At 37.8% G+C, this 144,179-nt stretch overlaps 2 pseudogenes; both read left to right on the forward strand.

The window, feature by feature from the left end:
* Window positions 1–1,520: 1,520 nt before the first annotated feature.
* Window positions 1,521–102,512, forward strand: LOC149178776 (1-phosphatidylinositol-3-phosphate 5-kinase FAB1B-like; annotated as a pseudogene).
* Window positions 102,513–103,321: 809 nt separating this feature from the next.
* LOC149178777 (1-phosphatidylinositol-3-phosphate 5-kinase FAB1A-like) lies at window positions 103,322–107,695 on the forward strand (annotated as a pseudogene).
* The last annotated feature ends 36,484 nt before the right edge of the window (window positions 107,696–144,179 follow it).

Below are 144,179 nucleotides of genomic sequence, written 5' to 3' on the forward strand. Positions count from 1 at the left end.
TTTATTTTTTCAAGAGGACCAAAATCTACCTAAATATCACCTTATTTGGATAATCGAAAGTTGGTTTTTGAATTTATTTATTCACTCATGTATATTGGGTTAGGTCGGCCCTAAGCCCATGTTAAATTGGACAGGTCAGCCTCAACCCCAAGTGGACCCTCATGAAAGCCTATAAATAGAAGAGACCTCAAGCTCATTTGGACAAATTGATCAAGCAATCTTATCTTCTCTTATTATCTTGGTTTGCACAGGATTGTCAGAGGAAAGTTCGTGCAAGGGTAAGAAATCTCGACGGTTAAGCTCACACTAATCTAGGGTTTTCTGATTTTTGGGCGCTGGCACAAAACTGGGTAGTTTAGTCCTTGGAAATTAGAACATGATGGTCAAGAAAACGTCCATAAATCCCTATATGTTGGCACAAAGTGTTTATGGGAGCGTTTGAGAGGCTAGGGTTTCTGCTGCTCATTTTGGTCCCCAGACGAACACACAGTATGGTCTTAAGAGCGTCTGGGCTGCCATAAACACTCACACAGGAGCCTTATGAGAGCTTCCAGGGTTTGAGGAAAATTTGGGTATGTTTGACCCTGGACGCCCTCGTCTATTTCCCCTGGGAGCATCCAAATCTATTCCGGACGTAATCTTCCAGTTTTGTAGAGAGTATCCAGGACTACTATAGACGCTCGCACAACTCCTCCTCCCTGCATCCGAGACTCAAAGATGATATTTTAGTATTCTGAAGATTTTTCTTAGTGACAAAAGTGTTTAGCGGTATCCAACAGTTGACTACAGTTAGTGACGACACATTACAACCATTAGAATGAGGGTTTTGATTATAAGCATGATTATATCTGTTTCATGGATATCATAATTGTTTTGTTGCATAAATAAAGTTATGGATCATTGTAATCTCTTTTTCTGAATCATTTGATGACGATATAAGAAGAAGAAGATTTGCAAGTGTTTTTCCCAAAGTAGGTTTTTCCCTGGTCTCGCACCAATCCTGGTGTCTCTTTGTGTGTGCATGCTTTTATTCTATTGTTCCTTTATGTTCTACCGCATTGTTGATGATGATGATGATGATGTTATATCTATATAATTGCATATGCTGATGAATAATGGTGTAAATCTGAATAATGTAATGATGATATGGGGTGAACTCAATGTATTAATGAAGAAATTAAATTATCAAAGCAAAGAACAATGTAGCCCTATGAAAAATTAACATATTGCATTCTAAATGACCAATGAAATTAATAATGCAATGGTTAAATATAAACATTCGATGGATCACATGAAAAATTAATATCTGGATATATCGGGTTTGCATTCACTAGTGTCACATACATACACGGGTTTCATAAAGAACAATAGCGTACAAAATTCAGAATATGAAATGAAAAGTTAAAGTGAATTAAAAATATTGATTCACGCCTCCCGCCCTCTAAGTATTTTTCCTGACAATTGGTATTAGAGCGGGTCTCTCAAGTAAATCTTGATCACTTGAGAGTGGACCAGGGACAATGGGAAGGAAGCACAAGAAGAAGGAAACACAAAGGAAGAAGTCAATTAAGCAAAGCAGTGACAATGATGTGTCTGATGTTGTGGCAATATCTGCATTTATAGGTCAGGGATAATCTGTAGTTGAAGAATAAGGAAAGTCAGACAAAGGTATGTTTATGCTCAGTGATGTTAACTATCAAGAATGGAAAGAAAAGATGAAGTCTAAGTTAATGAATCGTGGATATGATGTTTGGAATTTAGTATGTAATGGTTGCACTAAAACTCCTCCATTAGAGGAAGAATTGCAAAAGAATAATGTGGCACTAAATGAAATCATTGGTAACATTCTTGATTTAGCATTAGTAGAGATTATGCATTATGAAATTGCAAAGGAATTATGGGATAATCTACAGACAATCCATGAAGGAAAAACAAAGGAAGATTGTTCATCAGGAGAACCAATAGGTAATCTTGTTTCTAAAAGAAATAATGATGTGTCAAAAGATGAGTATGATATGTCAGATGGAGTTACTGATTCAGAAGAAGACATATTAGAGAAAGCACTTAATCTTAGAAGAAAACTTGCTTTTGCTTGGAAAAGGATTAATAATCTTAAGAATAAGTTGCAGGCATATGCGAACAAGGATCATGATAAATTGGTAAATACTGCAGCAAAATATAAACAATATTGTGAAGGACTTGAAGTTGAGATCATCTTTCTAAGATCAGATATTGAAAAGTCAAGCAAACGAAATGAAGAGCTACTCCAAGTATTTAATGAATAAGAGAATGGGTTGAAAGAAGATATTATCGAATTAAAAGAACAATTGGAACAGGGAAGAAAGATTGAAGAAGGAATGAAGAAGCAATATATGGAAAAGGAAGAACATTGTCAAAGAATAGAGGTTGAGGCAAACATTCTAAAAGGTAAATTAGAAAAAAAAGGTTAAACACTTGAGATTTCAAGATAGTACTAATTTTTGAATAACATTCTTCGTATTCAAAGGTCTTCCACCATTAAATCTGGTCTTGGTTTTCATAACACTGTAAAAGGAGAATGAATCTCACAAGCTTGTGCAAACAATTATGAAATTAACAAAGAAAACTTTGAAAGATCTGGTAAAGAATTAAGAAGACAACCAAACCAACAACCAAAGAAAGAAAATTTTCAAAGGAATTCATTTGCTCCTAACTATAGAAGTATCAATCAATTCTCTCCTCCAAACAATGATATTGAATGTTTGATCTGTCATAACTTTGGACACTTTGCAGCCAATTGAAGAAGAAGATTCACAGGAAGACCATCGTCTCCCAAGTACTTAGGTTTCTTTAAGGGATATTGTTCTTCTTGCAACATGTTTTGTCAAAAATCCATTAATTTCAATAGGAGGAATATGAAACATAAATATTATGACTCTTTTGCTCCCTTTTTTGGTCATGTAAGATGTTATACTTGTAACAAGTTTGGGCATGTAGCAAAAGAATGTAGGAACAAGCCAATGGATTCACATAGATAACAATTTGATTTTCTTAAAGGAAAGCAACCAAAAAATCAAATTGTTACCACAAGACCCGAGAAAGATGGATCCACCAACACTTCTCATTTTAAATAAAAGGAAGAAGAACAAGTTAAGTGTGGCCTTTTTCTATGCTCATTTGAAGATGAAGATGAATGGTACATAGATAGCGGATGCTCTCATCACATGTATGGAGATAAGAAAAAGTTTGAATCTCTCAATAAAAACAAAGATGGTAAAGTTATTCTTAGAAATAATACTCCAGCAAAGGTTCTAGGAAAAGGTAGAGCCAAACTTGGTAAATATACAAAAGAAGTTGATGCATTATTAGTTCAAGGACTAAAACACAATATTCTAAGTGTAGGTAAAATAGATGATAAAGGTCATATAATTATGTTTACATTAACTAAATGCAAGATTATAAAAGAAGACACTAGAAAGGTTATAGAAAGACAAATACAGACAAATTATATGTGCTAGTAAAGAAGAATTCATGCATAAATAAGAGGTATAGTTCCTATTCTTCATATTCAGAGTAAAAGAAGAAGGCCCCACTACAGTCTATTTTACTTAATGCATTCTTCTAATAGACAATGTAGAAGTGAATGTGAGGTAAATAATATCATAAGGAACAAGTGATGATTATTAGGTCCATAAGATCATTGGTGTATGATCTTAGGGGGAGTTATGCATGTGAATCTTGATGATTATTCCCTAGGTTGTGTTGATATTCTTTTGGTAATATGTATATTACTGACATTGCATTGATGAAGTGTATAGGAATAAACAAGACATGTTCAAGGGGAGTTATGGCTATAAAGAACCAACAACTTATATTCTATACGCAGATCGCATGAAAGGCAGTCATGTGTATACACTGTTTTTATCCAGACAGTCACATATGCTTCTCAGTAATGAAAAAGAAGTGGCACAGATTTGAGGGGAGCTTCTCATATGCTTCCATCAGTTCAGTATTGGAATTTTGGTTCCAACATCGCTTAGTTATAGACTGTTAATAGTACCCATATGCTAATTAGGAATGATGTTGGTTATCGATATTGTTGCAAAATGTTATTGTTTTTGTTGAAATAGTTATTTTGTGCTTTTGCTAGTTGATATGATGGACATAATGTGATTAGAGTTGATGGTGAAAAGTTGGCACAAGTTTAGGGGGAGCATCTACTATGCTTCTAAAGGTTCATTGATGTCATTATGGTTTCTTGAGTACTCTTTGTTGCACGATCGTGCTTATGATGAGTTCATGATTTACTCATTGTTTGTTGACATCTTTAATTGATGAGAATATATATATGCTATGTCAAAATGCTTGGGTAGCTTATGTTTCAGTCATATTATTGATTGATGATGCACTTGATGAGGAGAGATTGGTGTCTACACTGTCTTGTCTTACATGTTGAGGATGTTCATGTTGCTATCAGATGACTATGTTGTTGATTCCTATATGGTGTAAGATGGCTGTTTATGACTATCATGGTCTTGCTACCTCATTGTTTAGGTCCATGTTTTTGGTTATAAGTGTCATATATGCCTCTTGATGTAAATATCATGAAAATATCCATGTTGTAAATCATTGTAAAGTCTAGGCATGTATGGGCTGTTGGGATCATGGCATTTTGTTTTATGTAATCTCATTATTTTGGACATTGATGTAAAATTTGGGTCCAATAGGTAAACCCAACATTTTGGGTGTCTGATGTAATCATGAGTCATTGTTGATAGGAATGGTGATATTTGGTTGAGTCATAAAGTCGTGTACTCTATTGAATATCTTTAGAAGGTTCAACATATAATTAGGGGGAGCGTGGTCAATATGTAGATTTCCTTATTCATATTCAGTAGGTCAAGCCTACAATAATTAGAAATCCAATGGAAGTACTTCATTCAGCCTGGTTCAACCCTTTTCCCTTGTTGTCAAAGGGGGAGAGAAGCTTGGTGTTTGGAGAGAAGACTTGGTGTCTTTGGAGAGGTTAAAAGACTTGGTGCTTGCATATGTTTGCAGGTGGTGTCCAAACACCAAAGTGTTTTCCCTCAAGTCCAAAGGGGGATATTGTTGGCATTATGACTAATGTGTTTTCCTAGATGGCAATATGATTGATATAGATGTACTTGATGTCAACATTGTGTTAATATGATGATTCTGGAACTAATGTAGATTGATACAAATTCTACAGATGATATGGATAGAGAAATGGCAGTTTAGTTACAGATGAATGACAAAAGTGAAGTTTGAGAAAGTATACAAAATTACTGTTGAGAAAGGTCACATACATACATAGGTATTGTGAGTAAAAGTTGCATACATAATACAAACCATGGAAATATGGATACCAAAGGTCATTATCATGGTATTGGCCCATACTAAATGGAGTGGCAAAATTCATTAGATCTCATCAACAAATAATAACGACATTACCAAAGGATTTAGCTAAGGTATTGGCTAAGGAAAAATATATATAAGGAGATGGAGATCAAGGTGTTATGCGTGCAAGTAATGGATTATGCATGTGTGATTTTATATGGAACACGTGTGCACTAGGGGGAAAGGAGATGGTTCAGATCAGACAGATTTGAAAGTGTAGTGAATGCTAAAGAATACACTTTCTTGATTTGCTTATGCTTGTAGCTAACAATGATAAATGTGTGTTTTTAATAATGTTGAGTTACGAATGTGTGACCATGAAGTTTGCAGAATGTAGGTTGTGTTTGTAGCATAGCTATGCTTCAGTAATTTAAGATATGTACATTGGTTTTCTTCTGAATAGTCAAGTACATATGTGGATCTGTTTCTGTTGAGTCGTGTATATATTCTGAGATTTGTTTTTCAGTATGTTGAGATCTGTATGTGGGTGTTCCACATTATAAGAGCATATTTATGCGGGTCTACTAAATAATAGTCATGTATATATTCTGAGATAAATTTGGTCAAGGTTTGTAGTGTTGCTTGATGATGATTGTTGATGAATTCTGTTATATTTATTGTTGTCTATCAATGATGTATTAATCTGGATGGTTTATATCTTTTATGGTTTGGTTGTGCATTGATATGATCTAGTTGCAACTGTTGATTCAATATTTAATAGGATGATGTTACAGTGAGTCGGTTGGTTTAGTATGTATTTCAGATTTAGTATTCATTTTGGAATTGAGCATAATGATGGGTGTGGGTCCAGTTTGAAAATATGATGAAATGTGGCCTACAAGTTTTGATGTTTTGAGACAGGTGGATCCAGTCTAAAATATTATTAAATGTGGTCCCTGAAGGGTCTTGAGGGTTGTATCCTCTAGTGAGGGAGTTAGAGCTTCCTTTTAGTGGTAGCTAGTATATTTGTTCAAGGGGTAGGTGGTCCCTTCCAATTGGAGCTGGTAAACGAGATCAGTGGGTTGTAGCTCCCTTCCAATGGGTGTTGGAGAATGAGTGGAGGTTGTAGCCTCCTACATGTGGATGTGTCATACCAGTAAGAGTCTGCACTAGTACAATATGTAATGAAGATTTTCTTTATATAATAATAAATCAGACAGAAACAACGACAACTGTGGTTTTCTCCTAGATTGGTTATCCACCTAAAATCTTGGTGTTGATATGTGTTGATGTTTTGATGTTGTGTTGTGATTTATCTGCTCCCTACTTCACACTAAATGATTGATGAAATTAATAATGCACAAGTTAAAGATAAACATCTAATGGATCGCATTAAAAATTAGTTATATGGATATACATGGTTTGCATTCGCTAGAGTTGCGTACACATGCGGGTTTCATAAATAACAATAACATACATAATTCAAAATATGAACTTAAAAGTTAAGTGAATTAAAAATACCAACCCCCCCCGCCCCTCTTAGTATTTTTCCTAACAATTTTTATCCGAGCAAGTCTCTCCAGTAAAGCTTGATCGCTTGAGAGTGGATTCAGGACAATGGGAAGGAAGTAGAAGAAGAAGGAAACACAAAGGAAGAAGTCAATTCATGAAAGCAATGAAGGTGATGCATCTGATTATGTGGTAATATCTGCATTTATAGGTCAGGGACAATCTGCAGCAGAAGAACAAGGCAAGCCAGACAAAGGTATGTTTATGCTTAGTGATGATAACCATTAGGAATGGAAAGAAAATATGAAGTCTAAGTTAATGAACCTTGGATCTGATTATTGGAATTTAGTATGTAACGGTTGCACTAAAACTCCTCCATTAGATGAAGAATTGCAAAAGAATAATGTGGCATTAAATGAAATCATTGGTAACATTCATTATTCAACATTAGGAAATATTATGCATTATGTGGCTGCAAAGGAATTATGGGATAATCTACAGACAATCCAAGAAGGAAAATTAGATGAAGATTGTTCATCGGGAGAACCAATAGGTAATCTTGTTTATCCCATAAATCTTAAATTAAAAATAAAAGGATAAACACTTGAGATTTCAAGATAGTACTAAGATTTTGAATATTATTCTTAGTATTCAAAGGTCTCCTGCTATTAAATCTGGTCTTAGTTTTCATGAAAATGTAAAATGAGAATCAAATTCACAAGATTGTGAAAGAAATTATGAAATTAACAAACAAAACTCTGGAAGATCTTGTAAAGAATTAAGAATTCAACCAAACCAGTAACCAAAGAAAGAAATTTTTTGAAGGAATTCATTTTCTCCTAACTATAGAAGTATCAATCGATTCTCTCCTATGGACAATGGTATTGAATGCTTTATCCGTCATAACTTTGGGCACTTTGCAGCCAATTGGAGAAGCAGATTCATAAGAAGATCATTAGCTCCTAGGTACTCGGGTTTCTTTAAGGGATATTGTTTTGCTTACAACATGTTTAGTTAAAAAGTTATTAATTGCAATAGGAGAAATATGAAACATAAATATTATGATTCCTCTGTTCCCTTTTCTAGTAATGTAAGATGTTATACATGTAAAAAGTTTGGGCATGTAGCAAAAGAATGCAGGAACAAGCAAATGGATTCACATAGACAACAATTTGATTTTCTCCAAGGCAAGCAACCATACAAGAATATTGTTACCACAAGACCTGTGAAAGATAGATCCACCAAAACTTCTCATATTAAATAAAAGGAAGGAGAACACATTAATTATGGCCATGCTTTATGCTCATTTGAAGATAAAGATGAATGGTACATTGACATCAGATGTTCTCATCACATGTTTGGAGATAAGAACAAGTTTGAATCTCTCAAGAAAAACAAAGATGGTAAAGCTATTTTTAGAAATAATGCTCCAACAAAGGTTCTAGGAAATGGTAGATCCAAACTTGATAAGTATTCAAAATCATCTAATGCATTATTAGTTCAAGGGCTAAAAAAAAATATTCTAAGTGTAGGTCAAATCGCTGATAAAGGTCATATAATTTTGTTTACATAAACTAAACACAAGTTTATAGAAGAAGACATTGGAAAGGTTATAATAAGAGTATTCATTAATGCAGACAAATTATATGTGCTAGTAAAGAAGAATTCGAGCATAAATAAGAGGTATATTTCCTCTTCTTTACATTCAGAGTAAAAGAAGAAGGTCCCCAGTACAGTATATTTTACTTAATGCATTCTTCTAATAGAGACTACAAAAGTGAATGTGAGGTATATAATTTCATAAGGAACATGTGATGATTATTAGGTCCACAAGATCAATCGTGTATGATCTCAGGGGGAGCTATGCATGTGAGTCTTGATGATGATTCCCTATGTTGTGTTGATATTCTTTTGGTAATATGTATATTACTGACACTGCATTGATGAAGTGTATAGGTACAAACATGACATGATCAGGTGGATTTGTAGCTATAAAAAATCAACAACATATATTCTATACACGGATCCTATGAATGACATTTGCGTGTATACGCAGTTTTTGATCTAGATAGTCGCATATGTTTCTTAGTAATGAAAAAGAATTGGCACATATTTAGGTGGACCTTATCATATGATTCCATTAGTTCATTATTGACATTTTGGTTCCAACATTGATTAATTGCAAACTATTAATGGTGCCCATATATTGCTTAAGAATGATGTTGGTTCATGATGTTGTTGAAAAATGTTATTGCTCTTGTTGAAATAATTCCTTAGTGCATTTGCTAGTTGATATGATGGATATGATGTGATTAGAGTTGATGGTGAAAAGTTGGCACAGGTTCAGGGGGAGCATTTGCTATGCTTCTAATGTTTCATTGTTGACATTGTGTTTTCTTGAGTGCTCCTTGTTGCATGATGGTGCTTATGACAATTTCATGATTTGCTCACTGTTTTTTATATCTTTCATTGATGAGAAGATATATATTCTATGTCAGAATACTTGGGTTGCTTATGCTGCAATCATATTATTGATTGATGATGCACTTGATGAGGAGAGATTGGTGTCTACACTATATTTTCTTACATGCTGAGGATGTTCATGTTGCTATCAGATGATTATGTTGCAGATATCTATATGTTGCATGATGGTTGTTGATGGCTATCATGGTCTTTCTATCTCATTGTTGAGGTCCTTTGTTTTGGTTATAAGTGTCATATATGTCTCTTGATGTAAAGATAATGAAAAGGCCCTTGTTGTAAATCATTGTAAAATTCATTCATGTATGGGCTATTGGGATCATGTCATTCTATGTTATGTAATCTCATTATTTTGGACATTGATGTAAAACTTCAGTCCAATAGGTAAACCCAACATGTTGGGTGTCTGATGTAATCATGAGTGACTATTGATTGGAATGGTCATATTTGGTTGAGTCATAAAGTCTTGTACTATATTGAATATCTTCAGAAGGTTCAACATATGCTAAGGGGGAGCATGGTCAGTATGCATATTTACTTATTCATATTCAGCAGGTGAGACCTACAGTAATTAGCAATCCAAGGGGAGTACTTCATTCAGCATGGTTCAACCCTTTTCCTTTGGTGTCAAACAGGGAGAGAAGATTGGTGTTTGGAGATAATACTTGTTGTGTTTGGAGAGGTTAAAAGACTTGGTGTTTGTAGGTGTGTTTATAGATGTTTGCAGGTGGTGTCCAAACACCAAAGTGGTTGCCATCAAGTGCAAAGAGGGATATTGTTGGCATTATGGCTAATTTGTTGTCCATGATGGAAACCTGCTTGATACAAATGAACTAGATGTCAACATTGTGATAATATGATGATTGTGGAACTAATGCAGATTGGTACAGATGCTATAAATGAAATGGACAGAGAAATTGTAGTTCAATTACAGATGAATGATAAAAGTGAAGTTTGACAAAGTTACATGGTTCCTATGAAGAAATGTCACGTACATACGAAGGTCTTGTGAGTAAAAGTCACGTACATAATCCGAACCATGGAAATTTGGATACCAGAGGTTATTACCATGGTATTGGCCCATAGTAATTATATCAAAAAAATTCATTTGATCTCGTCAACAAATACTAACGACATTACCAAAGGATTTACCTAAGGTATTGACGAAGGAAAAAACTATATAAGAAGATGGAGATCAAGGTGTTGTGCATGCAAGTGATGTATTATTCATGTGTGACCTGATCTAGAACATGTGTGCATTAGGGCGCAACAAGATGGCTCAAATATGATAGATATGAAAGCGTAGTGAAGATTAATGAATACACTTGCTTGGTTTGTTTATGCTTGTAGCTAACAGTGAGAGATGTGTGGTTATAATAATGCCGAGATATAAATGTGTGACAATGAATATTGCAAAATGTGAGTTGTGTTTGTAGTGAATGTATGCTTCAGTAATTTAAGATATGTACACATCCTGGTTTGCTTCTGAATAGTTGTGTACATACGTGAATCTAATTTTGTTGAGTCACGTATATATTTTGAGATTTTTTTTTAGCATGTTGAGATTTGTACGTGGTGTTGCACATTATAAGAGCATATATACATAGGTCTGCTAAATAATATTCACATATATATTCTGAGATATATATGGCCAGAGTTTGTAGTGTTGCTTGATGATGACTATTGATGAGTTCTGTTATATTTGTTGTTGCATGTCAACGATGTCTTGATCTAGATGGTTTATATCTTCTGTGGTTTGGTTGTGCATTGATTTGATTTAGTTGCAGTATTTGATTCAGTGTTCAATGGGATGATTTTAAAGTTATTCAGTTGGTTCAGTGATTGTATTTTAGATTCAATATTTATTTTGGAATTGAGCATAATGATAGATGTGGGTCCAGTTTGAAAATATGGTGAAAGGTGGACTACATGTTTTGATGTTTTAAGACATGTGGATCTAGTTTGAATTATTATGAAACATTGTCCAGGAAGGGTGTTGAGGGTTTGAGCCTTTAATGATGGAGTCAGATCTTCCCTCAAGTGGTAGCTGGTAATTTTTTTCAAGGGGTAGGTGCTCCCTTCTTGTAGGAGCCGGTAAACGAGATGAAGGGGTTGCAACTCCCTTCCAGTGGGTGTTGGAGAACGAGTGAAGGTTGTAGCCTACTGTAGGTGGGTGCCTATGTATTGGTAAGAGTATGCGCCAATACAATATGTAATGAATAATTTCTTCATATGACAAGAAATAAGACAAAGATGATGACAACAATGGTTTTCTCCCACATTGGGTTTCCACCTAAAATACTGGTGTTTATATGTGTTGTGATTTATCTTCTCTTTACTGCATACTAAATGAGTGATGAAATTAATAATGTACTAGTTAAAGATAAACGTATGATGCATCACATGAAAAATTAGTTATCTGGATATACACAGTTTTCATTCACTAAAGTCGTGTACACACACAGGTTGCTTAAATAAAAATAGAGTGAAAAATTCAAAATATGAGATGAAAAGTTAAAGTGAAGTATAAACACAGATCCCCCCCCACCCCCCAACCCCTCCTTCTCAGTATTTTTCTTAACAATTGGTACCAGAGCATGTCTCTCCAGTAAATCTTGATCACTTGAGTGTGGATTAGGGACAATGGGAAGGAAGGACAAGAAGAAGGCAACGCGAAAGAAGAAGTCAGTTCAGGAAGTAGTGATAGTGATGCATCTAATGTTGTGGCAATATCTTCATTTATAGGACAGGAACAATCTATAGTTGAAGAACAAGGCAATTTAGACAATGGTATGTTTATGCTTAGTGATGATAACTATCAATAATAAAAAGAAAAGATGAAGTCTAAGTTAATGAATCTTTGATCTCATGTTTGGAATTTAGGATGTAATGTTTGCACTAAAACTCCTCCATTAGATGAAGAATTGCAAACTAATAATGTGGCATTGAATCAAATCATTGGTAACATTCTTGATTCAGTATTAGGAAATACTATGCGTTATGCAACTACAAAGGAGTTATGGGATAATCTGTAGATAATTCATGAAGGAAAAACAGAGGAATATTGTTCATAAGGAGAACTGACACGTAATCTTGTTTATAAAAGAAACAATGGCATGTCAAAACATGAGTATGATATGTCAGATGGAGTTACTGATTCAGAAGAAGATAGATTGGATAAAGCACTTAATCTTAGAAGAACACATGTTTTTTCTTTGAAAAGGATTAAGAATATTTAGAATAAGTTGCAGGCATATGAGAACAGGGATCATGATAAATCGGTAAATACTGAAGCAAAATCTAAATAATATTGTGAAGAACTTGAAGCTGAGGTCATCTCTCTAAGATCAAATCTTCAAAATTCTAACAAACGAAATGAAGAGCTACTCCAAGTATTTGAAGAATGAGAGAATGGGATGAAGGAAGAGATTATTGAATTAAAATAATAATTGGAAGAAGGAAGAAAGATTGAAGAAGGAATGAAGAAGCAGTATTTGGAAAAGGAAGAACAACGTCAAAGACTGGAGGTTGAGGCAAACATTCTAAAAGGTATATTAGAATAAAAGGATAAACACTCGAGATTTGAATATAGTACTAAGATTTAAAATAACATTCTTAGTAGTCAAAGGTCTCCTACCATTAAATTTTGTCTTCGTTTTCATGAATATGTAAAAGGATAATCAAGCTCACAAGATTGTGCAAGCAATTATGAAATTAACAAAACAAACTCTGAAATATTTGATAGATAATTAAGAAGTCAACTGAACCAACAACCAAAGAATGAAAATTTTTGAAGGAATTCATTTGCTCCTAACTATAGAAGTATAAATTGATTCTCTCCTCTAGAAAATGGTATTGAATGTTTTATATGTCATAACTTTGGACACTTTGTAGCCAATTGTAGAAGCATATTCACAGGAAGATCATCATCTCCCAGATACTCAGGTTACTTTATGGGATATTGTTTTTCTTGCAACATGTTTGGTCACGAAGCCATTTATTGCTATAGGAGGAATACGAAACAAAAATATTATGATTCCTATACTCCCTTTTTTGGTCATTTATGATGTTATACTTGTAACAAGTTTGGGCATGTAGAAAAAGAATGCAAGAACAAGCCAATGGATTCACACAAATAACGATTTGATTTTCTCCAAGGCAAGCAAGCATACAAGAATATTGTTACCACAATAACTGAGAAAGATGGATCCACCAACACTTTTCATATTAAGCAACAGGAATAAGAACAAGTTAAGTGTGGCCTTGCTCTATGCTCTTTTGAAGATGAAGATGAATGGTACATATACAATGGAAACTCTCATCACATGTCTATAGATAATAATAATTTTGAATCCCTCAATAAAAACAAAGATGGTAAAGTTATTCTCCGAAATAATGCTCCAAAAAAGGTTTTAGGAAAAGGTAGAGCCAAACTTGATTAGTATACAAAAGAAGTTGATGCATTATTAGTTCAAGGGATAAAACAAAAAATTCTATGTGTAGGTAAAATAGTTGATAATGGTCATATAATTATGTTTACATAAGCTAAATTCAAGGTTATAGAAGAAGACACTGGAAAGGTTATAGTAAGAGGATTTAGAAATACAGACAAATTATATGTGCTAGTAAAGAAGAATTCAGGCAGAAATAAGAGGTATATTTCCTCTTCTTTAGATTCAGAGTAAAAGAAGAAGGTCCCCACTACAATCTATTTTACTTAATGCATTCTTCTAATAGAGACTGCATAAGTGAATGAGAGGTACATAATCCCATAAGGAAAAGGTGATGATTATAAGGTCCACAGGATCAGTGATGTATGATCTAAGGGGGAGTTATGCATGTGAATCTTGATGATGATTCCCTATGTTGTGTAGATATTCTTTTGGAAATATGTATATTAATGACATTGCATTGATGAAGTGTACAAGAACAAAAAAGACATTTTTAGGGGGATTTGTGGCTATAAAAAAACAACAACTTATATTCTATACGCGGATCGTATGTAAGACAGTCGCGTGTATATGCAATTTTTTATTTAGTTAGTTGTGTATGCTTCTTAGTAATGAAAAAGAAGTGGCACAAATTCAGGTGGAGATTCTCATATGCTTCCATAAATTCACTATTGGAATTATGGTTCCAACATTGATTAGTTGTAGAATGTTAATGATGCCATATGCTACTTAGGAATGATGTTGGTTCATGATGTTGTTGCAAAATGTTATTGCTGCTATTTAAATAGATCTTTGGTGCATTTACTGGTTGATATGATGGATATAATGTGATCAAAGTTGATGGTGAAAAGTTGGCATAGGTTCATGGGGAGCATCTACTATGATTCTATTGGTTTATTGTTGGCATTATGGTTTCTTGAGCAATACAACAAAAAAGCTCGTTGGTGAGGATCATGCATGTGACAGGCCTTTAAGGTTTGTCACCAATGTCGCATATGGTGACGGTCTGTAAAAAAGCATTGTTGTAAGTGTATATAGTGATGGTCCTTTAAGGATTGTCACCAAAGCAATTTTCAATGATAGTTTGGTGAGGGTCATTAAAGGCCCATCGCTAATTATCTATTTGGTGACACTTTTAGTGACGATCTTTTATTGACCCTCGCCAATGCTATTTTTTGTTACTTTTGGTGACGGTTAAAAAATGCTCGTCATTATTGATTATTCCAACGAGTTTTTGATGATGCTATGTGCCTATTACTATCTATTTTTGTCAAAAGATAGTGATTTAAGACCATTTTTGTGGAGTCCTTTTCATTATGTGTCCAAGGCCATAGTGGTTAGAGTTAGTCAAATTGTTAAGAAGTAATTAGTGTGTATCATTTCCCTTAAGTAGTGAGAATATAGTTTTCCTATGAGTCAACACATGATTAATCTCTATTCGTTTTATTATCTAGAAAATCCCCTTTAGATAAAGCTCCACTAGTGTGTGTAGGAACTATATTATTGAATACATAATCAAGATTTGTCAATTCTTTTAATGAGAGAGACCAAGCACTCCTCAACAGTCCTAGCACACCTTAACATGCATTGGCACATACTAACATTCCTTGGCACCTCACACGTCTTGGTACATCTTTGTACCTAGAACATCTTACGATGACTAGGACACCCAAGCACATGTTCACATGCCATAGAACATCATAACACTCTCCTACCATGTGTTGGCATGCCCTGTAGTTCCTAGCATGCCCTAGAACACCTTGGCATGCATTGACATATATTAGCACTTGGCACACATTGGCATCTCGTATGTATTGGAACATATTATTAGTTGGTCTAGCATGCAGCTTTTGAAAAAGATAAAGTCCCGACTTATTAACCCTCTTATGTGTTCATTTCCTTGTGTTTTAGCTTGGTTCATCATTTTTTTACCTTGAGACTCCTTAACACATATTGGCATACCCTCGCACCCTACATATCCTAGCATGCCTTAGCACCTAGCATGTCTTGGCATGCCTTGGCACTATTTTACACATGTCAACACACCTTAGAACTCCCTAGCATACTTTGGCACTTCTTGGCATGCCTTGATATTCCATAGCATGACTCACTAGTGCTTAGCATACCTTGTCACTCCCTCCTTGGCATGACAACTAGCACTCATTGACACTCCATAACACAACCTCATATTCATTCACTTCCGTGCATTTTGACCTAGTGCTCCCTTGTGTTGTCTTGGTACTCCCTAACACTCCTCAACATGCATTGGCACTCTCTAGCACACCTTAACACTCTTCAACATGCCTTTCCACTTCATAGCATGCATAACACTCTTTAACACAGTTTGGCACTTGGCATGTGTTGCCGCTTGGCAAGTCTTAACATGTCTGGCATGCATTGAGTTGCCTTGGTATTCTTTGTCATGGTTTAATGTTAAATTTAGTTGAGATCAATTATTGGAAAATAGAATTCACTAAGACTTGGCAGTTGGCACCTACTGGGATCTAGTGTTGGTTTTCCTAGCATTCCCCTCTTATAAAAGGTAAATTGATGACTTATTAACTCTCTTATGTGTTCATTTCCTTGTAGTTGAACTTGTTTCTCCCTTTTATTGTCTTGATAGTCCCTAGCACACATTGTCACACCCTTGCACATATTGGCATGCCTTAGCACTTAGCACACATTAGGGCACATGTTAGCATGCCCTAGAATTCCCTAACATGCGTTGGCACTCATGCCCTCATAGCTAGCCTTACATTTTTTCACGACTTGGGAACTCAATCAAGTCCTTGGCTATTGCAATTCATGTGACACTGGCTTGCTTCAACCGCAACAACCTGACCAATTGCACCTACTGCAAGTGGATTGTGCCCTGTTCACCTAAGAACTACCTATAACTCATCTTAGGTCACTCATGTCCAAGTTGTTGAAAATGCAGCAATAAATTCCAATTTTAATTTTGCATTGATTAAATTAGGAGAAATTTCAATTTCAATTTTAGTAAAATACTTGGAGGTAGTTAACTGAGGTGACATGGGTCTTGTCACTCAATTAACTCAATAAATTCGAGTTGGAGACACTTGAGTTAAGTTTTACATGATTGATTGCTAATTTGCAGCAATGTAGTTAAGTTAATTTGAGTTATTGTCAATGTAACTAGTTCTCATTGTTAGTAGAACTAGTGGAGGTTCAGTCAAGGGTGTGTAACTTTTTTCACATTGAGTGATCATCTAGTTAAATTGATCAATCAACCTAAATTAACTCATGCATGTAGAGAATTCGAGTTACCCAGTTGAGATTGGAGTTCAAGGGAAGTGTACTATCAATTGTAAACTATTCCAAGTTGTATAGGAGGTGCATGCAGTTAAAGAAGGGCCTAAAGGAATTTCATAATACAAATTAGTGAATTTCCTAATTAATAAGGGCCTAATTCCCAAGGGAACAATGCAAGGAAATAGGAGCTTGGTAGGCTTGAGCAAGAATTGTATTTCTTCTCTATTCTTTAATTAATGCAATACAAATAGTAAGGGGTTTTGAGCAGTTGCTTTCCCCTAGATAAATATTTGTGTATGTATGTTGAATCTTGATGCATGTTAATGATTAGTGTTCTCGATCATGATTTTCTTTCCGTAGATGAGTAGAGTAGATTCAAGTCTTGTGATCTAGTAAATTACATGAGCAATTTTGAATCTACACATTAAATTTCTACATGGCATCAGAGTAGGAATCACAATAGAGAATTCGAATTCAAATTTGCCTTTGTAGGTGGATCAAATTTATAGGATTAATTCTTTAGAGTTAGCAGGATGGATTTCTATGGACTGAGACTCGAGTATGCCCTTGAGGGCTCAAATTATGATGCTTGGAAGGACAAGATGGAGGCATTGTTGGAAGATAATGGGTTGAAAGAATTCATAGATAATGAGATCCCGAAGCCTCCAACATTTAATGCTCAATATCTAGCATAATGGAAGAAGTGTGTAGAAAAGGTGAGGAGGACCATATTGGAGGGACTTCAAGACCATATTGTCTCAAATATCCATGGGAAAGAGACTCCATATGCAATGCGGAATGCCTTGATAGATTTGTTCCAGAATAGTAGTGATCACAGGAAGCTGGCATTGAAGGACAAGCTTCGAAATATCAAGATGCAAAAGGGTGACACAATTCAACAATACCTTAGCAAGTTCACACAATGTCGTGATGAACTTGGTCAAGTTCATGTTATTGTAGCAGAGGATGATTTGGTAAGCCTAACACTTCTAGGCCTTCCCAACAGTTGGCACAACTACCAAGATTGGGTATATGGGAGGGACAAGATATCGAATTGGGAATGAATTTGGTCTGACTTGGTACAGGAGAAGATAAGGTGGAACACCAGAGACAAAACCTCATCCAAGGGTGATGATGAGGAGAATTGTTCCTTGGACATAAAGGAAAAGAAAGGGAAAGGGAAGAAATCCCAATCCAAATTTGAATCGGGTCAAGGGGGAAAGAAGAAATACTTGTCCAAAATCAAGTGCTTTCATTATCATGAACTGGGACATTATGCTATGAAATGTCCACACAAGAAAGCATGCAATAAATTGTAGGAGAAGTAACAAGTGAAGCCTCAGCTTCACAGTTAGAACTTGATTTTATCCTCATTGCATGCGTGACAAGCATAGTGATGGGTAGTGTGTGGTATCTCGACAACGATGCCTCATTCCATATGATGGGAAACAAATAATTTTTCAGTGACTTGGAGGAGAAGGATCTCTAGATGCACATCAAGATGGGAGACGATGGAAGGTATAGTGTGACCAACATTGGTATCGTTACTTTTCAAAGGGAACCTGACTCCCCTCTTAGGCTCAAGGATGTGATGTATGTACTGAGTTTGAAGAAGAATCTAGTTTCCGTCACAATGTTGGAAGACCGTGGCTAAAATGTGATATTCAAGAAAAGAAAGGATTTCTTGAGACATGTTTCCATGGGACAAGTGAAGAAAATAGAGGTTCGAATGAAGAAACTATACAACATTGAGCATAAAAGCGGAGAAGGTGCAGAGCCAAGATTTTGGCGAATTATGGCATAAAAGACTTGTCCATTTGCATTATGGTGCTTTGAAGATCATGCAAAAGATATCTATAGGCTTTCCCAATGAAGCAATAGAGCAGTGGGATACATGAAAATGGTGTGCATTGGCGAAGTACACAAAAGACACCTTCAATGATCGAGACAGTAGGGCACATGAAATACTTGAAAGTCTGATGTATATGGACCTTTCTCGACAGCCTCCACTGCCAAGCATAAGTATTATGTTATATATGTGGATGATTTCTCAAGTAAGTGCTGGATCTACTTCCTGCAGAAGAAAGAACAAGCATTCTCCAAATTTGTTGAGTTTAAAGAACTTATTGAGAAAGAGACTGGCAAGAAAATGAAGGCTCTCAGGAGTGATAACGGTGGTGATTACATGTAGAATGAGTTTAAAATTTTTTGTGCAAAGGAAGTAATTTAACGAGAGTTGACAGCACCTCATAACCCACAATAGAATGGGGTCGCTGAGAGGAAGAACAAAATTATTGTGGGAGAAACACGGGCGATGTTGCATGACCAAAGACTACCTCTACACTTGTGGGTTGAAGAATGCAACATAAAAATTTATTTGTAGAACAAGAGTCCTTACAGGATTCTTGGCATGAGTACACCAGACGAAGCTTTTTCAAGGAAGAAAGTAGATGTGTCACACTTCAAGATCTTTGGATCATCAGTTTACTGTCCTATTTCCAAGGAAGCAAGAAAAAATCTAGAGCCAACAACAAAGTTGGGCATATTTGTGTGGTACACTAATACACCTCACAACTATCGGGTGTACTTTCCATCCCTTAGGATGACAATGGTCATACGGGATGTGAAGTTTGATGAGGATAAGGCAATGAGGTGTTATATTAAGAGGGAGAATCATTTGCAACCTGATCAAGAGCTTTTGGCTTCAAAGTAAGAATCTTAGGAAGTTGTGAAGTAGTCACAAGCAGAGGAGGAGAGAGTGGAGACATCCATTCAAGCAGAGACATACAAAAAAGGAAGGAAGCATACCAGGGAAGTTGACAAATTATTGCAGGATGTTAGAGAGAATGTTGGAGCACTCACATCACAACCTAGACAGAGGAGATCACCAAATTGATACATTGAGTACATGGCTATGATGAGTGAGCTATTTGAGACATAACCATCCTCATTCAAGGAAGTATTGCAAAAACCAGTATGGGTTGATGCTATGTGTTGAAGCCTCGAAAATCACTGCAACAACATGGGGGATGAGCACCAGGTCTGGAGCTTAAAGCAGCTCCTTTTCAGTTTGGAATGATGATTCCGACTGGTTCAACTAGGTCCAGTTACCTTCTCTCAATCTCCAATGGCTTTAAAATATGACTTTCATTCAGCAATGGAAAAAGGACATCAGATCAACCTTCTCGCTGATCAAGCAAGAAAGTGTTCCTTAAGCTGATTTGGGGCTCAACCAATCCACTACTAAAGTTTTCCTCTTTGGGAAGAGGACTTAAAAGAATGTAGAAATTATTCTAAATGCAAACTTGTTCTAAGATGCAAGAAAAATAAACTATCTTAATCCTATCTTAGTTAGGTAGATATAGATCTAACCCAACCAAGAGCAGGTATTTATAATATTGGGATTGAAATATGTCTTGTTTATAATGAATATCAAGTTAATGAAGTAGTTCAATTAACTGACATTATGGATACCAAAACACATCCTATTGAGACCTTTTAACTGAAATAATCAATCAACAACACTAAGGAAGAAGTTCTCAGAATGATCTTGATCATTTAATCAATAAATTAAATTATTAAATAATAATATGCAGAAGAAGTTCTCAACATATCACTATTTATTAATCCAATATTAAAAGATAGATTTATAAGTAAATAGTTACTCAGAAATCAGAATTCAACCTATAAGAGTAGAGATAAATAACAATATAAAATAAAGGCAAATTACCCATACCGACAAAAGTGCACAAATATGTAAGTAAATTAACACAATTCTTGTTATCATAAAATAAAACCAACCTTTAAAATAATAGTATTCGAAATACCAATTTATTGAATCCATTTCTCCAGCTCTTGTCTCTAATAGTTTTTTACAATGCTTGAGCTTCTGCTTTCAAAAGCAGATCTACAATAGTGCAAACTCTGTTCATTATACATAACTCAGAATGTAGAAGAAAAACCTCAATAATCCCCAGATCTGAGATTCCACTCCTCCCACCTGCAACTCTAAATCCCTATTACATAAGTGCTTTTAGAATTCCAGAATTGCAGAGGAGAGCAGCCCCTATTACATTCTGCAATCTGCTATTTATACTATTTCCAAAGGTATTTTTGAGAGGAAGTTTGTTGAAGAAAAATCTGTCCAATCAATTTTACTTGCTCAAAATTCTCATCTTTAATTGCTGGAACATCTTCATTGATTGAGATCTTTTTCTCCATATCTCTTCTACTGTTTTCCTGCAAAAAGAAATCAAAATGAATTAAGATGCAACAATAAAATCAAAATATCATTTCTGGCATTAAAACAAATCCAATCATATTCTATTTAAATAAATAATTGAAAATAAGATATAAGCTCTCTATTGATGTCTGAGATGGTTTAATTGGCCAAAGATATTATTGATGAGCGAATATGCATTTAGAAGAGGCTTGGGCAAATGAAAATGAAGAAAATAAAACTCAGAAAATTGATTTTGTTTTCAAAATTCAGAGCTTGATCTTCTGCCTGATCTTTGACCCAATAAATGACTAAATCTATTAGTGGAACCTTCTCAGAAATGTTCTCCTTGATTTTATCTTTCCAATTAGCTGTCCTGGGCCTCATTTGGCCAAGTATAACTCAATCTATGAGCTTGCAAAGTTGATGAGTCAAATTTGGCACAATTCTGGAAATTCTGTTGCTGGGCTAAAAATCAAAATTTTAATCCTAAATTAGAATTCTAATTAACTAATAATTAATTCTAATTTAATTGTTAATCATAAATTAAACTAATTATTTAATAAAATATTATTAATTAATGTTAATCTAAATAATATTTAAATTTTATTTAAATTTAATTAATTAAAATTTATATTTAAATTAATTAATATAAAATTTGTTATTTAAATTAATAAATATTAAAATTAATATAAAATAAACTAATCTACCTTACTTCACTCATATGGTACCGTACTTATTATACCATTTCAAAACCACAGATTAATGGATGAGCCCAAAGCGAAAGTCAACTTTGACTCATTGCATTGGAGTAATGTTGAGCCGGGTTCATAAAGTTTGTATAAGTTGAGGACTCCTGATGCGATGGAGCGATCACATTGAAACTTAAACACATGGTATTTTAAACTTTGGTTAATGCTTGAAGAGCCATCACATATTAGTGATCGGGGAAGGATGGTGGTTGGGGTTTTGTTAAAATATTGCGATAAGATATATCTGATGCGATATAAAATCTACGATGCGATGTAATATATTTTTTTATATTAAATTTTATTTTAATTAAATTAATTAATTTAAGATTTAATATCAAATATCAATTTTTATTTCGGTTTTATTTTAATGATGTTTAACTAAATTATGAAATTATCTACACTGTATTTATCTTATCTAAACTACAACCACTTTAATATTTGGGTTTTTGAGATTAGTGATCTATTTTGAAAATTGGAATAAATTACTTAAATCTTGATGCTTCATGATTTGGCTGTATAAGTAAAAGATGAAAAATGTTAGTACTAACTAACTAGGGGTTAATTTTTTAAAATAAATGCGTTATTGAACTAATTTATTTACAAAAATGGAATATTGTACATTTTACGCATTTTCAACCGAGGGGACATAAATGATTAGACTTCAAAGAAGTGTCGTTCACGAACCAGTTGACCAAATGAGGTGTAACAAGCGTCAATGGGAAGCTTAGAAAAAATTGATTTTAACAAAGCAATCAAAACAAGAATCTAAAGAAAATGAAAAATTAACAAAATCGTAGGATAATCAACTAAATAAAAATCCTAAAAGGTGTATAGCCAAAATTTTATAGAAAAGGTCATCATTATTTGAAGTGAACAAATAAAAAATGGGGGGTTGTGTTTTACCACAACAATGATGACACACGGGAGAAGAACCAATTATCTCTATTTGATGAAATTTTTCTAAAATCAAAATAAAAATAATTAAAGAAGAGAAAATTATTTTTTGGAATGTTTGACTAGGTTTATTAATCTTGAATAAAAGCAAGAAGCATCTTACTGTATTTTTCTTAAAATTTCTCATAAATTAAAATATTTCAAAATTCTATATCAGTCCTTAATTAGTTGTAGAGATAAAGCGGGGGTCACTTTACAGCTTAGCTTTTAAAATATACTCATTTGTCATTGATAGAGCCACTGCTGCCAGCAAACATCTATAGTCTCGATAGGGTTACCGTTTAATCATCAATGATTCTAGAATCCCATCTCTTTAAGAATTATTGACCTAGAGATAAATCCATTTATATATATATATATATATATATATATATATATATATATATATATATATATATATATATATATATATATTTATTTATTTATTTTTAGTTCCTAAAATCCATTGTCCTGGTTTGGTAGCTAGATAGTTGACAATGCTATTCACTGGTTATAATTGGATTGAACAAGCTAGCTCGTGATGAGACCCCTTGTCTTATAATTGTTTGTAATTATAAGTCATTACCCTGGTTTGTTTAACAGTATTGGTGATGTCAGCCTATTTTTCCCCTATGATCATGGTAAGCAGGTTCATGATGAGACTTCTTATCTTTTAAGTTTAAATATATATCTGGATTATACTCTAGAAAAATAAGACTCTTTGGGACAGGGAGAATCATTGACTCCTTAAGAGTTAAGAATGACAATTTCAGAGTTAAAAGGTGCTTTGCTGTAAAGTGTCTTTACTTGGTTAAAAATAACTTTTCTTGACTGATAATAGAAATTTGAAAGATCTTAATAAAGTATTGAAATCTCAAAATGATTACAATTTTGATGAAAAAGAAATTTCTCTAGATTTTATGATACTTTTCCAACTTCTCTTGTTTTATAATCTCTTCCTTAAGTATGTCTACCTTTATAATAAGAAAAACAAATTTTATTAAGAGATTTAAGAAAAAGCTAATAGGTGACTATTAACAATTTTCCCTATGTATGCCAACCATTGTTAAGTAACAAGAAGACCTTCCATATAAATCATGGCAAAGTCATCAAAATTAAAACTGAAAACCAAAGGAAAAGAATTCTTAAGCCAAAGTGAGAAAAGAAATCAGCGAACAAAAATAAAAATGAAGAAATTTAAAAGTGGAAAGGAAAATCCAAGTTTCGTAAAATAAACTCAAACAAAAATGTTTATACCAATGTCTCAACAATATGAAGAAAAAAGAAAATAATCGCGTAATCATTCTTTCTTATGTCGAGATTTAGAAAAATCATACCTTGTAGGATTTAAGTGTTTTAGGCTTTTTGGGTAGCAGTGACGATAAAATTCAGTGACAATGAAAACTTTCTGTCTGATATCAATCTTCTTGTTTCCAAGCATCATCTTAATCATTTTCTAATAAAAAAGAATGCTTAAAGAGACAAACTAAAGGTTCAGAAACTCTCTGGTGTAGCTGTTTCCATGAAGATTATCGCTGCTTATTGAAATAAAGCCAAGAGAAGAGTATAGGACTTCGAAAATATGATCCGACAGAGGATTGAAAACTTCAAATGGAGAACTGCAAAATGGATTTTTTATATTAGCATACTTTAAAAACAAAACTAAATTAATGAAATGGAAATTAATGAAAGTGCGTACATGGATATTACCATTGGATAATTGCATTTGATCTTACCTGAGAGATATCAGTTTCTCCAATACTAACTGACTTCTTCTTTTAGTTAACATTAAAACATGAAGAAGACAAACTAACCAAAATCCTATAATCCAAAATTATTATTTATTTTATTTAAACTAAAACAAGCAGTAAAATGTAAAAATGGAATTCTTAGTGTTCAAGGGAAAACAAATGCATCGGAAATGAGAATGAGAATTTGCAGTAATGACTGTTTCTAAAAATATTATAAGTTTCATATAAACTCCATGATTTTATAAATTGTCCAAAATCAAGACCAAATTCAAGATAATAAAATTTAAATATGAAGATAGAGAGGTCTTGAATTCCATATTTAATTATGGAATTATATATTTAAAACTGAAATATATGAGAAATTGAAATGATTTAAATATGCTGGAAATTGATCATTAACTGCTTTCTTACCATAGTGGTTACCCAAGCTTGCTTTTAAAATAACACATCGCCATATCAGATGATTCACATCACATGTTTCTTCACCATGCTTCAAGTTTAATTTGCAAGACTTCACCTTTGTTGCTATGCCATATATCAATTAAATGTTAATGGCTTAGAGGCATGCATTGGAAGCTATTGCATCGGAGATTGCAATGGCAAATTTCCGATATGAAAACATGCAATGAGAAGATGTGCGATGAAATGGAGCGATCGCATCATTGAAGAAATATTATATCGGGTATCGGGGAATATTTACATTGTGCTTCCCACATTGCAGATTCGGAATTGTGATGTGAGCATAAATAAAAATGTGATGAAGCGATTGCGATATCGACGATGCAATAGATGACGTGTCTAATCGATGATTAGCAATCTTAAGCACACGAGGTAACAATTCTCGATACGTTGATATGCTGATATGCGATGAAGAGTGGACCCGATAATTTTATGATGAAAATTTAATAACATATCGGATCCGAGACATCGACCCTTTAAATTATGCCCCTAATTTTATTTCGATTGAATGGATACGATATTTTATAAACTTGATTTGAATTTCATATCGGGTTTGGAATTATGTGGTCATTGCAATATCGGTAAAGTCGTTTATCAGAGATCGGCGATTAATGATAATGGAAGTATATTCAACTGCAAACCTCCGATATGTGAAATGCGATATGACATATGAGCGAGGTAATACATTAGAGATCTTTTATGAACAATTTGTTCTCAAAAATGCTAAAAGCTACTTCCGATGAAATATTTCGCTACAAATGGTTGTGAAGTGCACGGAATGAAATGATTGACGAAGATAAGCGGGATGGTAGTATTGCGAATATGTATTCAACGTAATATCAGCAATATGAAAATCAAATTGAAATGATGAATGAAAGAAAAATTTAAAAAATGCTCAAATTCTAATGAATCACAAATAAAATTTCCCTGAACCTGTTGCAAATTTGAAATGAGTTTGCTACTTACTTCAAGTTTTGAAAACAAATGAAAACTTCAAAATAAAACAGAGCAAGAATAAAAAATAAACTAAGGAAAAGAGAAACTAATAAGAGTGAGAACGAGCTTGTAAATGCATACTTGGAAGGAAATTGTCTGTAGATTTTACTTCATGAATCTTCAAATTCTTCTTTCGATTTATCAAAATTTTAACTTTGTTCAAAATCATCTTATTATTTATTTTAAATTGCAGTGGGCAATCAAGCTGAAGGAAATCAATTATTTATGTTCAGGAAATATGAAATTCATAAAATTCACGAGAAATAATATGAAACTATGCTTCCCTTTTGAATTGCAACAACAATTTATTACCTCTGCTCATTCTAAATTAACTTGAGAAAAATCTGTATTGTTATAGTGACTGTTCAATAATGCCTTCAGTAAATAAATATGATGCGTATTACGACAACAGATAATAAACTAAAGACCAGAATGAGATAAAGCCACTAATTGTGGAAAAATATCAACAGATTTAAATGTGTGCCAGGTGTATACTTAATTAAGTTCTGTTAATACATTATTCGAACTAGGCAGAGATGTATTCATGGGTAGAGGTATTGCTGCAAGAGATTTTAAAAAGGAAAACAAGAATTAAAACTTTCTGATAGGAAGAAAATGTTTCACTAAAAATGTATATGATATGAGAATGGCTGATTGCTTTGTTTTATTTATATCTACAAAACTGTTGAAAATAAATTAACTACGTTAATTCTACTCCTAATTTAACCATATACATGAAAATGACTATGTATAATCATATTTCCAGTGTAACCATTTTCTTATTTTAGTTCCTGCATGTATGTACAATTCAAATGTTAGTAATAAAAATACAAATCTAACTAAACTAAGAAAGATAAATCTGTAAATAGAATGCACAGTTATTGTTAGCAACTTAATTAAAATCTCTTTCTCTTGAAATTTCCTTTCCAATTGAATATCAATTGGATCATAGAAATTTGGATGAATTTCTATTGATAATTGGGAAATGTTCAAAAGAGGAGATGAAAAACTAGATTTTGGATATGAACTTTTACATTCAAAGGCCTGAAAAAAATTGTTTGTATTATGTACAAATGTTAAATTATTAACAATCTTCCATGAAAGAAAATTTTCCAAATATTTTCCAAATGAATTAATGAAAAATGGATGGAAATCTGTCAAATAAAATGGAAAATTATTAATTGAATTGGATTGTTGACCAAATTGTAAAATTACATTCTCTTGTTGACACTGCCTTGAAAAGATAGAAGCTTTTGATGAAACATTAGCATTGATTGAAATTGAAATGTTAATAGCTTTTGATGCTCATGATTATAATATAAAACTTTAATTTTACAATAGGGAAATGCATAAATTGAATGTTTGATAGTAAAGTGCTCAATATGCCAGCATAAAATATCAAAAATTTGAAAAATAAAATTAGAAATAAAATCTGATTTTAAACAAAAGAAGTGAGGAAACAAAAATAAAATGAAATCACTGTTGTTACAATTAATGTTACAGCACAACTGGGATCGTTTTGAAATAATTTCGTTTTCACAAGGATTGGCTAGAATTATGGAATTTGAGTAATTTCGAATTTCAACTTGTGAATTAGAAAGAGAATTATGATTATGAATAGGAATGAAAGCTTGATCATGATATGAATCATAAATTGGAATATTTTCTTGAATAGTGAAATCATGAAGATAATTTTTTGCTCTAGAATGAGGATTGGTTGGAATAATTTCTAAATTAAAATGTCCCTCATTCTTAGATGTTATTTGAATCTTCTCATGAGGATTCTCTTGAGAAAAATAGAAATCAACATCCTCAATGTCAGAGTAATTATCATAAATGACTTCACAAGATTCTCTAGAATTCCCTTCAATCTCATCCAATATATCCAAACAAGGAGGAACAAGAATTTCATGTTCATTAATGGCAAAAGAATGATCAATTATTGTTTCTCTATCTTGATAAAAATTTATTGGTAATTCATTTAAATCATCCTCTTTAATTTCTAAAATATCATTAATACCAAGAGGGGAAAAATTACCATCATTAAAAATATCAGGATAAAGGGAAAAATGTGAATCTGAAATAATGCAATTAAAAATGTCTCGGTTTGAGAACTCTTGTGCATTATGCTCATTGTAAATTTTAGATTGCAGATCATTCCTTTGCGTACTCATGCTTTTTTGAAGAAGATTGCTTTGCTGCTCTGATTTCAACATTTTCTCATCATGGAAAGATTCAGAAATTTGTACAACAATTTGCATGCTATTATTTGCTTTGATTGTTCCTTTCACTTGCTGATTTGCAATCTGATTTTCTGAATTTAATGCAAAGTAACTTTCAGATTCCAATGCAGCTCTTTTTCCAAAATTGTTGTTGTTGTCTTCTTGCATTTGATTAGAAATATTTTCCAAGCTTTGTGAAACCACTTCATCATAATTTATTTGGACATCCATATTGGAATTCTCATTTATGTTAGAAGGGGATGAAACAAAACTTGAACTAATTTCATATGGATTGGGAATGAGAGGAAGAGAACAAATATGTTCAAACCAATATAGTGTTTCTTCTTTTGTAGGTTTATCTTCGTCTTTAAATTTTAAACAATTCAAATGAAATCGAATATTAAAATCTCTAACAAACTCATTTTCTTTTCGTAGATATTCAATTTCATCATATACCTGATCATAATCATATCCGTTAAATCTACATATGAAAATTGTAACAAATTGATCTCAACTATGAATTGAGGGTACCGGAAAAGTTCTACACCATTTTCGAGCTTCATCCGCAAATGTGAGGGTAAAAAGTCTGCATAAGATGCCTTCATCAATTCCTTGAAAATCATAATTTAAAACATTTTGAATAAATTGAAGGAAATGATTAAAAGCAGAAGAATTTTTCTTACCATTAAATTTTACCTGAGACAAGAGTCTTACCACTTTAGTTGAATATTCGAAGATGTACGTCCATTGATACAACTCCAAATTGGAAGTTTAAGAGGAGCCATCGTGATTAAATAAAATGTTAAAATTGAAAAGATTCCAATAGACAACAAGTTTCAGGGCCTCTTTCTAGCGCCAAAATGTTGAAGCCTCAAAAATTGCTGCAACAACATGGGGGATGACCACCCGGTCCGGACCTTAAAGCAACTCCTTTTCCGTTTGGAATGGTGGTTCGGATTGGTTCAACTAGGTCTAGTTACATTCTCTCAATCTTCAATGGCTTTAAAATATGACTTTCATTCACCAATGGAAAAGAAACATTAGATCAACCTTCTTGCTGATAAGGCAAGAAAGTGATCCTTAAGCTGATTTGGGGCTCAACCAATTCACTACTAAAGTTTGCCTCTTTGGGAAGAGGACTTAAAAGAATGTAGAAATTATTCTAAACGCAAACTTGTTCTAAGATGCAAGCAAAAGAAACTATCTTAATCCTATTTTAATTAGGCAGATATAGATCTAACCCAACCAAGAGCAGGTATTTATAATATTGGGATTGAAATGTCTTCTTTATAATGAATATCAAGTTAATGAAGTAGTTCAATTAACTAACATTATGGATACCAGAACACATCCTATTGAGACCTTTTAACTGAAATAATCAATCAATAACACTTAGGAAAAAGTTCTCAGAATGATCTTAATCATTTAATCAGTAACTTGAATTATTAAATAATAATATGCGGAAGAAGTTCTCAACATATCACTATTTATTAATCCAATATTAAAAGACATATTTATAAGTAAATAGTTACTCAGAAATCAAAATTCAACCCATAAGAGCAGAGATAAATAACAACATAAAATAGAGGTAAATTATCCATACCGACAAAAGTGCACAAATATGTAAGTAAATTGACACAATTCTTGTTATCATAAAATAAAACCAGTATTTAAAATAATAATATTCAAAATACCAATTTATTGAATCCATTTCTCCAGCTCTGGTTTCTAATAGTCCTTTACAATGCTTGAGCTTCTGCTTTCAGAAGCAGAGTTACAATAGTGCAAACTCTATTCATTATACATAACTCAGAATGTAGAAGAAAAACCTCAATAATCCCCAGATCTGAGATTCCACTCCTCCCACCTACAACTCTAAATTCCTATTACAGAAGTTCTTTTAGAATTCCAGAATTGCAGAGGAGAGCAACCATTATTACATTCTGCAATCTGCTATTTATAATATTTCCAAAGGTATTTTTGAGAAGAAAGTTTGTTGAAGAAAAATCTGTCCAATCAGTTTTATTTGCTCAAAATTCCCATCTTTAATTGCTAGAGCATTCTCATTGATTGAGATCTTTTTCTCCATATCTCTTCTACTGTTTTCCTGCAAAAAGAAATCAAAATGAATTAAGATGCAACAATAAAATCAAAATATCATTTTTGGTATTAAAACAAATCCAATCAAATTCTATTTAAATAAATAATTGAAAATAAAATATAAGTTCTCTATTGATGCATGGGATGGTTTAACTGGCCAAGATATTATTGATGAGCGAATATGCAATTAGAAGAGGCTTGGGCAAATGAAAATGAAGAAAATAAAACTCAGAAAATTGATTTTGTTTTCAAAATTCGGAGCTTGATCTTCTGCCTGATTTTTGATCTAATAAATGACTAAATCTGTTAGTGAAACCTCCTTAGAAATATTCTCCTTGATTTTATCTTTCTAATGAGCCATCCTGGGCCTCATTTGGCCAAGTATAACTCAATCTATGAGCTTCCAAAATTGATGAGTCAAATCTGGCACAATTCTGGAAATTCTGTTGCTGGGCTAAAAATCAAAATTTTAATTAAAAATTTAATCTTAAATTAGAATTCTAATTAACTAATAATTAATTCTAATTTAATTGTTAATCATAAATTAAACAAATTATTTAATAAACTATTATTAATTAATGTTAATCTAAATAATATTTAAATTTAAATTTAATTTAATTAATTAAATTTTATATTTAAATTAATTAATATAAAATTTATTATTTAAATTAATAAATATTAAAACTAATATAAAATAAACTAACCTACCTTACTTCACTCATATGGTAACGTACTTATTATACCATTTCAAAACAACGGATTAATGGATGAGCCCAAAGCGAAAGTCAACTTTGACTCATCGCATCGGAGTAACGTTGAGTTGGGTTCATAAAGCTTGTATAAGTTGAGGACTCCTGATGCGATGGAGCGATCGCATTGAAACTTAAACACATGGTATTTTAAACTTTGGTTAATGCTTGAAGAGCCATCGCATATCGGTGATCGGGGAAGGATGGTGTTCGGGGTTTTGTTAAAATATTGCGATAAGATATATGCAATGCGATATAAAATCTGCGATGCGATGTCATATATATATATATATATTTGATTAAATTTTATTTTAATTAAATTAATTAATTAAATTAATTTAAGATTTAATGTCAAATATCAATTTTTATTTTGGTTTTATTTTAATTATTTTTAACTAAATTATGAAATTATATACAATGTATTTATCTTATCTAAACTACAACCACTTTAATATTTGGGTTTTCAAGATTAGTGATCTATTTTGAAAATTGGAATAAATTACCGAAATCCTGATGCTTCATGATTTGGCTGTATAAGTAAAAGATGAAAAATGTTAGTAATAACTAACTAGGGGTTAATTTTTTAAAATAAATGCATTATTGAACTAATTTATCTACAAAAATGGAATATTGTACATTTTATGCATTTTTAATCCATGCGACATAAATGATTAGACTTCAAAGGAGTGCCGTTCATGAACCAGTTGACCAAATGAGGCGTAACAAGCGTCAATGGGAAGCTTATAAAAAATCGATTTTAACAAAGCAATCAAAACAAGAATCTAAAGAAAATGAAAAATTAACAAAATCGTAGGATAATCAACTAAATAAAAATCCTAAAACGTATTTAGCCAAAATTTTACAGAAAGGGTTCCCATTATTTGAAGTGAACAAATAAAAAATGGGGGGTTTGTGTTTTACCACAACACTATGGTAAAATAATATGATTACATTGTTAGAAACAATGTTTGAGAAGTGGTCCTAAGACTAACAGACAAATCAGTGGTTGGCTCGAGATGGCTTTACAAGGTAAAACATGCAGTAGACGAGAGGATAGAGAAACACAAGCCCAAAATTGTGGCCAAGGGGTTCTCTCAAGTGGAGGGAATTGACTATGAGGAGACCTTTTCTCCAGTAGCGAGGTACTCATCTATGAGGTCAATTCTATCATTGTAAATGTAGATGGGGTGGAAGATCCACCAAATGGATGTGAAAACAACATTCCTTAATGGATTTATTCAGGAAGAGCTATATATTGAGTAGCCGCAGGGGTCTGATACCTTTGACAGAGAGTCATATGTGTTTTGAGAAGTTTTAGTGTCTATGGATAAATGCTTAAACCCCTAGACTAATAGCTAAGTCTAGAACAAGAATGAAAAGCATTCTCTACTTTTTCTATGACCAATAGATTAAATAAGAGGTAAAGGAGCCTACCTGTAGCTTTTGCTTACTCCTTATCTCCCTTGACCAATTCTGTCGCTCCTTTCTGTACTTAATCCATTTGAAAAGTACCTGCACATAGACAAAAGACAAAAAAACCGATCAAAGCATATGATAATGATCTATTGATTAAACATAGCATGGAATCAAGTACATAGTACACATATGAAAGCATAAATGAATAACACAAGCATATGGAAAAATCTTTGAACACTTTATTAGTAAAAGGAAGAGTTATAACCCAATTTGCTTGATTCAGCATCATTCCTCTAGCAATCCCATCCTCTCCTCATAACAAGCAAGACATTTTGACATCATTACAATACTTGAAATCAACTCAAGTCTCACACTAACAACATCTCCCCATAATTCAATGATTTCCAGCCCTTGATCACTTAGATGAGTGGTCATTTTATAGGTGAATGAAGGAAGTTATGCCATAAATGGTGATAATGAATGCCCTCCCAAACTGAGAATTTAGTTCCATGGAGGAAGGGATAAAGGGATTGATGTTCCTTAACTCCCCACCTCATCCAAATTCGAACTCAAATGAGTAGATAAACTTGGAAAACTTCTAGATGCATCCAATGGATAAGAATATTCCCAAACCCCAATGCAATTTCGCTCAAATTCGCCCTGCGTAGGCCAAAGAGGGCTCATGTGTGCTGCATAGCACCCTAGTAGTGTACTGGATTGCACTAAAATGCACCCTAATGAAGGCCTACCCGCGCTGATCTTCTTAGAAACAGTTTTTGGATGATTTCAGTCATGGAACTTCTTGGGAAGCTAGGCATTCTGATGGTTGACTTCTTTAGGGCATGTAACAACTGAATTAGGGTATGATGGGTATTAATATTATTGATATGTAGGTTGGGGTTGATGTGCCAAAATGGATTTGTAACAGTTTCCCCCTAAAGCATGAAGTCGTAAATATGTATTTCGAGTGAAATGTTTTATCATGTGGAGAGGAGGTTTTGAAGCGGAAGGTGACCTGCATCAATTACAATACATATATCATGATAATTTGATTTTTTCTCATGAACTGCTGAGGGAAGGCATACTCATGCTCAGCATATAAACTTTCATTACATGTACATAAATCAGATAATCGTCTACAGATATAGACTCATGTTTCTACAGATATAGACCCATGGTTGGATGACCATGAATGTAAGGCCATTGTACATTTGATTTAGTACTCCTGAAAATATTGCAACCCAGATGGATGAAACTAGATCCGGGGTCTTCAATCTAGTTCAATCTTTCGCTCAAGTACAAGTCTAACCATGTGAATAGATGATATGAAGTCAAATATGGGAAGACATCGTCTGATTACCAGCCAATGATGTAAGCCGTTAACAGACGCGAGAAGAATCACCAATAATGATAATGACCCTCAAGGTACTACAGTACATTTCGAATGGTGTGAATAAATGATTTGATGTCGAACACCATACAAAGTCTTTCAGTCGAAGGCCAGTGATGTCAACCTATCACTGGAAGCGAGAAACCTACCATTGATGTATGCAAGCCTCAAGGTACTGAAGGGGTGTTTCTAAGTCAACTTCTTGGATGATGTGCTGATGTTGACAAGAAGCGACTCATCGCAGGAGGGCCTTGATGTATCCCACATCAACGACACAAAATGAGGTAAATGATTTTGGAGATGAAAGATCGACTGACGATAGAAGGTTCAGGAATGGTGGTCATGAAAATGAAGGTTTACGGTATTGCAAAGGATGAAGTTTGAACTGAATGACTTCTCTTGAACATGTCGGCGACACTGAAATGAATTGGTAGCATTGACCCAAAACAAAGTAATGGATGGTATGATAGACCAACGGTGTGATAACCATAAAGATGAATGACCCAACCCGCATAGTCATGGTGATGAGGTGAAAGTGTCATGTTCAAGAGCGACTTGCTACCATAAAGTGTTTTCCCCTTTTTCCAATTTTCCCCAGTCATTGCTGACCAGTACCTCTTTATTTTTATCAAGATTGAGGAAGATATCATATGCTTGTTGTATAATTTCACCCTTCGGGTGAATCCATCGCTATTTGATGCTTTAACGAGTTTAGCGAAGTTGAAACTCGGTCTTGTCTAGATGGACAAGTTTGTCGCTATTTGATGTTTTTAACGAGTTTAACGACAAAGATAACTTGGTCCTTTTCATGTTTAGAGAGTTTGAAAATGGACAAAAAGTAAACTCCACAAGTTATTTTTTGTAAATTAATCTCTCAAGTCCAAAAAAGCATAAAATAATACAAGAGAGATATCATTTCCAATCCTTTAACAAGTTGCAAAAAGACAAGCGCTCGACAATCTTTTCATATTTAGAGAGTTTGAAAAGAGCTTAAAGATGACTACATTTTGAGGAACGAGTGGTCTCTAGGATAACATCTAGTTCCGGTGATGTTGAAACTTCTCAAAACATGTTGATTGATGTGAAGAGGGCTAATAAGACCAGTCATTGCAATTGTTCCTCAAAAAGGGTAAAACAACCAAGTGAAAGTGTATGATCGACCAAAGGGATGGTGGCGATGGGATGAAAACAACCAAGTCTCATCTGACGAAAGAGGCTGATAGAATGGAAATCATGAGTGCTAAACTGGAAATGGGTTCATTTTTAGATAGGCTTGAACCATATGGAACTATGCTTGGATTCAGTTTCATGTTTACACAAGCTTGAAACGAAAAACTAGGCTTGGATTCAGTTTCATTTTTACACAAGCTTAAAATGAAAAACTATGCTTGAATTCAGTTTCATTTTTACACAAGCTTAAAATGAAAAAAATATACTTGAGATTGGTTTACATGTCCCTAGCATGATGAAAAGGAGAGCCTCCTGTAACCAGATGGAAGTCGTTGCGGTGAAGCAGGACAGTTATCTAACACCTTTTTGGCTTCGTCTAGATAGGGACAAATATGAATGGGGTGATTCCCTTCACATAACCTACAGGGAGACTTAACTTTACCATTAGGTGCATGCCCCCTAAGCTTCATTACATTCATCTAAGTAGACTACTCACGACTATCAGGTGGATGGAATGAAGGTTCATATACGAGATCAAGTGAAAGACCCGACTGGGAATTTACGAGATCTACTCAAAGACTCGACTTGGAACTTGGGACCTTGTTTCATTTTTTAATGAGCTTGACACAAGACAAGGAACTATGCTCATATTCCTTGTTTCATTTTTTTTTTAATGAGGTTGAAACAAGACTACGAACTATCCTCGTGGACCTATTTCATTTTTTAATGAGGTTGACACAGTAAAAGAACCATCCTCATGGACCTGTTTCATTTTTACCGAGGTTGACACAGTAAAAGAACCATCCTAAGACTCCTTGTTTCATTTTTTAACGAGGTTGACACAAGATAAGGAACTATCCTCATATCCTTGGTTTCATTTTTTAACGAGGTTGACATGAAGACAATGAACTAACCTCATATTCCTTGTTTCATTTTCTAATGAGATTGACACAATACAAGGAACTCTCCTCATAGACCTGCTTCATTTTTTAACGAGGTTGACACAGTCAAAGAACTATCCTCCATCCTACAATCACAACTCATAAGAGGCCAGGAAGGAGAGATCTGGTTCCAATGCCCCTAGTACATGATGTACAATATCACTAAGTTGATCGTCAATTGATGTAGGTATGGAACAGGTTGCCACATAATTAACCCGTGGCAGGGATGATACCATTGGTACAAAAGGACCATTTAGGGAAGATGGTTGACTAGTTGACCGGGAAATGAAAGCTGGTCAACAGTGACAATTTTGCCTTCATGCAAGAAACAAATCACTTAAAAGAGTGTTGAAACAATTGCTCCCATGTCATAAACATAGTCACACCCCAGAAGTAAGTTGTAATCTAAAGGGCTTAGGACTACCATCACGTTCAGATAAATGGTTTTTCCTGCCAAAGTAATAGGTAACTGAGGGAGGATCCCTGATGGTTGACTGGTTCCTTTGTTAAAACCCAATAGATTCTGTGTAACAGGCACAAGTGGTGGCGAACCAAGCGCTTGACAAGTAGTTGAGGAAAGGATACTCACTGATGCACCTTCATCTATAATAGTGCCAGATACAATCATATTACAAACTTGTACTATGATTTGGAAAGACACATAAGAAGGAAGGCAGCATCCTGCCAGTCGAGTCCAATCAAAGGAAGTGACTAGACTACTTAGAGGGGGTACCGTAGAAACGGGAGAATTAATCCCTTGAGTTACGAGAACTGAAGGATTTTCCTCCTATCTTGATGGAACAGGAGGACTACCCCCAAGCTCATTAGAATCTAAAGAAACAAAAAGAACTTGAGTGGTGTCATATTCACTCTCTTTGGGAAAGGTACGATTTACTGAAGGTGAAATCGGGTCAACTGTTACCTCGAACTGTTGATTTGGATTGGGTATAGACTCATAGGATTCACTTTTAGAGAGAGTGGGTTTGACCGACGGTTGATTGTGGTCAGTCAATTCATCAACTAGTGAAGGTTTTAGGGATAGTTTCCTGTAACCAGATGGAAGTCGCTGCGGTGAAGCAGGACATTTATCCAACACTTTTTTGGCTTCATCCAGATAGGGACAAAGGTGAATGGGGTGATTCCCTTCACATAACCTATAGGGAAACTCAACTCTACCCTTCTTTCCATGAACTTTACTACCACTAGTTGATGGTGTGTCACCAACATGATCTCTAGAAGTTGATGACACAAGGGGATGTGAATGAGAAGACCTTTCTTCTAAGATCTGAGGAATATCAGGACAATTTCGAAGAAGATGGTCTCCTACACAAAGTTTGCATGGATATCGAACTTTGTGAAGCTTGATGGATGGTTTCTCATCAGATGTTGCATTCAAAGCAATCGCTGCTTGGTTGCCCCTTTGTTGAATTTAATTCTTCTCCTTCTTCTTCCCCTTCTTCTTCTTAGCCACCTGGTTATTAGTAACAATACTTTCACCAGGCAAAGAGGAAGAAGGGGAGGAAGAAACAACCGAGGAAGAAGGAAAAGGGTCAACTTTAGGATCAACTGGAGGTTGATTTTGTCCAGTTGGAGGTGTACTTGATTGCGGAGAAATCACTACATTTTGAACCAGGGAGGTTGAAAACAACCATACTGGCAAGCCAATTGTAAATCCTGAAAGGGACAATGTAGCCATATATGGAGCACCAATATTTCCGAAAGGAGGAAAAGGACAAGGATTCCCATCAAAAGGAATTCCTTATCGGTGGACTCTGGATTTGTTGCCATATGTTTCAACCTAATATCAACTAAGGAGTGAGCGTGGAGGATGTTATCCATGGTCAATTAATTTTGTTTTAATCAAAGCAACATAACAAAACAAAAGAGGGATAATCTAGGCAAAAGGTTTACCAAGCAACTGTGAACTGCAGAATACCTCTTGGCGAACCAAAAAGTACGGGCAGACAATCTCCCCGAATGCTATGTTCGGTGTATCACAGTGTACAAGGCAACCAACTTGGTTACCTAAGGATGGATGACAACCTAGAGTTGTCCTCCCATATATACTCGAAAGTAATGGAGGCCCAATCCATATAAGCACTGTCTAATGAAAAACCGCATAGTGAGAGCATTCCCATATACTTTACATACTGTAACACCGCCCTATATACCTGAAGGTACGTGAACGAGCTATGATATACTCACGTACGTGGAATGAGATATCACACTCGGGATGTATTGCAGACATGTTAGCGACAACTTCTTTGTTTTACGACGGTGGAACACGTCTCTAGCCTAGAACCACCAAATGTTCTCATTAATGACAATGCTCCATTAGGTAAATTGATGTTTATTTTAAGTTGATATTACTTAGGAATTTTCCTTTCAAGTTTACCACGTGATGTATTCTGAAATTCATAGGAATGCAACTATCATGATAAGCATTCTTTCCATTCAATTTAACGATGAAAATCCTAACTACTTAGGGATAGGGCATTCAGATTCATTTTGATCAAAGAGTAAAGAGCACAACCTAAATGCAAATTCCCTATACTATTCCTATCAGCACACACAAAATTTTTCAATGCAACATGCATGTATTTCTTTTCGATTTCCCTTAATGTGAATGAACAAAAAGGAAAACTAATGCACAATCGATCAATAAACTATTTTCATAAAAATGACGATTTCCGACAATTTCTTTTCAAGGAAAGGAAGACTTTACGACACTTTTGTTTTCAAAGAAATGAGGAATTATGACACTTTCAACGAAAAGAATAATCATATGCATACATCAATTATTCGATCTTTCAAGAATGAAGACTTGAAGACAATTCAATTTTCGAAGGAAAAGACGATTTTACGACACTTTCTTTCGACAAAGATCAATCAACCAAAACACTAACTTTCGACTATAGATTGAAAATGACAAAGTAAATACATAAGAAACATTTATCGATCCTACTCTAAGTAGGGCCAGCTAAGGACATGAAAAACTATTTTCAGAGACAAGACATCATTAACATTCAACAAATCATTCAAACAAGAGAAAATTGGCAAAAACTTCAGCTCCTAGATGGGAAACTGACCCTTAAGGGATCAGCACAGGTAGCAGTGAGAGACAGTGCGCTTCAGCACACTAGCTCTATGTAGGAAGTGCATTGCAGTGCACTGTGTCCTTCATTGGGCTATGTTGGTGATAGTAAGCCATTTTGAAGGAAATTTTGACACAGTTTTGACTCAATTTTCAAGAAAGAAGACTGAAATTCAATCAACAACCACAAGTACAGTATGTAGAAATGTCTTAAGAGGCTGATAAGCTACTAATATGGATGATCGCTCCCCAGTGGATTCACCAATTTTTTTTAGGAAGTTTTAGTGTCTACAGATAAACGCTTAAACCCCTAGACTAGTAGCTAAGTCTAGAACAACCGTACAAAGCATTATCTACTTTTTTATGACCAATAGATTAAATAAGAGGTAAAGAAGCCTACCTGTAGCTTTCGCTTACTCCTTATCTCCCTTGACCAATTCGGTCACTCCTTTCTGTACTTAATTCGCTTGAAAAGTACCTACACACAGACATAAGACAAAAAAATCGATTAAAGCATATGATAATGATCTATTTATTAAACATAGCATGGAATCAAGTACATAATACACATATAAAGCATCAATGAATAACACAAGCATATGCAAAAAGCTTTGAACACTTTATTAGTAAAAGGAAGAGTTACAACCCAATTTTCTTGATTCAACATCACTCCTCCAGTTCAATCCCATCCTCTCCTCATAACAAGCAAGACATTTTGACATCATTAAAATACTTGAAATCAACTCAAGTCTCATACTAACATCATCTCCCTATAATTCAATGATTTCTAGCCCCTGATCACTTAGATGAGTGGTCTTTTTATAGGTGAATGAAGGAAGTTATGCCATAAATGGTGATAATGAATGCCCTCCCAAACTTAGAATTTAGTTCGATGGAGGAAGGGATAAAGGGATTGATGTTCCTTAACTCCCTAGCTCATCCAAATTTAAGCTCAAAGGAGTAGATAAACTTGGGAAACTTCTAGATGCATCCAATGGATAAGAATATTCCCAAACCCCAATGCAATTTCACTCAAATTAGCCCAGCGCGGGCCAAAGAGGGCTCATGTGTGCTGCATAGCACCCTAGTAGTGTACTAGATTGCACTGTAGCGCACCCTAATGAAGACCTATCTGCGTTGATCTTCTTAGAGGTAGTTTTTGGATGATTTCAATCATGGAACTTCTTAGGAAGCTAGGCATTCTGATGGTTGACTTCTTTAGGGCATGTAACAACTGAATTAGGGTTTGATGGGCCCTAATAGTACTGATTTGTAGGTTGGGGCTGATGTTCCCAAATGCATTTGTAACAACATGTGTGCAAACTCAAGCAAGCATTAGATAGACCCAAGCAAGCACCTTGTGCTTTGTATACCAAGGTCGATAACTATCTCACTGGTTTGGGCTTCACCAAAAGTGAAGCAGATGCAAACCTTTATCACATTGTTGTAGAATATAAATTATTTATCATTGTTTTATATGTCTATGACTTGATCCTTATTGGTGATGAGAATTTGATCATATCTCACAAGGAGGACCTTGCAAGAGAGTTCGAGATGAAGGAAATTGGACTCATGCATTATTTCCTCGGTTTGGAAGTATGTCAAGGAGATGGGGAACTATTTGTATCTTAGGGAAAGTATGCCAATGATATACTAAAGAAGCTCTACATGGAGAGTAGAAAACCCATGGACACTCCTCTATCAGGTAGCTGGAGGAAAGAGGATGCCACTTCATGTGAGGAAGTGGAAGCTACCATTTACAGGCAGCTTGTGGGTTCATTTATGTATTTGGTGAATACACGACCATATATGTGTTATGTAGTTAACCAACTTAGTCAAGCCAAGGTTAAGCCAACCAAACTGTATTGGAAGGCAACAAAGCATGAGTTGAGATATCTCATATGCACTACTCAGTTTGGTCTTGGTACATACAGATAGAGGGAGTGAAGATGAAAGGCTCCACAAATGTAGATTAGGCAGGGAGTCCCTTAGAAAAGAAGATTACTCCAGGAGGAATTTTCAATGTTGGGTCAACAACAGTTTCTTGGTACAACAGAAAGCAGAGGTCTGTGGCACTCATCTCAATGGAAGCATAATACATGGCTGCAAGTCAAGTAGGATGTGAGGCTACCTGAATGAGAAAGATTCTTGTTGGGATATTTGGTTAGTAGATGGATCCTATAGTGCTTTACTGTGACAATTAGAGTTGTATCACACTCTTATAATTTAGTATTTCATGATTGATACAAGCATATCGACATCCAATATCACCATCTATGAGCTTATGTGTAGAGGTGGATTATGTTGTTATAGTATATTCTGACAGAGGAACATGATGCATATATTTTGACAAAAGTTTTGTCAAGAGGAAAACTTGAGTTCCATAGAAGAAGGATTGGGGTATCTAAAAATCCCTTTATTGCCGAGAGGGATTGTTAAAAACTCAACAAGAAATTCCTAATTTAATTTTGCCTTGATTAAATTAGGATAAATTCGAATTTCAATTTCAGTAAAATACTTGGAGGTAGTTAACTGAGGTAACATGGGTCTTGTCACTTAGTTAACTCAGTAAATTTGAGTTGGAGACACTTGAGTTTAGTTCTACATGATTGATTGGTAATTTGTATCAATCTATTTCAATTAATTTGAGTTATTGTCAGTGTAACTAGTTCTCACTATTAGTAGAACTAGTGGATGTTCAGTCAAGGGTGTGTAACTTTTTTCACACTAGGTGGTCATCTAGTTAAATTGATCAGTCAACCCAAATTAACTCATGCATGTAGATAATTTGAGTTACCAAGTTGATATTGGAGTTCAAGGGTAGTGTTCTATAAATTGTAAACTATTCCAAGTTGTACAAGTGGTGCATGCAATCAAAGAAGGGTATAAAGGAATTGCGCAATCCAAGTTGGTGAATTTCCTAATTAATAGGGGCATAATCCCCAAAGGAGAAACATAAGGAAATAAGAGCTTGGAAGGTTGAGAAATTGGCTAAGTGTCGGCTTGAGTCAGTTTGTGAGGCAACGAGATAGATTATACTAGTGTAGAGGTTTCTCAGGCTTGAGCAAGCATTGCATTTCTTCTTTATTCTTTGATTAATGCAATATATATAGTAAGGGGTTTTGAGCAGTTTCTTTCCCATAGATAAATCTTTGTGTATGTGTTTGAATATTTATGCATGCTAATTATTTGTTTTCTCGATCTTGATTTTCTTTTTGCATATGAGTAAAGTAGCTTCAAGTCTTGTGATCTAGTAAATTTCATGAGCAATATTGAATCTACACATTAAATTTCTACACAAGCTCAACTTGTCCCACTTAACTAATTACCAAGACAAGGATCACATATAGCCATGGCCATAAAACAACTAAGAAACATATCTTACAGATGCAATATTTCACATGTATGTCCAGTTCATATAAACAGTATATCATTAACTGAGAGTTTGCAATAACCACAAGATGCACAAGACACACAAGATATAAGCTAACACAAGTCGAGTGCCCAAAAAATTATACACAACAATATAAAATATGAAACTATCTAGAATAGTTTAAAACATGAGTATGCAACCAAAGTGTGCCACATCCCATATAAAGATAATAGCTAAAGGAAAAGCAATGTTTTGCCCAACATAAAGTCTCCCTTTGTCTTAAGCTGCTATGTCGAGTCCCTTATCACAACTGTAGGCTTGCCTCCTGAAAATCCTATTATGAACTTCTCCTCACACTCTTCATCCTTGGCACACTTGAATTCACTGACACTCCCTGACACACATTCTTATTCATTCCCTCCCATGCATTTTGACCTAGTTCACCCTTGTGATCCCTCGACACTCCTTAACACTCCTCAACATGCATTGCCATTGTTCGGCATGTGTTAGCACACATTTTCATTCCTTTCCATACCTTGATCCTACGTACCTATCATGCCCTCACAGCTACCCTTAATTTTTGCAACTTGGGAACCGAACCAAGTCCTCGCTTGACTACAATAGCTTGACCAAGTTACGGTTCCTACAACGAGACTATGTTGTTGAATTGTGTATCTTGGGAGGTACTCCAAAATCCTATTGAGATGGGTTTGTGTAAGTTTGGTCACAAAAGGATTTGTGGGCAAAGAACCCAAACGAAGGGGTTTTGGACCCAAGATGGGGTTTAAAATATAAAAGAAAATTAAAAAAGAAAAATAATATTTCCTAAGGTTCCTAAGAGGCCTAGGAAAATATATTTAAGGAGGCCTTAGGATGGAGGCAAGAACATCAAGTGAGAAGGAGCTCATTTGATCAAGGAGGCTAGGAGAGATGTAGTGCTAAAGTAGGTCGAGTTAGAGCACGAAGTAACAGCTTCTAAAGGGAGGCCATGATCATCCACCAAGAGAAAGATCATAATGTGAGGGTTCAATAGAATGCCACATACCTTAATGGGTTCAAGCTAGGAAGTAGGATGACATATTATTGGTTCTCTTCTAGAAAATCGAGCTCATGCGAGTTTCTCATGAGAATCCGAGCATGTGATTTCAGTGGTGTCTTTTTGTGAAGTCCACATCAAATTCTAAAATAGCAGAGAGGGTTGAGACCCTACCCTGTGGTGGTTAGTAGGCCGCAAGGTCTGTGATAAAGACCAAGACAAATGGAGGAGGGCCTGCACTGGAATTTAGGGCTAGAATAGAAGTAGATGCAGGTGTAATATTGACTAAGGTAACCCTAGTTTTAGGGTCATAGATATTTGAAGTTCATGTCAATATTTAGTCAAAAAAATGCCCAAAATCTATGGATCCATATGAGCTACGCTGAGTCTCTTATGGAGGTAAGAGTTTGTTTGTTTGTTTGTTTGTTTGCTTGTTTGTTTTTTTTTGTTTTTTTTTTTTCTATGGGTGGATAGGGTTTGTTCTAAAGCAATTGGAATATAAGTATAATGCCCCAGTTAGGGTGGTTTCCTAACATGTTTAGTCCATAAGGTATTCTCTTAAGACTGTGACAAATCTGTGTAGAAGAAGAGGGGTTGTGACCCTTAGAGAGAGATTTATCTCCACAATATAGATTGGAGATATGGAAGATGGTTTGTAGAAGTATGTGTGGAGATAGGAGATCCAAAGGAGGGTGGAACCTGAGCATAATATTGAGCAGAAGAAATGAGCCATATGAAGAATGGATTGACATGAAGAGTTGATTTTGGTGGACTGTCCATAGAATTTCGGACAGAGACCTAAAGCAGCCTATAAACAATTAGTCAATGGATTGTTAGTGGCTAATTTGTGACCCTAGTTCAATAATCTACAAGTGTTAGAAGGATGATAAGAGGAGTAGCTCAGATTTGTTCATAGACTGGACAACACATAAATTACCCCCTTCCTCTAATGGTAAGCTAAGGGGTCGGGTATGCTATAGAGTGGTATTAGAGCATCCAATTTCAAAACTAGGCTTGGATGGGCTTATAACAAGTAGGAATTGAGAGCCATCATTGGACTTTATCATGATCAATCAACAATAGAGACTCCTTGATGACAAAGGTGTAATTGAAAAACACATAGTCCCTTTAAATATTTATAGGTTGAGGCAACCACTTCAAGCCCTTTAACTTCGAGATAATCTAATATTTACAATTGTTTACAATAATAATTCCATTATGCACACTCCTAATCTTAGATTTGGGCAAAGAGGGACAATAATCGATTGATGCCAACCTTGTAAATGAACAACCTTTCTTGTTCGCTGGTTAGACTCTGCTCCGCTAGTTGAAAAAGTATGTGTGCCATGAATCAAAGATGATATCTAACATAAGTTATCGACACTTCAACATAACTTCCATGGATCTCATGGACAAAATATGGAGAAAATATTTGAATCTTAGGAAACATTTGATCAAAATGTGGAGAAAATATTTGAATCTTAGGAAACATTTGATCATACTTTACTTAATCTATATGTGGTAGGGCTTCAACATTTTCCATTCACTAGGAAATCTAACCCAAAAAATCAGTCATTGAAGAATCAATCCTCCATTAAATCACACCTACCTTCTCACTTTTAAGATCTTCACGAGCTTTCACCTATGACCCATAAAGTCAATGCCATTTAGCACCTCAAATGGTGGAAAATAAGGCATTGAAATAAGAGGTAAACTCCATTCCCTTCACTTTTGTTGAGTGCTTTAGAGACACCTGCAGTCTATACTCCTCCTTCCACTCAACATGAAATTTATTTTTTTTCCACTTCCTTTACATACCCTCCCTTGAAGTGCATCATCATAGGAAGAGCTCGTGGTTGAAATATTACGACAACAAAATGAGGCACACCATCTCTTTATAGGGTTTCAAGGGAGGGGTATTGGAAAATAACCATCTTATCCCCCATATCCCTTAAAACCTTCTCAACACATAAATGAAATGACATACTGATAACTAGACCTAAAGATAAATTTCAACATTTAAGGCCAAACCCAAATAGAAAGAATCACACCATGGATTAAGCATTGACATTGAGTTTCAAGGACCTACTTTCAAGATCATGACCTTGTTTTTAGCATTCTCAAATGGAAGGTTTAAAACCCACATTAAAAAGGGCATATTTGCACCTTAGCCTTTGCAACCTTTTCCCAAGACGAATCTATCTAATGGAGTAGCTTGGATATATCGGGTCTTGGATTTCTAGAGTACCCAATCAATGATTTTGAGGCCAACTCCCTAGCTCTAACTAAAATTTAATCCTATTGAAGAGGCAACTTGAAAAATCCTACTAATAGGAGACATTTTTCCTTCCTTTTGATTGATTTACAACAAACCTCAATGCCTCTCCTTTCTTATCTTCCTCTTCCATTCTCCAACAAAAAATCATTAATATTATATCATAAACACTTTATATAGGTAAGCATTGCAATCATTTTCCTCAACTCATGGGGTACCTTTACACCTCAACCCATGCAAGTGGACCTAAGTTTGGTACCCATCACACTCTAAGATGGTTCTAATTATCTCCTTAAAACTAAGGCATCACACACCTTACAATGATAAATGGTTAAGGCATCTCAAACTTGTGGGAATTTTTCCTTCATGGAACACATTTTGGCTAGTGCTCATCAAACACAATGCAATAACACCACTAACACACCAAAATTCCAAGATACTCGTAAGATGTGGCCTGCACCCAAGTGCTTATGAACTCCTCTATAAAATGAACCTTTGACTTTGGATGTCCCAAAAAAGTAATATCTTAACCCAATATGGCCTATTTGTTAGATTTGTGTAATTCTCTCCTTATCAAATCCTTGCACCTCCTTGACACTCCATGAAAAATATACTCCGATGGTCACATTCTAAGTTCTAACACCCCCTCTTGCAACATGACAAAACCACCTATATATGTTTCAACAACCTTGGAAACTTGTTTAGTGGGTTGTACATATATTTCACATTTCTTCTTCATCTTGCAAAGTGGTAGTTCCAAGGAGAGGGTATCAAATTTGATCAAGGAATGTTCTCTTAATACCACTGCCAAGGTGCCTTTGTGCAACTTGTCAAATGTCTTAATTTTGCTTCACAACTTCTCATGGTGCTTAAATTGCTTGTCTACACCTTTAAGTGAGACTACAACCCCCCAACATCTCTAATGATTCCACCTCTTTAACCCTTGTTAAAGTCTTCTTAGACGTGCACTCATGCCTCAAGTAGAACATAACACTAGCATCCCAATGTGCATGCTCGTTCCATCTTTTAATGCCTCGCTGAAACCACCTAAACTAAACTATGACAACCTAAACTATGTGAGTGACTTGTAGAGGACTCCATTTTCTCAAGATAAAAACATAGAGTCTTACAACCCCATTCACCCAACGGTTCAAATAAGGGTACATACCCTGCTCCTTCCAAATTTGACATATAAATTTTAAGAAACTAACACTTGTTTTTAACTATTAAATCCACTTACTATATATTCTCTTTTGTTTGCACCCACCTAATATGCAAGAACACTTAAATGTTTTCAATACAACCAAGTTAAGAGCACATGTTTCTTTCTTACACTTAAATGTTTTCAATACAACTAAATTAAGAGCACTTGTTTCCTTCTTACACTTAAATTTTTTCAATACAACCAAGTTAAAAGCATGTTTCCTTTGACAAGTCTCACATTCAAATTCCAAAAGTACATGTCTACTCCATAAACTTTAACAACAAAATAATTGTATAAAAAATTATTTTTAAATTAAATTATTATTATTATGATAAATATCCCCAATATACTAGAAATACTTTTAAACACAACCAAAAGCATGGAAGAGGGAATTAGTTCATTTAGAAATACTTTTAACCACAACCAAAAGCAGGGAAGAGGGAATTAGTTTATTTAGAAATACTTTTAAACACAACCAAAAGCATGGAAGAGGGAATTAGTTCATTTTTGAAAAATCTAATGGTTAATTTTGTTTTACAAAACCCCTCTCAACCCAAAACAAGTAGTCTGTTCGCTTTTCACAGGGAGGGAGTGAAATCAAGATTGAAGGGAGTTGCGAATTAGTAGCAGACCTCATATCGAACCCCACCTTTGGATCTTCAGTCCATTGATGGTACTAAGGTATGTTCCATTTTTAACTTTACTACATTTTCACCCCACTTTCAGTCTTCCACACAGAGAGTACACGCACCTCAAGGCTTTGGTTCAAAGTCCACTTTTTGGTTTTTTTATATCCACACTTGTATGTTTAGGGGGTTAATCTTTGTGTTTCATTTTGTTACTATTTGCAGGGATGGCGTTGGCATTTGATGAGTTGTCATTTATCATAATAAAGAGTATGAGAAAAAGAATTGAATGAGAGGCTTAGATGTTTAGAAGGTCAACATTGTGGTCGCTAAGACTGTTGTGAGAATCCTCCGAACCTCTCTCAAGCTAAAGGGAATAGAAAAGATTTTCTAGAGCCGTGACAACGATGCCACCATTTGTAAGATCCTGTTCCATTTATTCATTCTCCATTTCTGGATCAGTGAAACCCCTTAAATTATGAAAATAAGTAGAATTTACTTTAAAAAAACATATGATTCATAAGTAGAAATTACTTCAAAAAAATTGTAAATATTCTGCAAGGAGTGAAATAAGAATATACTCTACAATCTGCTTACTCTTTCTAACAAACTGCAAAGCCCACCGAGCTAGATTCTCTACATACGCCTATGCATGTCTACAAAAGCTCTCGAAATCAGTGAATGTAGTTAGATGTCACCAACATTAGGACATAGACGCTCTGCGGGGATATTCTTGCTGTAGAGGTAATTTTGGCAGGCTTTTCACTAACCAAGAACCACCTGGTTACCTACTCGTATACTCATTGCTATAATGGAAATCTTAATCAATAAAAATCCTTTGATACAAAGGCCATATTGGAAAACTGACAGTCTCATATTCAAACTTCCCACTAGCATGGCTTACTGTCCCATCACAAGAAATTGTTAGATCACATAGAAAGGCTCTTAGATTTTTAAGTAGTGTTCCTGGACATCAACATTTAACAATTGCATTGAAAATTTTAGTCAAGGATCTTAGCAAAGAAAGATAATTTGAATCTGTGAGTGAGAAGCTTCCTTGAAAGTTGACATGAAATTTCTTGAGATAAGGAATGGGGCTTTGTATGAGTCACATCATAAAGATCCCCAAGTTCAACCATAATGATCTTTACATAGAAAATTGATATTGACTTATTGAGGAGGCTGGCAAGCTCCATGTTCTGCTCATCCCAAAACAACTTTGGCTTGTGTGTTTTGAGCAAGGAGAGATATTCATGACCAAGGATAGGTGCACCATCTCTTGGAAGAACATAATCCTCCATAGAAATTTATACCCATTAAGATTTTTGCTGCTAGTTGATAATTGGAAGTCTTCATATCTATTTTTGCAACTCTTTGGTGCTTTGCAACTGAAAAAGGAAGCAAAAATTGCAAACATGCACACACCCAACTAATAGGTGCATATGGACCAGGAAATAATGTCTCTACTTCAGCTAAACTCCCTGCAAGATCTGTATGTTCCCAGAATCTTGATGAAAAAGGTTGATAGGTTTCTGGAATCTATATTAGGTTTCGAACTTCCTCAACACTCTTAATTCATTCATCAACATGATTATAAGTGAAGGATTTGTATCCATCATCATTTCGAGTAGCTCCAAATTCATCGCTAGTGCTCTTCTTCAACTTAATATTAATCTATAGGTAAACATTAAAAATAGATTCATTGTTTGCATTATGTTTTGTATGCATGTCACAACCCAAATTGTCCCCCATGTTTGAAAATCTAATTTTCACTTGGTTACAGATCATATTATCCGTTATCTCCATTCACAACATCAACCTCCTTGTCACACGTTATTCCAGAGTGCAACATTGTCTCACATTCTGTATGCTACCACATCCAATAGAGTCCCATCCTATAGACTTGTTGTAGCGGCTACAACCACCCTTCAAATTTTTTCCTTAGATTCGTTTTGGAGTCTCCCTACCAACCATCCTTAGCAGCATGTCTTGCACTATTAAGTACATAAGCTTCATTGGTTTTTCAGCAGCTTTCCAGCATGTGCATGATGGTTTTCTTCACTCCCCTCACAGGTTGCCATCCTGAACTTGGGCCAACTACTGGCTGAGCATCTCCCTTGGGAAATTGCATAATTCTGGAGGGGAACCAACCTTCCCTCCAAAAATTGTGCAAATCTGACTGACAACCTGTAGGGCCCAGAAACTGCGCAATCCTGTCAAATAACCTTCCTAGTGAAAAATTGTATAATATGTCTCAACAATGCAGCTCAACCCAAAAATTGTGTAATTCTGGGCAGTAGTCAGCTGCTCCCAGAAATTGCACAATCCCTCTGGACAGCTAGCCCAACTCCTCCGAGAAATTGCGTAAAAATCCCTCTCAGTCAAGGAGACTGTTGCAGGTTCCTTCAGGTTGACTGGTTCCACCCAGAACCGAGAAAACTTGACTTTCCTGCATGGGTTACTTTTTCTAGATATAGAAAAAATCATCCCTGGATTTTAGGGATCTATTTTTAGCAGCTGGAGGTTACATGCAAAGATTGTTTTAGAAACTTTCCTCCAAGTGCCATTTTTCCTAGATTTGTGGCATGCACGTCAAGAGCCTCAAACTTATTTATTTGATGCTTTAGAGCTCATTCTTCACATCAATATTGCATCTTTGACATCCCACAACACATACAGGAGTGTTCGGCACATCCAGCTCAACTATTTCCAGGTAAGTTCGCTTTACTTGTCTTTTGTAGCATTTATGACGCTTTTTGTGTTTTGGCCTATGTGAGTGTTGTCTGCTTGATTTCTATGAATGCTTGTTGTCGTTTGCATGCATGTTACCTTGTACAAGCACCGTTTCAGTCTTCGTTTGCATCTCACTGCTGTCGCAGGCATGACATTATTTGGCACGAATTGTCGTCGATTCGGCGACTCATTTCACACACATGCATGTTGTTCTGTTTTCTGAATCTTGCATTCATTGTTTGCATGCATGATCAATCACTCCTGCTTACACTTAGTATCGCCATGCATTCACATATTCATATGCTTTCAGTTTCCCGTTGGTGGGTCTGGGAAACGTTGGCCCAGACTTTGCCTTACCCGAACAACATTGCCAATTCTGAGAGGGAAGGCTCTGCAAGCAGAAATCTACATGTCTGCATACATCTTACATGCAATCTGTGCCCATCAGGAGTTCCTAGGATTGAAGTGGGCATGGATACCAATGGAAACCTCTGTGAATACTTATTGTAAATTTTTTTCTAAATGCAACTTTCGAGGAGTCATCACACAACTGTCAGATCATTTTGTCACTCCGGTGTACAAGATGATATTTGAGCAGTATCCACCTTGCATGTTGAAGGCAACAATGGAGGCACTAATCGACATAACGGATTGGTATGCCTCACCTCTTGGAACCTTCATACGGATGTACATCGCAAAGAATCCTCCGCATGTTTTGTTGATTTTTCCATGGACAAGCTCATCATGCAAGAAGTATCATACCACATCGCGATAGGAATGTCAGCTAGGTTACACTGGAAGAAGAAGGCACCTTGGCCCACTCTTCCATTGCAGATCGAGTTGTATGAGATATGAAATATCAAGCATGCAGATGCTGAAATAGAAGAGTTTAAGAAATATCCTTTCGACACCCGAAGCTTCAATCCGTATGACCCACATTGTTTTGTGAAGGATCATTGCGCTAGAGTATAGTGTTCGTGGATCCACAGGGCATGTCATTGGGCTGAGGAAGACCCATGGAGATATTGTCATAGCTTCTCTAGGCCCAATGAACTGGTCGACATCATTGTGGAATGGCTAGCAAAGAAACGTGAAGCATCAACAGTAGTAGCAGCAGAGGTAAACATATCGGTGCGTGACAAAGGCAAGAGAAATATTTTTGACAACATAGAGGAAGAACAAAGCTGCAAGTTCAGAGTAGACCCAATTGTGTAGAAAGAAGATTTGGTAATAGAGGTGCAGAGGCAACAACGCAACAGGGGGACCGTGCAAAGGCAAAGATAAAAATAGATGATGGAGGAAACAGTGAAGGAGTTGCATGAGTTGAAGGAGAAACTCCGGAAGGAACAGGATTTGTGCAAACAAGAGAAGGAAGCACAAAAAGAACATGTACAACATGGGGCACAACATGTATAGATAGATGAAACTGTGCTTGTACAGGTAGTAGACTCATCTAAGCAGCTGACACAAAGCAGACAGGTGAGCAATTGCAGGAACACGACTTCGCTCAAGAGATTGAATGAGTACTTGAGCAGATGGATATAGAGATGGAGAAACCAGAGTTAGAGGAAGACATCGACCTCATGCCTTACACTAAGAGGTCAACCCACCAACTTCACCGGATCTGAAAGCAGAGCAAGTCCCAAGCGACCAAGGGGACATTGAGATCCTTGGAGACAATCTTGAAGAAGAGATGCACAACATATCATTTGACGAGTCACAACATAGGGTTATGCAATAGCACAGAGTGTTTACTTCGACTGACAACACATCTCCTGTGCAGTTTGAGGAACGAGTGATCATATTTGACATGCACAAACATCCAATATCATTGGCTGATGCTACCAAAGCATATGCTGAAGCCACTAGCTCAAGTGTTCGCTTCTTGATAGTAGAGAACAAGTGAATGTATAAGGAGTTATAGATGGCCAAGCAGAGAGGAGAACTGGTTACAAAATTCACCCGAGCAGAGTTGAGGAAGGCGACACTGGATGAAGTATTGTCCCTTGAGACAGTCATGCGGGCATTGTATTCCAAATTTGGTACTGTGCATAAGGCATTTGTCCATCTCAATAGTTGGCAACAATGATGTGCTAGGAAAGTACGTATCTTTTCAAACATGCATACTGTTGTTGACCACATGTAGAAATGGACAATGAGAGACAAGGGAGCCCTGTTACACTTGCCTAAGATGATGAAGCCCAGAGCGGTCGAGCTGAAGGCACGTATCTGGAGTCAGATCTAGAACTATGAAGAAATCCTTCACCTCATCACTAGTTTGCAGGCTTCCCATGCATGGGTATTTAGAAGCATGGATGTTGTTGTGCACACACATGTGATCCCATCTATTGGGACACTCACCGAGGCAAAGACAAAGGCACAAGTCTGAATGGAGCTTGACTCATACTTTGACGAGTTGATGCACATAGCCACCTGCGTAGACTTGGTGATCAATGTAGATACCATGCATCAGTGTGTTGCTGGTCAGGTTGCACTCAAGACAATGATGCACATGTTATTAGACAAGTCGGACAGAGGAGCCAAAATAGTGTACCTGGATGCAACAGAGGAAAGAGTTCATTTCGAGAAAGATGTCACGATAGAGTACACAGACACCATCATAGACTACCAAGCTTGGCATCAGTTTGCCATTGTCAACCATCGTGAAGATGTTGAAGAGTTGGTCTTCCCACAGTTTTCCAAGTCATAGTGATCTCTTGCATGGCTTGTTCAAGCCTATTTCATCTCACATGGGTACATGTGCAGATTGTATGTAACGTCTTGTCAAGTGGAAGTTCAAGTGTCAATATATGAATGTAACAATCATAGAGTAGTGAAGAGTCATGAGGGTAGGTGAACAATAAGGGGAATGTCAAGGGTCACCACACCCTTTGCTATATATAGTCCTTCATAACTCATTGTTGGGGATTTTGGTCAGCCAAGCTTCCGATAGGAGTATCTTAGAGAAATCTTGCAGATTATTGTAACGCACCTTGGCTTCTCCACCATACAGAGCTAGTATATCTCTTTGGAGGAGCAGGCGACAATGACTGTAATGTTCCGCTACTAGGACTAGTGGTTGGTCATGGTTGTACTATATGATTGGAACTTTCACTTCTTAATATAACAGAGCTAGCACATCTCATGCATATGTTGTTATTATATTTCAACTATCTTGTTTACTTTAATGATATACGTATCTATTTGGTTACGCATGTGTGTCTTCTTTCTGTATATGTATGTATGAATCTTACTGAAATGTGTTGTTGATTTAACCATCACTTTGGATTGTTAGCTTACTTGATTTCTAGTTTGTGATGCATCTTTGCTCGCGTGTTCCCTTCTTAGCCACATGCTTTCACAGGTTTCTAAGGGGCGCACTCACCTCACTCTCCATGTGTTAGAACCATTCATGCACCTTCCTTAGCTTACTGCATATGTCACACTCTTGCTACCAACAGGGATATATTACTTGCCTTTACGCGCAGCTGCGGTCAAGGCGATACCATACGACCCACTACTGGGACTCCTACACCAAACAGTTTGAGGTCTAGTTGGGACTTGTTATCATGGAGATCCCATGACATGTTGGCGGGTCTAGCACCATCAACATTTTTGGTGCTAGAAGGAGGGAAATATGACAAGCTATGTCCTCTCATCCTATTTTGAACCTTTTCACATCTATTATTGATTCTATCAAATTTATCCCTTGGCGATGTCTTTCGCGTGCCGAACATCTCAACATCACGAGGGAGTTTTTTGATCTCATGTTTGAATTCACATATGATGGTGAAGGCGAAGTAGCCTGGCCTGAGTACTTAGAAGACTTCTATGCATTCCTTGAGGACACAGACGAGTTCTATGTAGAAGAGGTTAGTCTGCTGCTTCCATACACACTTCACGAATCTCCACAACCGTGGTGCGCGAGTCTACCTCTTGGCAGTGTGCACTCACTTGACTAGTTCTGTGATCTCATTGAATCTACTTTCCATAATTTTGATCCAGAACCTATTGACAAAAAATTGTTACAACAACGTAAGGCCCCACATGAATCACCTATGGAATTTTGGGACCGCTTCCATGTGTTGCAGTTTGAAGCTCCGAAAAGTCAGATGAAATTCCAGTATGTCATGGACAGATTTGAGTACTGTCTTACAAAATATGTTAATCCTAAAATAAATTTCAAACCAAAGCCCCGCTCAGAATACTTCGGTGATGGAGCTACGCAATCACAGATGGACACGGTCACTGTCACAAGTTATTTTATGTCGTCTTCTCATTAAAAAACTCCACCACGGCAGACTGATGTGGGAGAACATGCACACAAATCCATTCAACTGTCACATCATCCCAACATCACTTCTCTCAATTTTAAGTAGATTTGGTTGCGAAGCCCATGGGTTGTCTGTTATAGACATTTTTGTGCCTTACAGCTATAAGCATGAAATGTCCATAAACCAAGGGATCCTAAGTCCCTAAAAGTGTTGTTCCAGCTCCTAAAGAAACAAGGTCAACAAATTACAGCTTCTCCCAGAAGTTCTCCACCAGAAACTGCTCAAAACTAGTCAAATCAGGATCATTTCAGATGCTCCACTAGCTGGCTGCGTTGCAAAGCACCCAAATACACTGGCTAGGTGCGTTGCAACGCACTTGAATGCACTACCAGGGTGCGTTGAGCGGGAAATGACAAGTGGCGGAGTCATTCCACGAGGTGGAGAGACAATGGAAGCTTTCAGAATCTTCTCCAATGACACTTGCCTCACTGAATCGACCAGTGATGAGTAAGAGGCTCTCAGTCTCCAAGTGTAAGCAAGAACTGATAGAGAGAAGCCACTAATCAATTCATGAGCTGAATCATCCTCTTTGCATACATCTATATATTGATCCCTCACCAAGAGATCCAGAGGCTGGAATTTTGTACATTGCAGAGAATTGATGTTGGTTTTGAGATAGATATCAGAGTATTGGGTGATTTATGCTTTGTTGGAGGTGAAGAAGGGATTCTATGCTGGGAGGTTGATGCTGGATCAGAATCATCAGTTTTAACTCCTCCTGGATCTTCTTGTTTTATCAATAAAACTATTTGAGTTTCTCCTACATGCTTGTATATCATTGATGTGTGTTATATTTGTATGTTTAGCTTAAATCTGATCCTAAGCTTTTTATGAACATAAATCCATGTCTTTGTGTAGTTTCTTTCTTCTGTGAACTTGCAGGAACTTGGTGACGTTGGGAAAGTGAGGGAGCAGATCGTTGGAAGCTATCAAAGAGAAGAGAGATTGGATCAAACAACTAGCGCAAGACACAGGTTGGTTCATCCTATTCATCTTCGTTTATAGTTCATAAAGGAGAATACAAGAGTAGTTTTCCCTATTTGTTTCTGAGGTCTCTGTCACAACCCAGTGGGATAGGGTCGTTCTGAATAGACACTTTTCCCGAAAACAAAATGGCGACTTCGCTGGGGATCGTGTCTAGTTAGTTTGTTTGTGTTTCTATTGTTGTTCATCTCATAAACTTAGGAGTAGCGAATCGAACTACATTTGCCATTTACAAATGCAAAGTAGACATCTGCTACTCTAGTCCATTCACTGGATCTGTTTATGATTTGAATAGCTGATTCACAAATGATCTGATCACCTTTTGTGATAGCTCTTAAACCTCTTTTAAATCAACCCTCTGATTGTGCATTACTGATTGCTTTTACCCGGCCAAAAACCATAGATTAAACTGCAAACCGTGACCCAGAACCCGGAGAGAATTCTCGTTTCTGCTCCAGCGCAGGCTCTGTGAAGAGACTCTGCATTTCAGCGCAGTTCCCGAGAGGGCTACCTGTGTTGCAATTCAGTTTCTCTGTGTAGCAGGTGCGTTGATCAGCCTAGCCCTGCCTAGCTGAGGTTCTTTGCTCACTTTTTCCAGTTTTGCCTCTGATTTTTGCAGCCTGTGATCAGTGTGTGTGTCTGTTTAAAAGCCCCTTTTATTTTCCTTAATTCCGCCTCAGTTGTATAAAATAAACTGTATTTGTTTTTGTGTGTTTGTTACGTCATTTACAGTTTCCCATTGCAAAAGTAGACTAGTCATATTGTCGTCCTTAGATTTAGATCTGTCGTAAGTGTCGATTTTGATCTTAGGAGAAAGTTTATTTGCTGTTGACAGTCGATTACGCTTTTAATTTTGCCTTTGGCTTGAATTTTGGAATTTCTAGTGTCGAAACAAGTGTTTACTTCAAAATCATAAAGTGTCGTAATCATCTCTACCTTTTGATTTCGAAAAAAAAAATCTTGTTTGTGTTTTTCACTTGAAAGCGAATTCAAATTTGTACAACAACTTTCTTTTTAGGCATCAATATTAAGAAAGTGAAAAACAAATACATGCACATGTGCATTTGCATATTGACACTCTGTTTGGCTTGATTTAGGAAAAGTGCATTTACAGTGTGCTCTTTGCTCTTTGAGAAAAGATTGTGTCTTTCTTTTCCCCTTGTAGATAGGATTTTCATTGCTGAAAAGAGATAAAAGCTTGCTTATCATCTTTAGATTGCATTTTAGGAATTACCTCTACATCTCGTGGTGAACCCAAAAGGAAAAATTCATAAGAAAGATCAACCTAAAATAAATTCAATGAACTTAACAACGCTTTGTAACTTAACGCACAACATTTAGAGGTCTAGGTTAGAGACGTATTCCGGCGTCGTAAAGCCTGGTAACTGTTGTCCTCGCTGATGGTTGGGTGATTCCTCCACTTTGAGACGATAAGTGCCAGTACGGACTTGTGCTCCCACGTACCGTCGAGTATATATTGGGAGACCCCTATAGGCATAAAACCTTTATCCATAGGAAGCCGTGTCGGCCGCCCTACTGATCGCAATGCACCGAACACAACATTCGGGAAGATTGACTGCCGTACCCTAAAAATTATTCTGCAGTTTTGCGATTGGTTTGGTACTCCCTCTACCTAGACCTCTAGAGCAGTCCCTTTCGTTCCTTTTCAGACTCCTTAACAGAAAAGGTCCATCTGAGCACTTGTCACTTCAGGCTCATTAAAAATCGAAGGAGACTAGAGTCATCTTTTGTTTTTTCTCGACTCTTTAAAATTGAAAAAACAAGTTGTGTCAAAGCGTGTTAAAATTTATTTTAAACGGAATATTCATACCCTTTTCCTGCGTTGATCTTTGGGTTGAGAAAATGGAGCCTACCAACCAAGGAGTTCCCCTTGGTGGAAATCCTAGTCCTTTCTCCTCTTGGGGAGATGTTGGTGCGCCTCATATGGCCACATTGTCGCTTCCAGGACTGACAATTGGCTTGCCAGTATGGATCTTCTCAACCAATGTCGTTCAGAACACCACTATTCCTGAACAATCGAATCAGCAATTAGACGAGTCCAGAGTTACCCACCAGCCTTCTACTTCCTCTAATTCTTCCTCTCCTCCTTCCTCTTCACTTGACGGGACTGGTAAAGCTAAAAGCCAAGTTCCTAAGGAGAAGAAGGAAAACAAGAAGAAAGAGAAAAAGAAGAAGGAGCCAAAGGCGAATAAGGGAAAACGAGTGTCGTCTAATGAAAATCCACACACAACACCGACCAGGCCTAAATCGCCATGTGTCATTTGTAGAGGAGACCACTTTCACAGAGATTGTCCTTCCATCCCGGGATACTAAGGGATTGGTCTCCTCGTTTGCACAATCCGGTGTCATCAACCTCTGGAGATCAGGTTGAAAGCACACCATCAACTAGTGAAAGTGAAGCCCTAGGACAAAAAGGGAAAGCTAGATTTCCCTGTAGACTGTGCGAAGGCGACCATGCCCTCCACTGTTGTCCCTTCTTAGACGAGGCTAAAAGAGTTTTGGATGATCGTCCGGTTTCACTGTTACGACTTCCTCCTGGATATAAAAAACTCTTGCCGAGTCCGTCACTAGTTGAGAACCCAGCTGGCCCGCTCAGGTGGTCGGTTGAAGCACCTATCATTGAAGATAAACCAACTGAATCCATACCAGACGAAAGTCAAAAGGTCGAGGCGGCAGTTGACCCGGTCTTGCCTTCAGAAGTTTTATCTTCGAATGATACAGTCACTGAAGAGAATAAGGATGACACCGTCCAAATTCTCTTCATCAACACAGACTCCGACGAACATGGGGGCAATCCACCCATTCCTTTACCGCAGGAAGGAAGTTCGTCAGAGCCATACCCGACCATCTACTCGGTCCCACCTCCAAGCAACCTAGTTGTATCCTTCGACTGGAATCAACTAGGCAGACCCCGTTTGCCAGCAAGCATACCATTCCGAATTATCGTTCAAATATATAGAATGGTCATGGCTGGTACCATCATAGATGAGGGGGCTTCTGTGAGTATCCTTTCCTCTATTGCTTGGAAAGTGCTTGGTTCACCATCGCTGTTGCCTGAAATGAGAAATCTGACAGGCTTTGTAAAGGAACCAGTCGACCTTTAGGGATCCTTCCCGATGTGCCCATAACATTGAGAGGGAAGACAGTTCGCATGAACGTCATGGTCGTTCAAGGACCCTTGGATTATAACCTACTCCTTGGATGAGACTATATTTATTGCATGGGAGCCATCGTCTCCTCGCTCTTTAGAGTAATGTGTTTTCCGCACGAAGGAAGAGTGGTCAAGCTCGTGGACCAGCTTTGATTTCCGGGATCATGCATAGCAAATAGTCATTTACCGTCCCTAAATGGTCTCTTCACGCAAGAAATGTCTCAATTCCCGGTACGTCCTCCCGATGAGCGTGAGTAATTTGGAGGGATATGACTGAAACCCAGGGGGCATGCGTCCTGGTCTGCTTCGGCAGGAAAACTTCAGGTATAGGGTAGGTTTCCGCGGGAGAATATGACTAGTCTGTACCCCGTCCGTCGGTGGAAGAGGGGTTATTCTAGAATAAGATTCTCTTGTCAAAGTTATGTGAGTTGACAGACAGAGTCACTCACCTTTGTTTATCTCGGTAGACATCGCCAAAGAAGTGTTTTGTTTGCACCGCAAATAGAGCAATCTTTGGGTAGCCTGTAAGAGGTAGGCCTCTCCTGATAGAACAAATGTTTTGTCTGCAAATTGAGGGGTAACTTTGAAACTCTGTTTTATACCTGGGGGCATGCAAACCTTTTGGCATGCAAGCAAGGGGCGGCTATTTATTTTTTAAATTTTTAGGACCTCTAACCCTTTAAACTTGTAGGATTAGTTGTCACCAAACTCGCATAGAGAGAGGATGTGGGGAAAAAATCTAAAAGTTGCCGTTTTTATATGAGACATTCTTATCATATGACTGGATTAATCGAATAGTTTTAGCTCATAGTTCAAGCTCGTTAAAAAATAAACATAAGATCGAGCAGTTTTAGCGCATAGTTCAAGCTCGTTAAAAAATAAACATAAGATCGAGCAAATGTTTCCACCCGCGTTTAAGCTCATTAAAAAATGAACTATTCCCCCGGTAAATAACCACTGTGAATGAAACATTTTCAGCCATTAAAGCCTTGGTCGTGTTTGCACCGTCACCTCCACTTTTCCATTGGCCGATCATTCACCTCCATTTGATTGTTTACCCATTTTGAGGAACAGCTGCGAAGAGTGATTTCACTAGCCATCCTTGTGACACTGCCGTGATTGGAAAATTCCAAACCTTACCTGGAATCAACTGCTACCCGTTTTATCACTCGTTCCTCAAAAGATGAGTCTCCTTTAAGCTCTTTTCATCTGACTCGTAAAATATGAAAAGATTGCCGAGTTTTGGCCTTCCAACTCGTTAAAGCGACAGGAAGTGCTATCCCTCCTCTAGATTTTAATCTTTTTGGACCTGAGGGATTATTGCACAAAAAGATCGAGCGCTTGTTTTGTTCGGCTCGTTAAAACTATCGAAAACTCATCCCTTCTGTATTGTTTTATACTTTTTCGGACTTAAGGGATTAGATGATGAAAAATGAACTTCAGAGTTACCTTTACGTACCTTTTCAGACTCTCTAAAAATGAAAAGGACCGAGTTATCTTTGTCGTTAGACTCGTTAAAAAGAATTAATAGCGACAAACTTGTCTTTAGATGAGAACGAGTTTCACTATCGCTAGGCTCGTTAAAACATAGCGATGGGTTTGCTCGAAGGGAAAATTATAGAACAAGCATATGTTATCCTCCTCAAGCTTGACAAAAATAAAGAGGTACTGGCCAGCAATGACTGGGGAAAATTGGGAAGAAAACTCAAAGAAACTTTATTGGTAGCAAGTCGCTCTTGAACATGACACTTCCACTCCGTGCCTGAGTCAGGTTGGGTTGTTTCATTCACCGGTCACATCACCATGGTCACGCCATACCATCCACACTTGGGGTAAATGCTACCGATCCATCACATAAGTGTCGCCGACATGTTCAAGAGAAGTCATCCAGAGAAGTCACTCGTGTCCCATCCACTACCATACATTATACTTCATTCTTTCATGACGCCACCCTGAACCATATATCATCAGATTGTTTTCACCTCCATCAAAATCATTTGCTCCGTTCCGTGTCATTGATGTGGGATTCATTAAGGCCCTCCTTTGATGGATCGCTTCTTGTCGACATCAGCTCATTATCCAAGAAGTTGATCTAGGAACACCCCTTCAGTACTTTGAAGCTTGCATGCCTCAATGGCAAGTTTCTCACTTCCGGCGACAGGTATACATCAATGACCTTCGACCGAAAGATTTTGCGTGGTGTTCGACGCCAAGTCCTTTATTCACACCACGTGAATTGTACTGTAGTACCTTGAGGGTCATTATCATTATCGGTGATTCCTCTCGCGCTTGTTAACAGTTTACATCATTGACTGGTAATTAAGCGATGTCTTTCCATGTTCGACTTCAAAACATTTCTCACATGGATCGACTTGTACTTAGAGTGAAGATCAGACGAGATTGAAGACCCCGGATCTAGTTTCATCCATCCGGGCTGCGATATATATTCAGGAAAAATAAAGACATTGAAATGTACAGCATTGCAGCACAGATAATCATCCTACCAAAAGGATGATGACTTCATCAGAATCATCAGTCTACCATCAGACGATTGTCTGTCCTATGTACATGAAAATGAATTTATAAAGCTGAGAATGGGAATGCCCGCCTTAGCTAGATCATGAAAACAGTATGAAGATAATGTATTGTATTGTATCTTATTACAGGTCTCCTCCCCAGCATTAGAAGAACTTCGGATCCTCCTAATAAAGCATTTCACCCGATAAACGGCCTCATACTTTAGGGGGCAACTGTTATAGACATTTTTGTGCCTTACAGCTATAAGCATGAAATGTCCATAAACCAAGGGATCCTAAGTCCCTAAAAGTGTTGTTCCAGCTCCTAAAGAAACAAGGTCAACAAATTACAGCTTCTCCCAGAAGTTCTCCACCAGAAATTGCTCAAAAATAGTCAAATCAGGATCATTTCAGATGCTCCACTAGCTGGCTGCGTTGCAAAGCACCCAAATACACTGGCTAGGTGCGTTGCAATGCACTTGAATGCACTACCAGGGTGCGTTGAGCAGGAAATGACAAGTGGCAGAGTCATTCCACGAGGTGGAGAGACAATGGAAGCTTCCAGAATCTTCTCCAATGACACTTGCCTCACTGAATTCGACCAGTGATGAGTAAGAGGCTCTCAGTCTCCAAGTGGAAGCAAGAACTGACAGAGAGAAGCCACTAATCAATTCATGAGCTAAATCATCCTCTTTGCATACATCTATATATGGATCCCTCACCAAGAGATCCAGAGGCTGGAATTTTGTACATTGTAGAGAATTGATGTTGGTTTTGAGATAGATATCAGAGTATTGGGTGATTTATGCTTTGTTGGAGGTGAAGAAGGGATTCTATGCTGGGAGGTTGATGCTGGATCAGGAATCATCGGTTGTAACTCCTCCTGGATCTTCTTGTTTTATCAATAAAACTATTTGAGTTTCTCCTACATGCTTGTATATCATTGATGTGTGTTATATTTGTATGTTTAGCTTAAATCTGATCCTAAGCTTTTTATGAACATAAATCCATGTCTTTGTGTAGTTTCTTTCTTCTGTGAACTTGCAGGAACTTGGTGACGTTGGGCAAGTGAGGGAGCAGATAGTTGGAAGCTGTCAAAGAGAAGAGAGATTGGATCAAACGACTAGCGCAAGACACAGGTTGGTTCATCCTATTCATCTTCGTTTATAGTTCATAAAGGAGAATACAAGAGTAGTTTTCCCTGTTTGTTTCTAAGGTCTCTGTCACAACCCAGTGGGATAGGGTCGTTCTGAATAGACACTTTTCCTGAAAACATTGTCACATGCATGTCTTGCCTAAACCTTTGTCTTCATGTTTTGTTGATCCTCAGAATTGCACTGTCTTGTGTTCTTCCATTCTAGACTCTACACTTGTTTTGAATGAGGATCAAGCTATCGATGGAGTTGGTGTTGCATAACCAACCTGTGCTGTCATTCACGAATAGTATGACTGGGATCTTGAGCATCAACTCTTGGCGAAGGATGACTCCCTTTCATTCAAGCTCCTCCATTTTTTCCTAACATCTTTGGTGATTCTTCCATCTATGATTTTGCATGTGTATCTTCATCTACAGATGCACCTATTGTTGATCATTCACTTAACGCACTGGATGTGAGTCCATCATCCGACAACGGAGAGGAAAAATTATTCATTGAAAAATCCACTTGATTTTTTAATTGCTTTTTCCGGAAACAAAGAGGGTGAATTTTGTCACTTCTCGTCTACCCCTTTGTTTAATTCATCAGATCAAGAGGATGCCAATGAAATCATTGATTTTTCTGATTGTAGCTATCGTGATATATTTACCCCCGTATTCGATCACAATGATGGTTCTATTGCAGTTGATTTTTCCAAGTGATCTGAGTTGAATCAACTCCCAAATTTAACCAAGATCTTTTACTTTCGTGATGTGATTAGAATTGCAATTAAAATAGCATAAAGGAACATAAATGCATGCTATAAAGAAGAAGGAACATGACAAGAATTAGCAACATAATACACAAGACGTTGGTAACGGAGTTTGTTTAGGAGGGACTATGTCTCCGGCCCTGGTGTCAAGATGGTGTAGGCCACTGCATCAAGCGCTGGAAAGAGTGATGATGTACATAGGTGATGGCGTCGCCATCATACAACAAAATTCCCTCACGCAGGAGTGGATCCAAGAGATGTTTCGCTACAGGAAATCTCAGTCAAAAGGACTCCTATTAGTATGACATAAAATCATGCATGATGATAATCAACATGCCGCCGACATGGCATAAAAGGGATCTCAATGCAAACATACATGGAGAACATGAGTATCCCATCAACATAACGACAAATGGATCTCAAACAAAACATGACGAATCATGACAACAAGTACATCCTACAAATGATTTCTCATCACATCAAGCAGGAATCATGAGACAAGTAAGAAACAAGTTCCCACATCAAACATCAAATAGGGATCTGTGAAATACAATGCATCTCATAGCAAAAAGAAGTACATGAACACACTGCATATACCTCACATCCTGGGGCCATCTAAAGAAAAGGATGTCAAACTATTGAAGCTGGCCGTACCATCAATCTCATTGTGTCGAATCTCATGGAATGACTGCTCGCATGTTGAACGCTGACACCTACACTCCACTTTGAAAAGTGGTAGAAAAATGAAATGAGAAAATGGAAAATCTAAATACACCATCAGATTTGTGGCATTAACTAGTGCAAACTCGACTATCAAATTTCTGAATTTTGAGAAAGTGGAAATTTAGGGCTTAAGGAATCTTTTAGATTCCCCTTGGATTCCTCAAAGATTCCCTCCTCTAGGTCCTTTGAAGATCTGCTGCTCAGATAAGGAAACTGACTGCGCCATTAGGTTCGTGTCGCTGAGAGGTGTAAGATCGACATAAAGTTTGTCCAATTTGGACATTGCAAAATTTCACCCTCCTGAGGATTTCGCTCAATCATGGTTCCACTTGCAATAAATTAATTAAAATTTATGCTTCAATTTCCGTGCACGCTCTTGTATCCTCCATCCTTGTGGGCGCATTGAAAAATGAGGTTTATATAAATTTCATGGGCAGATTTGTCAACAAAAGGGTTGTTTGGTGTAACAGTTAAAATTTTTGAATTTGGTGGAGGAGGTCGAGTGGTCAAACCCCGACTCCTCCATGTTAAAACATTTCTTGTTTTTTTTAAAAACCCACATATGTTGTTTTTGGGGGTCGGGTCCGCATTGGGCATCCCACCCCATAATCCTCTGTAAATCATTACTTTTCGGGCGTGATTCGTTGTTTGGTTGGTTGCTGTTTAAGTGGGGGCATTAAATGGATGGTGGTGTTTGTTGGTGTATGCACCATATATGGGGCTGTTGCGTGGGTGGGGCCGGCTCTTCCGCTGGCCATGGGTTCAACTCCCACTGGTCTTGTTTAATGTGATGGCACATTTTTTTTCGAGGTTGGGTGTGGGACGGGTCCACCGGAGGTGGCCCGCCCACAACCCATTAACGTTGTTTAATGTGTGTTGTTTGGTGCGGTTGGGCCAGCAACGGTCATGGCCTGTCGACCCTTTAATAATTTTTTTTTGTTAATATAGTTTGGGGTTGGGGGTGGTGGCCTGCCACCTCATATATATATATATATATATATATATAGATATATATATTTAATTTTTATTAATAACAAGGCCATTTTTAAAAATTCAGATTTTGGACCGAAGGAGACGATTTAACGAGGCGACAATTTTGCCTAGAATCCGGCCGGACTTGGTCATATTACGTCCGCCGGAAAACTCCCAAATTGTGTCTACATTAAGCTTGCCCAATTAGCAAAAGTCAATCAAAACTTTGACTGGCTCGTTCTCCCTCATACGAGCTTAGATTGATGAACTGTCCACACCGTTGCGATAAGGAAGACAAGATCTACGCTTTGGTCTTGGTTCAAAAGCATTTTGATCACGTTGGTTTTTGAGCTTCCATAAGCCCTCTTTTTCTTGTGTATGTCTCTAGAGCCACCTGGATCAATCCTCCCCACTGAGGAGCTTTTGGTCCTCTAAAAGCATGGAAAATAATCTGCAACTTCTCTGTACCTTGTTTGCATCACAAGCGTCCTAAAAGGTCTTGCTTCCATTTCCTTCACCTTTGTTCTTCGGAGCCTTAAGCGATGAGCCGAAACCTGCAACCTTTGCAACCTGTAGTACATTGTTTTGCAAATTACATGCTTGACTTTCATGACCAACTAATAACCCAAGAATCCCATACTTTCCATGAGTTTATAACACATAGTCGGTGGCCAAGTTTACATCAAGATGGACACAATACCCCAGCTACAAAGACAAGGCCAACATATCATTGTTGCTCCAACAAGTGATGGAAAACACATCATCACTACAACACATGATTTAGAACGATAAGGCCAAACATTATTTTGCTTTGACAAGTGATGGAAAAACAACATCACTTTCACAGTTTATCATGCAACTCAAAATAAGACCAGGCATCATTGTTGCTTAACAAGTGATGGAAAACACGTCATTACTTTTAAATTTTAAAATGCAACAAATAATTTACAAAAGCACGAACATGACAAGCCAACATATATAGAAACCATTTTTCACTTATCACTGTGAATGGGTCATCCCCCTATGGTGATTTTGCTTGTCGAACAATTGTTTCACCTGGTTCATGCATCGACACTTTGTTGTTAAGGTGCTACTCTGGATGTAGCCTCCAACAAGTGGCTCTTTGATGGCCACTTCTATCACAATGACTGCAATAGGTCTTCTTCGTCTAGATTTGTTTAGCATGTTTCTTTTCCTGCTGTTGAGAGGGTCTTTCATGCCTCCTCCTTTTTTGTGCTGCTATTCTTTTCCAACACTTCGAAAATGTATGGTTATGTAATCCACAAAAGGTACATGTTTTTCGATGCCATGTTTTACGTTCATCATTAAAAACATGATTATAATTGAAATGAACATTCGAATGTCAAGACTAGTTATACCTTTCCTTGCTGTCTCTGGTGTAAGTATTGCGATAAGAGCTTGCCTCAATTCTCTCCCTGCAATGGGAACTTCCATGGGATGATGGGGATGTGTTCCCATCATTCTCTTTCTTCGATGATTTCAAGGATGTCTCGGAAGCATTTGACATCTTTGAGCCTTCTCCCTTGGTGTATCTCAAGCCTGCAAATTGAGGTCTCTGCATAACCTCCAATGGTTGAGTTATGCCTTGGTTATTAACACCAAGTTCTTTTTCCTCCTCGTGCCTCGTCCTGGTAAGGAGTGTTGGAAATACTTAGAGGGGGGTGAATCAATATTTCTTATTTATTTCTTTTTAATTGTTCTAGTGATTGCCAAAAGCATAAATAGATATGTATATGCATACACAAAACATAGAGATCAACTACTGGAATAAATGCTTTTATTAAAACTCAAGAGAGTGCAACGAAATAAATACAATATAAGTATATATCTAACTGTGAATAATTGCCAAGCTCCAACTTGGACTTCAGTGAGGCTCCAACCTCTAGAGCACCAACTCTATTTAGCAGTGGTTCTGCACTTAGGAGCACCTACCCCTAATGACTTTAGTCCTATTCAGTTCTGAGGCTCCAACGTCTTGGGCTCCAACCCAACCTTGGTATACACTGGTATGCTGCTGCACTCTATTCAGCTGAGGTTCTCTCACTCCTAATCTCTTGCCTCTACTACTTCTACAACCTCCGCTGCTTCTGCTACCTCTTCTGCCTCTGCTGCTTCTGCTACCTCACACTCTGATTCTTCACCATCAAAACAACACCAACAGTTCTCTGTTTTTATTGTTTTATACACTCTCATGCCTTTGTCCATTCGTTTCCACTTACTCGCTGGCTCTTTGGCTTCCTCCTCGCTTGCTTGAGCTTCGGCTTCCTCAACACTCGCTTGACCTTCTGGCTTCCCTCCTCCATTCACTTTAGCTTCCTTTGTGCTCGAATTAACCAATGCTTCACAGGACACGTTCAAGAGGAAGAGGGGTCGAATTACAATAGAAATGATGCTTATTGAAAAATATCAGAGAGGTTCCTTTTTTTTTCCAAGTTCACGAGTTGTGAACTGTTATTTGTTTGTAATATAGATGCCCCAAGATCAATTCCAAAAATGAGGCATTTCAACATATATATATATATGACTTCTTCCTATCACCAAGGAATGAAAAATATATATGTCAAAGAATCTTTTATTCACACATATATATATATATATATATATATATATATGAATTCTTCCTATCACCAAGGAATGAAAAATATATATGTCAAAGAATCTTTTATTCACAGACTTATTACTTCACGGAAACCATATAAACAAGGCTATAGCCATATAGAGGTCCCACATGCCACGTCATCCTTTTATCGTAATCGCCGCTTCCGAAGGTTTGCACATAAATTAGTCGATTGCCGATGGCTGATTCCCCTACTGGACGCGATATTATATAAACTGTTTTTGATGAGTCCATTGGGTCCATACTTCTATCACAATTGGCACATAGCAGGAGGACAACCCTTTGGGTATTGCGATGTGAGAGTCCCAATAGGGTGGATGCGATATTGCATTCAACCATAAAACAATGCCGCATCGGGTCCGCGTACATTATCGCAGTCAGAGGTTTCACCGATATACATATATATGCTGATATATATATAAAATTCTTCGCCGATCTCCTGTCACATCAGTAAAAAAACACGTGAAGTTAAACCTACCATCCGATCATTCATCAGGCGATCCAACGACGTTCGCTCCTCCTGATCCCGCTAACCGCCTGCGCGTTAACTCACGATAAAGCGGTTTTTAACTGTTCCTTGCCGCCATGCCTCACAGTTCTAATGGAATCGCGAGCCCGTGTACGAATACCACTTGACTCCCAAGGGCGGTGCGAGAATTACCGCTTACTACTTAAGCCTGCTCTCCCCGCCCCATAAACCTTATGCATCTTTCGCTTGCTACATATGCTATGGTGTATTCCGCTTGCTATATATATAATTATGCTTTGATATCATATACACTATAATCCTCCTGATGGCTCTGTTTGCTCTGTTAGTTCCTTTGGCTCCGTTCCATCTGCTCCTGTTGGCTCCTCTTGGCTCCGTCTGCTCCGATGACTCTGTGTGCTCCTCTTCTTTGGCTCTGTCTCCTTCCTTGAATATTGCCAAATTGACATCAATGACAATCTGTGTCCAACAATCTCCCCCTTTGTTATTGATGGAAATATTCTTCTGCTCTCTCCCCCTTTGACATCAATGGCAAAGGAATGCATACAGACTCCCCTTGTCAACCTGCTCCCCCTGTCCTGCTACATCTTTATGAATGAACTTGAGTGATGATAAAGAAACAACCCTCATCTTTTGACGCAGATGTTCGAATGCTTCTCGAGGAAGAGGTTTTGTGAAAATATCAGCTATCTGCTCCTTAGTACTGATATATTCCAGGACAATGTTTTGTTCAACTACTTGCTCATGGAGGAAATGATACTTGATTGGTATGTGTTTGGTTCTTGAGTGCATCACAGGATTTTTGCTGAGACTGATGGCACTTGTGTTGTCACAATAGACGGTAATTGGTTGATCTGTACATATGTCGACATATTTTAGAGTTTCCTTCATCCATAGTATCTGAGTACAACAGTCTACTACAACAATATACTCGGCTTCAGCTGTGGATAATGATATGGATGACTATTTTTTGCTGAGCCAGGATACCAAACAGTCTCCTAGGAAGAATGCATTTCCACTCGTACTTTTATGATCATCTATACTTCCAGCCCAATCAACATCAGTGTATGCAGTTACAGTCAGTGTTGAGTTCTTTGGGTACCAAAGACCAAAATCGGAAGTTCCCTTCAGATATCTGAGAATTCTTTTTATAGCTAATAAATGGGATTATTTGGGAGCAGATTGAAATCTTCCCACCATTCCTACTACTTGCATTATGTCTGGTCGTGTAGCTGTTAAGTATAGAAGGGCTCCAATAATTGACCTGTAATGAGTTGCATCTACTAGAGGGGAGTCATCATCTTTGCTTAGTTTGCAGTTTGTGGTCATAGGTCTGCTCATGGGTGCACAGTCCTCCATTCCATATTTTTTGAGCATGTATTTTAGATATTTTGTTTGAGATATACACAATCCTGCTCTGGTTTGAGATATTTGAAGTCCAAGGAAGTGGGACAACTCTCCTATCATTGACATCTAAAACTCTTTTGACATGTTTTGAGAAAATTCATGGCTCATTTCATCATTATTACTAGAAAAAATCAGATCATCGACATAAACAAGAGAAACTAGTAACTTACCTTGATTTGTCTTTATGTATAGATTGCTTCCAGCCACTCCCTTTTTGAAGCCTTGTTGTTGTAGATAGTGATCCAGTATTTCATACCAAGCTCTAGGAGCTTGTTTCAACCCATATAAAGCCTTTTTCAACTTACAAACTAAGTCCTTTCCTGCTGTTAGATCAAAACCTTCTGGCTGCTCCATGTAGACTTCCTCCTTGAGTTCCCCATTTAGATATGTTGATTTCACGTCCATTTGATAGATTTTGAATCCTTTTGAGCAAGCAAACGCCAAGAACATCCTGATAGCTTCCATACGGGCCACTGGTGCAAATGTCTCTTCAAAGTCAATTCCTTCAATTTGTGAATAGCCTTTGCAGACAAGTCTTTCCTTGTTTCTGATAACTTGTCCTTCCTCATTCATTTTATTTTTGAACACTCATTTAGTTCCTATTATGTTTTTTTCCTTTGGATGAGGTACCAGCTCCCATGTCTTGTTCTTCTCAATTTGGGACATTTCTTCTTCCATGGCTTTTACCCAATGAGGATCCTTGCTTTTGCAAATGTTTCTGGTTCTATCATAGATAGGAGGGCAATGAATTTTCTCTCGGGTGCGGTTGTTGTCATTCTTCGGGTCTGCACACCTTCATCTCTATCACCAATGATCTATTCTTCTGGATGATATCTTTGGACATACTTCATCTTTGAAGGGGTATTAGGTGGTTCTCTTTCCTCTTCTTCTTCTTCTTCTTCCTTATCTATTTCTTCTTCTTTAGGTTCTTCTTCTTCAATAAGAGAGTCATATTCATGTTCTTCAATTTCCTTTTCTGGAAGATCTTCATCAACCTTTACATCAATGCTTTCCACTATTTTCTTCAGTTAATAATTGTAGCACTTGTAAGCCTTGCTCCGTGTAGAGTATCCAAGAAATATCCCTTCATCAACACGAGAATCAAACTTTCCGGGTGAGCCATGATTTATTTTTATGAAGCACTTGCTTCCAAAGATCTTGAAGTACTTCACCGAAGCAGGTCTTCCTTTCCATAGCTCATAAGGAGTTTTTTCACAATTTGGTCTTAATTGAGTTCGATTCAGTGTATAGACAACTGTCCCTACTGCTTCTCTCCATAATTTAGGTGGTAAGTCTGCTGCTAATAGCATAGTTCTTGCCATTTCTTGGACTGCTCAGTTTATTCTTTCAACTACCCCATTTTCCTGAGGTTTTCTGGCAGCCGAGAATTCCATTTTAATTCCATGAATATTACAGAACTCACTAAACTTGTTTGATGTGAATTCTCCTCCTCTGTCTATTCTAAGGCACTTAATTTTTGAATCTTTTTCATTTTCTACAAGGGCTTTTAGATTCTTAAAACACTCAAAAGTTTCAGATTTATACTTTATGAAATATATCCACATCATTCTAGTATAATCATCAACAAATAACACAAAGTACCTTTCTCCTTGGAGTGCTTGGTTTATAGTTGGCCCACACACATCAGCATGGATGATCTCCAAGGGCTTCGATGTAGAGAGCTCCTTTGCCTTGTGGCTGATTCTGGTCTGCTTTCCATGTTGACATGGACGACATACTCCTTGATTTGGTTTGAACAGCCTTTTGATGTCTCGTACAAATTTGATCTTGCTGATATTGATCAGATTTTCGAAGCTTGTATTTCCAAGTTGCTTGTGCCACAACCAACTCTCATCTGTCTGACTCAAGTAGCATTTATTTTCTTGAATCTTGTTCAGGATGTAAATGTTGTCTGGTGTTCTCATCCCTTTTGCCATAAGTTTCCTTGAGGAAGAGTTCCTTATTTCACAGTCTTTGGTGATAAAAACAACCTTATGTCCTTGATCATAGATTTGGCTGACACTCAGGAGGTTGTGTTTGAGTTCGTCAACCAGTAGAGCATCTTGAGCTTTTCCTTTTCCATTGATTAGAGTAATTGTTCCTTTTCCTGCAATTCTGCCAGATCTGCTTCCAAAGGACACATTTCCTTCCTTTTTGCTCAATGAGATAAACTTCCTTCTGTCTCCTATCATGTGTCTGGAGTACCCACTATCTACAAACCACTGGTTTTCATTATTTTGAGCATATAGAGCCAGGCCGCACTTGTCCATGCTGGAGTTCTTGCTACTCATCTTTCTTCCTTTGAGTGGGCAGTCTTGTTCATAGTGTCCATTATTGTAGCAGAAAGAGAAAATCAGATCAAATTTGGTCAAGGGATCAAATGAATTGAAGGTTTTGATTTGTCCCTGTCTTTTGGGGACATATGAGTTAATTATTCGGTCCTTTAGCTTTTTCTTTTCGTTTCTGCGAGCCATACAATGTCTGGCTTGATGACCGAAGTTTTTACAGTGAAAGCAGTGTCCAAGAAAGATGGTTTTGTACTTGTTGAAGCAACCACGGTTTGAGTCGATTTCCTTCCTGGGAATTACTCCTCCCTCGTTCTTTGGATTTGCGATGGGCCCTTGGTGGAGTACAGGTTTTTATTTGCTGTAGTGTCCATGATTCGACTCCACATTCTTCTTTGGAGTAATTCTCTCTTCATTCTTGGGATCTGGGATGCACTTTTGATAACATACTTTTTCATATTTTGGATTGTAGGAAAGTGCATCGGCATAGCTTTTCGCACTATTCTTAGTGCTTGAGGATTCTCCTTTGAAACCTATTCTAGACTTGTCATGTTGAGGTTTTTGATTTTTCAGAATAGTTTCAAGTATTTGAGAGATTTTACAGCCCTTTTTAATTTGCTCCAACTCCTTTCTCAAAGACTCTATTTCGGCCTCACATCCTTCATAAGTCTCTTATTTTTCTTTAAGCTTTGCTTCCAAGAAATCTTCTCTCCTTCTTATTTCCTCGTTTTCCAATTTGAGAGAAATGAGTTTGTTTCGTAGTTTTTCATTTTCTTCAGTGGTGCTAATTAACAGTTCATGTACATTTCCTTCCAGCCCTGAGTCATCATCATCTGCGAGTGCCGTGAATAATGTTTCGTGGCTTTCATCACGATCACTTTCCTCATCTGATTTCTTTTTGATGACCATAAACTCATCCTCATCAGACTCATCTTGCTTGGAGAAGAAGTTTTTCTTATTGAACCCTTTCTTTTTTGTGCCATTCTTTTAGAATTTCCTTCATCATCACTGTCATGTTTATGAGAACATTTTGCTGCATAATGACCTATTTTACCACATTTAAAACAAATAAGAGGATACTTGCCTTTAAGCTTAGATCCTCTCTTCAACTTTCGTACAAATTGAGCCAATTGAGATTCCACATCTGACTCATCACTACAGTCATTCCTTTCTTTCCCCTTCTTTGACTTTGAGGCCTTGAATGCTACATCTTTGGAGCTTGGGCCACCTTTCCTCATTTCATAGGCAGTGAGAATTCCATGGAGTTCATCCATTTTGAGGGTATCTAGATCCTTTTATTCTTCTATAGTGCTTATTTTGGAGTCAAATTTGTCTGGGAGAGACCTTAATACCTTTTGGACAATGGTACTTTCTTCAACTTTTTCGTCCAATCCTTTCAGGGAATTTACCACTTCAGCTACTTGGAGGAGGTATGCTGCAATATCTTCTTCATCTTCCATCCTCAAACTTTAAAATTGTCTTCTGTGAGTTTGAAGCTTTGATTTGTTGACTTTTGAGTCTCCATCGTACAAGCCAACTAGCTTCTCCCACATTTCTTTGGCAGAGGTACAGTGCATGATTTTTGTAAACTCAGAATCAGTGATTCCACTAGTGATGGAGTTCATGGCCTTTGCATTTGCGATGTAGGCTTTTCTTTCGTTTGGGTCTATTGGAAGAGTGGAAGACGTACATTATTCATTTTGAATGAAATGCCAGACTTTAGGTCCAAGGGACATTAAGTAGTAGGTCATTCTTTTCTTCCAGAACCCAAAGTTAGTGCCATCGAACAAAGGAGGTCTTCCTGATGCTTCGTGATTTCTCGTCATGGCTGTGGATCCTTCTTCATGCTGTTAGGCTAGTATGAAGAAGCATGCTCTGATACCAATTGTTGGAAATACTGAGAGGGGGGTGAATCAGTATTTCTTATTTATTTATTTTTAATTGTTCTAGTGATTGCCAAAAGCATATATAGATATGTATATGCATACATAGAACACCGAGATCAACAGCTGGAATAAATGCTTTTATTAAAACTCAAGAGAGTACAACAAAATAAATACAATATAAGTATATATCTAACTGTGAATAGTTGCCAAGCTCCAACTTGGACTTCAGTGAGGCTCCAACCTCTAGAGCACCAACTCTGCTTAGCAGTGGTTCTGCACTTAGGATCACCTACCCCTAATGACTTTAGTCCTGTTCAGTTCTGAGGTTCCAACCTCTTGGGCTCCAATCCAACCTTGGTATACACTGGTATGCTGTTGCACTCTATTCAGCTGAGGTTCTCTCAATCCTACTCTCCTGCCTCTGCTACTTCTACAGCCTCCGCTACTTCTGCTGCCTCTTCTGCCTCTGTTGCTTCTGCTACCTCACACTCTAGTTCTTCACCATCACAACATCACCAACAATTCTCTGTTTTTACTGTTTTATATACTCTCATGCCTTTGTCCATTCGTTTCCACTTACTTGCTGGCTCTTTGGCTTCCTCCTCGCTCGCTTGAGATTCGGTTTCCTTAACACTTGCTCGACCTTCTGGCTTCCCTCCTCCATTCACTTTAGCTTCCTTTGCGCTCGAATTAACCAATGCTTCACGGGACACGTTCAAGAGGAAGAGGGGACAAATTACAATAGAAATGATGGTTATTGAAAAATATCAGAGAGGTCCCTTTTTTTTCCCAAGTTCACGAGCCGTGAACTATTATTTGTTTGTAATATAGATGCCCGAGATCAATTCCAGAAATGAGGCATTTCAACATATATATATATATATATATATATATATATATATATATATATATATATATATATATATATATATATATATATATATATATATATATATATATATGACTTCTTCCTATCACCAAGGAATGAAAATATATATGTTGGAGAATATTTTATTCACAGACTTATTACTTCACGGAAACCATATAAACGACGCTATAGCCATATAGAGGTCCCACATGCCACGTCATCCTTTTATCGCAATCGCCACTTCCGAAGGTTCGCACATAACATAGTCGATTTCCGATGGCTGATTCCCCTGCTGGATGCGATATTATATAAACTATTTTTGATGAGTCCATCAGGTCCATACCTCTATCGCAATTGACACATAGCAGGAGGACAACCCTTTGGGTATTGCGATGTGAGAGTCCCAATAGGGTGGATGCGATATTGCATTCAACCATAACACAATGCCGCATCGAGTCCACGTACATTATCGCAATCAGAGGTTTCACTGATATACATATATATGCCGATATATATAAAAACTTCTTTGCTCATCTCCTGTCACATCAGTAAAAAAAACACATGAAGTTAAACCTGTCGTCCGATCATTCATCAGGCGATCCGACGACATTCGCTCCTCCTGATCCCGCGTGCGCGTTAACTCACGATAAAGTGGTTTTCAATTGTTCCCTGCCACCATGCCTCACAGTTCTAATGGAATCGCAAGCCTGTGTACGAATACCACTTGACTCCCAAGGGTGGTGCGAGCATTACCGCTTACCGCTTAAGCCTGCTCTCCTCGCTCGATAAACCTTATGCATCTTCCACTTGCTACATATGCTATGGTGTATTCCGCCTGCTATATATATAAATATGCTTTTATACCATATACACTATAATCCTCCCGATGGCTCTGTTTGCTCTGTTAGTTCCTTTGGTTCCGTTCCATCTACTCCTCTTGGCTCTTCTTGGCTCTGTTTGCTCCGATGGCTCTGTGTGTGTCACACGGAATCAGTCAATAGTGCGGACACAACCGACCTTCCTAGAAGTCTAAGACATTCTAATGACAAACAAGACAAAAAAGAGCAATCCTTCTCTAAACATGCATTATGATATGAGAAATCAAGTGTTTAGTTCTTACCTTTGACCAAACGCTGTTGTAGTAGTCCAGCTTCGTTGATCCGGATGAGCTCCTCCTTCTCTTCGAAACCTGCGTTCACCAACAGTCAAACCATTAAATAGCACCTGATTATAACATAAAACAAAGCATATTCAACATATAGACCAAGGAGTATATGAAATAACTCATAAACAACAAGTTATTGAGAAGAATGGACTAATTTGCATTAAAGGTAACAAAAGGAACCATTACAACCTGAGCCTTGGTGTTGTGCAAGCTCCTTCCAGGGTCCACAAGAGTTCTCCTTTACTTTGACAAAGCTCACCCACCTCCCAATGGAAACAAGTAAAGATGGTAATCTCTCCTCACAAGTTCTCACAAGGAAGTCCTAATTCCAGCAGCATCTACCCTTAGGAATGTTTAGCTTTCAGCCTCCTCTCCTTCTGGCCCAATGCCTGTATTTATAGTGCTCAAGAGGAAGTTAATCAGGTCCACCATCAATGGGATAATCCCCTCTTTGGATGGGATAGCTCCCCTATTGATGGGATAAGTTCCTCTTTGGTAGGGGTACATGAACCATCTGGAGGCGCTTCATAAACGTCGAACAACCTTCTAGAATGCTCTAGAAATGACCACAAGTAACTTTTTAAAGATGAAACTTGCGCATTTTGACCTTTACAGGGGGACGCACCTGCCCCTTTACATACAGAGCGTCCAAAGACGCAGCTTTTGTTAACATTGGGTGCGTACCCACAGGTAAGGCTGAGAGAACCTGCGTACCCAGAGATAAATACATTTATAAAGACTTTCTCTCTTCTTGGAGTTTGACATGGATAGCAGAGGCATAAGACTTGCTGAAGAGGGTAGCATGACTGTTGATAGAGCCATACTAACTGTAAATAGTCATGGTGACATTTTTTAGTGTAACAGTGTGCTCCTCTTCTTTGGCTCTGTCTCCTTCCTTGAATATTGCCATATTGACATCAATGACAATCTGTGTCCAACAAGGAGCCTCATGTTTGTCCTTGTAATTGGGATCTCCAAATCTCCAACAGAAATCATACTATGTGAAGATGAAAACAAAAGGAAATCAACATCTTTTACCTCCTATGTCGATTTGGAGATAACTGATGAGGGCCTCTCATCATTTGTTGTTGGTGGTTCGCTAGTTGTATCAACGCATTCCCCAACTTCCTTTTTGACATACCCAAGTCCTGCTTGACGGGGAATTCTTCTACTTTGATGGGGTTGAGAATGCCTTGTCCATTAACGCCTAAGTCTTTTCCTTCCTACCCAATTCTTTTCAATAGTTTGGAGCCAATTCCTGTGGTATGATTTAAAAAAAAAACGAAATCATCATCAGGACACATACATGAATTTAGAGAATCACTTTTTACCTCACATAGGTCACGCTGCAACTTTTCCAAGGCCTCGTCCTTAGCTTGTAGTTGTCGTAAAAAACTTTGTTTTTCCTCTTTCTCTTCATGTAGAAGCATCTTCAATTTAGCGTTCTCCGTCTGAAGATTTTGTTTTCTGTGCTTCAGTTCTTCCAACGCCTCTTTCGTGGCTTGCAACTAAAGCTGTAATCGCTCCTTTTCCTCTATCTCATTTTGTAGAGCTACATACATTATTTTCACCATTTTGGAAATTTTGAGCATGGTTTCATACATCGCTTTTTCAACCTTTGTCGTTGCACGTTCCATTGTTCACGCTTGCAATTGAAATCCACGCAAAGAGTGCTCTGATACCAAACTTGATCTGAGTTGACTCAACTCACGGATTTAACCAAGATCTTTTACTTTTGTGATGTGATTAGAATTGCAATTAAAATAGCATAAAGGAACATAAATGCATGTTGTAAAGAAGAAGGAACATGACAAGGATCAACAACATAATACACAAGACGTTGGTAAAGGAGTTCGTCCAGGAGGGTCTATGTCTTTGGGCCCCAGTGTCAAGATGGTGTAGGCCGCTGCATTAAGTGTTGGAAAGAGTGATGATGTACATAGGTGATGGCGTCACTATCATACAATGAAAATGCCCTCACACAAGAGTGGCTCCAAGAGATGTTCCGCTACAGGAACTCTCAGTCAAAAGGACTCCTATCAGTATGACATAAACTCATGCATGATGATAATGAGAATCCTGCCAACATGGCATAAAAGGGATCTCAATGCAAACATACATGGCGACACATGAGTATCCCATCAACATAACCACAAATGGATCTCAAAAAAAATATGACGAATGATGAAAATAAGAACATCCTATAAATGATTCCGCATCACATCAAGAAAGAACCATGAAACAAGTAAGAAACAAGATCCCACATCAAACATCAAACAATGATCTGTGTAGCACAATGCATCTCATAGGAAAAAGAAGTACATGAACACACTGCATATACCTCACATCCTGGGGCCATATGAAGAAAAGGATGTCAAACTGCTGAAGCTGGCCGTACCATCAATCTTGCTGCGTCGAATCTCATGGAATGACTGCTCGCACATTGAATGCTGACACCTACACTCCACTTTGAAAAGTGGTTGAAAAATGAAATGATCAAATGGAAAATTTGAATGCACCATCAGATTTGTGGTGCCGAATGGTGCAAAATCCACTGTCAAATTTCTGAATTCTGAGAAAGTGGAAATTTGGGGCTTAAGGAATCTTTTAGATTCCCCCTAGATTCCTCAAAGATTCTCTCTGGGTCCTTTGAAGATCTGCTTTTCAGATAAGGAAATTGACTATACCATTAGGTTTGTGTCGCTGAGAGGTGTAAGATCGACATAAAGTTTGTCCAATTTGGACACTGCAAAAATTTCACCCTCCTGAGAATTTCACTCAATCATGGTTCCACTTGCAATAAATTAATTAAAAATTATGCCTTGATTTCCATGTGTGCTCCTGACTCCTCCATCCTTATGGGCACATGAAAAATGAGGTTTATATAAATTTCATAGGTGGATTTGTCAACAAAAGGGCCATTTGGTGTAACGATTAAAATTTCTGAATTTGGTGGAGGAGGTCGAGTGGTCAAACCCCGACTCCTCCATGTTAAAACTTTTTTTGTTTTTTCTTAAAACCCACATATGTTGTTTTTTGGGGTCGGGTCTGCATTAGGTGGCCCACCCCATAATCCTCCATAACTCATTACTTTTTGGGCGCGGTTTGTTGTTGTTTAAGTGGGGGCATTAAATGGATGGTGGTGTTTGTTGGTGTATGCACCATATATGGGGTCACTGTGTGGGCGGGGCCGGCCCTCTGGCCGGCCATGGGTTCAACTCCCACTAGCCTCGTTCAATGCGATGGCACATTTTGTTTGGAGGTTGGGTGTGGGCTGAGTCCAACGGATGTGGCCCACCCACAACCCATTAACGTTGTTTAATGTGTTGTTTGGTGCGGTTGGACCGGTGGGGCTCATGGCCCATCGACCCTTTAATATTTTTTTTTTGTTAATATAGTTTGGGGTGGTGGGGGTGGTGGGCTGCCACCTCATATACACACACACAGATATATATATATATATATATATATATATATATATATATATATATATATATATATATATATATATATATATATATATATATAGATATAGATATATATATATATATATATATATATATATATATATATATATATATATATATTAATTTTTATTAATAACAAGGCCATTTTAAAAATTCAGATTTTGGACCGAAGGAGACGATTTAATGAGGCGAAAATTTCACCCGGAATCCGGCCAGAGTTGGTTGGATTCCGTCTGCCGAAAAACATCCAAATTGTGTCTCCATTAAGCCTCCTAGTCAACAAAAGTCAACCAAAAATTTGCACTGGATCGTTCTCCCTCATACGATCTCGGATTGAAGAAACATTCGCATTGTTGTGATAAGGATGAAAAGATCTACGCTTTGGTATTGGTTCAAAAACATTTTAATCACCTTGATTTTTGAGCTTCCATAAGCCCTCTTTGTCCCGTGTGTGTCTCTGAAGCCACTTGGATCACCAAGCCACATGTTTATGATGATCGATTTGTCAACGAAGTAGAAATTCCACAGACTTTCGAGGCACTTTAGCCCGAGCTGATGGTTATGTTAGGCCCTCGCTGTCTTGAGGTTGGTTTCACTTCTGATCAAGAAATTTTTGGAACACTTGAGGCTACTCATCACTCATATGTAAGCATTGAAGATCAATATCACACATAGATTATTCTTCCTCCACTCGAACTACATGATCCCATCACTCATGCATTGGAGGAATCTTACATAGCAAGCACATGTGCACGATGCAAGTTGTCTTTGTTTCTTTCATTTGCTTGCATGTCACAGTTCAGAGTATGTGTATTCTTAACAGCTACATGCAGTGTCACATAACACCATGATAATTCCATGGATTGCATGTCACACAGTTGCACTCACGTGTTTTCTGTGGACACATTTAAGCTCAGAGTGTGTTTGTATTCATTGTTATATCTTTCATGTTTGCTGGTTCGTACAACTGTGTTGTTCGCGAATGATGCCTTCACCAACATGGGTCGACCAATGCACCAATGGCTACATTGGAAGTATCACTTCATGTGAGCAAACCCATGCACCGTTAGCTTAGGAGTAGAAGTAGTGTTTGCTTTTGGTTTGTTTTCTTGCATGCTTGTTTGCTTATTAATTTGCATGTTTGTTTGTTTGCTTGCTTGTTTGCTTTCTCACTTTGCTTAATGTTATAGACATTTTTGTGCCTTACAGCTCTAAGCATGAAATGTCCATAAAACAAGGGCTCCTAGGTCCCTAAAAGTGTTGTTCTAACTCCTAAAGGAACAAGGTCAACAAATTACAGCTTCTCCCAGAAGTTCTCCACCAGAAACTGCTCAGAATCAGTCAAATCAGGATCATTTCAGCTGCTCCACTAGCCAAGTGTGTTGCATAGCACCCAGGTCCACTAGCTAGGTGCATTGCAACGCACCTAAATGCACTACCAGGGTGCTTTGAGTGGGAAATGACAAGTGGCAAAGCCATTCCACGAGGTGGAGAGACAATGGAAGCTTCCAGAATCTTCTCCAATGACTCTTGCCTCACTGAATTCGACCAAGGATGAGTAAGAGGCTCTCAGTCTCCAAGTGGAAGCAAGAACTGACAGAGAGAAGACACTAGTCAAATCATAAGCTGACTCATACTCCTTGCATACATCTATATATGGATCCCTCATCCCAGAGATCCAGAGGCTGGAATTTTGTACATTGCAGAGAATTGCTGTTGGTTTTGATATAGATATCAGAGTATTGGGTGATTTATGCTTTCTTGGAGGTGAAGAGGGGCTTCTTTGCTGGGAGGTTGATGCTGGATCAGGAATCATCGGTTGTAACTCCTCCTGGATCTTCTTGTTATATCAATAAAACTATTTGAGTTTCTCCTACATGCTTGTGTATCATTGATGTTTGTTACACTTGTATGTTTAGCTTAAATCTGATCCTAAGCTTTTTATGAATATAAACCCATGTCTTTGTATAGTTTCCTTCTTCTGTGATCTTGCAGGTACTTGGTGAAGCTGGGCAAGTAAGGGAGCAGGTAGTTGGAAGCTGTCAAAGAGGAGAGAGATTGGATCAAAGGACTAGCGCAAGACACAGGTTGGTTCATCCTATTTCTCTTTGTTTATAGTTCATAAAGAAGAATACAAAAGTAGTTTTCTCTATTCGTTTCTAAGGTCACTGTCACACCTTAGTGGGATAGGGTCGTTCTGAATAGACACTTTTCCCGTTAACAAAATGGCGACTCCGCTGGGGACGATTGTCTAGTTAGTTTGTTTGTGTTTCCCTGTTGTTTGTTTCATAAACTTAGAAGTAGCAAATCAAACTGCATTTGCCATTAACAAATGCAAAGTAGAAATCTGCTGCTTCAATCCATTCACTGGATCTGTTTATGATTTGAACAGCTGATTCACAAATGATCTGATTTCCCTTTGTGATAGCTCTTAGACCTTCTCTAAATCTACCCTCTGATTGTGCATTACTGATTGCTTTTACTCGGCCAAAAACCATAGATTAAACTGCAAACCGTGACCCAGAACCCGGATAGAATTCTCGTTTCTGCCCCAGCGCAGGTACTATGAAGAGTTCCTGTATTTCAGCGCAGTTCCCGAGAGGGCAACCTGCGTTGCAATCCAGTTTCTCTGTGTAACAGGTGCGCTGATCAGCCTAGCCTTGTGCAGCTGAGGTTCTTTGCTTCACTTTTTTCAGTTTTGTCTCTGATTTTTGCAGCCTGTGATCAGTGTATGTGTCTATTTAAAAACCCCTTTTCCTTGTTGTAATTCCGCCTCAGTTGTATAAAAGAAACTGTAGATGTTTTTGTGTGTTTGTTACGTCATTTACAGTTTTCCATTGCAAAAGTAGAATAGTCGTGCTGTCGTCCTTTGATTTAGATCTGTCACAAGTGTCGATTTTGATCATAGGAGAAAGTTCATTTGCTGTTGACAGTCGATTATGCTTTTACTTTTGCCTTTGGCTTGAATTTGTGACTTTCTAGTGTCGAAACGAGTATTTATTTCAAAATCATAAAGTGTCGTAATCATCTCTACCTTTTGATTTCGAAAAGAAGCTTGTTTGTGTTTGTCACTTGAAAGCAAATTCAAATTTGTACAACAACTTTCTTTTTAGGCATCAATATTAAGAAAGTGAAAAAAAAAACACATGCATGTGCATTTGCATATTGGCAGTCTGTTTGGCTTGATTTAGGAAAAGTTCATTTACAGTGTGCTCTTTGCTCTTTGCGAAAAGATTGTGTCTTTCTTTTCCCTTGTAGCTAGGATTTTCATTGCTGAAAAGAGATAAAAGTTTGTTTATCATCTTTAGATTGCATTTTAGGAATTACATCTACATCTCGTGGTGATCCCAAAAGGCAAACTTCATAAGAAAGATCAACTTAAAATAAACTCAATGAACTTAACAACGCTTTGGAACTTAACGCACAACATTTAGAGGTCTAGGCTAGAGACATATTCCAGTGTCGTAAAGCCTGGTAACTGTTGTCCTCACTGATGGTTGGGTGATTCCTCCACTTTGAGACGATAAGTGCCAGTACGGACTTGTGCTCCCACGTACCGTCGAGGATATATTGGGAGACCCCTATAGGCATAAAACCTTTTATCCATAGGAAGCCGTGTCGGCCGCCCTACTGATCGCAATGCACCGAACACAACATTCGGGAAGATTGACTGCCGTACCGTAAAAAGTATTCTGTAGTTTTGCGATTGGTTTGGTACTCCCTCTACCTAGACCTCCAAAGCAATCCCTTTCGTTCCTTTTCAGACTCCTTAACGAAAAAGGTCCATCTGAGCACTTGTCACTTCAGGCTCATTAAAAATCGAAGGAGACTAGAGTCATCTTTTGTTTTTTCTCGACTCTTAAAAACTGAAAAAACAAGTTGTGTCAAAGCGTGTTAAAATTTATTTTAAACGGAATATTCATACCCTTCTCCTACGTTGATCTTGGGTTGAGAAAATGGAGCCTACCAACCAAGAAATTCCCCTTGGTGGAAATCCTAGTCCCTTCTCTTCTTGGGGAGATGTTGGTGCGCCCCATATGGCCACATTGTCGCTTCCAGGACTGACAATTGGCTTTCCAGTATGGATCTTCTCAACCAATGTTGTTCAGAACACCACTATTCCTGAACAATCGAATCAGCAATTAGATGAGTCCAGAGTTACCCACCAGCCTTCTACTTCCTCTAATTCTTCCTCTCCTCCTTCCTCTTCGCTTGATGGAACTGGTAAGCTAAAAGCCAAGTTCCTAAGGAGAAGAAGGAAAAGAAGAAGAAAGAGAAAAAGAAGAAGGAGCCAAAGGCGAATGGGGGAAAACGAGTGTCGTCTAGCGAAAATCCACACACTGCACCGACTAGGCCTAAATCGCCATGTGTCATTTGCAAAGGAGACCACTTTCACAGAGATTGTCCTTGCATCCCCCGGATACTAAGGGACTGGTCTCCTTGTTTGCACAATCCGGTGTCATCAACCTCTGGTGATCATGTTGAAAGCACACCGTCAACTAGTGAAAGTGAAGCCCCAGGACAAAAAGGGAAAGCTAGATTTCCTTGTAAACTGTGCGAAGGCGACCATGCCCTCCACCGTTGTCCCTTCTTAGACGAAGCTAAAAGAGTTTTGGATGATCGTCCGGTTTCACCGTTACGACTTCCTCCTGCATATAAAAAACTCTTGCCGAGTCCGTCACTAGCTGAGAATCCAGCTGGCCCACTCAGGTGGTCGGCTGAAGCACCTATCATTGAAGATAAACCAACTGAATCCATACCAGACGAAAGTCAAAAGGTCGAGGCGGCAGTTGACCCGGTCTTGCCTTCAGAGGTTTTATCTTCGGATGATACAGTCACTGAAGAGAACAAAGATGACACCGTCCAAATTCTCTTCATCAACACGGACTCCGACGAACATGGGGGCAATCTACCCATTTGTTTACCGTAGGAAGGAAGTTCGTCAGAGCCATACCCGACCGTCTATTCGGTCCCACCTCCAAGCAACCTAGTCGTCTCCTTCGACTGGAATCAACTAGGCAGACCCCGTTTGCCAGCTAGCATACCATTCCGAATTATCGTTCAAATATATAGAATGGTCATGGCTGGTACCATCATAGATGAGGGGGCTTCTGTGAGTATCCTTTCCTCTATTGCTTGGAAAGCGCTTGGTTCGCCATCGCTTTCGCCTGAGATGAGAAATCTGACAGGCTTTGATAAAGGAACCAGTCGACCTTTAGGGATCCTTCCCGATGTGCCCATAACATTGAGAAGGAAGACAGTTCACATGAACGTCATGGTAGTTCAAGGACCCTTGGATTATAACCTACTCCTTGGACGAGACTATATTTATTGCATGGGAGCCATCGTCTCCTCACTCTTATAGTAATGTGTTTTCTGCACGAAGGAAGAGTGGTCAAGCTCGTGGACCAGCTTTCATTTCCCGGATCACGCATAGCAAATAGTCATATACCGTCCCTAAATGGTCTCTTCACGCAAGAAATGTCTCAATCCCCAGTCCGTCCTCCCGATAAGCGCGAGTAATTCGGAGGGATATGACTGAAACCCAGGGGGCATGCGTCCTGGTCTGCTTCGGCAGGAAAACTTCGGGTATAGGGTAGGTTTCCGCGGGAGAGTATGACTAGTTTGTACCCCGTCCGTCGGTGGAAGAGGGGTTATTCTAGAATAAGATTCTCTTGTCAAAGTTATGTGAGTTGGCGGACGTCGTCGCTCACCTTTGTTTATCTCGGTAGACATTGGCGAAGAAGTGTTTTGCTTGCACCGCGAATAGAGCAATCTTTGGTAGCCTGTAAGAGGTAGGCCTCTCCTGATAGAACAAATGTTTTGTCTGCAAATTGAGGGGTAACCTTGAAACCATATTTTATACGTGGGGGCATGCAAACCTTTTGGAGTGCAAGTGAAGGGTGACTATTTATTTTTAAAATTTTTAGGTCCTCCCTTTAAACCCGTAGGCTAACCCTTTAAACTCGTAGGATTAGTCGTCACCTAACTTGCATAAAGAAAGGTTGTGGGGCAAAAATCTAAAAGTTGCCATTTTAATATGAGACATTCTTATCATATGACTGGATTAATCGAGCAGTTTTAGCACATAGTTCAAGCTCGTTAAAAAATAAACATAATACATGAGCAAATGTTTCCACCCGCGTTTAAGCTCGTTAAAAAATGAACTATTCCCCGGTAAATAACCACCGTGAATGAAGCATTTCAGCCATTAAAGCCTTGGTCGTGTTTGCACCGTCACCTCCACTTTTCCATTGGCCGATCATTCACCTCCATTTGATTGTTTACCCATTTTGAGGAACAGCTGCGAAGAGTGATTTCACTAGCCATCCTTGTGACACTGCCGTGATTGGAAAATTCCAAACCTTACCTGGAATCAGCTGCTACCCATTTTATCACTCGTTCCTCAAAAGACGAGTCTTCTTTAAGCTCTTTTCAACTGACTCGTAAAATATGAAAAGATTGCCGAGTTTTGGCCTTCCAGCTCGTTAAAGCGACAGGAAGTGCTATCCCTCCTCTAGATTTTAATCTTTTTGGACCTGAGGGATTATTGCATAAAAAGATCGAGCACTTGTTTTGTTCGGCTCGTTAAAACTATCGAAAATTCATCCCTTCTGTATTGTTTTATACTTTTTCGGACTTAAGGGATTAGATGATGAAAAAGGAATTTCGGAGTTACCTTTACGTACCTTTTCAGACTCTCTAAAAATGAAAAGGACCGAGTTATCTTTGTCGTTAGACTCGTTAAAAAGATTAATAGCGACAAACTTGTCTTTAGACGAGAACGAGTTTCACTATTGCTAGGCTCGTTAAAACATAGCGATGGGTTTGCCCGAAGGGCAAATTATAGAACAAGCATATGTTATCCTCCTCAAGCTTGACAAAAATAAAGAGGTACTGGTTAGCAATGACTGGGGAAAAATTGGGAAGAAAACTCAAAGAATCTTTATTGGTAGCAAGTTGCTCTTGAACATGACACTTCCACTCCGTGCCCGAGTCGGGTTGGGTTGTTTCATTCACCGGTCACATCACCATGGTCACGCCATACCATCCACATTTGGGGTAAATGCTACCGATCCATCACATAAGTGTCGCCGACATGTTCAAGAGAAGTCATCCAGAGAAGTCACCTGTGTCCCATCCACTACCATACATTATACTTCATTCTTTCATGACCGCCATCCTGAACCATATATCATCAGATCGTTTTCACCTCCATCAAAATCATTTGCTCCGTTCCGTGTCATTGATGTGGGATTCATTAAGGCCCTCCTTTGACGGATCGCTTCTTGTCGACATCAGCTCATTATCCAAGAAGTTGATCTAGGAACACCCCATTCAGTACTTTGAAGCTTGCATGCCTCAATGGCAAGTTTCTAACTTTCGGCGACAGGTATACATCAATGACCTTCAACCGAAAGATTTTGCGTGGTGTTCGACGCCAAGTCCTTTATTCACACCACGTGAATTGTACTACAGTACCTTGAGGGTCATTATCATTATCGGTGATTCCTCTCGCGCTTGTTAACAGTGTACATCATTGACTGGTAATCAAGCGATGTCTTTCCATGTTCGACTTCAAAACATTTCTCACATGGATCGACTTGTACTTTGAGTGAAGATCGGATGAGATTGAAGACCCCGGATCTAGTTTCATCCATCCGGGCTGCGATATATATTCAGGAAAATAAAGACATTGAAATGTACAGCATTGCAGCACAGATAATCATCCTACCAAAAGGATGATGACTCTATCAGAATCATCAGTCTACCATCAGGCGATTATCTGTCCTATGTACATGAAAATGAATTTATAAAGCTGAGCATGGGAATGCCCGCCTCAACTAGATCATGAAAACAGTATGAAGATAATGTATTGTATTATATCTTATTACAGGTCTCCTCCCAACATTGAAAGAACTTCGGATCCTCCTAATAAAGCATTTCACCCGATAAACGACCTCATACTTTAGGGGGCAACTGTTATAGACATTTTTGTGCCTTACAGTTATAAGCATGAAATGTCCATAAACCAAGGGCTCCTAAGTCCCTAAAAGTGTTGTTCTAACTCCTAAAGGAACAAGGTCAACAAATTACAGCTTCTCCCAGAAGTTCTCCACCAGAAACTGCCCAGAATCAGTCAAATCAGGATCATTTCAGCTACTCCACTAGCCAAGTGCGTTGCATAGCACCCAGGTCCACTAGATAGGTGCGTTGCAATGCACCTAAATTCACTACCAGGGTGCGTTGAGCGGGAAATGACAAGTGGCAGAGTCATTCCACGAGGTGGAGAGACAAAGGAAGCTTCCAGAATCTTCTCCAATGACACTTGCCTCACTGAATTCGACCAAGGATGAGTAAGAGGCTCTCAGTCTCCAAGTGGAAGCAAGAACTGACAGAGAGAAGACACTAGTCAAATCATGAGCTGACTCATACTCCTTGCATACATCTATATATGGATCCCTCATCCCAGAGATCCAGAGGCTGGAATTTTGTACATTGCAGAGAATTGCTGTTGGTTTTGATATAGATATCAGAGTATTGGGTGATTTATGCTTTGTTGGAGGTGAAGAGGGGCTTCTTTGCTGGGAGGTTGATGCTGGATCAGGAATCATCGGTTGTAACTCCTCTTGGATCTTCTTGTTATATCAATAAAACTATTTGAGTTTCTCCTACATGCTTGTGTATCATTGATGTTTGTTACACTTGTATGTTTAGCTTAAATATGATCCTAAGCTTTTTATGAATATAAACCCATGTCTTTGTATAGTTTCCTTCTTCTGTGATCTTGCAGGTACCTGGTGAAGCTGGGCAAGTAAGGGAGCAGGTAGATGGAAGCTGTCAAAGAGGAGAGAGATTGGATCAAAGGACTAGCGCATGACACAGGTTGGTTCATCCTATTTCTCTTTGTTTATAGTTCATAAAGAAGAATACAAAAGTAGTTTTCTCTGTTTGTTTCTAAGGTCACTGTCACACCTTAGTGGGATAGGGTCGTTCTGAATAGACACTTTTCCCGTTAACACTTAAGCATTTACTTTTTCTTTTGCTTTGTCTTGTTGTTTTTCTCTTGTTTTCATCCATAGATTAGTTTCGCATGAAACCGTGTGCGAATCTTGAAACAAGCTGGGTAATGTACAATAGGACTTTTGCAGTTATCAATACTTGGTTATCTGTCGTCCTGCCTCTATATGCAGAAGTTTTTGTCTTCAATCCATGATACATCAATGGAAAATATGTATTGTTCAAAGTGAACTTTGGTGAAAACACAATGCTTGTGCGCTAACTAGTGTCGCCTACTCTAGTCGGTTGTTTTTGGGTTAATCCTTGTCAGCTCGGTCAAGTAGAGTAAGGTGAGGGGGAAAACCTTAACAAGCATGTAAGAGGTATATATAAACTACTTCTTTGAAGGAACAACCCCTTCTTCTCTCAATAAGTTGGGATCCTCTTCTGCATTTGAAATGAATAAGTGCTATGCACAGTTATGAAAAATGAAAAATGAAAAATGAAAAAAATGAAAATTTTGAAAAAATGAAAAATGAATAAGGCGAAAGAAGAGAAAGGCTTCAAAAGCAGAGAGGTGATGTAAGTAACTCCATCGGGGTACTGACCAGGCTCGCTGGCAGTGGAGTGATGCTTGTGTTCTTGTGTGATTCTAACGGGGTACTGTCGAGGCTTGTTGGCAGCGGAGCAACACTAGAGATGAAAATAAAACTCTGATGACCATACTGCTTGTGCACGAATATACCACTCATCGCCAATTGAAACAACTATGTTGGCTTGGCTTGGAATGTGTGTCGATCGACCAAGAGCTTGGCAGATGCTATATCTTATAATCAAGCAAGTGTGGACACCAAGATGAATAAAGAAATGAACAATACTTCACGAGGTGTTAGACTTGATTTTTACGAACAAGGTCCATTAAGAGAGCTGGAGTTCTACCAGTGTGTCGCCAAGTGATATAATGGCTACAACCACCCTCCAAAATTTTTCCTTAGCTTCGTTTTGAAGCCTCCCTATGAACCATCCTTAGCAGCATGTCTTACACTGTCAAGTACATAAGCTTCATTGGTTTTTCAGCAGCTTGACAGCCTGTGGATGATGGTTTGCTTCACTCCACTCATGGGTTGCCATCCTAGACTTGGGCCAGCTACTGATTGAGTGGCCCCCTAAGGAAATTGCGCAATTTTGGAGGGGAACCAGCCTTCCCTCCAAAAATTGCGGAAATCTGACTGACAGCATGATGGGCCCAGAGACTGTGTAATCCTGTCAAACAACCTTCCTAGTGAAATTTGTGCAATCTAGCCAAGCAGTGCATCTCAGCCCAAAAATTGCGAAATTTTAGGTAGCAGTTAGCTGCTCCTCCTAGAAATTGCACAATCCCTTTGGATAGCCAGCCCAACTCCTCCTAGAAATTGCACAAAAATCTCTCTTAGTCAAGTAGGCTATTGCATGTGCCTTCAGGTTGACCGGTTCCACGTGGGACCAAGAAAAATTGACTTGCATGCATGCACTGCTTTTTCTTGAAATAGAAAAAAGCAGCATGCAAAAATCATCCTTGGATTTTAGGGATCTATTTTTAGCAGCTAGAGGTTACATGCAATGATCGTTTTAGATACTTTCCTCCAAGTGTCGCTTTTTCCTAGATTTGTGGCATGCGCATCACTAGGCACAAACTTATTTATTTGATGATTCAGAGCTCATTATTCACATCGATCTTGGAGCTCTGACATCCCACAAAAAATCCAGGAGTCTTCGGCACATTGATCTCAGCTATTTCTGGGTAAGTCCACTTTACTTGTCTTTTGCATCATTTTTGTTGCTTTTTGTGTTTTGGCTTGTGTGAGTGTTGTCTGCTTGATTTCTGTGAATGCTTGCTATTGTTTTCATGCATGTTAGCCTGTACAAGCACCATTTCAATTTTCATTTGCATCTCACTGCTATCACATGCATGACACTATTTGGCATGAATGGTTGCCGATTTGGCGACTCGTTTCACACATATGCATGTTGTTCCATTTTTTGAATCTTGCATTCACTGTTTGCATGCATGATCATTCACTCCTACTTACACTTAGTATCACCATGCATTCACATATTCATATGGTTTTAGTTGTCCATCAGTAGGTCTAGGCAACCTTTGCTCGGACTCTACCTTACCCGGACAACATTGCACAATTCTGAGAGGGAAGGCTCTGCCTTCCTCCAAGAAAATGTGCAAATCTGGCTAGTCAGTGTCCTCCAGTCTTGACTTTCACAATTCTGAGAGGCAGCGACTGCTGGCCTAGAAAATTGCACAATGCAGTCCCTTGGCCTGCATCACTTGCCAGCTGAAATTGCACATTACGCAATATCAACACCCAACTAGCCAGTCTAGATTGCGCATTGCGCAATTCTAGCAGTCAACCAACCTCATGACAGTCCAAACTACCTTTTGTGTAGTTCCGACAGTCAGTCTCTCGGCCTCCCAATGAAAATTGTGAAATCCTTTCCAACAGTTCCCCAGGTATGTTGCATTTCATTCCTCAAGTTTGCTTTGGTTTCAACTGACAGATTTCTTGCCATGCATGTCGTGATGTCTCTAGACATCGTAGGTGTTCGTTCGTCTCTTAGCAATTCAGGATCAATAGCCTCCAAGAGAATAGGATCAAAGGACACCGACGGAAGCGCAACTAGAGCGAAAATTGAGTGAGTGTCTATGAGTTTGTCAATATACGAAGACACCAAGCTGATCATAGACAAAGACATCAACCTAAAATGGCAAGAGGTCAATGATGCATTCTTAGGTACATTTGGGGAAGATCTCGAAGACTGCCAAGTTTATGTGAACATTCACAAGTCCAGCTTGTATCAGATTGTATGCAGGTATCTTGCATTCCCATGCGCAAACATAATACATTGGATCATCTTGCACACTAATCTCAACACGATGACATTGATCTAGTGATCACCATGGATACACCCTTCAACATACCTATCAATAATACCAACTCCAGGGATATCTCGAAGAACTGGGTGAAGGAGCTAGCCAAATTCAGGATGACACCCAACCAGATTTACAAGACAAAGATGTTGTGGAAGGCGTATTACTACTTGGCTATATTTGCATGTTGCTTGTATGGCCAAGAGAGCACGGAGACCTTCCGAAAAAATTGGGTTATCGCGGTGGACCAACTGGCCAGTGAAGGAAAAGCATGCAATTGGTCCGACATGTTGACTCACAAGATGAAGGAACAAGTAATAGGAGCTCGACAACCACCCAAAGGTTAGCAAGTAGAAATCCACATGTCCGCATACATCTTGGAGGCAACCTATGCTCGTCAAGAGTTCCTAGGCTTGAAGTGGGAATGGACACTAGTGGAAACCTTTGTGAATACTTATTGTAAACTATTTTCTGAATGCAACTTTCGAGGAGTCATCACATAACTGTCAGATCATTTTTTCACCTCGGTGTACAAGATGATATTTGATCATGATCTACCTTGCATGTCGAAGGCAACAATGGGGGCACTAATTGACATAGCAGATTGGTATGCCTCACCTCTTGGCACCTTCATATGGATGTACATCGTGGAGAAGCCTCTGCATATTTTACCGAAGTTTTCCATGGACAATCTCATCATGCAAGAAGTATCATACCACATCTCGACAGGACTGTTAGCAAGGCTACACCAGAAGAAGAAGGCACCTTGGCCCACTCTTTCATTGCAGATCAGGTTGTATGAGATACATAATCTCAAGCATGCAGATTCCGAAATAGAAGAGTTTAAGAAATATCCTTTCACCACCCAAAGCTTCAATTCGTATGACCCACATTGTTTTGTGAAGGATCACTACGCGAGAGTTCAGTTTCCGTGGATCCACGGGGTGTGTCATTGGGTTGAGGAAGACCCATGGAGATATTTTCTTTGCTTCTCCAGTCCCAATGAATCAGTTGACATCACTGTGGAATGGTTAGCAAAGCAACGTGAAGCAACATCTAGGAGAGCACTAGTAGCAGAGGTAAACATACTGACACACGAAAAAGGCAAGAGAGAGATTGTCGACAACGCAGAGGCAAAACAAAGTTGCAAGTTTAGAGAGACCCACTTGTGTAGAAAGTAGCTTTGGCAATAGAGGTGAAGAGGCAACGCGCAAAGGCAGAGAGAAAAACAGAGGATGGAGGAAACAATGAAGGAGATGCATGAGTTGAAGGGAAAACGTCGTAAGGAACAGGAGCTACGCAGACATGAGAAGGAAGCACATCAAGGAAAGGTATAATAGGGATCACAAAATTTAAAGACATATGAAATTGCACCCGTACAAGTAGTAGACTCATCTGAGCAGCTGGCACAAAGTAGATAGGGTGAGTAGTCGTAGGAACAGGACTTCGCTAAAGAGATTGAACGAATACTTGAGCAGATGGATACATAGATAGAGAAAATAGAGTTAGAGCAAGACATTGACCTCATGCCTTAATACCAAGAGGTCGACCCACCAACTTCACTAGATTTGGAAGCAGAGCAAGTCTCAAGCGACTAAGGAGACACTGAGATCCTTGGAGACAATATGGAAGAAGAGATGCACAACATATCATTCGACGGGTCGCAACATAGGGTTATGCAATCACGTAGAGTGTCTACTCCGGATGACAACACATCTCTTGCGCAATTTGAGGAACGAGTGATCGTATCTGACATGTGCAAACATAAAAACATTGGGCGATGCTACCAGAGCATATGCCGAAACCACTATCTCGAGTGTTCCCTTATTGATAATAGAGAATGAGTGAATGGCTAAGGAGTTATAGATGGTCAAGCAGGAAGGAAAACTGGTTACAACATCTGCCCAAGCAGAGTTGAAGAAGGTGATATTGGATGAAGTATTGTCCCTTGAGACAGTCATGAGGCCAGTTTATTCCATATTTGGTACCATGCATAAGGTAGTTGTCCATCTCAATGGTTAGCAACAACGATGTGCTAGGAGAGCACGTATCTTTTCAAACGTACATACTGCTATTGACCACATGCAGACATGGATAATGAGATACAAGGGAGCCCCGTTACACTTGCCCAAGATGATGAAGCCTAGAGCGGTCGAGCTGAAGGCACATATCTAGAGTCAGATCCGGAACTATGAAGAACTCCCACAACTCATCACTAGTTTGCAGGCTTCCCATGCACGGGTATTCATAAGCATGGATGTTGTTGTGTGTGCACATGCGATCCCATCTATTGGTACACTCACCAAGGCAAAGACAAAGGCACAATTCCAATTGGAGCTTGACTCATACTTTGACGAGTTGATGCGCGTAGCCCCCGGCATAGAATTGGTGATCAATGCAGATACCATGCATTAGTATGTCGCTGGTTTAGCTGCACTCAAGACAATGATGCACATGTTATTAGATGAGTTGGACAGAGTAGCCATAACAGTGTACCCAGATGCAACTGAGGCAAGAGTTCATTTCTAGAAAGATGCCACCACATAGTACATAGACACCATCACGAACTACCAACTTGGCATCAGTTCGCCACTGTCAACGATCGTGAAGATGTCAAAGAGTTGGTATTCCCACAGTTATCCGATTCATAGTGATGTCTTGCATGGCTTGCTCAAGCCTATTTCGTCTCACATGGGTACATGTTCAAATTGTATGTTACATCTTGTCAAGTGGAAGTTCAAGTGTGAATAGATGAATGTAACAATCATAGAGTAGTTGAAGAGCTATGAGGGTAGGTGAACAATCACAAAGGGGAATGCCAAGGGTCACCCCACCCTTTGCTATATATAGTCCCTCATAACTCATTGTAGCGGTTTTTGGTTAGCCAAGCTTTTGATAGGAGTATCATAGAGAAAGCTTGGAGAGTATTGTAATGAGCCTTGGTTTCTCCACTGTGCAAAGCTAGTATATCTCTTTGGAGGAGTAGTCAGCAATGACTGTAAAGTTCCGCCATTGGGACTAGTGGTTGGTCATGGTTGTACTGTATGATTGGAACTTTCACTTCTTAAATAACAGAGCCAACACGTTTCATGCATTTGTTGTTATTGTATTTCAACTATCTTGTTTACTTTAATGATATATGTATATGTTTTCTTACGCATGTGTGTATAGACTCTTTCTGTATATGTATGAATATTATGAAATGTGTTGTTGGTTTAACCATCAATTTAGATTGTTAGCTTACTTTGTTTCCAGTTTATGATGCATCTTTTCTCGTGTATTCCCTTCTTAGCCATGTGCTTTCACAGGTTTCCAAGGGGTGCACTCACCTCACTCTCCGTGTGTTAGAACCGTCCATGCACCTTCCTTGGCTTGTTGCATATGTCACACTCTTGCTACCAACAGGGATATCTTACTTTCCTTTGTGTGCAACCACGGTCAAGGCGATACTGTACGACCCACTACTGGGACTCCTACACTAAATGGTCTGAGGTCTAGTTGGGACTTCTTACCGCGGAGATCCCCTAACATGTTGGCGGGTCCAACATCATCAAGAAGACTCATGTTGCTTTCCTTGCATAACAGATCCTGTGATACCCTTTCCTATCATGCTTTGGTGAAATAATAAAATCAAGGCTTTATTACTCGATGAAACCATTATAGAACTCATAAAATCCTCTATGCAAGATGATCCTAATTCTTTCCAAGAGTGGAACTTGATGGACTATTACGCTGTGACTAGCTTGGACTACTACTTTTCTCTTCCTTTGCTGATGGGACTAACATATTATTAGTGCCACTAATAAATGGCTCCTTACAATAATGATATTTGTAACTGTGGATTAAAGAGTGCAACGAGAGTAACTAACCTTGGAGTGGCAGAGGTTGAAGCTTCCATGACACTGCTTCAGATTATCTGCTTGTAATTTCATTTACCTTGGTAATTAATGTTTTTGATGCTTTAGGAACTACTTTAGTAGATCCTCCACCTTTACATTGGAAATGAAATTCTTTTTCCAATGCATGTTTAGAAGGAAAATATGCACCTTGACTTGGTCTAGATATTGCATCATTATCCTTTAATTCTGTAGCCACACATTTTTTTTCCATGTTTCAAGGTTACAATAATATTCTTTTTTCTTTATTCTTAAGTCATTGTTACAATAATAAGTCATTTTTACAATAATACATATTATTTTCTTTATTCTTTTGACAAGTACATTACATAATGACTCAAGTAAATTATTGAAGACCGAACATAGTAGCATTTTCTAACACATAAAACCGTTCATTTTCTATCCTTTTCCAAAAAATTATTATTCTTCAAAGGCTTGGTAGCTGAATGAAATCAATATGTGATCTTTGTCTAATGTACAATTAGACCTACCTACACTACACATAGATTTTGAACATCCTTAGCTTGATCGTATATGCTGTATGTCGATGAAATAATACAAAAATCTAAAATGTTGAAACATAGTGATATTTAACCCCAAGCTTCACCAACTCAAAAAAAAATAAAAATCAGTTGAATAGAATTTCTACCAACTGTCTTTCAATTTCCTAAACGAAATCCTTCCTGTACATATAGAAAGGACATTATTATTGGAACTGCTCAACGAAGCCAAATTAGGCCGAATTGTGGTAACTGAGATGAGATAATTTTTTTTCTCCATTAACAATCATACATTTGTATTCCAAGAAGTAGCATGGAAAGTCAAGTCCATAATTGTGGCAACAATATGATTTCCATATTGCTCTGCAATGTTGGGCACTAGTCATGCCAAGGGAAAAGCCTAGTTTGACATAAGCCCGAGTTAATCTGTCCATCATATTCAGATCAATTGCCATTTGTACAAAACCTAGAAATTTTATTTTTGAACTAAAATTAGGATTTCATAGGTCATAATACAGTGAGGAATAAGGGAGTAGCTACTATAACATTATATAGGAATCAATTGGCAAATGAGAACTATCAATAAGCCCTTCTCTTTATAAAATATTAGTGTAACATCAACTTTATTGACATGGAACATAACTTTTGCTAATTGAAGCAGTGCTTAGGTAAGCAAAGATGGTTCCATACAAGTTCATTTAATGAACTACTTCATATGTGATATAGTTATGCTCCTTTCACCTCAAAGTAGGAAAGGGAATATAAATTGGCTAGTATGATATCTTAAACCAACAATCCAATTAGAAAGCAGAAGTAAAATTTCAATCAAAGCATGGGATAAAATATTTCCACATTCACTAGTATTTCTTCCTTGTAAGTATAATTTTTCATTGACTTTGTGACATGATCTAGAAATTTGTAACAAACCCCAAACAAATGTAATAAAATGTTTTAAAGGCAACTTTTTGTTTGTAATTATGCAAGTAATCAACAAGAGCCCAATATGTTCTGAATATACTAAATATAGGTAGGAAGCATAACTAAAGTCTTACATCGTCATATGCTAACAAGGACTATTAATTATATAGCTTCATAAATTCATTGTGTTTCTTTGAGAGTAAAAATTTCTCTATATAATAATTTTTGCCACATTTCTACCATAGCTAAATGAACATTCATTATTTTCACAAAATCCCAGAATCAAAATCCTTTGTAGACATCTGGACAGGGTGCTGGTACAGGTGTGTGTGCCAGTGCAGGATGACATAGAAGGTATGGGTTCAAAAATATAGTGCCATTGTCGAGATTAAAGTTACTAGACTCAACTTGCCAAAGAGTGACGATTGACTAGTGATCCGAAAAAACACATGAGTTGGCTCATAAAACTTCAAATAAAACACCAAATTTCATGATAAAAGAGATTTTTCATTCATAGTCAGGCTTGAAAAGATTAGATAATGCATATTTTCAATAATATCTCTTTTCAAAATAGAAAGATGATACTATATTCTGCAAAAGGCCCTGGATTCTGGATGGTTGACATGTCTGCTACAATAGAAGGTTAGAAAAACAAGAAAAAATAACTAGTCATTTTCTCTTCTGTCTTGCATAGACAAAACACTCAGCAAATCAAATTTCCAAGTAAATTTTACTTGGATTGGAGCCATATCCAAGAAGGCTAATAATTATGATATGCCAAGATCTGTAGGTTGCCAAAGCTTCAGTTGTCTAGACTAGTACATTTCCACATGGGTTCATTTCTTGATGTTTTTCTTCCCATGAACACTCATGAATTTAATCTAGGATGTCACAAAAAACACTTTATTAAAGTGTTTGATAGTTATTATAAAAGATTACAAGGAAACTTATATACATTAATTGTAGTTACACAGATAAGAGCTGCATTCTACAACCTGCAGTAAGGGGGATCCATCAACTAGGTACATTGGGTGTATTGAATATGGACACTAGCATAAACTCATCTAACCATGCCTGATGCATACCATCACTTTGGGAAAATTGCCTACATATCAAATATTGGTAGTTGGAACTCCATATATGTAACCTTGAGTGCATATGAGACTTGAGGTGGAGACATCCAACGTTGTAGCAAACTTACTTACAGTTGTTAGAATATAGTGATACAGGAAATCAAAGTTCCAAATATTCGATGATCTGGGTTAATTCAAAATTGGTCAAAACCCCTAGGGGTAGTGTTTCATCATACATCGACCATGGATCATAGTGGAATTCTGATCATCCCTGAAATTCCTGCTAGATTCTTACCAGATTGTAATGAGAAAGAAAGATTTTGCTACAAAGGTATCCTAATATGATCCACATCTAATATGAGTTCAGGAAAATGGCCTGCATAACATATATTGGAACTCAAGATATGCAACCTCAAGCTTCTCAACCTAGGTGAATATGGGACCTCATTTTTGTTGGGTTTGGGCTAGTGGTAAGAGCACGGTAAGAGTTAGTGGAAAAACATGTTCAACAACTTTGGTCATTGTTCACATGTTATTTGCCTAATTTATATCTACTACATCCTCAAGCTACTATAATTCATTTTGTGGTGCTTTATTTTGTTCAGGTGTTTGTTCTTTCACCTCTTCATCTCCTTGAGTGATTGTTATAGGTGGTATAACAAGGATAGATGTTGCTCATGCCCTTCAAAAATACTCTTTTAAGGGAGGAACATATTTCTGATATATCAATGTTTAACCCCTCTTATAATTCTGGCTTTTGAGATGGAGCATTTGCTAGATTTGTTTTACTATTTAGTCTCTTGATGCTGCTTTATGCATGAATGGTTGGATTTAATAGAGTTATGGAAGTGATATGGAATGTAGTTATTACTATAGGCAGAACACCTATGCTAAATGCTTACTATTTTAATGTACAGGTCATACTATTAGGGTGCTCTGTTAAATGTTCACTGTTTTAATGTCCAGGTCACAATAATAGAGTCAAGGAATAGGGTAGCTAGACGTGTTTGTATATACTACTCGTTTGAATTCCCAGTTGACATGGGTGCCTTATGTTAAGCCAAGTGATATGGAACCTAAAAGAATGCTTGTGCTTCTATTTAATCATCCTTAATGATTAACTAAATTTTAAAATCTTTTCTTTTTTCAAACAAAAAAAATGGTTTTGATTGAAATAGAGGATTATTCTCAGTTCATTCCTGTGCTTCAATGAATTCTGATTTCTGAAACCTATGTAACACTTATGTGTATCCCTTCCCACCCAAACAAGTATCTATTATCATCGATGGTATGATTTTATGCAGGCTACATGGTGTTTGTCAGAAAAATCATCTTGCACCTCTGATTGGAAAATTAAGACTCCCATTGTATCGTACTAGTGGAGATAATTCAGTTTTATTTGATCATGATCTAGAGAGGTATGCTCCAAGAATTTGGGTAATTCTGTCAAGTGCCTCTAATCCTTTGGAAACCTTGTGTTAAGAATAGAGACAGCCAGAAGTACAAGCCCTAGTTAACCTATATTGTAGAATTAACAGTGATAAGTTCCAAGAGTTTGGTGTTCAATCTCTTCCAAGCTTCCTCAATTATTGAGGAAACTTGCTGCCCATCTTTTTAGCGTATGAGAACATGCTTGCTTCCCCTCCTTTCTTCCCTAACTAATTGTGCATAATCATTCTCCTTTTGAAACTGTGCCTCAATCCTTGGGGTGATAGATTACAAAACTCAACCCCATTGTTAGGAATCCAAAGCAAAAGGGCTTTACCCCTTGAGTATGAATCCAAAATTTTCCTTTCACCTATGCAATTTTGTAAGTAGTTTAAACTTTCCACCTTATTTTTAGCCTTTTTCTCTATCTTTCTGTGACACACTTCCACAGAGGGGAATCAATGGGAAATTTATGTTATTTTTTTCACCATCTCCTCTTCCTTTGCCACTTCTTCCACCATGATTTCTATGATCATACCCTCCCCAAGATGATGAATGATATTCCATCAAAAGAATATATGAGAGTAAGAAACATAAGAACAAGAGTGAGTTTTGAGTGTTGTTCTATTGGAAAAAACTCTATTCCTCCCTTCAAATCTGCTTGCCAAAGTTGGTTTTCAATGTTGTTCTACCAAACTTGTCCACCCTAAGCTGTTCTCATTTCTGCTGTCCAAATATGCTCTCCAAAGTATGAAACTGAAAAATGAGATGAATTGGGGTTTCAAGTACTTTTGTAGAGAGCCAGGGGGGGAAATTTTGATAAATAGGGGGCCCATCCCTCCTCAAATGCTAGTTGGTGTGGGGAGGCCATGTGGACCCACTCTACCTATTCCCTCCAAAATTAGCAAGGTATTTTACAACTTTATTTTTTATTTTATGAAAAAAAGTTTCTCATGTTAATAAGTGCTCTGTCCTACAAAGTTTGACGCGAATCAATAAATCTACATTTCAATTACAAACTGGAAACCTGTTTGTGAGTCTAGGATGGTGATTCCAAGGGTGGCAAACTATCTAGGATTCATTGTGTATTTTTAATATTTTATTGTCGTTAAAATAAGTATTATATTTATGCTTAATATGCCTTGAAATTCTAATCTGTCTAGTAGAAATGGTACTTGTATTATGTATGCTATGATAATCTAATTCATAGATGGAGGTTGGGGCCTGGAAATAAATCTCATTTTTTCTCTGAAATATTTCCAACAAAGTAAAAATGTTCTCAAAATTGCGTTCTTGAGAGTATCTCACATGGTTGACTATCTCCAAATTAGGTGACATCTTGATCTTAGGTTATATGCTCTTTTCTTGAAGTTAGAATTTATGTGACTTGCTATGCTCTTATGTTTATAGGTTCTGCTTATGGATGAAAGTCATGATCAGTGGAAGAAAGTTAAACATGTTGTTCAATATGCAGGGTTTGCAGCTTACCATTTAGCCCTTGAGACCTGTTTCCTTACAAATGAAGGTGCCACCTTGCTTGAAATTCCCTTGAAATCACCAATAATTGTTGCATTTCCAGACAAACAATTAAGTTTAGATAGATCAATTTCTATGATACCCAGTTCTGTTGTTCCTATTCCAGAACAAAATCAGTTAGGAGAAATGAAAAACCTGAAAATGTATAAGACAATGTCAACTGTCTCTGCCTTAGCAGATGACCCTATGATTGATAAAAATAAGGGAGAGTCCAAACCACCTCTTACTAGTGGAGGGATGGGGCCACCTATATCACATGTTACTAGTAAATCTAGTGCTGATGGAACCAGTCTTGTTTAAGCAGAAATTGTTTTTAAGAAATCCTCCATAGGAGATACATGTGCTCAAGTTATAGGGGTATAGTGGGATATATATCCATCTGGACAGATACCTTCCTTGCCAACTACTCCTTCAGGCGATTTATCTGTATTGTCAGCTTCAATAAAGGCATATCCAAATGAAATTATATCTCTTGTGGGTCCAGGTTCATATGGCACAATCATATCATATTTGGAACTTCAAGATAAGGAATGAAAAAATTCAGATCTGGAAAATGGTTTCATTGTTTCTATTTCATCCAAGGTTAATCTTAATTATCAAATAACAACAAAGGAGCTATCTGGGAAGGTGGCATGGGAGAATCAAGGAATAACAGAAAAGGAAATGAAGTCCAAGGTTTTTTCACATGAGAAACGTTTAGGGCATAGAAACCAAGAATGGGTTTTCTCTAAAGAAGACTTTCCACCTTCTCCTCTTGATCATCAAAGTATATTGGTTTTGTTATCAATTTGTTGTGTGATGAAGGGGACAATCTGTGAGCATTCACAACTCTTTCACATCAAGTATTATGGCAGTTTTGACAAGTCACTAGGAAGGTACCTTCGGGATGATTTGTTTGACCAAGTAGGTTTTTTCTTCATGTATTTTTCTTCTTCCAAAGATTTCTCTTGCTATCCTGTTGCATTTACACAATAATAATTGGAAAATTTTGATGTAACAACATACCAAGCACATGCAGAATTCTCTTTGTTAATGAACCCTCAGAAGCACATGCTCTTTGCTATACACACCGTCAGGGTAGCCTCACAATATTGGTAAGATAGTTACCTTTACTGTTGACATTACCTGGTGAACATGAAGGAAAAATATGGATGTGGCATAGGTGCTTAAAATGAGCACGAAAAGATGGAATTATAGAAGCAACTTGACGAGTAGTCATCTCTGATGTTGCATGGGGTTTATCCTTTGGAAAATTCCTAGAGCTTAGTTTCTCTAATCATGCTGCAACAAGTAGAGTTGCAAGATGTGGTCATTCATTACATTGAGACTGCATTTTCTTTTATGGGTATGCCACTGAATTCGACTACTTTATATTTTGCAAGTAGTTTTCATGTTATTTTTTATTTTGACCTTGTGATATCTTACATAATTTATGTAGCTCTTGATTTTTCCAGAGTACCCATAATTGTGTATGATAATTAATGTCTATTCCATACTAATCTATTGGACCTACATTGTTCCCAAATTCAATGTGATAGGTTTGGTAGTATGATTGCATGTTTATGATATTCCTCCATCGATGTTTTACTTGTGCATTTGCCACCTTCAAAATTAGGGTTCTGTGATCCACATCAACAAGATTGGCTTAGAAAGGAAGCTGTAGAGGTACTTTATTATACGAATTGTACATATGGGTAGATGTTTGCTAATTAATATATGCCTATCATACCTATGGTTTAGGACCCCCCAAATCCAAACTAATGTGCATTTTGATGCAAATGAACAAGTTGTAGATAAAGTGGAAATGTTTTTTAGAGAGGTTTTTAATTTTTTCGGACAGAAAATTGCCACATATGGATCCTTTTATTCTGGTATTAAGGTTCTTGAATCAAGGAGGAAAATTGTAGAGCTTGAAGGAATGTTGCATAAAGAGACTTGAATTTAAGATGATATTATAAATGTATATAAAGGTTGTTTAGTGTACATTAGGTTGTTTAACATGATAGTATGCTAGAATTTTTTTTCCATTTAATGAATATTACCATATTTGTTTATAGAAATTGCTTAGTTGGAAATCAATTATTCATAGGGTTCACTCTTTTGATGCAATCTATCAAATTCAAACATGGTTTGTTGTAAGATGCCATCATTTGTGTTGGGCACGTTGGAACTTGGAAGACCTTTTGCTGATATTTCAAAGCTAAACCATATAAGCCTATGAATGGGATTGCCATCTTTTCCATTTAGATTCATCTCTTAGAGTGAAAAACTCTCTTGCCAAATTGGAATCTAGTCCATTGGAGGATTTTAGGACTCCACATAAGGAATATGATTCTAGAATAAATGAAAATGTTGAATATTGTCAGGGTACAGTAAAAGATAGTAACAATGCTAGTGGTGGTTTTGGCATTTTAATGATAGAGGACACAGGCTCCATGGTTGATGGAAATTGTTTGGACATAACTATCTATTTTGGGAATCTCCAGTTCAAAGATATCCAAGCTGGTGACAAGCATGTTTTAAATAATGGATCTAGGATGCTTTCCATATTTGTAATGTGGGAAATTCCTAGTTGTATGACCATTTAGAGGAAACTGGGACTGTGAATGGAAAATTAAATTAAGGCATGGAAAATATTAAATTGGCAGAAGGTAAAACAACCTAGAATATCTGGATGACGTGGAAGGAGATCCAAACATTAGAGATTCATCCAATATAACTGATGGTACCATGTTTCATAATTTGGACATGGAGAATGGTGAATACAATAACAACATCCATGTTCCTGAGACAATTCCTTACGAAATAGTGGATAGTAGTGACTATACAAACGATTTGGATGAAGATATGCTAACATGTCAAAAACTGTCAGAGCAAGATTCTCCTACCCTGGTTGATCAGTCAAATACATTAGATGCAACATGGACAAGTGAAGGCCAATTAGTAAAATCTCAGGCTGTATATGTGACATCACAAGGGTAGGAAGTTGGTTCTGCCACTTTGGCTACTATTTCCAATGGCAATGAATTTGTAGACAAAAAATTTTAATCTAGTTCAACAAATTGCAATACAAGACATGATGATGTCTGAATCCACGTAAAACATGCACTTAAAGGTGGAATAGAGGTTCCTGAGAAAATCATCCCTCCCTCACCAGTAAAATCATTAAATCTACTGGAAGAGTTTGGAAGTTGCATTGGGGCTCCTATGTCAAACTTACCAAAAAGTTACAGCAAGAGTTTACAAGAAAATTTATTGGGGTCTATTAGAGTTGACTCTCATAGAAGTTATAGTCCTATGTTTGTTTCATCAGTCAGTTATTTGGGTGGTAATGGAGTGGGTAAGATGCTTTTACCAACTGGTGTCAATGATATGATTATTGTTGTTTATGATGATGAGCCAACAAGCATAATCTCTTATTCACTAAGATCACAAGAATACCAGGCTTGCCTATATAACAAGGTACCTGATAGTGAGAAGCAAAAGGAAATAGACATGGATAAAGAAAAGGAATGTGCATATTTATTTGGTATGGGTGGAGTTGTTTCGAATCCACTTTAGCCATCAAATGGTTCGTTAGACCTGAGTAAAGTTATTTCCAAAGAGAGAAATTCAAGATATGAGGATATTTACACATATGGCTCCAAAGGGAATGGGGGTTCAGATTCATCACTATATGAAAAGACACATGCAAAAATATCCTTTCGTGATGAGGGTCCTCCTAGAAAAGTTAAGTACTTGGTAACTCGTTATTATGAAAAACAATTTGATGCCCTTAGGAAAAAGTGTTGTCCAACAAATATGGAATTTAGATTATCACTAAATTATTGCAAGAAATGGGGACCTCAAAGAAGAAAGAGCAATGTTTTTTTTGCAAAATCCTTGGATGAAAGATTTATTATTAAGAGAGTCACCAGGACAAGATTGGAGTCTTTTATGAAGTTTTTCTCAAACTATTTCAAATATCTGTGTGACTCATTATGTTTTGGAAGCCCCCCACGTTTGGAAAAGATCCTTGGGTATTTATCAGGTTGGATACTCATATTATTGTTTATTCTATATTTTACAGTTACCTTTTGCAGACTCCTAGAGAGTTACTAGGATTTGTTTCCTTAATTGTGTGTGTGCATGCTACATAATGTGCTTATATTTCAGGTCGCTATAAAGAATGTAAAAGGTGGCAAAGAGATCAAGGTGAACTGATGGTAATGGAAAATATGTTGTTTGGAAAAAATGTAACATAGGTTTATGTCCTCAATTTCTGGTTGCTCCTGTTACAATGGAGATTCATAAGGAAACATCAAAGTTCTTCGAGACCAAAATCTCTTAGAGACCATGCCAACTGCTCCAATATTTCTTGGGAATAAATCCAAGCACCTTTTGGAGAGAGAAGTCTAGAATGATACTTCATTTCTCGTGGTAAATATAGTTTTCATTTTTCTTAATCAACATTAATTGTAATCTTAGTTTCAATTTTTTGTCGAGCTAGTCAATTATCATGATTGTGTGCAATGTGTGTTTGTAATCAATTGATGTCATGGATTATACATTACTTGTTGGAGTTGATGAAGAGCACTGTGTGATGGTTTTAGGTAATAATAGACTCATGCAATGCTCAATTTTGGTAAAATAAACTCATACATTTGCTTTGAAATATATTTTCTCATATTTGATTTTTCATTTTAGTTAACATTATCAATAATTTCAGCTGCTTGGGTCAGAGAATGTATCTATCAATGTTTCAGAGATGAATACACAAACAATTTTTTTTCTTCATTTCAAATTTCAATACATGAAGTTCATTTTGCATTGGTGATAAAACCAACAATTCTTGCTATGATGTTTTTTTTGTGCACGAAGTTGCCTAATGATGATAGCCTAATGATTGAGAAAGTATTACAATTGATAATCTGAGCATTCTTTACCAGACATTTATGCTCTTGATATTGCACTTTTATGATAGGACCAAGCAACAAGTATTGGAAGTCAAATATTACATTCTTTGTGGCTGTCATTTATGTGAAAAGGTCATGGGTTCCTTGATTTGAAGGGTATGGAGAATCTCATTTTAAGTTCCTCATGGGGATCTAACTATTAGATGAAGTGAAATGTGCCCATCTTCTTTTTATTTTCCCTTTTAACTCATCTGATAATATCTTCTAGTTGAATATTGTCTTTCATTTGCTAGTCCAATTATCTTCAATGCTCTAATATTGAACTTGTTTTATGCCATGAATATATAATTCTGGTTGATTTTAAAATACCTCGACTTATTTTTTCCAACTAACTAAAGTTATTAACACCTGAACTCAAAAGGTTTCTAAATTCATCATTGAAGGTGATATGATTTTGTTTGTCCTTGATGAGAAGTATTAACACGTTTGCTTTCATGTTTTTATCCTTTCAATGGTTGGTAAATTATAAGTTTGTTTTGATTTCTTGTTTTTTTCCATTAAGGTAGATTGGGCTTTTGGTCTTTATGCTCACTCTGTGTCCATGTTTCACAGTGAGGCTCTAGAACTATGCATGGTTGTTAGTTGGAGCCAATGGTTATAAAGAAATAATGTAAGCTTTAAAGATGCTGCTCCATTAATGGAACATCTCCTGCCACAGTTCATTAGATTGGTGGTACTCTAGTTTTTGTCTTTATGCTCACTTTTGTGTCCATGTTTTGCAGTGGCTAGAACTGTTCATGGTTGTTAGTTAGAGACATTGGTTTTCAAGAAACAATGAGCTTTAAACATGATTCTCCATTAATGGAAACATCTCTTATCACCAATCCCAACATTGACCAATGCCACTTTAATGTACTGTGGATGTCATCTCTGTTTAATGTACTTTAAACATGTTCAAATTAGTAGATTTCATTTTTGGTTATTATTTTGATTATCATATTTATTTTTCCCACTCTAATTCTATTCTCCATGGATCTTTTTATTATTCCCCTAGATCTATTCTTGCAAGTCTAATTCTTTAAAGGGTGCTAGCTCAATGGAAGAGCACCTTCTTTAAAATCAGGAGGCTGGTGGTTCGATTCCATCATGCCCTGATATTCCGATGGAATGACGATGATTAGTTTTTGGCGATAGAGGCTATTTTGATTATCACCAATGAGTTTATGGTGACATTTTTTGACCCTCACCAAAATATGAAATGGCGACGGTCAATGAAAACCACCATATATATGCATAAATAGTGACAACCATGAAAGGTCCATCACCATAAATCACTGATGTTCATATGAAATGGTTATGGTAAATGAACATCACCATATATATATATATATATATATATATATATATATATATATATATATATAGATGTATATATATACGTCTATATATATATATATACATATATGTATATATGTATATACATATACATATACATATAATATATGTACATATATATATATATATATATATATATATATGTACATATATATATATATATATATATATATGTATATATACATATATATCTATATCTATATATATATATGTACATATATATATATATATATATGTACATATATATATATATGTACATATATATATATATATGTACATATATATATATATCTACATATATATACATATACATATATATATATATATATATATATATATATATATATATCTATATATATATATATATATATAGTGATGGTCATGAAAGGTCCATCATGATAAATCATTATTGTTCATATGAAATGGTGACTGTCACTATCCGTCATTATAATCATTAATGTCAACACAACACTTATACTTTTGGCGACGCCACCATTGCCGATGTTTAATTTTTTAGTGACAGAAGCTAAGGTTCGTCACCATTTTTTATGTGTGTGAGCTTATTTTTTCATTCTCTTCTTTTCTGCATAATCTGTTTTTACTTGCATACACTAATTACAGTAAGATCTACAGATCTAGAAATTAAATAAATATGTAATACTGTAGAATCTTAGATTTTTAATATAATATTATTAGATCTATTGTGATGAACTGTCTAGTGGAATATCCACGACAGTTTACGGATCATTTGGTATCAGATAAAGTTTCTTTGGGTATCTTGTGGAGCTTGCAAGGATCTAGATCGGCGGGGCCAAAAATTGTAAAACCCTAATCATGGGCGACAAGTCTGTAAACGAACCTCGTGATCCTACATAGGTGAGGTTTTCACGGCTCGAAGAACAAGCCACAAATATAAACCGCAATGTAAACCTCCTCATGGCGGCCCTAAGCAATAAGCTAGGGATATTTGGAGAATAAGGGTGTTCGAATGTAGAGGACAAATCAGAAGGGGGATAAGGAGATCGGGAAGACGCAGATAACCATCAAAAGAAAGAACCTAGAAAAAATAATCCAGTTCGAGTGTCATAGGTCAATCCCTATTTAAAGTGGAAGAAATAGTCAATATCAAGCCATAGCACAATGATATAGACACATTGAAGCTAAACCAATGGTTGCAACAACTGGAAGTCTATTTCAGTGTCCATTAGATCGAGGAAGGGCAAAAGATCTCATTTGTGCAGCTAAAATTGGAGGGCCATGCATTAACTTGACGGGAGAGCCACATGGAAACCCTGAGGTTGGAGGGAGAACCTCCAGTGACTAACTGGGAGGATTTCACAACTCTCATTAAGTCATAGTTTTATCCCATTGGGTACGTGGAAGACCAATGGATTTGGTGGCATTACTTCAGGAAAAAGTCGAGCCAAAGCATGCAGGAGTACACTACATAATTAAGAAATATGGCTATAATGTTGGGTATCTCTCCAAAGAACCCAGAGGTACTCCTCAAGTATTCGGGGGATATGCACCATCATCTGCGTGAGCAAGTGATGTTGTTCAAGCCTAAAGTTGTGGACAAGGCTTGTGTATTGGCACAATACTTGGAGAACATAGGCCTGAAAAGAGCACAATCAAGTGGATCGAAGTAAAAGGAGCAACATGAAGCTTCTAAGGAGGGGAAAAAGAAGAAAAAAGGGGGCAAAGATGAAAAGATGGCAACCAAAGCACACCAGTGTAAAGATCCTATCAACCACTGCAACCACTACAAAATTGATGTCTATACAGAGGAGAAGTGTTGGAAATTGCTTCCAGAGCTAAACTCGAAGAACAAGAAGAAAGATAATAAGAAGAATAATCTCTTGGCCACTGATTCGAGCAACCAAGTTGAAAGAAGCTCGAACATGGATGAGAAGATCGTCTATTTGTCAGTGCAAAAGGAGGTGAATATAAGTAGCCTTCAATAACAAGAAGAGAAAGAAATGGCCAAACTCTTCCATGTAAAGATACATGTGAAGAAGATGAACATTGATGCTCTATTTGACTCAGGACTGTAGGAAAATCTCATTGCAACAGATCTGGTCAACAAGTTGGGGCTAGAAGTTCGTGATCATCCAAACCCATATCCACTGGGATGGGTACATAAGGATGCAGAGCTGAAGGTAACAAAATGGTGTAAAATTAGATTTGCTATCAGTGATGACTTTATTGATGAAGTAGATATGGATGTGGTTCCCCTTGATGTATGTGGAGTCATGTTTGGTAGTCCATACATGTACATGTGTGATGCAATATTCATGAGGAGAGCTAACCAGTACCAGCTCATCAGGGATGTAAAACTATTCATCATCAACGCGCACAAAGCCAAATCAAAATTTCACTGGTAAGTTCCAATCAAGCCAAGAAATTGGTCAGTTCCAACAAGAAGTATGTTTTGTTGATTTTAAGAGAAAATCAATCTATAGAGGAGTCTATAAGAGGTAAGGCATCCCTAGAGGGGTGTACTAAGAAATGAAAACAAAAATTGGAGGAGTTGTTATAGGCATACAAGGACGTGTTCCGAGAGCTGAAAGGGATACCCCCTAAGAGAGAAGTGAAGCATGAGATCCAACTATTTCCAGATTCCCGAATGCCAAATATTGGGCTGTGTAGGCAGTTTGTTATAGAAGCAAGTGAGGTGAAGAAACAGTTACAAAAGCTAATGGAATAGGGTGTCATTCGACTGAGTACATCACCATGTGGGTCACCCATCATCATTTTTCCAAAGAAGGATGGAACTTGGTGGATGTGTATAGATTACAAGGCGTTGAATAAAATCACGCTCAAGAATAGATACCCCTTGTCTAGGATAGATGATCTGCTAAATCAGTTGCAACAAGCAAAGTATTTCACCAAGCTTGACTTGATGTCTGGATATCACCAAGTTCGAGTCAAATAAGAAGATACATGGAAGATTGCCTTCAAAACAAGGCAAGGTTTGTATGAGTGGTTACTTATGCCATTTGGCCTATGTAATGCACCAACTACATTTATGAGATTAATGAATGATGTGCTGCACCATTTTTTAGATTCAATTGTTATTGTCTATTTGGATGATATACTGGTATATAGTGCTACATGGGAGGAGCATATTTCACATTTGACGTAGGTGCTGGAAACATTAATGAAGCACCAGTGGCTAGAAAATCTCAATAAGTGTGATTTTGCGTAGCAGTCCTTGGTGTATTTGGGATATGTGATTGGTGGAGGAGAATTGTAGATAGATCCTTACAAGATGGAGGCCATCATGAAATGGCTAGTGCCTACTAATTTTACCGAGGTTAGGAGTTTCATTGGAGCAACACAATACTTGAGGAAATTCATAGCCTTGTTTTTAGCAGTAGCAGCACTGCTCCACGCCATAACAACAAGTGGCAAGAGTTTCTAGTGGGGAAAAGGGCAGCAAAAGGATTTCGATGATTTAAAGAAGAAGATCAGCGAAGCACCATTTCTGGCATTACCAAAATTGCAATGACCCTATGAAGTGGAGACAGATGCAAGTTGGTATGCTATGGGAGCTGTCTTGATGCAAGGAGGAAGTCCCGTTTGCTACCATTCTGAAGTATTTCATGGGGCAGTTCTTAACTACCCTACCTACAATAAAGAGATCTATGCCATGGTGAAAGATGTGAAGAAGTGGAAGCACTATCTGATGGGAAAGGGGACAATAATCCACACAGATCATCAACCGTTATAGTACTTTCAAACCTAGAATAAGCTACAATAGACCATGCATTACAAGTGGATGGGGTTTTTACAGCAGTTTCATTTGGTGATCAAGTATAAGAAAGGAAATAAAAACAAGTTGGCTGATATGCTTTCAAGGCCACCCACATCAAAGATTATAGCTTTGTGGACTCTTATATACAAGGATCCATTCACCCATGATGCATATAGAGAGATATATTCAGAAGATGAGGACTTCAAGGAGGTGTATCAACAGTTGCAGAGTTCGAGTCATGTGCATGATGGCGACATGATTGTTGAATACCATCTCCAGGATGGGTTACTCTATAAGATGTATAAGCTATGCGTTCCTAAATGTGATCATTTGCAGCTGATTAAAGAGGCTCACACCTCTAAGGTTGCAGGGCACTTTGGTGTATGGAATACCATGGATAACTTGCAGAGGTATGTGTATTGGCCCAAGATGCAAGAACATGTAGCTAGGTTCATAATAGGATGCATGATTTGTTGTACCAACAAGTCTAGCAACATGAAACATGGTTTATATCATCCCTTACCTATACCTACTCATCCTTGGGAAAGAATTTCCATGGAATTTGAGGGAGGTTTATTGCCAACAAGAAAGGGACATGACTATCTGTTCATGGTAGTTGACATTTTCAGTAAGATGTGCGTTCTGATGCCCTGTAAAAAGATCATCAGCAAACAAGAATCAACAAACTTGTTTTTTATGTTAGGATATTCCGACACATAGGATATAGTTAAGCTCAACTTGGTCTAGTGTAGAGTTAGGTATAGAGTTAGGTAAAGTGTGTTTCTTTACCGTTGTACATTTTGTAACTTACAATCCGACGGTCACGATATGTAGTGATCCGACGGTTCATTCTCTCCTCGGTATTACCGACACTTGATCCGTGGCTTGACACCCGATTGGTCCATGAGTTCTATTTAAAGCGCATGGAGGGTCATTGTTCGGGTAATCCGTGCATGAGAGAAGCTTATGTAAATTTTCATTCTTTGATTAATAAATTGCCTGTAGTGCCCACGTTGGGACAGGCCATGGATTGTTTCCCTCTTTGAGGGTTTTAACCACGTCAAAAATACTGGTGTATTGATCTGTGATCTGGTTGTGAGCGGTGTCCTTTTGGTATTCTTTCTGAGGAACTTACCCTGTAAATTCCTACATGGTATCAGAGCTATTTGAGGGCCGCGTCCGTTGGTGATCCAAATCTGAAGCCGGTAGAACTGCATGCGGCTGTCGTTTCCTAGATCTGCTGTTTCTGACTGCTTTCGGGCTGAGAGGACTGCTCTGTTGCGTTCGGAGCATCTGTTCCAGTGAGGAACCCCTTTCGTTTCACGCGAAAAGGTTTCCGGTAGCCCTAGCTGCGTCATTTTTCAGATCGGGAGGTATACAGTGTTTTTTGCAGTTTACTGTTATTTTCTCTTTGCTTATTTCGGTTTCGGTTTATTTAGCCTTTTTTTTAACCGGATCTATACCTTTCATTTCTGCGTATGCTCTTTGCCCTGCGACTCTGTGCGATCTGAACAAATTAGAAACAGAAAGGAAGGATTTTTCTCATGCGTATGCTCTTTTCCCTGCACCTTAGTGTGATCTCGGAAAATCAGAAACATTGAGAAAAATATTTAGTTTTTCGGCTAAAGCTAACCTTGAGATTTTTTTTTTTAAATTTCTAGTTTTTTGGCTAAAGCTAACTTCGAGCCGTAAGGTTCGTTTTTCTTTGCATATTCGTGTTGGGTTTTGTGTTTTGTAGGGAAAAAGAGCTTTCTCAAGGCAAGCACGCAAACCAAGGCCCCCCCCCCCCTCTCTCTCTCTCTCTCTCTCAAATTTTTTGTATAGATCAATTGGTTCAAAGCTATTTTAAGAGAGTAGAGGTCTTGGGTTCAAGTCTCCATTTTGTGGGGGCGGATTTTTTCATTCCCGCACATTCGCGCACTTTGCCGGCAACGTCAACAATTTTTTTTCAAAAAGCCATAACTTCTTCATCCGGAAGCCTTTTTCAGAGCCGTTTTTTTTAAAACCGCCTATTTTTTCGAGATCTATCCATTGGAACACTTACTTTCAGCATCATCAACTTCAGTTTTTTTAAAAAATGGAAAGTCCATGCCAAGTCATTCTTGACAGCACTAACTACTTCCAATGGGTAGCCTACATGGAAGATTTACTTAGAAGTAAAGGTCTCTTCAGAATAGCCACAGACCAAGAGAAGAAACCAAAAGATGAAGACAAGGTTGCAAAATGGGAAAATAGACAAGATCAAGCACGTGGTTTGATAGGGATGTCTATTTCTCCTGATCTTAGATTCCACATTGCAGAACTTGAAACTCCTCATGAAGCATTAGAAAAACTCGCTAAAGTTTTTGGGATTAAAAATGAAATTAGAGCCCATCAACTTGAAAATGAGTTGCTTACTTTGGATCCTAATAATTTTTCTTGCATTGAAGATTTCTTGTCCAAATTCAAGACCCTTAGATATCTCTTGGAAGGTGTTAAAGTTAAGAAAGAAGATGGTAACCTTATTTATTCCATCCTTACTAAGTTGGGACCAGCCTACTCTGTATTTGTTTCCACTTTCCATTCTACAAGGGAAGCTTTCATTTGTCAAGGAAAAGACTACAAGGCCCCTTCCTTTGACTCCTTTTGTGATTCCTTAATAAGAGAACAAGAAAAACTCTTACACCTTGGTCTTCTTAATCTTGGAAACTCTTCCACGAAAGCGTTAGCCGCCCAGCAGCAACCAAATTCAAAGAATCCTAAGAAGTCATATCCTCAAAAGAATGGTCCTAAACCAACTCAGCCTCAAAATGAAAGATCATTTCAGCAAAATGATAAGACCAATAAAAACAAATGGAAGAAGACTGATAGACATTGTAACTTTTGTAATCGAGATGGCCACTTAGAATCTAAATGCTTTAAGAAGATGGAAGCCTTGGAAGCTGCAATGAAGAAACATAACATCCATGTGGAGCCTACTTCACCTTCAACTTCCGGAATGACACTTTCTGCATGTCGTTGTCAATCATCTCAGTTTGGTTATGCATTAAATGTATCTTCTTCTTCTTCTCATTCTCATGAGTGGCTCATTGATTCTGGAGCCTCTTATCACATGGCCAAAAACCAAGCCATGTTTTCTTCTTTAAATGATTGTAACACCAAAAATATATATGTTGGTGATGATAGATCTCTTAATGTTGTAGGGACTGGAACTGTTCATCTAGACAATGGTCAGTTTAATGATGTATTATGATTTCCAACCTTATCCTGCAACCTTCTATCTGTCTATCAGATAACTCATTCAGGTGAAGGTAAAATTGTTGAATTTTCACCTCATGATGTTGTAATCAAGGATCTAAAAGATCCTAAACAGATTCTAGCTACTGGTCTTGCTGATGATTCCACAAGGTTGTATAAGTTTCACAACTTTGGGTCATCAAATCTTCCCTCAGTATTTGTTGCTCATAATGATGAAGTGAGCAAACTTTGGCATGAGCGATTTGGTCACTTAAACTATCGCTCCCTTCAGCATCTATGTAAAGAAAATATGGTGACAGGTCTTCCTATGGAATCTTGCAGAGATGGTGTTTGTTCCGGATGTGTACTCGGAAAACATCATCGGGACAGTTTTGACAAACGTGCCTCTTGGCACGCCTCAGCCCCTTTACAGCTTGTGCACAGTGATTTATGTGGTCCTCTTCCTGTTGCTTCATTCTCTGGCTGCAAGTACTTCTTAACTTTCATTGATGATTTCTCCAGACGCACTTGGGTATACTTCTTAAAACTCAAGAGCGAAGTATTTAACACATTTTTGGCCTTCAAAGCCTTTGTTGAAAAACAATCTGGACATCAAATTCTTAAGCTAAGAACTGATAATGGTGGAGAATATGTTAAAAACACATTCATCAACTTTTGCACCGAAAATGGAATTCAAATGCAACATACTGTTCCATACACTCCACAACAAAATGGTGTAGCTGAAAGGAAAAATCGCACCTTAAAGGAAATGGCTAATTGTATGCTGCAATCTAAAGGACTCAGTCTTAGTTTTTGGGCCGAAGCAATTAATTGTGCAAATTATATAATCAATCGCACTCCTACTAAGGTTCTAGAGAATATCACTCCAGAAGAAGCTTGGAGTTCCATTAAACCAGATGTAAGTCACTTTCGTGTGTTTGGAAGTGAAGCATGGGCCCATATTCCAGATGAAAAGCATAAAGCTTTAGAACCTAAGAGTGAGAAATGTACTTTTGTTGGATATTCTGAAGATGTAAAAGGTTATAGACTTATTCCATTTAAGTCCAAAAATGTTATCATTAGAAGAGATGTAAAATTTGATGAAAATAAATCGGCCTGCGAGCCTAGTCCGGCGGATGTGCCACCTCTTCCTATCTCTTCTACTTTTGAAAACATTTCTTCTTCAGATGATGAAAGCGAGGATGATAATCCTCCCCCACCTTCTCAGGATCCTCAACTTCCAAGATGGGTCCGTGCTACTCGGGATGCAGCAGGTGATCTTGCCGGTGATCCTACAGATCAGCGACGTACACATTCTCAGTTTGAAAGAGCCTCTTCTTTACTGGCTCAAGCTCCAGTAAATCATGATCCTGACACTTTTGCAGAAGCTTCAGGCCATCCACATTGGGAAGCAGCTATGAATGAAGAATATCATTCATTGATGACAAATGATACATGGGATCTTGTTCCTCTACCAAAGGGACGCAAACTTGTTAGATGTAAATGGGTTTACAGAACCAAGTATGGACCAGATGGGAAAGTTGATAAACATAAAGCTCGTCTCGTTGCTAAGGGCTTTTCACAGGTTGAAGGCATTGACTACACTGAAACCTTCTCCCCTATTGCCAAAATGAACTCTATCCGCCTTGTTCTTTCCCTTGCTGCCTCTTTAAAATGGGAAGTCCATCAGATGGATGTTAAATCTGCCTTCTTGCATGGGGACTTGCAGGAAGAAATCTATATGGAACAACCCATTGGCTTCATACAAACAGACTCCAGCCTTGTTTGTCGACTTAAGAAATCCCTTTATGGCCTCAAGCAAGCTCCTCGGGCTTGGTATGCCAAAATGGATAGCTTTCTTTTAGAATATGGCTTTTCTAGGTGTCATTCTGACAATACTGTCTACACCAAGAAAGTGGGTAACTCTCTTATCATCCTTGTTCTTTATGTTGATGATCTTATTCTTCCTGGTAGTGATCCCAACCTTATAAACCATGTGAAGTCCAGCCTTAAAAAGAAATTTGAAATGACAGACTTAGGACACTTACACTACTTTCTCGGTCTTCAAGTCTTGCAATCCAAGGAGGGTATTTTCCTTTCCCAGTCCAAGTATGCTTGTGATATTCTTCGTCATTTTCACATGGAAGACTGTAAGCCAGCCCCTTCTCCCTTTCAGTTTGGAGTCAAACTTTCAGTCTCTTGTACTTCTCCTGAAGTTGATGCTACCTTATACCGTCAACTTGTAGGAAAACTCTTGTATTTAACCCATACTCGTCCTGATCTTTCCTTTGCTGTTGGCCTTGTTGCTCGTTTTATGCAAAACCCTCGTGAAAGTCATTGGAAAGCAGCTAAAAGAATACTTCGTTATGTTCGAGGTACAGTACAGTTTGGGATTCATTACAGTGCCAAAGCAGCTCCTCTGTTAGTTGGTTTCACTGATTCTGATTGGGCTGGTGACCCTGATGATCGGAAGTCTACTGCCGGTTATGTCTTCACTCTTGGTTCAGGACCTATTACATGGGCTTGTAAGAAACAGGCTGCCATTTCTCTTTCGTCAGTAGAAGCAGAGTATCGTGGTGCCGTGGAAGCTAGTAAGGAAGCCTTGTGGCTTCGTCAGATCCTATCAGAGTTTGGCTTTGAGCAGCAGCATCCAACCACACTTTGGTGTGATAATCAAAGTGCCATTCAGCTATGCAAAGATCCAGTCCAGCATCAGTGCAGCAAACACATTGAACTACACATGCACTTCATCAGAAAGCTCATTCATGACCATGTTCTTGAAGTACAATATTGTTCAACAGATGATCAGGTTGCAGACATCTTCACAAAGGCTCTCACAGAGGCGAAGTTCACTAAACTTCGATATATGCTTGGAGTTCAGGAAGTTGTCACTAAGGGGGGATAGGCTCTAGTGCCTCCTTCCTTCTCCTATTGTGTCATATTTGTAAATCCTTCAATCCTATCCCAAGTTGTTCTTAAGGGGGGATGTTAGGATATTCCGACATATAGGATATAGTTAAGCTCAACTTGGTCTAGTGTAGAGTTAGGTAAAGTGTGTTTCTTTATCATTGTACATTTTGTAACTTACAATCCGACGGTCACGATATGTAGTGATCTGACGGTTCATTCTCTCCTCGGTATTACCGACACTTGATCCGTGGCTTGACACCCGATTGGTCCATGAGTTCTATTTAAAGCGCATGGAGGGTCATTGTTCGGGTAATCCGTGCATGAGAGAAGCTTATGTAAATTTTCATTCTTTGATTAATAAATTGCCTGTAGTACCCACGTTGGGACAGGCCGTGGACTGTTTCCCTCTTTGAGGGTTTTAACCACGTCAAAAATACTGGTGTATTGATCTGTGATCTGGTTGTGAGCGGTGTCCTTTTGGTATTCTTTCTGAGGAACTTACCCTGTAAATTCCTACACTTTAGATAGGTCTGGGTACACTTTGGGATACCAAGGAGCATCATTTTAGATAGAGATACATGATTTCTCAGTGCATTCGATACATTGTGCGAGAATATGGACATGGAGTTGAAGAGATCTACAAAATTCCATTCACAGACAGATGGGAAGACATAAGAAGTCAACAAGACTTTGGTGAAGCTTTTGAGGGGTTATAACCAGAAGCATTCGAAGACTTGGGATGAAAATATAGTATACATAAAACATTCTTATAATAGAGCGATCCACACTTCTCTAGGAAAGTCCCCATTTGAAACTTGTTTTGGATATTTTCCACCTTCACCTTTAGATATTGCATATGGGCAGCAAGGAGGAGTGAAGGAATATCTTATAGGAGATGCTTTGAGGGCTGAAAATTTTATAGAGAAGATCATGCATATCTATCTATAGGTATAGGAAACACTGCAGAAGTCGTAGATGAAGTAGAAGGTTAGACATGATCAGCACAGAACAGAGAAATCATTCAAGGTGGGAGACAAAGTATGGCTACAGTTGGGTAAGGAGAGGCTGCAGGGTCCTGGTAATAAAATCAAAGCTCTAAGGTATGGTCCCTTTGAGATACTGAAAAGGGTGGGTGATAATGCCTATCGACTCAGTTTACCACCATATATGCACATTTACTCAGTTGCAAATGTAGAGAATTTGAAACTCTATGAGGATTCCATGCTAGATAAGGAAGCGGAACACGTCCTTCCTTCTGTGGAGGATTTAGCAGCAAATGTTCAGAAAGAGTTGACAAAAGATACAGTTTTGCAGAAGAGCTCCAGAACTACAAGAAAGGGGCAACATGACCTTTGGCAAATTGGGTAGAAGGGACAACTTCTAGGAAAAGCTAAATGGTACACTAGAGAGAAGGTGGAGGAAAAAGTTCCTCACCTCATTAAATAAAAGATTTTGGGGACCAAACGCCTCCCAAAAAGGGAAGGTGTGATCCAAATTGGATCATTATATATTTTTTCTTCCATCTCGATACATTTGATGAGGAAAAAGTGGAGGAATCAACTTACGGGACCGTTTTTATGGCGGGACCCAATTTGGTGAAATAGGGTCTGAAACCTTCCAGGAGTGTTTTGAGGCGTCGAATGACATTTTTTAGGGGTAAAACTTTGCTGCCTAAATGAGGCACCTTTTCATGCTATTGTACACACAGAAAGCTTTCCAACGGTGAAAGAATCACGTCAATCGGAGGATGCCGCATTAGCCCCCACTATCCATGGAAAGGGGGTTAGTCACATGTTTGTGATGTAAAAGACTCTAGAAGTGTCTATTTTGTAACTCTAGTTAAGAGTTGATGTAGTCAAACTTAACCATTAGTATGCTACCAGGCTATGTTATAACAGGGCCACTAGGAGGAAGAGCCATTCCATTCTTTCGAGAGAATTTGTTTCATAGATTAGCAGAGATAGCCAAGAGAGATAGAAGGTAGAGCACACAGAGAGGATCTGTGCATTGTAGCATCCCACAGGCCACAAACATTACTTCTTTGTATCTCCAACCATATTTCCAAACAGAGGAAGAGAGCGAAGGGGCTAAACTTCTAATTGGATTTTCTCTCGAAAGGGTTTCCAAGAGAGCATATCTTTTGTCTTATGTGTGTGTGAGCTTATTTTGTCGTTCTCTTCTTTACTACATAATTTATTTTTACTTGCACGCACTAATTATAGTAAGATCTATAGATCTAGAAATTAAATAAAAATGTAATAGTGTATAATCTCATATTTTTAATATAAAATTATTAGATGTATGTATATATATATGTTTTTGGTATTCAGGCTTCTTTGATCCATAATGAATTAAGAAAAGTCTTTTAGTAGAAATAACATAAGATAAATTTTTGGGAAACACATTTCGAACCAACAAGTGTGGTTCATCAGATCTGTTGTGACGAAATGTCTAGTAGAATATCCACAACAGTTTACAGATCATTTGGTATCAGAGCAAGTTTCTTTGGGTATCTTGTGGAGTTTGTAGGGATCTAGATCGGTGGGGTCAAAAATCATAAAACCCTAATCATGGGCAACGAATCTATAAACGAACCTCGTGATCCTACATAGGTGAGGTTTTCACTGCTCGAAGAAGAAGTTGCGGATATAACCGCAATGTAAACCTCCTCATGACAGACCTAAGCAATAAGCTAGGGATATTTGGAGAAGAAGGGGGTTCGAATGTAGAGGAAAAATCAGAAGGGGGATCGGGATATCGGGAATACGTAGATAACCATCCGAAGAAAGAACCCAAAAAAGAACAACCCAGTTCGAGTGTCGTAAACCAATCCTTGTTTAAAGTGGAAGCAAAAGTCGATATCAACCCATACCATGGCGAGACAGATGCTCTAAAGCTAAACCACTGGTTGCAACAAATGGAAATTTAGTTTAGTTTCCATTAGATCTAGGAAGGGTAGAAGATCTCATTCGCATGGCTGAAATTGGAGGGGCATGCACTAACTTGGTGGGAGAGCCACACTGAAACCCCAAGGTTGGTGGGAGAACCTCTAGTGACTAAGTGAGAGGATTTAAAAACTCTAATTAATTCACAGTTTTATCCCATTGGGTACATGGAAGACCAATGGCTCCGGTGGCATTACTTCAGGCAAAAGTCGGGCCAAAGGGTGTAGGAGTACACCACAGAATTTAGAAATATGGCTATAATGTTGGCTATCTCTCCAAAGAACCTAGATGTACTCCTCAAGTATTTGGCGTGTCTGCACCGTCATCTGCACACTGAGCGATTGATGTTGTTAAAGCCAAAAATGGTGGATGAGGCATGTGTACAGGCACAATATCTGGAGAACATAGGCATAAAAAGAATGCAATCAAGTGGATATAAGCAAAAGGAGAAACAAGACGCTTCTAAGGAGGGGAAGAAGAAGCAAAAAGGGTGAAAAGATAAAAAGATGGTAGTCACAACACACTAGTGCAAAGATCCTAGCAACCACTTCAACATTGATGGCCATACAGAGGAGAAGTGTTGGAAATTGCATATAGAGCTAAACCCGAAGAACAAGATGAAAGATAATGAGAAGAAGAATCTCACGGCCACTGATTTGAGCAACCAAGTTGAAAGTAGTTCGGACGTGAATGAGAAGATTGTCTCTAAGTTAGTACAAAAGGAGTTGAATCTGAGTAGCCTTCAGCAACAAGAAGAGAAAGAAATGACTAAACTCTTCCATGTAAAGATACAGGTCAAGAAGATGAAGATTGATGCTTTGTTTGACTCAGTATTGCAGGAAAATCTCATTGCAACAGATCTGGTCAAGATGTTGGGGCCGGAAGCTCGTGATCATCCAAACCCATATCCACTAAGATGGGTACATAATGATGCAGAGTTGAAGGTAACAAAACAGTGTAAAATTAGATTTGCTATCAGTGCTGATTTTGTAGGTTTTAACCCTGTATAGAAATTACCTGCATATGAATTCTAAAACACATAAAATAAACAAAGTGAGAGCATAACACATCAAACACATATACACAGAGATTTCCCCTAGATCCCAAAATCGAGACTACCAACTTGATTTTTCATTATGTTCCTTTCAATGTTACAATACATATTTATACATGCCAAACCATCCAATACCATGGACCAAAAACTATCGCGTCCAAAACCATGGAATGAAAACCATTGCGTCCAAAACCTTGTGTAAAAAACATGTACAATACCATAGGTAGGTCCACCCAACCTAATATAGAGTCCAAAAAACAAAATTTTTCAAGGCGTTGCCTCGGACCCCATAAAGGGGGGTTACCCGTACCCCCCAAACCCCCTGTGACCCCCCCACTATGCAATCAGCTCTAACCCCCCCGTTAACTATGTGGGCTAGTCGTGGAAAGAATATAACACAACCCAATAGATTTTATTGATGAAGAAGATCTAGATGTGGTTCCCCTTGATGTATGTGGAGTCGTGTTTGGGAGTCCATACATCTACATGCATGATGCAATATTCATGAGGAGAGCTAACTAGTACCTGCTCATCAAGGATGGAAAATCATTCATCATCAATGAGCGTAAAGCCAAGTAAAGAATTTCACTAGTAAGTGCCAACCAAGCTAAGAAATTAATCAGTTCCAGAAAGAAGCATGGTTTATTGTTTTTAAGAGAAAATCAGTCTGTAGCGGAGTCAATAAGAGGCAAGGAATCCCTAGAGGGGTGTACTAAGAAACAAAAAAAACAATTAAAGGAGTTGTCACATGCATACAAGGACTGGTCCAAGAGCCGAAAGGGCTACCCCCTAAGAGAGAAGTGGAGCACGAGATCTAGCTATTTCCAGAATCCCCATTGCCAAATATTGGGTTTTCCATGTAGCCTGTTATAGAAGCAAGTGAGGTGAAGAAACAGTTGCAACAACTACTGGAATAGGGTGTCTTTCGACCGAGTACATCACCCATCATCATTGTGCCAAAGAAGGATGGGACTTGGTGGATGTGTATAGCTTACACGACGTTGAATAAAATCACGCTCAAGAACAGATACCTCGTGCCTAGGATAGACGATCTTCTAGATAAGTTGTAGCAATCAAAGTATTTCACCAAGCTTCACTTGAAGTCTGGATATCACCAGGTTCGAGTCAAAGAAGGTGATACATGGAAGACCACCTTCAAAACTAGGCAAGGTTTGTATTAATGGTTAGTTATGCCATTTGGCCTATGTAATGCAGAAAATACATTTATGAGATTAATGAATAATGTATTGTGCCCTTTTTTAGATTCAATTATTATTGTCTATTTGGATGATATACTGGTATAGAGTGCTACCTAGGAGGAGCATGTTTTACATTTGACGCAGGTGCTAGAAACATTGAAGAAGCACCAGCTGCTAGCAAATATCAAGAAGTGCAAGTTTGCGTTGCAGTCCTTAGTGTATTTGGGATATGTGATTGGTGGAGAATAACTAAAGATAAATCCTTCCAAGATGGAGGACATCATGAAATGGATGGTGTCTACTAATGTTACTGAGGTTAGGAGTTTCATTGGAGTAGCACAGTACTTGAGAAAATTCATAGCCTTGTTTTCAACACTAGAAACACCGCTCCATGCCATAACATCAAGTGGCAAGAGTTTCCAGTGGGGAAAGCGCATCAAAAAGATTTTGATGAGTTAAAGAAGAAGATCAGTGAAGCACCAGTACTGGCATTACCAAAATTTCAATGTCCCTTTAAAGAGGAGACAGATGCGAGTGGGTATGCTATGGGAGTTTTCTTGATGTAAGGAAGAAGGTCCACCATACCTACGATAAAGAGCTCTATGCCATGGTGCAAGTAGTGAATAAGTGGAAGCACTATTTGATGGGAAAGGATACAATAATCCACACATATCACCAACCATTACAGTACTTGCAGTCCCAAAATAATCTACAACCAACCAGGCATACATGTGGATGGGGTTTTTTACAACAGTTTCATTTAGTGATCAAGTATATGAAGGGCAACACAAACAAGTTGGTGGATATGCTTTCAAGGCCACCCACATCAAATATTACAGCTTTGGGGACTCTTATGCACATGTAGCCATTCACCCATGATGCATATAGATAGGCATGTTTAGAAGATGAGGACTTCAAGGAGGCGTATCAGTAGTTATAGAGTTCGAGTCATGTGCATGATGGAAACATGACTGTTGACTACCATCTCCAGGATGGGTTACTCTACAAGTTGGATAAGATATGTTTTCCTAAAGGTGGTCGTTTGCAGCTAATTAGAGAGGCTCACACCTCTAAGGTTGCAGGGCACTCTGGTGTAGGGAAGATAGTGGCTAACTTGCAGAGGTATGTGTATTTTCCTAAGATGCAAGAAGAAGTAGCTAGGTTCATAAGAGAATGCATGCTTTGTTGTAAAAGCAAGCCTAGCAATAGGAAACAAGGTTTTTATCATTCCTTACCTATATGTACTCATCCTTGGGAAAGAATTTTCATGGACTTTGTGGGAGATTTACTGACAACTAGGAAGGGACATGACTATCTGTTCATGGTAGTTGAAAAGTTCAGCAAGATGTGTGTTTTGATGCCCTGTAAAAAGACCATCAGAAGACAAGAAGCAACAAAATTTTACTTTGGATAGGTCTCGGTACACTTTGGGATACCAAGGAGAATCATTTTAGATAGGGATACAATATTTCTCAGTGCATTTTGGACTACATTGTGGGAGAAGATGGACACGAAGTTGAAGAGATCTACAAAATTCCATCCACAAATAGATGAGCAGACAGAAGTAGTCAAAAAGACTTTGGTGCAGCTAATAAGGGGTTACAACCAGAAGAATTTGAAGGCTTGGGATGAATATCTTGTATATATACAACATTCTTATAACAGAGCGATCCACACTTCTCTAGGAAAGTTCCCATTTGAAACTTGTTTTGGATATTTGTGACCTTCACCTTTGGATATTGCATAGCAAGGAGGAGTGAAGGAAGATCTTATAGGAGATGCTTTGAGGGCTGAAACATTTATAGAGAGGATCAGGTAGATCCATCTATAGGTATAGGAAACACTAAAGAATTTGTAGATGAAGTATAAGGCTAGACATGATAAGCACATAACATAGTAATCATTCAAGATCGGAGACAGAGTATGGCTATAGTTGAACAAGGAAAGGCTGTAGGGGACTGGTAAGAAAATAAAGGCTCTAAGATATGGTCCCTTTGAGATAATGGAAAAGGTGGGTGATAATGCTTATCGACTTAGTTTACCACCATATATGCGCATTTACTCAGTTGTAAATGTAGAGAATTTGAAACTCTATGAGTCTTCCATGCTAGATCAGGAAGAGGAATAGGTCCTACCTTCTGTGGAGGATTTGGCACCAGATGCTCAAGCATAGTTGATAGAAGATACAATTTTGCATAAGAGGTCTAGAACTACAAGAAAGGGGCAACATGACCTTTGGAAGACTGGGTTGAAGGGACAACTTCTAGGCAAAGCTAAATGGTACACCAGAGAGAAGGTGGAGGAAAAATTTTCTCACCTCATCAAGTAAAAGATTTTGGGGACGAAAAGCCTCCCAAAAAGGGAAGGTGTCATCCAAATTGGATGATTTTATTTTTTTTCATCCATCTCTATGCATTTGGAGTGGCTAAAATGGAGGCATCGGCTGAAGGGACCGTTTTTACTGGTGGGACCCAGTTTGGCGAAATAGGTTCTGAAACTTTCCGGGAGCATTTTGACACATCAAATGATGTTTTTTGGGGGTGAAACTTTTCCATTTATGTGAAGCCTCTTTTCATTCTATTCTACACACAGAAATATTTCCAACGGCGTAAGAATCATGTCAATCAGAGTTCGTATGCAAAAGTTATGCCACTTAGAAGTTGACCTTCCTGTTTTCACACTTATAGTTCGAGAGGATGCCACATCAGCCCCAATTATTCATGGAAAAGGGGCTAGTCATGTTTTTGTGATGTAAAAGACTCTAGAAGAGTCTATTTTGTAACTCTAGTTAAGATTTGATGTAGTCAAACTTAACCACTAGTAGGCTATCGGGCTATGTTATAACCGAGGCACTAGGAGGAAGAGGGATTCCATTCTTTCGAGAGAATTTGTTCCATATATGAGAAAAGATAGCCAGGAGAGATAGGAGGTAGAGAAAAAATAAAGGATCTCTTCACTGTAGCAGCCCATGGGCTACAAACATTACTTCTTTGTATCTGCAACCATATTTCTAGACAGAGAAAGAGAGCGGAGTGGCCTCACCTTCCAGCTAGGTTTTCTCCCGAAAGGGTTTCCCAGAGAGCATATCTTTTGTCTTATGTGTGTGTGAGCTTATTTTTTCGTTCTCTTCTTTTCTGCATAATTTATTTTTACATGCATGCACTAATTACAGTAAGATATATAGATCTAGAAATTAAATAAAACTGTAATAGTGTAGAATCTCAGAGTTTTAATCTAATATTATCAGATTTGTTGTGACAAACTGTCAAGTGGAATATCCACATCAGTTTACGAATCAGTTGGTATTAAAGTAGGTTTCTTTGGGTGTCTAGTGGAGATTTCAGGGATATAGATCAACGGGGCCAAAAATCGTAAAACCCTAATCATGGGCAACGAATATGTAAATGAACCTCATGATCTTGTAGAGTTGAGGTTTTCGTGGCTTGAAGAACAAGTTGCAAATATAAAACGCAATGTAAACCTCCTCATGGTGTCCTTAACCAATAAGCTAGGGATATTTGTAGAAGGGGGATCCAATGCATAGGACACATCAGAAGGGGGATTGGGAGATTGAGAAGTCACAGATAACCAACTAAAGGAAGAACTTGGAAAAGATCAACAAAGTTCGAGTATCTTAAATCAATCCCTATTTAAAGTGGAAGAAAAATTTGATATCAAGCCATATCACGATGAGATAGATGCTCTGAAGCTAAACCAATGGTTGCAATAACAAAAAGTTTATTTCAGTGTCCATCAGATCGAGGAAGGGAAAAAGATCTCATTTGTGCGACTGAAATTGGAGGGTCATGCACTAAGTTGGTGGGAGAGCCATGCAGAAACCTTGAGGTTGGAGGGAGAACCTCTAGTGACTAAGTGGGAGGATTTCAAAACTGTCATTTAGTCACATTTTTATCCCATTGGGTACATGGAAGACCAATGTATATGGTCGCATTACTTCAGGAAAAAGTCAAGCCAAAGCATGCAGGAGTACACCACAGAATTCAGAAAGATGGTTATAATGTTGGGTATCTCTCCAAAGAACCTAGATGTACTCCTCAAGTATTTGGGGGGTTTGCATTGCCATCTACATGAGAAAGTGATGATGTTCAAGCCCAAAATGGTGGACGAGGCTTGTGTACAGGCACAGTACATGGAGAACATAGGTTTGCAAAGAGCGCAATCAAGTGGATCGAAGCAAAAGGAGCAATAAGACACTTCTAAGGAGGGGAAGAAGAAACAAAAAGGGGGAAAAGATAAAAATATGGCAACCACAACACACTAGTGCAAATATCCTATCAAACACTGCAACATTGATGGCCATACAGAGAAGTGTTGGAAATTACATCTAGAGCTAAACTAGAAGAACAAGAAGAAATATAATAAGAAGAAGAATATCATGGCCACTGATTCGAGCAACCAGTTGAACGAAAATCGAACGTGAATGAGAACATTGTTTGTATGTTAGTGCAAAAGGAGGTGAATCTGAGTAGCCTTTAGAAACAGGAAGAGAAAGAAATGACCAAACTATTCCATGTAAAGATACAGGTCTAGAAGACAAAGATTGATGCTCTATTTGACTCAAGATCGCAAGCATATATCATTGCAGTAGATATGGTATAGAAGTTGGGGATGGAAGTTCGTGATCATCCAAACCTGTATCCACTGGGATGGGTACATAAGGATGTAGAGTTGAAGGTAACAAAATAATGTAAAATTAGATTTGCTACCAGTGTTGCTTTTATTGATGAATTAAATCTGGATGTGGTTCCCCTTGATGTATGTGGATTCGTGTTTGGGAGTCCATACATGTACATGCATGATGCAATATTCATGAGGAGAGCTAACCAGTATCGGCTCATCAATGATGGAAAATCATTCATCATCAATGCACATAAAGGCAAGTAAAAAATTTCATTGGTAAGTGCCAACCAAGCCAAGAAATTGATCATTTCCAGCAAGAGTATGTTTTATTGTTTTTAAGAGAAAATTAGTCTGTAGGGGAGTCAATAAGAGGCAAGGCATCCCTAGAGGGGTGTACTAAGAAACAAAAACAACAATTAGAGGAGTTGTTATAAGCATACACGGACATGTTCTGAGAGCTGAAAGGGCTACCCCCTAAGAGAGAAGTGGAGCATGAGATCCAACTATTTCTAGACTCCCCATTGCCAAATGTTGGGGTTGTACTCACAGTGTGTTATAGAATCAAGTGAGGTGAAGAAAAAATTGCAGAAACTACTGGAACAGGGTGTCATTCGACCAATACATCACCATGTGGGTCACCCATCATCATTGTGCCAAAGAAGGATGGGACTTGGAAGATGTGTATAGATTACAGGGCATTGAATAAAATCATGCTCAAGAACAGATACCCCCTACCCAGGATAGACGATCCGATATATAATTTTCAACAAGAAAAAAATTTCACCAAGCTTGACTTGAAGTCTGGATATCACCAGGTTCGATTCGAAGAAGAAGATACATGGAAGATCACCTTCAAAACCAGGCAAGGTTTGTATGAGTGGTTAGTTATGCCATTGGCTATGTAATGTACCAACTATATTTATGATAATAATGAATGATGTACATCACCCTATTTTAGATTCATTTGTTATTGTCTATTTGGATGATATACTGGTATATAGTGCTACCTAGGAGGAGCATATTTCACATTTGGTGCAAGTGTTGGAAACATTGAAGAAGCAACAGCTACTAGCAAATCTCAAGAAGTGTGAGTTTGCGCAACAATACTTGGTGTATTTGGGATATGTGATTGGTGGAGGATAATTGAAGATAGATCCTTCCAAGATGGAGGCCATCATGAAATGGCCAGTGCCTACTAATGTTGTTGAGGTTAGGAGTTTCATTGGAGTAGCACAATACCTGAGGAAATTCATAGCCTCGTTTTCAACGGTAGCAGCATCGCTACATGCCATAGCAACGAGTGGCAAGAGTTGCCAGTAGTGAAAAGGGCAACAAAAGCATTTCCATGAGTTAAAGAAGAAGATCAGTGAAGCAATAGTTCCAGAATTTCCAAACTTGCAACGACCCTTTGGAGTGGAGACAGATGCGAGTGGGTATGTTATGGGAGTTGTCTTTATAAAAGGATGAAGGCCCATTTTCTACCTTTATGAACTATTTCCTGGGGCAGTTCTTAACTAACCTACCTAAGATAAAGAGCTCTATGCCATGGTGCAAGATGTGAATAAGTGGAAGCACTGTCTGATGGGAAAGGAGACAATAATCCACAAAGATCACTAACTATTACAATAATTGTAGGTCCATAATAAGCTACAAAAGACCAAGCATTACAAGTGGATGGGGTTTTTACAATAGTTTCATTAGGTGAGCAAGTATAAGAAGGGAAACACAAACAAGTTGGATGACATGATTTCAATGCCACCCACATCAAAGATTACAAGTTTTGGGACTCTTATGCACATGAGCCATTCACCCATGATGCATGCAGAGAGGCATATTCAAAAGATGATGACTAAAAGGAGGTGTATCAACAGTTGCGGAGTCAGAGTCATGTGCATGATGGCGACAGGACCGTTGACTACCATCTCAAGGATGGGTTACTCTACAAGCTGGATAAGCTATGTGTTCCTAAAGGTGATCGTTTGGAGCTGATTAGAGAGGCTCACACCTCTAAGGTTGTAGGGAACTTTTGTGTAGGGAAGACTGTGGCTAACTTGCAAAGGTATGTATGTTGGCCCAAGATGGAAGAACAAGTAGCTAGGTTCATAAGAGGATGCATGCTTTGTTGTACCAGTAAGCCTAGAAACATGAAACAAGGTTTGTATCATCCCTTACCTGTACCTACTCGACCTTGGGAACACATTTCCATGGACTTCATGGGAGGTTTACTGATAAACAGGAAGGGACATGACTATATGTTCATGGTAGTTGATAGGTTCAGCAAGAAGTGCATTCTGATGCCCTTAAAAAAGACCACTAGTGGACAATAAGCAACAAACATCATCTTTAGACAGGTCTGGGTACACTTTGGGATACCGAGGAGCATCATTTCAGATAGGGATACAAGGTTTCTCAGCGCTTTATGGACTACACTGTAGGAGAAGATGGAGATGAAGTTGAAGATATCTACAAAATTCCATCCACAGATAGATGGGCAGACATAAGTAGTCAACAGGACTTTGGTGCAGCTTCTGAGGGGTTACAACTAGAAGCCTTTGAAAACCTGGGATGAAAATATGGTATATATACAACATTATTATAGTAGAGCAGTCCAAAATTCTACAATAAAGTCCACATTTGAAACTTGTTTTGGATATTTTCCACCTTCACCTTCGGATATTGCATATGGTAGCAAGGAGGAGTGAAGGAAGATCTTGCAGGAGACACTTTCAAGGCTAAAAAATTATAGAGAAGATCAGGAAGATCCATCGATAGGTACATGAAACATTGCAGAAGTCGCAGATGAAGTATAAGGACATACATGATCAACACAGAACAGAGAAATAATTCAAGGTGGGAGATAGATTATGGCTACAATTGAAAAAGGAGAGACTACAGGGGCCTGGTAAGAAAATCCAGGCTCTAAGGTATGGTACTTTTGAGATACTGGAAAAGGTGGGTGATAACACCCATCGACTTAGTTTACGACCATATATGCGCATTTTAATAGTTTTAAATGTAGATAATTTGAAACGCTATGAGCCTTCCATGTTAGATCACGAAAAGGAATAGGTCCTACCTTATGTGGAGGATTTGGCACCAGATGCTCAGGCAAAGTTGACAGAAGATACAATTTTGTAGAAGAGGTCCATAACTACAAGATAGGGGAAGCATGACCTTTGGCATATTGGGTTGAAGGGACAACTTCCAGGCAAAAATAATGGTACACCAGAGAGAAGGTGGAGGAAAACTTTCCTCACGTCATAAAGCAAAATATTTTGGGGACCAAAAGCCTCTGAAAAAGGGGAGGTGTGATCCGAATTGGATCATTATATTTTTTTTCATCCATCTCAATGCATTTGGAGCGGAAAAAGTGGAGGAATCAACTCACGGGACTGTTTTTACCGACAGGACCCAGTTTGGTGAAACAGGGTTTGAAACCTTCCAGGAGTGTTTTGAGGCATCAAATGAAATTATAGCATTGACTAGTTGCAAACTGTTAATGGTGTCCATGTGCTACTTAGGAATGATTTTGGTTCATGATGTTGTTGCAAAATGTTATTGTTGTTGTGGAAATAGTTCTTTGGTGCATTCACATTTGTTGGGTTCATGTTTGGGATATTGTTTAGTTGATTTTGTTGGATTGTCTTGTGGATAAAGAATTGTGTAATTGTACTTGCTCTTTTTTGAATCATTTAGTGGAAATCTAATAAGAAGAATAATTTGAAATGGTTTTCCCCCTTGTGGGGTTTTTCCCTGGTCTCCAACCAATCTTGGTGTCTCTATGTGTGAATGCTTTTCTTCTATTGTTCCTTAATGTTTTTCTGCATTGATGATGATATTATTCTTTCTATATAATTGTATATGTTGTTGAATAATGTTATGATGTTGTGTAATGAATTAAATGTGTAAATAATTAAATGAAATTATCTAAAGAAAACAACAATATACCCCTAAGAAAAACTAACATGGTATCAAATTTGGGTTGAAGAAAAGTCATTAAAGATAACCCCAATGAAGACGCCATTGATGGGAGAATGGGAAGATGGAGGAGACCTAAAAGAATGGTAGGGTTTGAAGGAAACATTAGGTAATTTTTTATTAGGGTTTGATGGATATCATGAGGTTAGGGTTTGGAAGAAATCATGGAGTATGACAAAGGATTGAGTTTTTGTTCTAGAACATGTGAAAATTTGGACATGTGGCTACTATTTGTAGGAGAAAACTGGACAGATATATGCAGTAGCTTGGACAACAAAGAAGAGGATATTATTTCAGGTATACAAGTTTGTTTAATGGTTTATGTTATGCTTATAACCTTTTTTGCGATAAAGCCATTGATTTCAAATCTAGTACGAGAAGATGTAAATCTAACATGAGCAACAAAAGATCAGATCCTTCGGCTTCTTATCTTGTTCATGTAGAATGTTATATGTGTCACAACTTTAAAAACATGGCCAAGTATTTACATATGCCTAGAACCATGAGACTTTTGATAAAAAGAAGCAACCAAAGAAACATGCACAATAGAGGAACCAACCAAGAGCTATGCAGAAGAGAAAGGAGGAACAATGAGGAAAGTGTGGTATTTATCTTTGTTCATGTGATGAGGATGATAAATGGTATATTGATATCAGATGTTCACATCATATACCAGGAGATAGGATCAAATTTCACTTCTTGAAGAGAAGCAAAAGTAGTCATGTTATTTTTGAAGTGAGTGAACCAACGAGAGTATTGGGAAGTGGAAAGACTAGCCTTGGTGAAAATAGGACCAATGCAAAAGATGTATGGCTCATTGAGAGTTGTAAGCATAATACTCTAAGTGTGAGACAAATGGTGGATGGAGGTAAGGAAGTGGTATTCAACTCCAAAGGTTGTTTCATCTAGAAAGAAGGATCAAAGAGAGTGATAGCTAAAGGAGTCAAGACACCTAACAATGTTTATGTATTGAAGGGAAGAGTAAGCAAAGAAAGGAGATCAAAGAAGTACTCTTCATCTTCAGATTCAGAGTAGAAGAGATCAACACATATTGCAGTCCACTCTTGCATGATATATATTTTATATTGCAAAATGAATGTGAGGCCTTCATTAGCTCAAGGGGAGTATATTTCAAATCTTGTTTTTCATGCAGTTAGGATGCAATGATAATGATGCTTATCTATTTGATTGTGATTTCTTTATGATGGATTTTTGTTGTTGATGTTGTTTTTGTTAAGGTTATTGTGATCAAGAGATTTTCTGTTGTGATGAATGGAGATGGCACATGTTCCAGGGGAGAACATCATACGCTTCCAATATTTCAGTGATATTGATGACTTCATGTCTCCTTGGAGGATTTTACTATATGTTCCATGCTATGTGTTTTTTTGGCATAAGTTTGTTGCAACAACATGCATTTTGGTTGTGCATGGATAATATGCTACATATGTAGTTGGCTTGTATCATGCATTTTGGTTTTATGATATCATGCATGTGTTGGTTCCATGGAGATTAGTACAATGATGATGCATGATGCTTATATTTATGAGGATGTTTTTCTGATATGATATTGATGTTGTCACTACATCGTTATATGTTTTTTGCTGCTGCCAATTTATTTTATATTGTAGAGATTCATGCTACATGTTATCTCAAAATCAGGCCCTGGAAGGCTGCTGACCAGGAAGACTTCAAGTAACTATTTCAGACCTACTTTAGGTTGAGGCTTAGCCTCCTCAACCTGAGAGGGCTCTCTCTAAATGGGTTAATGATTTTTACTTAAGATAAGATGGCTAACTCTTTGTAACATATCTGTGATAAATATGGATGCTGGAAAAACATTAAACAAATTTCCATTGGGCCTATGGAGTCAACAACACCTCAGTAAACAATGGTACTGCCTTTACATAGAAGTCAGGGCACTTAGCATTTGAATATTCAGAACACAACACATATGGAACCACAGCTCATAAATGCACACAGGAAATCAGAGCATAATCAGTGAATTCTGAGTGATTGTACACCTATGCAACTGTAAAAGACATTAAGGAAAAGATAAAATCACACATTCTGAATCATGGAAATCCTTCATGAATCCTGAGAAGAAAAGCAGCCCAAATTATATTACTGAAACTCTGTCTTTACATAAGCCAAAACAATGCTCTGTTCATCAAATTTCCAACCCCCATTACCTTGCTGTTACAACTATATATATAACTCTTATTCTAACTGATCGATATTCCTCCTCCAGCATGAGGGGAATTCGATTCTGCCTATGATGAAACCTACTAACATTTGAAACTAACTAATAAATACAACTGACTGTTAATTGATAGCTCTAGAAACCTAAAACAATTAGGATTCTAATTCTACATCATGCTGAACATAGCATTTATTACAATCAAGATTTATTCCCTGACAAGTGGTCCCTTTTAGTTTGGATGTGGTAGGTGTTGGTAGCTGCTTGCTGGACTTTGATGTCGTATCCTTTTACCTTTGCTCAGAAATAGGAAACTGCCTCTGTTCTATGCTTTCAACTGCCTATTTAATGTAACAAACTTCCACCAGACCTTTCTAGACATCTAAATCAAGTGGGACTCTAATTCCATAACAGCCTTGGTCTACAATCATCCTCGTTCTTTGACACCTGGTTCCCTTCTAGTTTAGTTGTGATGGTCTTCAAGGCTCCATGGTTGTCTTCAATGGCACATGTTTTCCAATGTCCTGAAACATAGGAAATTATCCCTGTTTTACTGGTCTTTACTCATGTCTATGAAATCAATCTGTTGGTGTTTTGCTTTTACTTTACGTTCCTTTACAATTGGCACAACAAAAGATGAAGGAATGAAAGCAAAAGCAATGTTGACAATAATTGCAGCTGAGAAGGCATCCAAATCATGATGCTGAATGTGCTATGATTCTGTCATAGGCAATGGATGATTTTGCGTTTGAATGGACATGTTTGACTCCTGTGTTGCAAGCCTTAAAATTGCATTGTTCATTACGTTGATATATGTTGGTGCAGCATGTTGACAAAAACTGTTATGCAGCACAGTGTAGCCTAAGCTCCCATCAACATTTGGTTCAGTCATTACTACAACACCATACCTTGACTGATTTTAAACTGGTGATCAGGAATTCACTCATAGATAATAGGCTCGGTCCCAATTGAGGTCCTGCTACAGTAATGGCATCAGCCATCACCTGCTCTGAATCTGGAAAATGGTATGTACGTGGCTCTTGTTTTTGAACCCAGCCTCCTTTGAGATGCCTTGCAACCTGTTTTGCCACTGTCAGTGACATATTGAATGGGATAGGCCCAGAGTAACAGAAATTTGATCTCGATGTGGCCTCAGCTTTAATAAGAGTAGCCCAAGAAACAAAAACAATGCCAGTACAATTAGCTAGAATGCAATAGTTCTTTTATCTCTTCGAGCACGTATTGCACGCTTCTTAATAAGAGCCTAAAAATGTTCCCTGAAAGAAGAGCTATCTGTGTTACTCACTAGGCAGTGATTTTGTGTTCTACATAAGCCTAGTAAACTGAAAAACATAGAGAATATCAGTATGAATGAGCTACAAATTGCACACAATATCCTCTTGGCTGCCTTTGAGGACCTACTGCCATAACCTTTTATAGTACAAGCTTTGGAATCTGTAGATCTGCAACAGAGTTCTGAAACTGCTTCGACCTTCGCATTGATATCCGTAGCATCCACATAAGTCTCATTTTCATCACAGTCACATCCAGCAACCCTTAAGAACACCTCTTCTAATGTAGTAACAGAAACACCATAACTCTCAATACCAATGTATTTTTCACCATTGAGGTTATTGCTTCCAATAGAATTATGTGTGCTACAGATACAACTTTCAATCTCCCTAAACAGCCCTTCAAAAGACGAAATTGATGAAAGTGGAAGTCGAAATGACAACTCAGACCCAACATCAATAAGCAGTTTTGCAGAAGGCACATGGCGAGAAATAATATCAGCAGCTGCTGATGCACATTGTGATTGCTTTACTAGTGTAAGAGTGTAACCCACACCATAGCATTGCTTCAGGAAAAGAGAACTGCCACAACATCATAACGAACCATTTCCCATGATAGCTATACGATCACCTAATACATCAGCTTCATACACAATCAATCCACTCAAATCATTTTTTTTTCCGGTGCAGGGAGGAGCAAAGGATCTGGATTTCTCTTGAAACTCATGACGACCGACATTTTCTTTTGTTTGCCAATTACAAGAGCTTCACACTGGCTTGCCATTTGGTGTAAGGTACAGGAGTAGTCGAGGTGGATATACTACTTGTAACATGCCGTGCTGTGTCTAGAACCGATTCTAATAGTTGATTAACACTCAGCACATGTTTTGCGTCCTTAGGAACATGATCTTTACTTTTGGCCTGACTTCCAAATAGTTCACTAACAAGATCTTCCTCTGTTGTGTATGTTGGAGATGCCATCTCAAGAAATGATGGATTTTCCTGTGACGCAAATGGTGAACATGGACGAGGTGTCTCCATGTACAGTTTGGCACCTAGGGCAAACGCATCATCGGGAGAAAATTTTTGCAGGAGTTCGCTCCTCATGGTATAAGCCTCTTTCTCTGATAATCTGCCTAAATTGCTAATGATCAAGGACACTAAGGATTCTGTGGACTGGTCTTCTGTAATTGTCAGTGCTGAAAGAAACTCCAATGCAGCATTATTGTCCTCACTTGAACCTTATAATGCTCCCTCTGCCCCAAGAGTTAAATTTAAAGCTCACAGCCTATTATCATCAATCAACTGTAGAAAGGGATCAATAGTTTTATCTGTGAGCCTCGCCTTTACACGTGTGACAAGAGCTAAGCAGTTGTATGTTGTGGCTGCAAACACAAGCATTGATGTGGCCGATGTAAAGAGAGATCTGCGGTGGCATGGTCGTAAATAACAATCTTGATCAAGGGCAATGCTCCTCAATATCAATGCAAGCTGGAAACTTCGTATAAGTGTACTGTGACTTGAACCCTTGACACGAGAGAACAGTAAACCCATTTCAACCTCTTACCACCAGACCCAGATGTTAAACTATCCAAACCAACTTCTTTTCTGATGCTTCCAGCATACGCCTCGTGTGCCTCTTTTAAACCATTCAGGTTGTTCATCAAGTTTATGCAAACTTGCTTTGCCTTTCTTTCTTTGGGCATCAACCGTCTTTCAGCTGGGCGTAAAATCTCAGAAAACAGAGTATCCAGTACCAAGACACCTAACGACCTACTGACACAGCGGATTCTGATAAATATGACAGCTGGGTGAGATTTGTTATGGATCAGCATGAAATCCCCTAAAACATGTTGCGCTGCGAAACTGATAAAGGGATCTATGCGCTGCGGAAACACTTCAAAATTATTACATGAGCTACGAAATAACCTAAAGAGCTTTGTGACACATAGTGACTTTTGAACAAAACTGACACATGGCTATGAGACGGGGATGAATGAGAATGACCGGTGATGAATGAGAATGCATACTTGACTCAAGACCTCCTAAGACTCAGACTCTAAGGAAAAACGAAATCAAACTTAGACTGACACTGACCTTTGTCCTCAAGCTAGTCTGAGAAATTTTGGCATTAAATTTTCAGTGATAACAGTGGCTCCACTTGGGATAGTGTGCCCTTGTGGTACACTAAGAACTCACAGGTCCAATGCCTTATCCATTTATGACAAACAGAAATTTGCTTGACAAACATCCCTTTCCAGCTTCTTGGGCCTTCACCTCGGGCTTAAACTTGATGATCACTGTGGGAAAAAGAAATCTAGCACTACTGAAAAATGCTCAGTCACCTTGAGCTTATTTTCACTTTCCTACCTACCTACCCTATCAGCTGCAAGCTCCACTTGTAGCTCAAGCAACATGATATTTCCAATAAAGCCAATCAATTGTCTTCTCTGATATTGGAGGCTCTTGACTGCATTCAACCTCAAAATAACCATGGTAGTGAGATGACCAAATCAACTCATAATATACTTGATCTTCATAATGCAAATGAAAATGAAAGACCAGAGTGCAAAGCTTGTCCATATATTCACTTATAGGGTCAAAGAATACATGGTTATGTTGATGATCATCATAACATTCTACATCTTTAGACAACTGATTCTCAACCACATAAGGTTCTTTTGATATGCTATCGAACTGCTTTTCTGAATGCTGCCTACAAACAATGTAATTTTCCTCTTTCTTATGATCATTTATTGCTGTAAGCTGCTGAGAAGTTTGATATAAAAAACCAACCTTTTCCTCTGCCTGAGGGTCGTAGAAGCTATCTTCCAGTACTTCTTCTTGCTGTTTGCAATCAATTTCATCTTCATTATGATTCGAAGACTGAGAATACTATTGCATCTCTTCATTCATATCAAAGGATGAAACATGGTTTTCACAAGTAATCCCCGGATGCTCTTCATGCTGCGTTTCATGAGATGTTATACTTTCTCCTTGGTGTTGGAATGCATTGTTATGAAGAGCCTCTAAAATTTCTTCATCCATAAATTCATCATCATCATAACAATCCTCCAAATACTGAATAAGACTTAAAGAATGTCTACAACAATCTTTGAGCAGCAATAAGGAAGGATAACATTCTTTATACATCTCATAGAATTCATCATGAAAACTAGCAAGAGAATATATTGAACCATTTTCCAAATTTTTATACCAAGACCATGCTTTTCCTTCTAAAGTGGTCATAAACATCTTCATGAGACAATCTTCAGGGAAATGAACCTTAAGACTGCGCACATGCATATGAAACCTAACCAAATGAAGAGCAGCATCGTCTTTCTTTTCATCTTTGAATATCGGAAGATCCTCTAACCAATCAACCTTTGGCATAGGATTTGGAAAACCAGGGATATGAGACCGATTCATAGGAGCATACCTGGCATTCATTCTTGCAGTGGAATCCATCTTGAAACTTCATCAAGCTACTGATCTTCTAGCAGTGGAGTCACCTTCCAATTTCTTATTCGATGTGTGGAGTCGCCAAGGTAGTTTTGCAGCCTCAAAAAGATGTCTGAGCTCCTGCTACCTTCAGAAGTTCAACCATTGATTTCGGGAATGAGTAATCTTCAGGCTCCCGGCAGACGCACCAAAATGTTATCTCAAAATCAGGACCTGGAAGGCTGCTGACCAGGAAGACTTCAAGTAACTATTTCAGACCTACTTTAGGTTGAGGCTTAGCCTCCTCAACCTGAGAGGGCTCTCTCTAAATGGGTTAATGATTTTTACTTAAGATAAGATGGCTAACTCTTTGTAACATATCTGTGATAAATATGGATGCTGGAAAAACATTAAACAAATTTCCATTGGGCCTATGGAGTCAACAACACCTCAGTAAACAATGGTACTGCCTTTACATAGAAGTCAGGGCACTTAGCATTTGAATATTCAGAACACAACACATATGGAACCACAACTCATAAATGCACACAGGAAATCAGAGCACAATCAGTGAATTCTGAGTGATTGTACATCTATGCAACTGTAAAAGACATTAAGGAAAAGATAAAATCACACATTCTGAATCATGGAAATCCTTCATGAATCCTGAGAAGAAAAGCAGCCCAAATTATATTACTGAAACTCTGTCTTTACATAAGCCAAAACAATGCTCTGTTCATCAAATTTCCAACCCCCATTACCTTGCTGTTACAGCTATATATATAACTCTTATTCTAACTGATCGATATTCCTCCTCCAGCATGAGGGGAATTCGATTCTGCCTATGATGACACCTACTAACATTTGAAACTAACTAATAAATACAACTGACTATTAATTGATAGCTCTAGAAACCTAAAACAATTAGGATTCTAATTCTACATCATGCTGAACATAGCATTTATTACAATCAAGATTTATTCCCTGACAAGTGGTCCCTTTTAGTTTGGATGTGGTAGGTGTTGGTAGCTGCTTGCTAGACTTTGATGTTGTATCCTTTTACCTTTGCTCAGAAATAGGAAACTGCCTCTGTTCTATGCTTTCAACTGCCTATTTAATGTAACAAACTTCCACCAGACCTTTCTAGACATCTAAATCAAGTGGGACTCTAATTCCATAACAGCCTTGGTCTACAATCATCCTCGTTCTTTGACACCTCGTTCCCTTCTAGTTTAGCTGTGATGGTATTCAAGGCTCCATGGTTGTCTTCAATGGCACATGTTTTCCAATGTCCTGAAACATAGGAAATTATCCCTGTTTTACTGGTCTTTACTCATGTCTATGAAATCAATCTGTTGGTGTTTTTCTTTTACTTTACGTTCCTTTACAATTGGCACAGCAAAAGATGAAGGAATGAAAGCAAAAGCAATGTTGACAATAATTGCAGCTGAGAAGGCATCCAAATCATGATGCTGAATGTGCTGTGATTCTGTCATAGGCAATGGATGATTTTGCGTTTGAATGGACATGTTTGACTCCTATGTTGCAAGCCTTAAAATTGCATTGTTCATTACGTTGATATATGTTGGTGCAGCATGTTGACAAAAACTGTTATGCAGCACAGTGTAGCCTAAGCTCCCATCAACATTTGGTTCAGTCATTACTACAACACCATACCTTGACTGATTTTAAACTGGTGATCAGGAATTCACTCATAGATAATAGGCTCGGTCCCAATTGAGGTCCTGCTACAGTAATGGCATCAGCCATCACCTGCTCTGAATCTGGAAAATGGTATGTACGTGGCTCTTGTTTTTGAACCTAGCCTCCTTTGAGATGCCTTGCAACCTGTTTTGCCACTGTCAGTGACATATTGAATGGGATAGGCCCAGAGTAACAGAAATTTGATCTCGATGTGGCCTCAGCTTTAATAAGAGTAGCCCAAGAAACAAAAACAATGCCAGTACAATTAGCTGGAATGCAATAGTTCTTTTATCTCTTCGAGCACGTATTGCACGCTTCTTAATAAGAGCCTAAAAATGTTCCCAGAAAGAAGAGCTATCTGTGTTACTCACTAGGCAGTGATTTTGTGTTCTACATAAGCCTAGTAAACTGAAAAACATAGAGAATATCAGTATGAATGAGCTACAAATTGCACACAATATCCTCTTGGCTGCCTTTGAGGACCTACTGCCATAACCTTTTATAGTACAAGCTTTGGAATCTGTAGATCTGCAACAGAGTTCTGAAACTGCTTCAACCTTCGCATTGATATCCGTAGCATCCACATAAGTCTCATTTTCATCACAGTCACATCCAGCAACCCTTAAGAACACCTCTTCTAATGTAGTAACAGAAACACCATAACTCTCAATACCAATGTATTTTTCACCATTGAGGTTATTGCTTCCAATAGAATTATGTGTGCTACAGATACAACTTTCAATCTCCCTAAACAACCCTTCAAAAGATGAAATTGATGAAAGTGGAAGTCGAAATGACAACTCAGACCCAACATCAGTAAGCAGTTTTGTAGAAGGCACATGGCGAGAAATAATATCAACAGCTGCTGATGCACATTGTGATTGCTTTACTAGTGTAAGAGTGTAACCCACACCATAGCGATGCTTCAGGAAAAGAGAACTGCCACAACATCGTAACGAACCATTTCCCATGATAGCTATACGATCACCTAATACATCAGCTTCATACACAATCAATCCACTCAAATCATTTTTTTTCCGGTGCAGGGAGGAGCAAAGGATCTGGATTTCTCTTGAAACTCATGACGACCGACATTTTCTTTTGTTTGCCAATTACAAGAGCTTCACACTGGCTTGCCATTTGGTGTAAGGTACAGGAGTAGTCGAGGTGGATATACTACTTGTAACATGCCGTGCTGTGTCTAGAACCGATTCTAATAGTTGATTAACACTCAGCACATGTTTTGTGTCCTTAGGAACATGATCTTTACTTTTGGCCTGACTTCCAAATAGTTCACTAACAAGATCTTCATCTGTTGTGTATGTTGGAGATGCCATCTCAAGAAATGATGGATTTTCCTGTGACGCAAATGGTGAACATGGACGAGGTGTCTCCATGTACAGTTTGGCACCTAGGGCAAACGCATCATCGGGAGAAAAATTTTGCAGGAGTTCGCTCCTCATGGTATAAGCCTCTTTCTCTGATAATCTGCCTAAATTGCTAATGATCAAGGACACTAAGGATTCTGTGGACTGGTCTTCTGTAATTGTCAGTGCTGAAAGAAACTCCAATGCAACATTATTGTCCTCACTTGAACCTTATAATGCTCCCTCTGCCCCAAGAGTTAAATTTAAAGCTCACAGCCTATTATCATCAATCAACTGTAGAAAGGGATCAATAGTTTTATCTGTGAGCCTCGCCTTTACACATGTGACAAGAGCTAAGCAGTTGTATGTTGTGGCTGCAAACACAAGCATTGATGTGGCCGATGTAAAGAGAGATCTGCGGTGGCATGGTCGTAAATAACAATCTTGATCAAGGGCAATGCTCCTCAATATCAATGCAAGCTGGAAACTTCGTATAAGTGTACTGTGACTTGAACCCTTGACACGAGAGAACAGTAAACCCATTTCAACCTCTTACCACCAGACCCAGATGTTAAACTATCCAAACCCAACTTCTTTTCTGATGCTTCCAGCATACGCCTCGTGTGCCTCTTTTAAACCATTCAGGTTGTTCATCAAGTTTATGCAAACTTGCTTTGCCTTTCTTTCTTTGGGCATCAACCGTCTTTTAGCTGGGCGTAAAATCTCAGAAAACAGAGTATCCAGTACCAAGACACCTAACGACCTACTGACACAGCGGATTCTGATAAATATGACAGCTGGGTGAGATTTGTTATGGATCAGCATGAAATCCCCTAAAACATGTTGCGCTGCGAAACTGATAAAGGGATCTATGCGCTGCGGAAACACTTCAAAATTATTACATGAGCTACGAAATAACCTAAAGAGCTTTGTGACACATAGTGACTTTTGAACAAAACTGACACATGGCTATGAGACGAGGATGAATGAGAATGACCGGTGATGAATGAGAATGCATACTTGACTCAAGACCTCCTAAGACTCAGACTCTAAGGAAAAACGAAATCAAACTTAGACTGACACTGACCTTTGTCCTCAAGCTAGTCTGAGAAATTTTGGCATTAAAATTTTCAGTGATAACACTACATATGATGATTATTATTGCTGCTATGTTTTTCCATAGCAAGCTGATATATTGGGCTAATTGGTGTGCTATATTTATGATTCACGACATTTCATATGTTGCTAGTTCATGATGTTGCTGATACATGCTATTGTTGGGCCATTTTACATTGTTATGTGTTGGTGATTACTATTGATGATATCTTGATTCCATGGCTGATGATTTGGAGAGGCTAATACATATATTTTTTATGATTTATATTGATGTTATCTTACTGCCATAAAGAGGACATGTTGTTGATCATATGCTCTATGTACTTTCATTGATGGGAGGATTTTATGACAGTCATAGTATCATTTTTTTTATGTGTCATGCATAGAGTTTTGAGCCATGATTGACATGTGTATAGTGAGTTATGAGATTAAGTCCAATATGTATGGGTTTTTAGTAGTGTCATTACAACCATGTATTTCATGTATACTCTCACACTTATCACGGAGAGACACTCTAGAGTCATGTATGCATTGAGAGAGAGTCATGCGAGTCATGATTCATCCATATATATGGGCTTATGTTGTCATTGTACAATCATGTACTATAATTTTGGAAGCCATGTAGTAGGCTTATGAATCCCTGTACTCTATTGCATATCATTGGGTCATAGTTATTATTCCATGTGGAGTAGCCTCTTGCATATGTCAAGGAGGAATTGATAGGGATATATATCAGTTTAAATTCAACCATGGAGATGTTTGCATTTAGAGGAGTATGGTTGGTCATGCTATGATGAATGTGCTCCTCAGAGGATGTTATAGTTTCTCATAGGAGTGAGAGATGTTGGTTACAAATATCCATTGTTACTGCTTATCTATGAGTTTTCTACTGTTGGATAGTTCATTGTGGAGAGGATGTATTTGTTGGTGTTTCTTTAGAGTTGGTTGGATATATGTTGTTGCTGCTATAGAGTTTATCAAAGTTGCTATTGCTAGTTGGTCATATTATGTCGTTGCGACTATATATTGGTGATTTGAACTATTACTAGTATTATTACTTTCTCTTCCAATTTTATTTGAACGGTTGAGCCACTATAGCGCTAAATAAAGACAAAGGTTGTTAGAAAAGGCTACTCAGAGAATATGTTAGAAACTGTCCTTCTGCTCATTTGAAGACTGTTCGAATCCGATCCAAATGAAGCTTCTAAGATCTTCTAAGTTCAACTTCGATTCAACAAAATACAAAGCCTCCATATTCATTTACTTTTTGTTTCTCATTTGTTGAGAAACTGAAGGGATCTGTTAAATTTTAAACTTTGTATAAATACCTTTCTCTTCAATAATAGAGGAGGTCACGATCACACGCAGGGGGCTTTGTAATAATTCGATTTGTGCTTTCACAATATTGTAGAGTGCATAGAGTTTTATTGTAGAGATCGTAGAGAAGTTATGGCTATGTTATAAAGGGACTTTGCACTATTGCAAGCAATTTCATTAAGGGTTAGATCTACTCTTGGAGCTATTGTAATAATTTTGACATGGTTTTAATTAATTCTTATTCTTGCGTACTATTACAAGAATGTAGGATTATTGTCTCAATGTTAAAGTTTCATTTTTGGTTTTGATCTTTATTCTAAACAATATTATGTTTCTTTGATATTAGGCACTATTGCTGTGTCATTGACATTTTTCCATTGAAACATTGTTAAAGCTATATTTGCTGGGTATAATGAGATTGAAATCAATCTTAATTCATTGAAGTGTTCGTGTGGTGACTGATAGCTATTTATTATTCATTTGTAGGCTAATTATTTTTTCACTTGTATTAGTTAAATGTGAACTACTTCCTTTAATTAATACAAAATCATATGATGAATTATATCAGTGATTTCCCCTTGTTTTAGTTAACTTGCTCTCGGATAAGGAGAGGACTATCCATCCTAGTTTGAGATAGGTTTTTCATGTTTTAGATTAGTTTTGCATTTACATCTTAGTTTGCATCAAGTCCTCTCTTAAAGAGGCAAATAAATCATTTAAATTGTGGCTTGATCAACATTTTTAAATCGATCAAACCTTTGTGTTGATTTATTTATTTATTCTACATCTTTAAAGATCAATATAAAGGAAATGTAACATACTATGATGTCGATAGATTAAATCTTAGTTTCATAAATAAAAATAACGTTCATAATTATGAATATGAAATGAAAAGTTAAAGTGAATTAAAAATAATAATTCACCCCCACCCACCCCTCTTAATATTTTTCCTAACAATTGGTATCCGAGCGTAAAGCTTGATCGCTTGAGAGTGGATCAGGGACAATGGGAAGGAAGCAGAAAAAGAGGGCAGCACAAAGGAAGAAGTCAATTCATGAAAGCAATGATGGTGATCTGATGATGTGGAAATATTTGCACTTATAGGTCAGGGACAATCTACAGTGGAAGAACAAGGCAAGTAAGACAAAAGTATGTTTATGCCTAGTGATGATAACCATT

The sequence above is a fragment of the Pinus tabuliformis genome, chromosome 4_1 (genome assembly GCF_031772625.1).
Source record: "Pinus tabuliformis cultivar Carrire ecotype Pingquan chromosome 4_1, CPIR1, whole genome shotgun sequence".
NCBI lineage: Eukaryota > Viridiplantae > Streptophyta > Pinopsida > Pinales > Pinaceae > Pinus > Pinus tabuliformis.